This window comes from Mustela erminea, chromosome 10 (genome assembly GCF_009829155.1).
Source record: "Mustela erminea isolate mMusErm1 chromosome 10, mMusErm1.Pri, whole genome shotgun sequence".
Classification (NCBI taxonomy): Eukaryota; Metazoa; Chordata; class Mammalia; order Carnivora; family Mustelidae; genus Mustela; species Mustela erminea.
The window spans coordinates 1,442,474-1,566,006 of record NC_045623.1 but is presented as its reverse complement, the minus strand read 5'-3'; the positions used below and the strand labels follow the sequence as shown (position 1 = coordinate 1,566,006).

The following is a 123,533-nucleotide window of genomic DNA, read 5'->3' as shown; positions in this document are numbered from 1 at the left end:
GTGTAATAATGGAAACAGGGCCAGGCAGCCTAGAAATCCTCTCCTTGTGACCACATTTTATCTGTGTTCATTTCACCTGTCCACCAGTTTCCTGTTAAATCCCTATTTCCAGTTGTTAAGACACTAGGAATTGAGGTACAGAGACATGAAAGTGTCCTCTAGATATTACAAATTCAGCATGTTCCTAACTCATCTTATTGTATTATTTTCTAATGTGAGCTAGAAATTTTAGATATACCACTCCCTATAAAAGACACATGCATGGGGCGCCTGGATGGCTCAGTGGGTTAATGCCTTTGCCTTCGGCTCAGGTCATGGTCCTGGTGGTCCTAGGATCGAGCCCCACATCAGGCTCTCTGCTCAAAAGGGAGCCTGCTTCCCTTTCTCTCTGCCTGCCTCTCTGCCTACTTATGATCTCTGTCTGTCAAATAAATAATAAATAAAATCTTAAAAAAAAAAGACACATGCACACACATACTATATTTATTGAATGTTTACTTCCTACCAGGCACCGTTCTAAGCACTTAACAATTATTAATTTATTTAATCCTCACAACAGTCCTATAAGGGAAAAACTATTATTGCCTCTTTTTTATGAGTGAGAAAACTGAAACATATAATTACATTAAGTCTCAGAGCTAGGCAGTTTGGCCCTAGAGCTTATGGTCTTAAACCATTATGCAATACAGTTTGCTTATCCTAGTTTGGAGATGTTTATCGTATATTTTTCCTCCTTTCTTTTTTAATTTTACTGTTCTTGTTTGGTTCTCATATCTTCCCAGTACAGAATAGCCTTTTAATTGGTAGCCTTCTTGTAGGACTGCCCATAGAGCTTTTTTATTTATTTTTAAAAAGATTTTATTTATTTATTTGAGAGAGAGAGTGCGCGGTGAGGCGTGAGGGGCAGAGGGAGAAGCAGACTCCCTGCTGAGCGGGGATCCTGATGCAGGACTTGATTCTGGGACTCCAGGATCATGACCTGAGCCGAAGGCAGTTGCTTAACCAACTGAGCCACCAGGGTGCCCCCACACAGAGCTTTAAAATACAGTTCTGATCATGTCACTCCCCTGCTTTAAAACTGTTTTCTTTACATCTATAAAATAAAGTTCAAACTTCCCAGTACAATATTTGAGGCTCTTCAGAATTTGTTACTGACTTAGCTCCCTGGCCATATTTCCAATTTTTCCCTTTATACTCTGGGTTAAGTGCTATTTCCCCAGCATTACACATTTCACTTTTACACCTCCATACCTTCGTTCATTGTGGTCTGTCTTCTGAATTGCCCCTTCTCTTCCTGTCTGCTGTAATATGAATTCTTTAAGGTCCAACTCAAATGTCTCCTCTGTGAAGTTTTAATAGACCAGCATTTGTCAAATTTTATTGTGTATCAGAATGGCCTGGAGGTTTTGTTAAACCACAGATTGCCATCCCCACCCCACCCTTGGAGTAGATTTGGGTGGAGTCTGAGAATTTGCAGGACTAACATTTTCCTAGTAATGCCTGTGCTCCTGGTAAGGGGACCAGAACTTAAGAAACACGTATTATATGGACTCACCTATATGCACAATCTAAAAATCAAATGAAGAACAGAAGCAGACTAGTAAGTACAGAGAACAAACTGGTGGTTGCCAGAGGGGAGGCACTGGGGGGCTATGGGCAAAACAGGTGAAGGGGTTTTAGAAGTAAGATCTTCACAGTGTGCCCAACTGGCTCAGTGGAGAGAGTGTGACTCTTCATCTCAGGGTTGTGAGTTTGGGCCCCATATTGGGTGTAGAGATGACTTAAATAAGTAGACTTAAAAAAAAAAAGAGGCATGAACTTCTAGTTTTAAAATATATAAGTCAGGTTCCTGTGTAGCACTGTTGTTTAAGGGTCTGCCTTCAGCTCAGGTCATGATCCCAAGGTTCTGGAATGGAGCCCCAAGTCACCGACTTCCTGCTCAGTGGGGAGTCGGCTTTTCTCTGCCTGCTGCTCTGCGGACTCATGCTGACTCTCTCTATCAAATAAACGAATAAAATCTTAAAAAAAAATTGCTAAGTGAGAAGAGCAGATGTAGAAAATGGTATATAGCTGCTGTTATTTGTATAAATAATAAATTTCAAACAATTTTTTTCTTGGGGCACCTGGGTGGCTCAGTCCATTAAGCACCTGCCTTCAGCTCAGGTCATGGATCTCAGGGTCCTGGGATAGGCTCCCGGCTCAGCGGGGAGGCTGCTTTTCTTTCTCCCTCTGCCCTTCCCCCTGCTCATGCTCTCTCTTTTTCTCTCTCTCTCAAATAAATAAATAAAAATTTTTTAAAAACCATTTTTTTCTTACATATACATGAAAGATCCCTGGAAGGATACATAAGAGATTAATACTCATTGAGAAGAAGGCAAATGGAAGGTGGCAGACAAAAATGGGAGTAAGGGTTTTCACAGTACACTGTTTTATACCTTTTGAATTTTGGAGCATGAAAATAGATAGTTCATTCAATATTATTACATTAAAAATTAAAAGGAAAGGAACATGCCTGGAAAGATACACCCTCATGTGTGCAAAAACAAGCTACCTTAATAGCAGTTACCTTAGGATAGAAGGATTGGGAAACATGACAGCATCTAGGAACTTCCTGCATTTTTTACCCTTCAGTAATGTTTTTGCTGTTATTGTTGTTGTTTTTAAATATTTCACTTACTCATTTGAAAGAAAGAGAGCAAGAAAGAGAACATGAGCAGGGTGAAGGTCAGAGGGGGAAGCAGACTCCCTACTGAGTAAGGAGTCTGATTTCGGTCTTGAATGATCCTGGGACTCCCAACACACACAGACACACACTTTATAGGTTTTAAACACTGGAAAGTGGCCAATAAAATTTCCCAGACTGATTACACCTGTCAGTTTAAAGTGAGTGAAAGGAATGTTTAAGGACATCAGATTAACAGAGATAATATGAGCAATAAAACCAGAGATATACCCTGCCCCCCCCCGCGCGCAAAACCAGCAACAACAACAATTAAAAAAAAAAAAAAAAAAAAAAACAACCACAGAAACCAAAAGTATGTGGATTGCAACTCCCTGAATCCACACAGCAAGGACGATCTAGCCATAGAGACTGGAAACACTCTATTGACCAGTGGCTAATCTGCCCTTTCCCCTGAACAGCATGCACATTAGACCTGTGAGTTGGCCTTGGGTCAGTCCTCCTTTCTTTTCTTCCACAGATAATTCACTTCTGGCTGCTGCATTTTTTTTCTTAGGTTACTGTAGAAACTAAAACCTGTGATTCTCTTGCAGCTGCATATTGATGCTCTCATTAATCATGCTTGCATTTTATTTTAGAAGGTGGGGGAAAGGTGAGTTCCCCCTGAGCTCCTGGAGGGGATACATGGGAGCCTTCATGCACTGACACCAATCTTAATCTGCTTGCCTTTGACTCTGTTCTGCATTTTGTCCTGAATTTCTTTTTATTGAAACAGTGTACAAACCATCTCTCTCCCCCTCCCTTGCTCTCTCTCTTTCCTTGTTTAACCAGTATAGCACCAGAAGAGAGTTCTTGTGAAGGCAAAGTCTAGTACCACATTGCCAACCTGCGGTTCCCCTGCCTCCATTTTCAAATAACCCTGGGGACTTACTCAGGCCAAGAAGTGGGCAATCCTGTTTCCAGGAGTCAGAAACAGAGTCAATGATCAAATCTCTACTAACAGTGCTTATGGTAGGTTTATGTCTCCATACCATTCGGTATGGGTGTTAAAGCCTGGTTCAGCGTGGTCCATGAGAAACATGTCACCTCTGAAATGACTGCATGCTAGTCCAAGTCCCTGCACAAACACAAGTGATGCCCCACACTTAGATTCCAAGATTATGGCTCTCTGAATTTGCAGTCACGTGCTAGGTCCCTGTTGCCCAGAACATTTGGCCAGCATGGCTGAGCCTGAGAGCTTTTACATTCACTATCCCTATTACTTACTGGGCCAGACTCAATCTTCTTCAGCCAGACCTGTGTTGGGCCTTGGTCCGTGGCCTCGCTGCCCTCTTTCTTCCAGTGAATTCTCTTATGGACTTTCCTGTCAGTTGGCTATAGTCTACTATACCAAATTTCCCTAACTTCAGACTTTAGAGAGTACAGACTATGATTTCCTTTCCTTTTCTTTTAAAAGATCCCTGGGATGATGATGATAACCACTACCATCATCACCATGTGTTATGTACATGTTGCCTACGATTCCCATAATGAATTACAACAGACTCATTTGGTTAAAACAACAGAAATTTATTCTCTCACAGTTCTGGAGGCTAGCAATCTAAAATCAAGGTATTGGGCACCTGCTCAGTTGATTAAGTGACTGCCTTTAGCTCAGGTCATGATTCCGGAGTCCCAGGATCCAGTCCTGCATCAGGTTCCCAGCTCCAGACTCCAGAGGGAGTCTGCTTCTCCCTCTGACCTTCTCCCCTCTCATGCTCTCTCTCACGCTTTCTCAAATAGATAAATAAAACCTCAAAGAAAAATAAAATCAAGGTGTTGGCAGGGCTGAGCTCCCTCCAAAGGCTCTGAGGCAAATATTCCCTTGTTTCTTCCAGCATCTGGTGGTTCCAGCCAACGGTTCTTTAGTTTGTGGTTGTGTGCTTTCAGTCTCTGCCTCCATCTTCACATGGCATTTTCCTCTGTCTTTCTGTATCTTCTCTACTGTTTTTTATAAAAGCCATTTGTCTTTGGTCTTAAGGCTCACCCAGATAATCCAGGATGTTTATCTTGAGATCCTTAATTATATCTGTAAAGATCCTTTTACCAGTGGCACCTGAGTGGCTCAGTGGGTTAAGCCTCTCCGCTCAGCTCAGGTCATGATCTCAGGGTCCTGGGATTGAGCCCCTCATTGGGCTCTCTGCTCAGCGGGGAGCCTGCTTCCCCCTCTCTCTCTGCCTGCCTCTCTGCTTATTTGTGGTCTCTTTCTTTGTCAAATAAATAAAATTAAAAAAAAAAAAGATCCTTTTACCAAATAAGGTCACTTTCATAGGTTCAAGGGTAAGGACATGGTTGTATCTTTTGGAGGGCCCCTTTTCAATCTCCTAGATGTTATTTTATAGATGAAGTGTTGTGGGGTGAAAAAGAATGAGGGATTCACTAAAGGTAAATGACTCCCCCTCTGTCACAGAGCTCTACCCATTTGAGAAAGGCAGCAGATTTTACAAAACCATACACACTAAAAAGCTCCTATTAAGGGCACCTGGGTGGATCAGTCGGTAGGCCTCTGACTCTTGGTTTCGGCTGGGATCATGATCTCAGGGTCGTGGAATTGAGCCCCTTATGGAGCCTGAGACCAGAGTAGGGCTGCGTGCTCAGCACGAGTTTGCTCGGGATTCTTTCTCCTTCCCCGTCTGCTCCTGCCCCACTCATCTCTCTCTCTCTCTCTTTCTCTCTCAAAGAAATGCATAAATTAAAAAAAATTTTTTTTAAAGGTCCTTTAAAGGTTTTTTTAAAGGTCCTTTTAAAGGTCCTTTTTTAAAGGTCCTTTTAGACTCTTTGTTCCTGCTGGCTTTATATTTGCTAAACTAAAGGGATCATCTCCTAATACTGCCTTTAGGAGTTCTGGCTTTCGGTAGGACTCACCAAGTATCATTGTATTACATTACATCATACAGTTATGTCCAACTATTGTATCTTAAGGACACTTGATACTGGAGAGTTGAAACCCATGGCCTTATTTTAATCAGTGAGTTCAGCCTGTCTCGATCGTATTTTGTAACCATTTCCCTGAAAAGGAACAATATAAATTGGCTCGTGTTTCATCCTTTCTGTGATTTTCAACTCACCCTCATGTGCCTATTGTGGAATGCAAGAATGAGAAGGCTGACACACAGAGAGGTGAAATAATATGAAGTCTGGGTCCTAAATATCTGGACAGTAGATTTCAAATCTCCTGGGCTGGAGAGTCTATCAGGCTTTTTCATAGTTCAGCTCAGAGATGGTTCCGTGGTTGGGGAGCTGGCCTCGTAGGGATTCTTCACCAACTTGGCACACCGGAATATCATCACAATTAGGAACAGAAATAGAAGGACAACAAAGGCAATGGCAAAGCCTTTGTCTACATCAACACTGCTAGACAGGTTTGAATCATCCATGGGAACACACGCCTCTTTACCCTGGTTCAGCTGTAGCTACCTCCTCAGGTATATCTTCAGGTTTGTCATATTCCTGGACAAAAGGGGTCAAAACAAAGTTTATTGGTTTGCATGTGTATGTATGTGTTTTCTTAATAACATTATGTTAAAACCAAAGAGGGCTTAGAAAAACAAAAACAAAATAGCAAGATTTATTTAAGAAGCGCTTATGAAACTGATGAAGTTAGTATGAGTGATTTTCAAAATATATACACACATAAAGCACAAAATTGTTGGAAAATTACTCCAAAGCAGAACATGAGCAAACATGTATAACTCAGACACCAGCTGGGACTTCCTGGCCCTGTAAGATCCAGGTAAAACTGTCTTAAATATCCCAGTTCTGTGTTAAGTACAAATCCCTCTCTATGATTTTTTCAAATTCTGAGTACTTATTATAATTAACTTGTTCTGGAGTCTTAACATAAAGACTATATAAACATAAAATTATTTTTCTTTTTTTATTACTTTTTAAAAAGATTTTATTTATTTATTTGACACAGAGAGAGAGAGAGTGAGAGAGAGAGAGCACAAGCAGAGGGAGCCTCCTTCTCCCTCTCCCTCGGCCAGCCCGTCTGCCGCTCCCTCTGCTTGTGCGCGCGCTCTCTCTCTCTCAGTGGATAGAGCAGGAAAGGACAGTGAGAAAACGAAGACACTAAAATTTTAAGTCATTTATAAGAAGTTCAACTAGGAAAGAAAGAAGAGAAGTCAAAGAGCAGTTAAGAGCCTATTGCAGGGGCGCCTGGGTGGCTCAGTGGGTTAAGCCGCTGCCTTCGGCTCAGGTCGTGATCTCAGGGTCCTGGGACCGAGTCCCGCATCGGGTTCTCTGCTCCGCGGGGAGCCTGCTTCTTCTCTCTCTCTGCCTGCCTCTCTGACTACTTGTGATCTCTCTCTGTCAAATAAATAAATAAAATATTAAAAAAAAAAGAGCCTATTGCAGAATCTAGCAAAGGATTCCATTTTTTAATTTTTTAATTTTAAAAAAAGATTTTATTTATTTATTTGACAGACGGAGATCACAGAGGCAGGCAGAGAGAAAGGAGGAAGCAGGCTCCCTGCTGAGCAGAGAGCCCGATGTGGCGCTTGATCCCAAGATTCTGAGATCATGACCTGAGCCGAAGGCAGTGGCTTAACCCACTGAGCCACCCAGGCGCCCCGCATTCCATTTTTTTTTTTTAAAGATTGTATTTATTTATTTGTCAGAGAGATAGAGAGAGCACAAGCAGGGGGAGCGGCAGGTAGAGAACCAGACTCCCAATGCCGGACTCGATCCCCCCAGAACCTAGGATCATGACCTGAGCAGAAGGGAGCCACTTAACCAGTGAAGTCACCCAGACGTCCCAAGGATTCCATTTCAAAGGCAGAATGAAAAGGAATCAGGTAGGATGCATCTGGTTGTAAGTGACAGAAAAGTCCACGTAAGTGATAGTAAACAATATGTAGAATTTATTAACTTATGAGGCAGAAGTCCAGAGTAAGGTTAACTTTAGCTATCATTAGATCCAGAGATTCAAGTTGTTATCAGGGTTCTGATTTTATATGTCTACCACTTTCACCTTTTTCTGTGCTGGTTTTCTATACAGGCTGACTTCCCTATGGTAGCAAGAATGGCTCCAACAAATCCCGACCTCTCATATGCCCTCTTCACAGTATCTCTTCCTCCCGATTCCAAAGGAAGAAAGAATACTTTTGTATTGGTCAAGATTCTTGTTTGCAAGCAACAGAGACAATCTCCCTTACCTAAGCATAAAAGTATTTATTGCAAAGAGACCAGGTCCCATCCAGAATGAAGTAGAACTGGTCTTATCGGCAGAAATCAAGAGAGAGGAGGCATTGGAAACCACAGCCAAGGTCAGCACAGGAAAAATCTGGTTAAGGGCACTGCTGGTACTGGACGATTTTGCTGAGCACCACTGCTAGTGTCATTGGAAGTCACTGCTTCTGCCCTGCTTGAACTATAAACTGAGTCACCTTTGCATCACTCAATATTCCAGTCCCTTGGCTGGTGCATCTGACTGGTCAAGGCTGAGTTATGTACCAGCACCTTAAGCACCACGGGAGGGTCTATAGTGGGAATAAGGTTCTGTCTCTTACTGACTCACATAAAGGAAGATTTTCTTCAAATAAGAGCATTTTTTGATTTGGGTAGAGAAAAAAATGATAAATATCTATTTTGGGATTGTGACCCCCAATCCAGCTATATGCTGCATATGAGACTCACCTAAAATTTAAAGGCATGGGAATATTGAAGGTAAAAGGTATACAAAAAAGTATACTAGATAAATAATAACCCAAAGAAAGCTGAGACCTTGTATTAATATAAGACAAAATAGACCTTAAGATAGAAAACATTCTGAGGGTGAGGTGTTGCTCAGTCAGTTAAGGGTCTGACTCTTGGTTTCAGCTCAGGTCATGATCTTTGGGTCCTGGGAGTCAAGTGACAATCTGGAGTCAGGCTCTGTGCTCAGCAGGGAATCTGCTTGAAGTTCTCTCTCTCCCTCTCCCTCTGCCTCTCCCCACCCCCCTACCCCGTGCCTGCCTGCACACATTCTCCCTCAAATAAATAAATAATCATAAAAAAAAGAAAGCATTCATAGAGGTAGAGAGGATTAATAGGTTATGATAAAGGGTAAAATTCAGCAGGAAGATGTAACAATTCTAAATTGTGAGTACCTAATAAAATAGTCTCAAGATAAATTAAAAAAAATAAGAGTATAGGGGAAATTGATTAAAAATGTCATTATAGGGGCACCTGGGTGGCTCAGTGGGTTAAAGCCTCTGCCTCCGGCTCAGATCATGATCCCAGGATCCTGGGATCGAGCTCCACATCAGGCTCTCTGCTCAGCAGGGAGCCTGCTTCCTCCTCTCTCTCTTCCTGCTTTTCTGCCTACTTGTGATCTCTGTCAAATAAATAAATAAAATCTTTTTAAAAATGTCATTATAGTGAATAACGAACACATCTTTTTTTTTTTTTTAAAGATTTTATTTATTTATTTGATAGACAGAGATCACAAGTAGACAGATGGGCAGGCAGGGGCGGGGGGGGGGGAGCAGGCTTCCTGCTGGGCAGAGAGCCCAATGAAGGGCTTGATCCCAGGACCCTGGGATTATGACCTGAGCAGAAGGCAGAGGCTTTAACCCATTGAGCCACCCAGGCACCCCAATAATCAACACATCTTTCTCAATTATTACTAGGTTAACCAGGCAAAAATCGGTGAAGATAAGGAATATTTGAATAATACAAATAACAAACTTGATTTATTGAACATCTATAGAACTCTGCACCCAACACTTAGCAAATCTATACTTTTTTAAAGTTGATCCTTTAATTTTTTAAAAAATTTTTTAATCAAAGAGAGAGAGATAGAGTGAGCACAAGCAGGGGGAATGGCAGGCAGAGGGAAAAGTGGGCTCCCCGTTGAGCAAGAAGCCTGAAGTGAAACTCAGATACCAGGACCTTATGATCATGATGTGAGCTGAAAGCAGCTGCTTAACTGGCTGAATCACTCAGGCATCCCAAATCTGTATTTTTGCATGTATTGCTTAATCCCATTTGAATTGAGTTTTTTTGGGCCTTTGGTCATGTAATACTAAAGGCATCCTAATTCTGTGTATTAAATCTATTTCTACTTGAAAATCCTAGAATGGTTTCTGTTATCTGATATAAACCTTGCTGGATACAAATAGCAAGTTGAGTTTGAGTTATCACAGGTGCGCAAGTGTAATTAATGTTAGAAAATCTATAACTGACATCATATATATCATATATATATGATAGAGGAACCATATAAATATCTCAGTGGTTGTAAAAAAGCATTGGATAAAAGTCAAAATTCAATACTAATGTAAAATGCCCATATTAATATTAGCAAAACAAGGATAAAATGGAACACCTTTAACCAGATAAAGGGTATTAACCAAAAATGTATAGCAATCATTCTACTTAATGGCCAAATGTTGAAAGATTTCATTTATTTATTTATTCACTCATTCATTCATTCATTTCTTTATCTTAAAGAGTATTTTTTTACTTTTTTAAAAAAAATTGATTTATTTGACACAAGTTAAGATAGAGAGAACATGAACAAGCACAGCAGAGGAAGAGGGAGAAGCAGACTCCCAGGTGAGCAGGGAGCCCAATGAGGGACCCAATCCCAAGATCCTGGGATCATGATCTGAGCCGAAGGCAGACACATAACCAATTGAGACACCTGGGTGCCCAAGATCATTTATTTGTTTATAAGAGAGAAAGAGAGAGAGAGAGAGAGAGAGAGCAAGAGCACAAGTCAGGGGAGGGGCAAAGGGAAAAGAAGACTGAATCCCTACTGAGCAGAGAGCCTAACTCAGGGCTGATCCCAGGACGTTGAGATCATGACCTGAGCTGAAGTCAGATGCTTAATGGACTGAGCCACCCAGGTGCCCTGAAAGATTTCTTTTAAAATCAAGAATAAGACAAAAAAAAAATCAGTAATAAGACAAAAACATTCTTCACTTTTATTCAACATCATTCTAGCCAGCAGAGTAAAAAAAGTTTTTTGTTTTTTTGTGTGTTTTTTTTAAAGCATAAGGATTTAGGGGGTGCCTGGGTGGCTCACTTCTTTAAGCATCTGCCTTCTGCTCAGGTCACATTCCCAGGCTCCTGGGATCAAGCCCTTATGCCTGCCACTCCCTCTGTTTGTCCTCTCTCTCTGTCAAATAAATAAATAAAATCTTTAAAAAAGTTTTAAAAAAATTTAAAAAGCATAATTAAAAGGAAAAAATAACCCATTATACACAGTTATCATTGTCTATAGATACTCCAAGGAAAATATGAAAAATAAGCACAAGAATCTGGATAAGACACACAAGTCAATTGCACTTATAAATGCCAACAACAAACAATATGAAAATGTAGTTTCAGAAAAGCCATTATTTACAATGACATAAAATACACAAAGTGCTTAAAAATAAATCTAAGAAAATTTTAATAGGACATGTGTGGAAGAAATTATCAAACTTTACTAAAAGGCATTAAGAGATCACCTAGATCAATGAAGGGATATACCATGTTTATGGATTCAATATGGTAAAATTGTTAATTCTCCCCAAGTTGATCTTCAGATATAATGCAATTTCACCAAAATCCCATCAGGGTTTTTTTGAGAAAACTGACAAACTAATTTTCTGAAGTGTGTATGGGAACTCACAGGCCAAAAAATAAAGAAGACATTCTGAAAAAAAAAAGTTTAGGTTGAGGACATTTCCCATATCAGTTATTAAAGTTTATTATAGAGCCATAGTATTTTTGATGGTAGAGTTTATGTGTAGACATACATAATAAGCCATTTGGCAGACTAGAAAGAGCCTGGAAACAATCACACATTTGGGGAAATTTGAATCATAACAGAAAGGGCACTGTTGATTACAGGAAAAGAACAGACTATTTTGTAAGTAATACTGGAAAATAGCTATCCTTAAAAAAAAAAAAAGCGAGTTTATAGTTATATGTCAAAAGCAAACTTAAAAACCTTTAGAAGAGGGTGCCTGGGCGGCTCAGTTGGTTGGACGACTGCCTTCGGCTCAGGTCATGATCCTGGAGTCCCAGGATCGAGTCCCATATCAGGCTCCCAGCTCCATGGGGAGTCTGCTTCTCCCTCTGACTTTCTCCTCGCTCATGTTCTCGCTCACTGTCTCTCTCTTAAATAAATATATAAAATCTTTAAAAAAAAAAAAAAAAAAAAAACCTTTAGAAGAAAATGTAGGAAAAGATTTCTTAAACAAGACACAAATTGTCGAGGCAGGCCCCTGGCCAGGGCGGCCTCCGCCATTAAAAGATGGCGCCTGGCTAGTTGCCAGGTTAGGATTGCCTCGTGAGACTAAGCGGAACGCCCAAAGAGGAAGTAAACAGCATTGGTTGCTAGCGAAGTTGTTCGTTTAGGTGCACAGCCTGATTCGCTCCCTCCTGTATCCTGCTCGCTGATTGGTCATGTAAGCGTATATAAGTGTGTAGACTTGCGGAAATAAAGAGAGAGAAAAGAGAGAAGATGCATCCGAACCAGGGCGTCTTGTCGTCCTTGTGCGCCGAGGGGGATAACAAATCATACAACATATATTAAAAAAAGTTGACCAATTTTATAGTTAAGAACTTCTGATCACCACCACACTGATCACCACAGACACTGTAAAGTAAGTAAAAATACAAATCACTAACTTGGAGAAGATATTTGCCAAACATGTTTCTAAGAAAGGATTAGTATCCAAAATTAGAAGAAAACTCATTCAACTTAATTTTAAAATCATGAATAACTCAACAGGAAAATTAGCAAAATATATGAACTGGCATTCCACAAAAAAAGAATTGTAAGTGGTACATAAATACATGAAAAGGTGTTCAATTTCACTAGTAATCATGAAAATACAGATATCAATTTTTTATCCACTAGATTGCTAAACGTTATGAAGTCTGATAACAAAAAATGTTGGCAAGAATTTGAATATTGGGGTGCCTTGGTGGCTTAGCCAGTTGGGTGGGTGACTCTTGATTTTGGCTCAGGTCATGATCTTGGGATCCAGGGAACTGAGCCCCATCTCCAACTCCATGCTCAGCGGGAATTCTGCCTAAGGGTTCTCCCTCTCTCTTTCCCTCCCCCTCAGCTTTCTCTCTTTCTCAAATAAATAAATAAATAAATAACATCTTAAAAAAAAAGAATGTGAGTCATCTGAAATTCTTTTAAAATTTTTAAAAAGATTTTATTTATTTATTTGAGAGAGGGAGAGAGCATGTGTAGTGGGGGTCACAGAGGGAGAAGGGGAAGCAGACTCCCCACGAAGTAGGGAGCCGCACTCAGGCCAGATCCCAGGACACTGAGATCATGACCTGGGGCAAAGGCAGATGCTTAACCAACTGAGTCACCCAAGTGCCCTTGAAACTCTTACATGTAGCCTACCAGCAATACAGGAGTATAAATTGGTAAAATCCCCTGTGGAAAACCCTTTAGCATTACTTGGTAAAGTTTAATTTACATATTCTCCATAACCCAGGAATTCCACTTCTGTACATATACCAGGAGAAATGTAAAACAATGCTATTGTGAGGGCGCCTGGGTAGTGGCTCAGCCAGTTTAGCCTCAGACTCTTGATTTTGGCTCAGATCATGATCTTAGGGCCATGAGATGGAGCCCCACATTGGGCTCTACACCTAGCTGAGTCTGCTTCTCTCCATTTCTCTCTGCCCTCTTCCCTGCCAGCACGTGCTCCGTGCACATTCTCTCTCCCTCTCTCTCTCAAATAAATAAATACATCTTTAAAAAGAAACAATGCTATTGTACCATCGTATGTGCAAGCAAAAAACAGACAACTCAAATGACTACTCTCTGGAGAATTATTATATAAATTGTGACATAGTCCACAGCTGAATATTATAAGCAGCAAAAAAAAAAAAAAAAAAAAGAATGAACAAACTAGAGTTTGCATCTGAGAACATGGGTGAACTTTGGAAATATGTCATTTAGTGAAAAAAGCAAATTACAGAAAATTGTATACATTATTATTTTTATAAATCTCAAAACAATGTAAACTATTTAGAGATACATACATATGTGACAAATCTATTTTTTGAGAAACAAAGGTTTGATGCAAAAAATTCATGGTAATGGTTACTTCTGGGAGAGAGGCAGGAAGATGATCCAAAGGAAAGAGCACAGAGGTATATGCTAATGTTGATGGTAGGGTGGGTGAATGGCTCAGTCGGTTAAGCATCTGCCTTTGGCTCCTGTGGTGATCCCAGGGTCCCGGGACCAGGCTTCTTCTTTTTTATTTTTTTCTTCTTCTATCAGCTTCTATCAGCTGTCTACTGCTCCCCCTGCTGGTGCTCTCTCTCTGTCACATAAGTAAAATCTTAAAAATAATAATATCTGAGGGTTTTGAAGGGGTGGGGGTGAGAGGTTGGGGGATCCAGGTGGTGGGTATTATGGAGGGCACCTGTTGCATGGAGCACTGGGTGTGGTGCATAACAATGAATTCTGTTATGCTGAAAAGAAATTAAAAAAAAATCTCAGATATTTCTAAAAGTAAATGATAGTTCTTATTTGGGGTTTCCAAGGCAGCCTGTAGGAGAACAGTGATCCATTAAGATTTTTTAAAAATACAAAAATTTTTATTTCTCTTTGTAAAATCTAATTTAAAAATTTTTGTGCATGTTTTCTAATAGAACACTTTGTGAAAATAATACATGCAATAATAAATGCATTTTTGATCTAATTAAAAATATATAGACATAGAAAAAAAATAATAATGGTATCCCGATGGGGCACCTGGGTGGCTAGGTGGGTTAAGCATCTGATTTTTGGTTTGACTCCAGTCATGATCTTGGGGTTGTGGTATTGAGCCCCACATTGGGCTCCACCCTCAGCAGTCTGCTTCAAATTCTCTCCCTCTCCTCCTCCTCCACTTGCAATTGTGCATGTGTGCTCCCTTGCTAAAATAAATAAATCTTTAAAAAAATAATGGCAAGTGTGTACTTCCTAAATTGTGTCATGGAATCATAGCGGCTTATTTCTTCCTGTGTTTCATAACTTAAACATGCTGTATAACTTCTTTCAAATGATCAAATATTACAAAATTTTTTAAAAACAGAATTAGGTTTAAGGGAGGCAGGGAAAAGTTCCCTGCACAGCAAATATTTTATCAGAGATCAAAAAGTTCATTGGGGGGACGCCTGGCTGGCTGAGTCAATGGAGCATGAGACTTCATATTGGGGTTGTGAGTTTGAGCCCCACGTTGGGTGCAGAGATTAATTGAAAATAAAATCTTGAAAAAAAAAAAAAGTTACTCGGATACAAGGCTCATTGACTCCAGAGATCACTGTGTGTTTCTGTGTGTATAGTGGGGATGGGGGGCACGGGAGGGGTGTCCAATAAAGAGCCCAAGAAGAAACAGCTTAGGGAGAGCTCATTGGAAACTCTTGCTCATCCACACAATTCTTGTTTTTTTTGTGGACAAACCCAAGGATAAACAAAGGGCAAAGGACATTCCTTCCAGATAAGTTAACCCCCAAAGAGAATAATGCAATGGCAATCACTAAATATAGCACGGTGGTGGAGAACATGGATTCTAGAGCCAATTTTTCTGACTCTAATAAAACTTGGTGATCCTGGGACACCTGAGTGGCTCAGTTAGTTAAGCGACTGTCTTCGGCTCAGGTCATAATCCCAGAGTCCTGGGATGGAGTCCTGCATCCGGCTCCCAGCTCCATGGGGAATCTGCTTCTCCCTCTGACCTCCCCTTTCATGCTCTCTCTCACTCGGTCTCTGTCTCTCTCTCAAATAAATAAAAAAAATCTTAAGAAAAAAAAAGAACTTGGTGATCCTAAGCAAGTTACTTTACTTTTTGGAGACTTGCTTTCCCCATCCGTAAAATTAAGATAATAGAAAAATCCTGTTACATAGATGTTGAGGTAAAAGAAATAAATGCATGTAGAACACATAGAACAGAGCCTTGTACACAACAACTGCTGTGTTAAATGTTTGCTATTACTATCCTTCTTGGATTTGCAATTTTTCTCTTGCTATGGAGTGCCTGGAAGTCAATGTTGTTTTAATTTTTCATTTAGGTGGAGTTCCAGAGCATATTCTCACGTGTCACAGTTGTGCAGAATTCAAAGTGTCTCACATCAACAGAGAAGGGAGGGTAAAAAGGCCTGGAATCTGTAGTTCAAAGCATTGACAAATACTCCAAATTTCAGTTCATTTGGTGCTAGGAATGGAATAGCTATCCAATGTATGGTATAACCTGAAGAGAGAATTCCAAGTTGAGCTTAGGTTTTGTGTGTCCCAGAATTTAACTCTCAAAGCAAGTCTTTATAATAGTAGGAAATGGGTCTTGCAGCCATTTGGTTTATTTCTAACTGGATATTTTTCCTTTCTTTCTTTCTTTCTTTCTCTTTTAAGATTTTGTTTATTTATTTGACAGGCAGAGATCACAAGCAGGCAGAGAGGAGGCAGAGAGACAGGAGGAAGCAGGCTCCCCGCCGAGCAGAGAGCCCGATGTGGAGCTTGATCCCAGGACCCTGAGATCACGACCTGAGCTGAAGGCAGAGGCTGAACCCACTGAGCCACCCAGGTGCCCCTCTTTCTTTCTTTTTTTAAAAGATTTTATTTATTTATTTGTCAGAGAGGGAGAGAGAGAGAGAGAGAGAGAGAGAGCGCGAGCAGGTGGGGGTGGGGGGACAGAGGGAGAAGCAAGTTCCCCGCTGAGCAAAGAGCCCAATGTGGGACTTGGACCTAGGACCTTGGGATCATGACCTGAGCTGAAGGCAGATGCTTAACTGACTGAACCACCCAGGCATCCCTCTAACTAAAAATTTTCTTTTCTTTTTTTTTTTTAAGATTTTATTTATTTATTTGACAGACAGAGATCACAAATAGGCAGAGAGGCAGGCAGAGAGAGGAGTAAGCAGGCCCCCTGCTGAGCAGAGAGCCCAATGTGGGGCTCAATTCCAGAACTCTGGGATCATGATCCGAGCTGAAGGCAGAGGCTTTAACTCACTGAGCCACCCAGGCGCCCCCTAACTAGAAATTTTCTTGATGAAAAATTTGCCCCAAGTGAAAATGTAGTCTGGGTTCCTGGGTCCGGCTGGGGTCTGAGTTGAGGAAAGATCCTGCTAATACTATTATGTGTTTGTGAGGCGGTGTTTGACCCACCTCCCCTAGACTCTCAGAAACCTGAGTCCCAGGGTGATCAGTAAATACTCCTTCATAGTTGCTGTTGTCATTTTATTTTACCTACATTCCCGTGTGGTTTGGGAAATGGAGATTACAAACAGCTCTCCCTCTAACACTATTTGAACTCTATCAACTTTAATTCAATTCGAATGCACCATTTACCATTTAAATAGTACAATACAAAAACTAGGTCCTATAGTCATAACACAATACATAAGGTCTGGTTTCTTCTGTCTTTAGGAAGCTTATAGTCTGGTATGGGAGATAAGACATGTCCACATAACTATGAAGTAGGTATAAAGTGCTAAGTGTCAAAACAGAATGTAGTGAATTGCTCTGAAATCGTCTGCCCCATTCTTCCCTTCCTGTCCATCCATACGGCTACTGCGGAAGCTGCCATATTCTGACTTTATCCCCACCATGCTGGCTGCCGCAGTTCAATGGTCTGGGGTAGGAAAAAGTTAGGCTGAAGGTCTTCTCTGGAACGGGAAACAGCCTGGACCATACTAGGTGTTTAATACATATTTGCTGATAATTGAGTTGTAATGAGAAAAGGAATTTCATTGCAATTTTAATATCCTGCTTCTGGATTTATCCATTTGTGTACACATCAGAAGCCACTTTCTGGATATATTTCTTTTTTTTTTTTTTAAAGATTTTATTTATTTATTTGACAGACAGAGATCACAAGTAGGCAGAGAGGCAGGCAGAGAGAGAGGAGGAAGCAGGCTCCCTGCGGAGCAGAGAGCCCGATGCAGGACTCGATCCCAGGACCCCGAGATCATGACCCGAGCCGAAGGCAGCGGCTTAACCCACTGAGCCACCCAGGCGCCCCCTTTTTTTTTTTTTTTTTAAGATTTTATTTATTTGTTGGAGAGAGAGATTGGGCACAAGTAGGGGGGGAGATGGGCAGAAGGAGAAGCAGGCTCCCCACTGAACAAGGATCCTGAGGTAGGATTCGATCCCAGAACCCTGAGATCATGACTTGAACCCAAACCAGATGCTTAACCAGCTGAGCCACCCAGGTTCCCTGGATATATCACTTTAATATCTCATTAAATATGCCAGCACATCTCTTCCCTTTATTCATTACTACACTTTCTTAAAAAGACCATATTATTTCATGCTGGCGTCTACATATCACACCTACATAGACCCCTTATAGCCTGAATATTTCATTGATTTTTCAACTTCTCTTAATTAGTGCATTTTAAGAGACTTGTATCTTTCTTCAATTTTCTTTCATATATTCTCTTTAACATAGGTTTCTAGGTATGATTTTATACCATGCAAACTGTCTTGATTTTATATTAAGTTGCAGAGAAGAATAAACAAAAATATGTACTTCTTGAATGAAAACAAATAGTCCCATAGCAATCTGCTGGTAGAAGTGGGGAAGGAACCTAAAGGGAAGACTCAAGGAAGGTTTTACTGAAGAGGCAAACACTTGGACTGCACTGAGGCCTGAGAAGGAGTGGAGTTAACCAAGCAGATAAAGGTGGGAAAGAGGAGAGAAGCTGGAGAAGATATTTCAAGTACAAACATGAGGACTTCAGGGAGGACAGCATAGTATGTTCGAGAAACAGTGAGTATTCAGTTTAGAACTGGGAATGTATTCTATTGAAGAACAGGCAGGAACCATAGCCTAGGCCAGTTCATCAGAGCCCTTATATGGCACATTAAAATCTCTGGACTCAACTTCGCAATCAGTGGGGAGTCACTGTAAAGCTTTTAAATATGGAAATTACACCATTAGATATTTGTGTTAGAAATATCAGACTGGTAGGAATGTGGAGGATACATGAGCCAACAACTAACCTGATATTCTTGATAAATACAAGCTTTGAAGGGATTCAGGACAGCTCCCTCCTCCCACTGTGTCACTTTGGCAAGTGGATCATTCAGAGCTGAAGGCACTTGAGACTCTGTGGGCTCAAGAGAAACTTTTGTCTCTCTCAACCACGAAGAAAAATCTAAATTGAGGGTCTTTCCCAAAATAAGAGTCATCCGCTCTTCTTATCACCCTTTGAAGTGCATTCTTTTCCTCTGAAATCCCAGATCCCTACCCCCTTCTCTGTAGTTCAGAATGACCTATATATCTCATCTTGCCTGCCTTTGGAAATCCATGTTTATGGGGAGTTCCCTATATACACTTACTAAATTTGATTTTCTCCTGTTATATACTGTCTCATGTCATTTTGACTCTTAGTCCAGCTAGAAGGACCTTCGAGGAGACAGGAATTCTTGTTCTCTGCAGTTTTTAGAGGGCAAAAATCTACATGTTTTGATTTTTTAAACTTCTCACAGCTTAGATTAGCATAGTGCTTGCACTCAGTAGGAAATGTTTGTTGATGTGGAGACCAGTGTCAGAAGGAACACTCTGCTTCTCATGGGTGTAGAGAATGTACAATTTGACCTTCGTCTGATGAACAAACTCAGATGGGGTAATATTAGTCATAGGACTCTTTCTAAAAGTGATGCCTGAGCTCAATCTGGGATAAGGAAAGAACACTTAAATGAAGGAAGAGTGATGGAGTCAAAAAAGCATGGTAAATTTTGGGGAAGTACTGCTTAATACAGTATGGTAAAGCTCAAAATGCATGAAAATGAAAGGTATAAAATCATAGAATCTCATAGTGGAAGGAACCTTTAAAAGTCATGTTGTGGCGTTAGCCTTCTAATCATTTCTGCAAAGTCTGTGCTTTAATTATTGAGTAAGTTCCTCCTGCGCCTTTAGGGGTCAGAAGTGCCTATCTTCCAAGGTGGACCATTCTTTAAAAGTACTTATTTTTCTTTTCTTTTCTTTTTCTTAAATTGAAATATAGCTGACACACAACGTTATTAGTTTTAGGTAGACAATGTAGTGTGATTCAACAATTCTCTGTGTATGCTATGCCCACCACGAGTGTATCTGCCATCTGTCACCATCCAACACTATTATAATACCATTGACCATATTCCCCGTGCTGTGCCTTTCATCCCCATGACTTATTCATTCATAACTGGAAGTCTGGACCTCCCATTCCCCTTCACCCATTTTGCCCATCCCCTCACCTCCCTTTCCTCTGGCAACTACCAGTTTATTCTTGTATTTGTGGGTCTGTTTCTGCTTTTTGTTTGTTTTGTTTTTTAGGTCCTATATAAAAATGATATGGTGTTTGTCTTTCTGTGACTTACTTCACTCCACATAGTATCTTCTATCTATGTTGTGGCAAATGGCAAGATTTCATTATTGTTCATGGTTGAGTAATATTGATTATATATCTATATTTGTGTATACTTATATTCTTCATATCTATATAATGTATCTGTATAAATATATAGATATTCTTTATTTATCCAACACTTGGGTTGCTTCCATATCTTGGATATTGTAAATAATGATACAGTAATAAAAATAGTTCTTTACATTGAGCCAAATCGGTCTCCTTAGCATGCTCCACTTTTAATTTAGGACCATATAGGGTAACACATATCTCTTCCACACACAGGATTTTCAGGATGTGAGACACCTTTCAAATACTTGTTAACTCATTTCTTCAATCATTTCATGATTTAATCATTTCTCAGAGGACATGATATTTCTATCACTCTAGCCCTTTTCCACTGAAAATAATCTCGTGTGTTTATATCCCACTTTAAAATGCGGTGCCCAGGGGTGCCTGGGTGGCTCAGTGGGTTAAGCTTCTGCCTTCGGCTCAGGTCATGATCTCAGGGTCCTGGGATGCAGCCCCACATCGGGCTCTCTGCTCAGTGGGGAACCTGCTTCTCCTTTCTCTCTGCCTGCCTCTCTGCCTACCTGTGATCTTGTCTGTCAAATAAATAAATAAATAAATAAAATATTTAAAATAAAATAAAATGCAGTGCCCAATGCAGAATAGAAGACCCACGTGAACTCAAGATTATTCATCTAGGTACTATACTTCTATTGCTTGAGATAAGATCATAATGAGCCTTGTGCTAAAACTGGAATAATAGAAGATTATTATGACCCTTGCACAAAGATTACACACAAATTTATGAATCATTCCATATTTTTAACTAACTGGAATTTAACTAAAAACTCTGAAGAAAAAAAATCATAATGATCCTTGAAAGTCAGCATAAAGAATTTGAATTTTAGGGGTGTCTAGTTGACTCAGTTGGTTAAGTGACTCCCTTCAGCTCAGGTCGTGATTCTGGAGTCCCAGGACCGAGCCCCACATTGGGCTCCCTGCTCAGCTGGGAGTCTGCTTCTCCCTCTGCCCCTCAACCCACTCATGCTCTCTCTCTAAAATAAATAAAATCTTTAAAAAAAAAGAATTCGATGGGGCGCCTGGGTGGCTCAGTGGGTTAAGCCTCTGCCTTCAGCTCAGGTCATGATCTATGGGTCCTGGGATCGAGCCCCACATCAGGCTCTCTGCTTGGCAGGGAGCCTGCTTCCCTCTCTCTCTCTCTGCCTGCCTCTCTGCCTACTTGTGATCTCTCTGTCAAATAAATAAAATCTTAAAAAAAAAAAAGAATTCGAATTTTATTCTTCCAGGCATGGGGGAACCACTGAAGGAATTTGAGCAGATAAATGAGAGTGGCAGCCATATCTTACTGTACATTCCACTGACTCTAACTGGAATATGAGCTCTAAACCTTAAGTCTGTGTCCCATGGAGGCATAGCTTCAGCACTTAGTGCAGGGCTGGCACATTGGAGGTGTTCAGTCTACCTACATAAATAAATTAATATCTAGATCAGTACCTGGCATATTAAGCAATCACAATTCATGTTTATTGAAGAAAGGTAAATCATCAAAGCCATACTTTAGGAAGATAACTAGCAACAGTATACAAAAAATATTGGATACAGGAAATAGACACAATACGGAGAAAAACAATTAGGAGTTGTAGCCATCTTGGTAAAAGGCAACAAAAGTATAAACTAGGATGACAGTTACAAAAAGGAAGGAATGGATGAGAAAGAGGATTTTACATGATATATAAGTTAAATGGACATATAGTGGGAGGAAGAAGAAAATGATAAAACTCTGGGGTTTGAATTTGGATGGCTGAAATGTTGTCATTCATAGAATTATTTATTTTAGGAATTAGCAGATATTTTAAGGGACTACAATAGGAGTAGGTTGAATTTAAAGGTACCGGTATGATATGCTCAGGAGGCAGAAATGTGGGACTGAAGTTTAGAAGTAAAGAAAAGCAAGATCTTTAGAGCTGAGTCACCTAAGTGCGGGGTAGTTGAAATCGTAGACGTAGATGAGGTGGCCAAAGGAGAATTCAAAACAAGGGAATGTCTACTTTTATGCCATTGGAAAGAGATCAAGAAACCACAGATGGAATAGTTATAAGTAGGAAAAGCTGAAGAGTGTAGAGTCATGAAATTGAACAGATGAGAGAATTTCAAGAAGGGGTATTGTCAACAGTCTCAGATGCTATAGAGAGATGGAAACCTTCAGCATCTGGAAATTGGAAAACATCAGGTCATCTGTGATTCTTCTTCTCCTTATCTAATTAAATCTGAATTCCTGAACTTGGAATGAAAGGTCTCTAGTTTACTCATTTAAACCTCTCACTCATAACTGCCAAATTCCAGTAAGCTAATTTTGCTATGGTTAGGCTGGTATCTTTTCTCTCTCCACCCCAAAAAGTAAAATACATCTTGTTGAAAAAAAATAGAGGTGCCTGGGTGGCTCAGTGGGTTAAGCCTCTGCCTTCGGCTCAGATCATGATCCCGGGGTCCTGGGATTGAGCCCCACATCGGGCTCTCTGCTCAGCAGGGAGCCTGCTTCTCCCTCTCTATTTGCCTGCCTCTCTGCCTACTTCTATTTGTGATTTCACACTCTGTCAAATAAATAAATAAATAAATCTTAAAAACAAAATAGAAAAAGAAAAAGGAAAAAGAAAAGAGGAAGACTGCTGTTATTTTAGTTCCAAATATGTCTTGTATGTTCTTGGCTCTTATTTTCATATGCAGGGATCAGATCTAGGTTTTATAGGTTCGCAAATTTATCCAAGTTGGAGATCTCTTTTTCAGAAAAGGAATGCAAGATTTTGAACACAAAATTAGCTAAAAAGTTTTTTAAAATAAAAAAATCACAGGGGCACCTGGGTGGCTCTGCGAATTAAAGCCTCTGCCTTGGGCTCAGGTCATGGTCCCAGGGTTCTAGGATCAAGCCCCACATCAGGCTCTCTGCTCAGCAGAGAGCCTGCTTCCTCCTCTCTCTCTGCTTGCCTCTCTGCTTACTTGTGATCTCTGTCTGTCAAATAAATAAATAAAAATCTTTTAAAAATAATCACAAATTATTGTAGCCTTGGATATCCAGTTTCCTTTCTTCTAAGACCTCTTAAGCAAAATCACTTTTCTTGACAGATTCAAGTGACAGATACCATGGTAAATCTAAAATATGTTTTCTAAAGTGAAGACCGGGCCTAGAATTTTTTTAATTGTTCTTAAAGTTCCTGTTTTAGGAACAGCTGGGTGGCTCAGTTGGTTAGGCATCTGGCTTCAGCTCAGTTCATGATCCCAAGGTCCTGGGATTAAGTCCTGCGCTGGGGTGCTTGCTCAGCCCCTTCACAAGCAGGGGAATCTGCTTGTGCTCCCTCTCTTTCTGACAAATACATAAATAAGATCTTAAAAAATAAAAGGTTCCTGGGGCTCCTGGGTGGCTCAGATGGTTAAGTGTCTGCCTTCCACTCGGGTCGTGATCTCCAGGTCCTGCAATCCAGTCCTGCTTCCAGCTCTCAGCTCAGCAGGGAGTCTGCTTCTCCTTCTCCCTCTGCTTTTACCTCTCCCCCTGCTTGTACTCTCTCTCTCAAATAAATAAATAAATAAATATTTTAAGAAAAAGGGTTCCTGTTTTGTTTGAGATGAGCAGGAGTACTGCTTGGAACTATAATAGGGAAAAGGAGGAAGGGCATGAATTTATGGGTTTATATAAAATCTGAAACTGCTCAAGTAGGAAGCAGAATAACAGCATTTATAAATCTGCCGCAGAAGTTTGTCCCCTTTCACTTAACACTTCCTGGAAAGATCAGTCCCTCTTCTATTCCTTTCCTTCTTTCCTTTGCCCCTGCCAGTCCTTCCTTCCTTTCCAAATCACTTCATTTTCCCCATCTGTTGCCCTCTATTTCTTAAAGACAAACAAACAAACAAACAAACAAAAAAACAAAAGAAGACAACAACAAAACTACCTAAAAAGACACAACTTTTCTCTCATTGACATAAGTTTACTCTAAAGGGAGAGGTTGGGATCCCTAGGTGGCTCAGTTGGTGAACTGTCTGCCTTCAGCTCAGGTCATGGTCCCGGGGTCCCAGGATCGAGCCCCACATCAGGCTGCCTGCTCAATGGGGAGCCTGCTTCTCCCTCTGCCCTCTGCTTGTGCTCTCACTCTATCTCTGTATCAAATAAAATAAATACAATCTTAAAAGACAAAAAAGGAGAGATGATTGTGAGGAAATAGAAAAATGAAGCTCTCTTCCTATAATTCCTAAAATCAAAGACATCCTCTAGGCGATGAGACCAACAGAGGTTCCCCCAGTTTGCCTCAAAACCACCCTGTGCCTCTTACCTAAAGTTTCACTTTTCCAAAAAAGCTCTGAGGAAAGAAAAATGTCTTTACTTCCCCCAGTCATTTCCCTAAGTACTCCCCAGGCTTGTAGAGAAGTGTTATGAAACTCAGAAGAATTGTTGGAATTATTCCCAGAAAAACATCACCAGAAAGATAATACGGACAGTTATTTACCTTTTGAGAGAGTGATATCCAAGGCTGGCTGTTGGCAGGTCAGTCTCCTCCTACTCAAGCCCATCTCTTGGCAGCCTCTCCCCTTTTTATCAACCCACTCTTACAAAAAGGCAAGTGGTTGGTAGCTCTGTCCCTTCCCCACTCTCACGCTGAACTAAGAAGCTTCATGAATACTTCAGCTAAAACAAGATCAAGTTTCAGACACTCCCATAGTGAGTGAGAAAATGATCCCACTAGATTAAATTGGAGCCCAGGTCAGTAGAAGAATATTCCCACAGCTCTGCCAGGACTGGGGCAGCCAAGGTTAATGGCTCAAGTAATACCTTGTAAGTGGATCATGTGAGTGGGAGAAGATGGGTCACGAGCCAGTTTTTGGTCTATGCAGTGGTTCTCTGGATTAGTGGCATCACATGGAAAATTGTTAGAAATGCTATTTCTTGGACCTGGGTTCTGCCTTAATGAATCTGAAACTTTGGAGGTGTTCGCGTATCTGTGCTTTAACCAGCCCCTCTAGGGGACTGTGATGTATGCTCAAATTTGAGAACTATTTGTCAACAAGATAGTGAAGCTTTAAAATCTCTTTTCCTGGAAAAAATCTTAAATTTATTTAGGGGTGCCTGGGTGGCTCAGTTGGTTAAGTGACTGCTTTCGGCTCGGTCATGATCCCTGAGTTCTGGAATCGAGTCCCGCATCGGGCTCCTGCTCCATGGGGAATTTGCATCTTCCTCTGACCTTCTCCCCTCTCCTGCTTTCTCTTTCTCCCTCCCAACTAACTAAATAAAAAACTTAAAAAAAATAAAAAAAATAGGGGCACCTGGGTGGGTCAGTGGGTTAAAGCCTCTGCCTTCGGCTCGGATCCCAGGATCCTGGGATGGAGCCCTGTGTTGGGCTCTCTGCTCAGCGGGGAGCCTGCTTTCTCCTTCCTCTCTCTCTGCCTGCCTCTTTCTGCCTACTTGTGATCTCTGTCTGTCAAATAAATAAATGAAATCTTTAAAAAGAAATAAATAAATAAAAATAAAAAATAAATTTAAAAAAAGAGTCTACTTAGAACATTTGAATCAGAAAAGTCAAAACTATTTCACTTAGTATTAGGTATTATACACGCTCACATATACCTTGAATGCAATACTTATCACCATTTCCTCTAAGGTTTTTTTGTTTTTGTTTTTAAAGGATTTCATTTATTTATTATGAGAGAGACATTGGGAGAGCATAGAGGGAGAGTGGGAAGAAGAAGCAGACTCCTGGTGAGCAAAGAGCTCGAAGTCAAGCTCCTGGCTTGATCCCAGGATCCCAAGATCATGATCCGAGCCAAACGCAGAAGCTTAACCTACTGAGCCAACCAGATGCCCATCCTCTAAGGTTTTATGCAGTTCCAAAAAAAAAAAAAAAAAATTCTATGGGACACCTGCATGCCAAGGTAGGTGCACACACACTCTTTTCTCTCTGTATGTACATATGCTTTATAAATATACAAAATAGTTCTGGAGAGATATAACCCAGGGCTCTAAGATGGGGAATTGAGTGTCTCAAACTATACCATGTACATATTAATACTCAAAACATTTTTTGAATTTAGATACATTTTCAAAATATTATCACACTTTTAAAAAGTAACTCTCCTAAAAGAGGTTCTATAGTTAATAAATTTTTCCTCATGCCTGTTATATATCACTGTACTAGATGCTGGGGACAGAATGGAGAATGAAGTATAGTCCCAGTTCTCACTTTCATCTTCCCAAATAATACGAAATGAAGCAATTTAAATATATTTTCAGTTTCTTAATTTCTAAATTTCTCTTGCCCCTGAGCATACAATCACAAATTCCATGGTAGGGAAAACTAAAGTCTGAAGCAAAACCAGGCTTTGGGGCCCATTATAACAGCTACTGTTTGTTTAGTGATGAGTCTTAAAATTGTTTTATACTTCTTTTTTTGTGTGTTTTATACTTCTGTTTTACATAATTATAAAGGTAATATAAAGTCATAGCACATTAAAATTACAGAACTATGAAAAGGTAGAAATCTCCTATTAATCCCACTCTTCAGAGATAAACTATTAACAGTTCGGTGGATTTCTCCAACTCTAATTTATATATTTAGTATAATTATTATTATTTATAGGATAATACTTATTTTTTAAAAAGATTTTATTTATTTATTTGACACAGAGAGAGAGAGAGATCACAAGTAGGCAGAGAGGCAGGCAGAGAGAAAGAGAGGGGGAAGCAGGCTCCCTGCTGAGGAGAGAGCCCGATGCGGGGGCTCGATCCCAGGACCCTGAGATCATGACCTGAGCCAAAGGCAGAGGCTTAACCCACTGAACCACCCAGGTGCTCCAGACAATACTTATTTTATGCTTTTTTCATTTAATAGTATACCTTGGACATCATCCCATTTTAATACCTTCAGATCCGCTTCATTCATTTTAATGGCTGCGAAGTATGCAAGTTCTCCATTACGTACATATCCCTGATTTATTTTCACTATTAGTCTGCATTTGGGTTGTTTAAAATTTCTTAATAGTGTACCAACATTGCAATGGCTAACCTTGCACATATTTCTCTGAGCATTTGTGAAAAAGTTTTTGTGACATAAATGCCTCAGAATATTAAAAATATAAATGCTGGGTTGTAGGATATAAACAGGTAGAATTTTAATAGGTACTGCCAAATTACACATTAAAAAGGTTACTGCAATGTGCAAACTAGGTATGAAAGTGCCTGTTTTTTCATAGTGCCGCCAATATGTTACTCTCAATCTTTAAAGTATTGGTCCAGTTAGTAGGCAAAAATAACATCTCAGTTTTTAAGAACTTGCATTTCCCTAATTGCTATGGTATTTGAGTTTTTATTGTTTGTACATCTTACTCAGATTTCCTATACCTATACTATGCCTTCTATTCATAGGGCTATTCATCTTTTATTTGTTTGTTTGTTTTTAAAAGATTTTATTTAGGGGACACCTGGGTGGCTCAGTTGGTTAAGCAGCTGCCTTCGGCTCAGGTCATGATCCCAGCGTCCTGGGATCGAGTCCCACATTGGGCTTCTTGCTCGGCAGGGAGTCTGCTTCTCCCTCTGCCTCTGCCTGCCATTCTGTCTGCCTGTGCTCTCTCTCTCTCCCTCTCTCTCTCTCTGATGAATAAATAAAATCTTAAAAAAAAAAGATTTTATTTAGTTATTTGAGAGAGCACAAGCCGGGGGAGAGGCAGAGGGAAAAGGAGAAACAGGCTTCCTGCTGAGCAGGGAGCCCAATGTGGGACTTGATCCTAGGACTCTAAGATCATGTCCTGAGTGGAAGGCAGACACTTAACCAACTGAGCCACAAAGGCGTCCCAACAATATATTTTTACTTATAATTTTTTTGGATACATATTCTCATTTCCCATCCTTTGCTACTCCCACTCCTTCACTTTTGAAGCTGCTGTCAACATCAGCTTCCAGAATTTAACCTCTCTCCTCAGCCCAACAAACTCCTCCTAGCTTCTCTTGTTTCCCTGTCTCATCTCCTTCTTCTGGGGCTCTAGAATCTTCCATCTCAAGATACTGATCTAATTTGTCAATCAGTACTCCAATTCTGGGTAATTCCTCTGCTTACTTTCTTTCCTCTAGCTTCTGGGTGTTGGCAGAGAAATGCTCCGTAGTTTCATGAACATTTATACCTTCTCACTCTGGGGTCTCAGAGCATTAGACAGTCTTTTTCTTCATACAATTTTAGTCACACACTTCCCCAAATTACGCACATCTCTAAAGCTAGAACCAACACCATCTCTACCTCTTGTTTGTAGCAGTTTGACTTATTATTATTCTTTGAGAATCAAAGCCGCTGCACGTGAGTTGTCAGCTTCTCCCTCTTCCACTTCAAAATGTCTATACACATTTTCTCTAAAAAGGTGCCTTGATTTTTCTGAGAGTAATACTTCCACACACAGCCCTAACTTGTTTCCTTGTCTCCCCCAGCACTAGTCTTACTTGTTTTCTTGGGCATATATATTTTCTTCATCTTTAATTTGCCACTTTCACAAGACATAATTTTCTATTCCTACCCCATCCTACCTCGCCTCCCAGGTACCATTTGATTAGTTTTTCTTCATTGCCATGTTTCTTGAAAAAGTGTCGTATGTTAACTATCTGCCTATATTTACTCACTTTCTATACATTCCTCACTCACTTGAACCATGGTTTCCACTCCATCTACTCTCCTTAGATTTGTTTCTCATCTCTGAACATGTGCTGCTGCCCAAACTCTTTTATCTTGAAACTCTATTGGCTCATATTGTCCTGCTCTTTCCAGACTCCGTCTTCTTTCTTCCATCAACTGAAACAGATATTTCTCTCTCTCTTTTCTATCCTTTAATTTCTGAAGCATGTCCGTTCACATTTGACTGACTGATAGTACATAAATATTCTTTTACAGTAGGTCAGAACATCTATGTTATCCCAGTTACACAAAAACAGATGCAAAATAGTGTTAAGAAACTTCCTTGCCTGAAATTATAAGACTAAATATGTGTGCATATATTTTAAAAATCCCTTGATTCCCATTCCATCTTTTTGGCTGAACTTTATTAATTAATATCTTCCCTTTCTATACGGCTCTCTTTTGTGAAACGTATCAACTACCTAATCACTCAAGCCAAATCCCCTTCTCCTTTGCCATCCCTCACCTCTAGTCATTAAGTGCTAACAAGACATCTTCCTAAATTTTTCTGGAATGGATCTCTTCTCCATGAGAGTTCTCTTTTGCAAGTCTATTTTTCATAAGTCTGATGTGTGAGACTTTAATTGCTCTGCTGCAGTTTTCTCTTCTTTAGTCCATGGTGATAGCACCAGGTCTGGTTGCTTTGTAGTGTTGTGTTATGGTCATTAAGAACAGTAGCACAAACACAGCTCTTAGTCTCTTTCTGCTTGACAGCAATTGGTTTAACGTGTGCTTGCAAAGCTTGATATTGAGACTTTATTGCTAACAATTCTTTTAAGAGTATAACGGGATTTTTCTTGCCTGTTGAATCAGGATGATTAGTCTTGATTTCATATTCCAGTCTGTACTGAATATAATCCAGATCAGAGTCAGCTTTCTGGAACATAAGTTCCATCTTATTGATCTCTGCTTCCATCTTGAATAGTTGACTTTTCTCAGACGCCTGAAACAAGTATTTCATGAAGCATTCTTTGCGTCCTTTTGCTTATCTCTTTTAACTAAGGTGCTGTCATTTTCTGCAACTACAGTCTCTTGCACTAATGCATAACTTTAGGTCTAGATCCCAATCTCTCTTTTGGGAAGATGCCCTATGATTTCATATGCTTAATAAGCATTTTTACCTGGAAGTCCCAACCAACCAATCCAACAAATAAATTTCAACCAAAGAAACCTGAACTTCCAGTTAGGAAAAGACATTAGGGTTCAAAGCCGATGGCTAAGAAAGAATTCTTGAGATGTCTTTGGTGGAAAAGCTGATTTTATTAAACCATGGGGATAGGACCTGTGGGCAGAAAAAGCTGCACCAGGGTCATGAGGAGTGGCCTATTATAAACTTTCACACTGGGAGGGGGTTAGGGAGAATGTGAGTCTCTAAAGAATTTTGGAAGGAAGGTTTCCAGGACTTTTAGGGGGCTAGCTATTGTTTGGAAAAGGTCATTTTTTACTGTCTAGTAAAACCCAAGTCATGAGACCCTTCAGATGTATACTGGTGGGTCATATACTTGGGGGATGATTGCCAATATGTATCTTGGCGGGTAGAGATAAAGGAAGTTTCCACAGTAATTTTTATATGTTAAGGTAGACTTACAGGGTCTTGGGGGGTGGGCTAAGATGGCCTTTCACCCTTAGCAAACTATTAGTAAAGTATTAGCAAAGTATTAGCATGGAGGCAGCTGAGTTCCTAGAATAAAGTCACTCTGACTATTTCAAGGACTTGTCGATGGGCTGTAGGCAATAAGAAAATTTAATAAATTTTCTTCTGCCTCTGTTTCCTGCATCACCAGTCTCTGATATTGATATCATCCAAAAGCTTTCTTTGACATCACCACTTCCTTTCACTCCCTATGCATAGAATCCCATGGCAAACCTTATTTTGTCACAACAGTATTTATGGCAATCATTATCTTTTCAGCTTCACTGACCTATGTCTCATCCTTGTAATTGTTTCCCTGGATTTCTTTTTTTTTTTTTTTAAAGATTTTACTTATTTATTTGAAAGAGATCACAAGTAGGCAAAGAGGCGGGAGGGGGCAGTGGGGGGAGCAGGCTCCCTGCTGAGCAGAGAGCCTCACGCAGGGCTCCATCCCAGGACCCCGAGATCACAACCTGAGCCGAAGGCAGAGGCTTAACCCACTGAGCCACCCAGGGGCCCCTCCCCTGGATTTCTGCAGTAGTTATTTACCTAAGTGGATTTTCTGTTTCTAGTCTCTGCCCACCCCCCAAATAATCTGGATTACTCTTCCTTAAAATTTTAACCTCCAGGAATAGGGTTTCCAGATAAAAGATGATCTTTTAATTTTTAAAAATTTTTAAATATTTTATTTATGAGATAGAGATAGAGAGAGAGAGAGAGAGCGCAAAAGCAGGGGAGCATTAGGCAGAGGGAGAAACAGGCTCTCCATTGAGCAGAGAGCCTACTGCAGGGCTCTACCCCAGGGTTCTGGCATCATGATCTGAGCCCAAGGCAGATGCTTAACCAACTAAGCCATTCAGGCGTCCCAAAAGATGACTTTTTAAAAAATATAAATATTTCCTATGCAACATTTAGAGCATACTTATACTAAAAAAGTCATTTGTTATTTATCTGAAGTTTAAGTTGACTGGCCAGCCTGTTTTTGTGTGTGTGTGTGTGTGTGTGTGTTTTTTAAGATTTATTTATTTGTCAGAGATAGAGAAAGTGAGAGAGAGGCAGGCAGAAGGAGAAGTAGGTGCCTCGCTGGGCAAGAAGCTTGATGTGGGGGGCGCCTGGGTGGCTCAGTTGTCAAGTGTCTGCCTTTAGCTCAGATTGTGATCCCAGCGTCATCCTGGGATGGAGCCCTGCGTCAGGCTCCGTCCTTGGTAGGGAGCCACCTGGGTGGCTCAGTCGGTTGAGCATCTACCTTCAGCTCAGGTCATGACCTGCGGTCATGCTGAAGGTAGATGCTCAACCGACTGAGCCACCCAGGTGACCCACAGTAGGTCATTTCTTAACCAGCTTTTAAATTTTCATTTCTATTAAAATTAGAAAATCTGAATTTGTCAGGTACTGCAATGGGTGATGGCTACCACTCATTCAGATCATTTCTGAAGAGCTGGATCTAACATGGACCTAGAATTATAGAGAGTTTTTAATTGAAGGTGGCTTTCAGTAGTTTGTTAGATCTTATGCGGAGGGCATACAGCAACCTCTAAAGTTGAATGTTTCAATGTGGGAGAGAGCAGGCATTGTATGCTGTTGCAAGGGTTGCATTCAACTCTGAAAGTATTTTTTCCCCATTCGACTGTAACAGTTTGATGTGGTTCAAAATACGTTCAATAACATGTCATGCCTTTTTTTTCTTCTGATGAAGAAACAAAATTATCGTGTATTGAGAAATAATAAACTCTTGGCAGTCAAGGCATTTGCATAATAGTCTGGTTTTCTTAGAAAATCCTGATACTTTGTTCTTAAGATTAAAAATTGTGGCATTTATCAGAATTGGCAGCCCAAAAGAAAAGTTCTCTCCTGACCTGTATCATGGCGGTCTGAACCCCCAGAAATTGTGCCAAAGAGTTTAGAAAACAAATAAGCAAAGTAAGCACATAGAGCAAACTTCAGGGAACTATTTTGGATTGTAAAGGAGGATAAATTTAATGTTCAAACGATCTGATAAAATATTCATTTGGAAACAAAAAAAAAATCAGGTCACTTAGAACTTGAAGTAATAAATTCAAGCTAATAAAAATAATGAAAACAGGGCTAGATAAATGTACTTGAAAAAATGGTTTTTGTTAGTATTATCTTATGGGAGAAAAGGGATCTTTCTTTAAAAAAAAGATTTTATTTATGTATTTGTCAGAGAGAGAAAGAGAGAGGGCACAAGCAGGGGGAGTGGTAGGCAGAGGGAGAAGCAGGCTCCCCACTGAGCAAGGAGTCCCATGCAGGACTTGATCCTAAGATGCTGGGATCATGACCTGAGCATCCTGAAAGGGCATCTTTTACTTCAGTCATTATTCAAAAATTTGTGAAAACATCTTCCACATTACTTATCTCACTTCACTACAGAAAAAGCTCTCTTCTAATATTTACCTATTTCTTCTCAGAGATTATGCTTATTGGCTATTATTTTACTATATTTACAGTTTGTATTAACTTGTTCTATGCTTTATCAGAATCAGGAGGAATGCTATTTGGCTACCAACTGTTCTTTGCATAAAACAGAAAGTGGACTGACATTTTGTTTATTATAGGAATAATGACCTTTCTACACTGAAGGTTACAACTCCTTCAGTGCTGATCCCAAGATATCTTTTTCAGACTTTCTCATACCTCACAAAATAATTCTTTTTTATTTTTATTTTTAAAGATTTTATTTATTTATTTGACAGAGAGAGACCACAAATAGGCAGAGTGGCAGGCAGAGAGAGGGGAGAGGCAGGCTCCCTGCTGAGCAGACAGCCTGATGTGGGGCTTGATCCCAGGACCCAGAGATCATGACCTGAGCCGAAGGCAGAGGCTTAACCCACTGAGCCACACAGGCACCTCCCCAAAAGAGTTATTTATTATTATTATGTTTTTATTTTTAAAATATTTTATTTATTTATTTGACAGAGATAGGCAGAGAGGCAGGCAGAGAGAGAGGAGGAAGCAGGTTCCCCGCAGAGCAGAGAGCCCAATGTGGGACTCGATCCCAGGACTCTGGGATCATGACCTGAGCTGAAGGCAGAGGCTTTAACCCACTGAGCCACCCAGGCGCCCCTCAAAATAATTATTTTTTAAATGAATTTTTTTTCTGAATGAAAATGTCCTGTTCTGCAACTTCAATTTTTTTTTTTTTACTGTGCCAATATTTTTATTTCTCTTAGCATTCTCCCAACCTACATATAATTTTTACCTTTTGAAATATCCAAAAAATCTTAGTGGAAAGTAAGTGTTTTTCCCATTTAGACTGCAATTTGTTGCCTCAGAACTAAGTGTAGGTAATGGCTTTCTGTGTATCCTTCCAAAAGTTTTTTTTCTTATCTTTATTATGACATATATCATACTATAGCAATAGATTTTTACTTTATTTTTAAACAAATTTTTATTTATTTTTGAATTCCACTATATTTCAGGTATATAAGATAGTAATTCAACAATTCTTTTTTTTAAGGTTTGACACATCATTTTATTGTACACCATTTTCTAGCAAAAAAGAGTATAAGAATAAATACTTAAGTAGCATAGACAATCAGAACAATTAAACAGTAACACAAGAAAGGAAAAATGAATCACAATTCTGAATTGGTCACAACTGCATTTTTTGTTAAAACAAGTTGAGTTAAGGGCGCCTGGGTGGCTCAGTGGGTTAAGACGCTGCTTTCGGCTCGGGTCATGATCTCAGGGTCCTGGGATCGAGTCCCACGTCGGGCTCTCTGCTCAGCAGGGAGCCTGCTTCTCTCTCTCTCTCTCTGCCTGCCTCTCCATCTAGTTGTGATCTATCTCTGTCAAATAAATAAATAAAATCTTAAAAAAAAAAAAAAAACAAGTTGAGTTAAAATTTTCCAATTTTTGCACATCTTATATAGTGAGTTCCTCTAAAGCAGTCCTTTTAAAAAGTATATACATATTAATAGAATATTTTAGTCATTTTTCAACTTTATTTTTATTAACATATAATGTATTATTTGTTTCAGGGGTATAGGTCTGTGATTCATCAGTCTTACAAAATACACAGCACTTACCATAACAACATATCCTCCCCAATGTCCATCACCCAGCCACCCCATCCCTTCAACCCCCCCATCGCCCTCCACTGCAGCAACCCTCAGTTTGTTTCCTGAGATTAAGAGTCTCTTATGGTTTGTCTCCCTCTCTGGTTTCTTCTTGTTTCATTTTTTCCTCTCTTCCCCTATGATCCTCTGCCTTGTTTCTCAAATTCCACGTATCGGTGAGATCATAAGATAATTGTCTTTCTCTGATTGACTTATTTCGCTTAGCATAATACCCCCTAGTTCCATGCACGTCATTGTAAATGCAAGATTATCATTTTTCTTGGTGGCTGCATAATACTCATATGCGTGCACGTGTGCGCACACACACATGCATACTCCATATCTTCTTTATCCATTTATCTGTTGATGGACATCTGGGCTCTTTCCATAGTTCGGCTATTGTGGACTTTGCTACTATAAACATTGGGGTGTAGGTGCCCCTTTGGATTACATTTGTATCTTTGGGGTAAATACCCAAGTAGTGCAATTGCTAGGTCATAGGGTAACTCTATTTTCAACTTTTTGAGGAACCCCATGCTGTTTTCCAGAGTGGCTGCACCATCTTGTATTCCCACCAACAGTTTAAGAGGGTTCCCCTTTTTCTGCATCCTCGTCAACATCTGTAATTTCCTGACATATTAATTTTAGCCCTTCCGACTGGTGTGAGTTGGTATCTCACTGTGGTAGTGATCACCACAGTAAGTGTACTTTTAATCCTCTTCACCTATTTCACTCATTCCTCTACCTTCCACCCCAACCTCCCTTCTGGCAACCACAGGTTTGTTCTGTATATTTTAAGAGTCTGGTTTTTTTGTCTCTTTTTTTCATTGTTCATTTGTTTCTTAAATTCCACATATGAGTGAAATCATATAGTATTTGTCTTTGACTGACTTATTTTATTTCATTTAGAATTTTACCCTCTAGATCCACCTATGCAAATGGCAAGATTTCATTCTTTTTTAAAGGTGAGTAATATTCCATTGTATACCACATCTTTATCCATTCATCTGTTGTTGAATATTTGAGTTGCTTCTGTATCTTGGCTATTGCAAATAATGCTGCATTAAACACAAAAGTGTATATATCTTTTAGAATTAGTGTAGCTTCAATTTTGAATGATAAGCCAAACAAGAAGTTTCTGGGCATTTTTCCTTATGTACTGCATATATGCTATGAAATGATTCATATTATGTGCCTCAGTGGTGTCCAACTGTTCGGAAGTACAGGGCTAATATTGCCTTTTTGTGTTGCATACTATGCATGATTTTATGTGGTATTTGATCAGGGATTTTTGCCAGTAGCTTGTTATACTTTCTCCAAGCAAAACATCTGTAGCTAGTTATACAAGCATCACTGAAACAAAAATGAGTTTTGCCATTTTTTTAACCAGGGATGTTACTTGATTTTTTTTAATCCACAAATTCATTCATTTCATACTGGAAAACATTATTTTACATTCGTTCTGGAAAAATACATTTTACAAGGCAATGAGGTTATTATGTTTAGTTCAAAAATGACTTGTAAGCTTTGGTGGCTTTTTGAGTCACTGTTTGGCAAAAGTTCCTAACAGCCAAGGTGTAGTGGGCAGTGAACAGATAGATTACTGGTCCAATAAAATCCAATTTTTAGATGTCCATAGTTGTATTTTTCTTCTTCCCTTCTTTTTTTTTTTTTTTTTTTTTGGATTTTATTTATTTACCTGAGATAGAAAGAGAGCAGCATGAGCCAGGGAGAGGCAGAGAGAGAAGGAGATGCAGGCTCTCCACTGAGCAGGGAGCCTAACATGAGGCTTGATCCCAGGACCCTGAGATCATGACCTGAGCAGAAAGGAAGACGCTTAACTGCTTAACCAATGAAGTTATCCAGGTGTCCCACAGATAGTCATAGTTCTATTTTCTACTTACATGTTTATTTATTCATTTATTTATCACTGCTTGGATGAACTTATGTAAAGGCACAAAACTTGCAGTCTATATCTGAACTGTAGTCTTGTTTAATAGCTAGCTACCTTTACCACACAATTTTGAATTGAAATTGTTACATCACTACTCCTTATGTGTCAGCTTACTCCTTTTTTTTTTTTTTTTAAAGATTTTATTTATTCATCTGACAGACAGAGATCACAAGTAGTACAGGCAGGCAGCCAGAGAGGAAGGGAAGCAGGCTCTCTGCCTAGGACCCTGAGATTATGACTTGAGCCAAAGGCAGAGGCTTAACCCACTGAGCCACCCAGGTGCCCCAGCAAACTTCTTTTGAGTGGATAATTTTTCTTTTTTGATGAACAGGAAATACAACACAACAAAATAGCAACAAAGTGCAAAATAATTTTAACAATGTAAACAATAATATACAAATTATGTTAAAATACCTCAGTAGAGATAAATTGTACTGTTAAATAATGAGAGAAAAGGATCAATGTAATCTTTGTAGTCCATATGTAACCTATAAGAATGTGAATATGCTCAATAGTGTAATGGAATTTGTTAAAATTCGATTTAAATTTATATTAAATAATTTGAGAAATACATGTAAAGGTGGCAGTATCTTGTAGTGTTAAAACTTGTTCCTAGAGTCAGAGTTCTTCAGTTTGCATCACACGCCATTACTTACCAGTTATCACTTGCTTAATCTCTTTGTTTTCTTATCTGCAAAATGGAAATAGTAATAGAATCTACATTACGTGTTGTGACGTTAAATGAGTAAACACACAAGACGGTTTGGGTAGCGTCTGGCTCGAATGCTTAGTGCTTCCTATTATTAAAAAATCTGTTCAGTCCTCATCTTATCACTTTCCTACTAAAAACCCATCATTATGTCCCTATCATTGACCAAAGGAAGTCATCCCACTCTTCATCAAAATACCTGCTTCATACATTGCCTTCTGTTTTGGCTGTCGGTATCTCCCTCACCTTAAGCGCCCAGATTGTTTTCCACGACTGAATTCCGTACCAGGCACTCAAAAATTAGTTATTGAGTTTTTTTTCACCAGGGACAAAGGTCCTGAAAGGAAGACCAAATTCTAGAAAGGATTACAAATCACTGTGTAAAGTTGAAGCATTAGAGCACCTAAAGAGGATTTACTCGTCTGCACAGTTAGTTTTTAGCCGGGGGAATCCACCACCTACCCGAGATTTTTAGTAAAATTTTTTTCACTTACGTCACTCGATCACTGACCTTTGACGCACAGGAGGCGGGATTAGAGAGACAGCTGGACTTCTTTTTTGCCCGCCCTCCTCCAATGGACCGGCGGGCACAGTGGCTAGCCCAACCTCTTGGCATTTTCATTGGTCAGTTTCTCAGAGCAGGAGGGCTGAGGTGTGGGTGGGGAATGACTCCACCCACTCTATGGGCGGGGTCAGTCCTCCGTAGGGGCTGGGGCCGGTGGGGGGGGGGGGTTGCCACAGCCGCCATCTTTGATTCCGCAGTGGCGGCGGCGGCAGCGGGGCGCCGCATCTGGGGAGTGGCTCTCCCCTCCCCCTCCCCCGGTTCGGTGGCGACGGCTCCTCCCACTGGGGGGGTGGCGCGACGGCAGTGGCATCTACGGCCATGGCGGCGACTGCTGCTAACCCCGGTGAGTAGACTGAGGACTAGGGCGCCTCTAAAGGAGGAGGGGCTGAGAGGGTTGGCAGCTGAGGAGACCCAGGGCTCCGGGGCAGTAGTTGGGGCTGAGGGCGCTAGGACGAACGGGGGTAGCCAGAGGGTTGTGGGGGAGGGGAGGGACGGTTGGGGGGAGGGGCCGACCTTAGGGAACTGGGGAGACCCGAGGTGGAGGGAGGGAGAGAGCTGGAGGGAGTTCCTTGGGGTGAGTTCTGTTGGAGCGGCTCCCGAAGCTGGGCTTGGCCTGCCTTCACTCCACTGGCGGCTTTCTGATGTGTGATGTGGTCCTCTTTCAACTCTGCCCACTGGAGCTGCTTGTTGCAGAATAACTGGGCAGAATGGCTCGTCTTACTTTAAAAGTAATTTGGATTTATAAACACTGAACCATGTTGCTCTTTAGCTGAAGTGTTGCACTTCGAAACGTTTAAACGTTTAAATAAAAATCTTTGAGTATATACTTAGCTTTTCTAGACTGTCGCCCCCCCCCCCCCCCCCGCTATCCTTTGAAACTGGCGTTTTATTAAGTGCATATAGTGTCTTCAGCTGCTGAGGACAGAAGTTTATGTAATGATTGGTGTTCAAGGCAGATCTTACCAACAGCTAGCATCCAGAACCCGAGGTTTAAATCTTGTTGGGTGTAGATCGAGGCAGTTCCCATTCTTTAAGAAAAGTTCAGGGGGCGCCTGGGTGGCTCAGTCGGTTAAGGGGTTAAACGTCTGTCTTGTCAGGTCGTGATCCCAGGGTCCAGGGTTCCAGCCCTGGTAGGGCTCCCTGTTCAGCGGGGAGCCTGCTTCTCCCTCTCCCTGTGCCTGCCACTCCCCCTGCTTGTGCGTTCTCTCTGTCAAATAAATAAATAAATAAATAAATAAAATCTTTAAAAAAATTAAAGGGTTGAGGGTTCTTTTGAAAAAAGAGTCAGTTTCATGTCATTTTTCAGTGAACATCTCTTCAAAAGGGGGAGCTTGGTTATTAAAAAATCTAGCCAGTCATGTTTAAGCAATGGAGTGGAGTGTATTGAGGCAGGTCTAAACAGATCAGGTCTCCAAATTCCTAGCCCCAGTCCTCTTTCCACTATATTACAGTTACTTCTCCCTGGGAAGTTCATTTTAGAGATCCTAGTTTACGTTCTTGCGAAATAAAATCCTTTTCCAGAAATCCCTATCTTTGATAGGCTTAAAAAAGAACCCAGAGGTTGGGGCTGAATTACTTGAAAATACGGCAGTGAAAGGGACTCACTGGGGTTCCCATGTTGAAGCTGAAATTGGATTTTTTTTCCATGTCTCTGAAATGAGTATAATTTAAGGTACCCAAGTTTTGCTATAACAGTTGAATCCCTATGAAATTTAGTGTCTTTACTATCCTGTTTCTGGTAACAGAGCTATTTAAGGAGGTTAATTAGTCACATGTCAACATATTATAAAATCTTTCAAACTTTTTTAGAGGAAAAGATAAAATTAATGGCTCAGGTTTTATTGCAGGAAGTGCTGATGATGTAATAAAATTGGAAAGATGCTATTATTACGGCAAACCGGACCTTGTAGTAAAATAACCTATGTGTTAATACTGGGGAGTAAATAAACACGATTTTAAACTGATAACACATTGCAAAATAGTTACATAACCCTAGTCAAGTTGCAAAGCATTTCTCTTATTAAGAGGTGGCCTGGGTAAACAAGGTTAGTGAATGTTTCGGAAGCTTTTTTCCAGCAGTGTGGGTGGGGCTGCTTTATTTTGTTTTTTTCAACAACAGTGACCAGAATGACAGTTTCTTGACCACATTTTATTACTTGATTCCTATCAGCTGAAATCTGAACCAGAAAATGGTGTTTATTTGTATAGAATCCTTGCTGATGAAGCATTTGATTTTATTATCCTTCGACATCCTGTGCCTGCAATTTTTAGATCTCCTTTTTGATGTTGAAAAATTGTCACATCTCTTCCAAGTTACTGATACAACATTTAATTATCTGGTTATTAAATTAGAAAAGGTGCTTTTTCCCTTAATTTTTTTTTCTTTTGCCTCTTTATAGAAAATGGAAGCAATCACAGATGCATTGTGGACTTTTATAGCCTGTTGGGTTTTGGGAAATGTGGACTATGAATGGAGGGTCATGGGATGGAAATACACTGTGCTCAGTGAAAAGAAAGAAAATGTTTTTGGCGTGCCTGGGTAGTGCAGTTGGTTGAGCCTCGGACTCTTGCTGAGATCATGATCTCAGGGTCCTGGGATAAAGCTGCCAGCAGGGTCTGCCCTCAGTGGGAGTCTGCTTGAGAGTCCCTCTCTTTCTCTCCCTTTGCCCCAGCCCCCACCTGCTAGCTGCATGCTTGCAAACTCTCTCTCTGAAATAAATAAATAAATCTTAAAAAAAGAAGGTACATGCTTTTCAGGTCAGAATTCTTTGTTGCTTTGTCAGACATTTCCTTAGAGCCATTTTAGGGATTAGAGACATACCTAATTCTTTGAGGGTTTTTTTTTTTTGCTGGTTAAGATTTCCTATAGTTCTTACTAATTCTATTTTCACAAATGTCTGCAAAATATTTTTGTAATCATTATTTAACTTTTCTCTCTAAGCTCCATTTAAGGTAATCTTCAGTGTTAATAATAATGCTTGATGATCATGTTAATTGTACATAGAGTGTGATTTAGAGAGTGTGGTGGCCCAGGCTAGTAGGGGGTAGAGACAATTTGATTGTTGGCAATCTGTCTACACAGTCAACTTTTTATTTTACATTTTTAAATTTTTTATTTTATTTTTATTTTTGAGAGAGAATGGGGACGGGACAGAGGGAGAAGGAGAAACTGCCAAGCAGGCTCCATGTCCAGTGCAGAGCCCGACTTGGGGCTCCATCTCAGGACCCTGAGATCGTGACCTGAGCTGAAATCAAGAGTTGAATGTTTAACCAACTGATGCACTGAGGCACCCGTTTTCTTTATTTATTTTAAAGAGAGAGTGTACATGCTCACATGCATGTGTAGGGGGAAGGGCAGAGAGAGGGAGAGAGAATTTCAAGCAGACTCTGCACTGAGCTCATCCTGAGGCTGGATCTCCTGACCCTGAGATAATAACCTGAGCTGAAATCAAGAGTTTGATGCTCAACTGACTGAGCCACCCAGCTGCTCCCATAGTCAATATTCTTAATCATTAAAGTATAAGATTTTCCACTCTTAGAGTCACTGCCTACTGCAATGTAGTATGATAAAGATGACAGATATCTTTTGAGGAGGAGGAGGGTGGGATATGGTGAAATACCATATCTGGGCAGCTCAGGAGGGCATAAAGGCTTAGATGGAGCGGTGAGTGCAAGGTGTTGAAAAAAGAACTGGAAGAGTGTTGCAGTCCCTAAAAGCTTTTGAACACAGGCAGGGACAGTGGGCGAGGGAAAGCAGGCTCCCACCTCCACAGCAGGGAGGCTCGTGTGGGGCTAGATCTGAGGAACCTGGGACCATGACCCTAGCTGAAGGCAGTAGCTTAATGACTGAGCCACCCAGGTGCCCCTATTTTCATCTATTTAAAACACATCTCTATTTGAATAATCTTTAACCTACAATTTATATATATGCTCACCAGTATTTCCTTCAAATCTTCTACCCTTCCTAACTTTTCTGTATCTTCCATGATTATCACAGTTTTTTCAGTTCCCCAGGCTAAGCAACTGGAAGTGTTTGGATTCTTTCATGTATTTATCTGATTGGTTATCAGATAACCCCCCCCCCAAAAAAAACCCCCATATATATAAACATAAAAAATGTTTTGATTATGTAAAAGTGTATATTTAAGATAGATATGTTTAAACATATATATTTAAAGTTATTTTAATCAAATTGTACATACATATATTTATTTGAAGAGTTAATTTTACATGATTTCTTAGAAAAACGATAGTCCTCCACTCTGTACTCTCAGTTTCTTCTCGGTAACAACCATTTTTATCTCTTTTAACTTTTTTGTTCTTGTTTGAATAAAATGTTCGAGAAGTTTAAGACATGAGTTTTCAGATTGAAGGGGACAGACTAGTGAATGAAAACACAACCCACATCAAAGCACAATATCATGAGATTTCAGCATCAGATACAAGGAGTATCCTGTAAGCTACAAAGAAAAAAATTGATCACTCCTCAGACGAATCTGGAATCAGACTGATCATGCTTCTTACTAGTCACACTGGAAAGTAGAAGGCAATGGAGCAATGCCTTCAGAATTCATAGGGAAAATAATTTCCAACTTAGAATTGCAGACGTAGGCAAACTATTGCTTAGTGAAATATAAGAAAGATATTTTCATATATCCAAGGTCTCCCTTACACTCTTTTTCAAGAACTTAGTAGAGGATGTGCTTCACCAGTAATCCAAGAAAGAGAAAACATGGAATATAGGCAAAGCAGTACAACAAAGGAAGAGGAAAGCATCCATTTTGCATTCATTGCTGTTAGTTTCCCTGTTTTCAGTATGGTAGCCTCACTTTCAGCTTTGCCTGGTGTTCCCTAGACCAGGCAACATAGATAGAAAAGAAGATTTATATTCTCCAAAGAATAAAACAGTCTTTTAATGGGGGAGTGAGGCAATTTCCCTGCTAGAAGGACTAGGGAGAGGATCTGAAAACCTACCTGCTGCTTAAACAGTTGTTGAACCAGTTCTTTTTATTTTAGCTTTCATTCACACATACCCCCTCCTCTGCACCTAGAATTACCAATTCCTGAGACTTTGGGGGATTCTGACATAAATTGTGGTGGTTTTCTGCTTTTCCTCCTGCTGGCTTAGGATTCAGTTCTTGTGGATCTATCAAGGCAATGGTCCCAGTTTCCAAAAATTTGTTGCTCTTTTCTTCCATTTTTTTGTGTTGATGGACTTTATGTCTTAAATAAAATTGTTTTTCTCCTTTATATAATTTCAGGGTGGGGAGTAAAAGTAGAGGTATGCATTTACCCCATTATTTTTCTTCAGAAGTGGCATAGTTTAAAATTTTAGAGGTTCTTTTAACCTTTTCATCCTGCTGTTGTACTATGCCTTTATCACCTCATTTTTGGTTAGTATAATTCATCTCCCTACTTCTATTACTTCAAACTTTAAATCTGTCATATTAATCTTTTAATTTACCTTTTCGTGTTGTCATTCTGATTTAAAAATGTATCTTTTGGTTGCTTGTTGAATCAAATCTAAGATTTCATCTTGTCATCGAAGACCTTCTCACACTTGACATTTTATTTTTTCCCCCAAATACAGACTCTGTGCACTATATAGGCCTGACAGCTCTTCACGCATATTGTCATACCTTCCTTTAGGATTTGCTTATGTCCTTTGTGTGGAATGCCTTTTTCCACTCCTTTACTTTTTTTGAGGCTCAGCTTAATTTGAAACTTTTCTGGCTGGTGGCCTTGTTTTCTTTACTATTTCCTTCTTATTGAGCACCTTCTCTGTGCTATGGACTATGCCACATCTTAATTTAAACCATCTCAGAATCAACTTTTCTTTCTCTTAATTCCTCTAATTCATAGATTTTATATAAACCTATTACTAAAAGCATGAACTTCTTTTTTAATTGTAGACTTTGCTTTTTTTAGGGAAGTTACATGTAATCACTATTTAAATTTTATAGGACAAAATAGAAAAAGTATTAACAATAACAAAAATATATTCAGTCTTACTAATAACAGATAAATGAACATTAATGATAATTTTATACCTAGAAAATTGGCAAAAATTTGAAGGATTGCTACTTCTCAGTGCTGGTGGACATATGGATAATTTGATATGGTTGATGAGCCTCTTAATTGGCATAGCTTTCTTAGAGTATAATGGGCAAAGTTTTAAATATGTTCCCTTGGGCGCCTGGGTGGCTCAGTGGGTTAAGCCGCTGCCTTCAGCTCAGGTCATGATCTCAGGGTCCTGGGATCGAGTCCCGCATCGGGCTCTCTGCTCATCAGGGAGCCTGCTTCCTTCTCTCTCTCTCTGCCTGCCTCTCAGTGTACTTGTGATTTCTCTCTGTCAAATAAATAAATAAAATCTTTAAAAAAAAATAAGTATGTTCCCTTATCATTTTCAGAAATGTATTACTATAGAAATACTGGTACCATGCAGAAAAATACACAATGGTGTTCTTTGAAACATTATTTATGATACTGATTGTTTGAATATCATAAATATATACATTTGTACTATGGAGTACTATATAACAATTAAAAAGGTTGAACTAACTCTATTTGACATGACATACCTTCCAAATTTATTGTTATATGGAAAAAACAAAACATTCAGAATAAATATAACATGATCACTTTCTTATGTAAAAATTGCCTTTCTTATGTAAAAATTACCAAAAAACCTTTCTTATGTAAAAATTACCAGAAAACCTTTGATACATGGTGTATAGAAAAAGATATGGAAAGGTTATATCAAAATGTTAATAGCAGTTACCCTAGGGGGAAGGTGAGATTGGAGTTTGTGTGTAGAGGATTTTACTTTTGGATTGTTTGCTTCTGTAAGATTGTTGAATATTTTTAGAGACTTTTATATTTGTTTTTCTGTATATCCATATTTTAATATATTGCTTTTTCATGAAAAAATTAATAGTAAAATCAATTAACATTTTGGTTTGTGATATATTTTTGTAAAGCTACTATTTAAGGAGTACTTACAGTATTTCAGGTGCTATGGTAAGTACTTTTCACATGCAATATCTAATATAATCTTCCAAAAAAGTTGGTACTATTATTACCTACATTTTACAGATAAACTCAGAGAGATTAAGTCAAATAGATGGTAAGTGGCAACCCCAGGATTGGAATCCTGTTTTATCTCATTTTAAAGCTTAAGCTTTGTTCTCTCAAATTTTCAATGTATGTACCCCCCACATTTTCTTTTTTAAAAATTTGGATCTTGCATTTCCCAGTATAAAGGTGATACATGCTTAATGTAAAAGACAAAATAATAAGGATATATAGAAAATCAAATGTAGAAGTCTCTATATGCCATCTGAGAGATAACTACTGTCAGTTTATTGTGTTACATTTGCTCACTCCATTCTAGCCATGATGTCATCCACACTATTTCTAGAACTTAACAGGCATGTTCTCACCTCTGGATCTTTGCACTGTGCCTAGAATGCGTTTCCCCCAGATACCTGCATGGCTTATTGCCTTATCTCCTTTTCTTATCTCTTGTCTCCTATTCCTATCTCCTTTTACCTTTTCAGTGATGTCTTTCCTCACTATCTAAAATTGCTATCCTCCTGTCCTTCAACTTTTATATACTTTTTTTCCCCCCTAAGGAGCGGGAGAGAGAATCTCAAGCAGACTCAGAGCCGAGCATGGACCTGATGCAGGGCTCCATCTCAGAACCCTGAGATCATGATCTGAGCTGAAAACAAGAGTCGGACACTTAACCTACTGAGCCACCCAGCCGCCCCTAACCATTATATACTTGTGATTTGACTTCCTGTAGTTTTTTTTCCCTCCACATTTATTACTATATAACGTATTATTAGGTTGAATCATTTGAAATTTGATATCCATTTTTTACCTATAAAATGTCACTTTCATATTGTCATTCCAGTTTATATTTAAGTTATTTTTCTTGTTGGTCTCTCTCTCCCACTGGCATGTAAAGTTTGTAAAGGTTAGGATCTTTGTCTTTTCTATTTATTGCTTTATCTCTAGGATCTGGTAGTGCCAGCATATAGTAGGCATGCAATTAATACTAAATGAATTCTTCCAGACTTGGGTTATGCATATAATTAACTTTATTTATTTTAAAAAAAATCTTATTTATTTATTTGTCAGAAAGAGCACAAGCAGGGAGAATGGCAGGCAGAAAGAGAAGTAGGCTCTTCACTGAGCAGGGAGCCCTATGTGGGACTCAGTCCTAGAACCCTGGGATCATGACCTGAGTTGAAGGCAGATGCTCAGCTGCCTGAGCCACCCAAGCATCCCACATACAAGCTTTGAAAAAGAAATGTATTTTATATTTTTTTTCTGTAGCTTGTTCCATAATCATATATGATAGATAACTTTCCATTTCCATGATATAGATTCACCTCAAAATTTTTCTGATACATTTTTTTCCATTGTGGCAAAATGCACAATACATAAAATTTGCCATTTTAACATTTTTAAGTGTATAGTTCAGTGGCCTTAGTATATTCACAGTGTTGTGCAGCCATCATCACCACCCATCTCCAAAACTGTTTTCATCTTGCAAAACTGAAACTCTGTACTCAGTAAATAATAACTCCCCATTCTCCAAATCCCCCAGTGCCTGGATACAACCATTCTATACTCTGTCTCAATCAATTTGACTTTTCTAGGTACCTCATTTAAGTAGAGTCATATAGTATTTCTCCTTTTGTGACTAGCTTATTTTGCTTAGCTAGTACATTTGAGGTTCATCTGTATTGTATGTTACTGCAGAATTCCCTTTTTTAAAAGGCCAAAGGGTATTCCACTGGATGTATATTCCCCAATTTTTTATCCATTTATCTGTCAGTGGACACTTGGCTTGCTTCTACCTCTTGGTTATTGTGAATAATTATGCTGTGGATGTTGTCTTAAGTATCTCTTTGAGACTCTGCTTTCAATTCTTTTGAGTATATATCCAGAATTAGAATTGCTAGATCATAAAATAGTTTTGTTTCTAATTTTTTTAGGACTCTCTATACTGTTTTCCATAGTGGCTGTGCCAATTCATTTTCCCACCAACAGAGTACAAGCGTTCCATTTTCCCCACATCCTCACGATACTTTTTTTTTTTTTTTTTAAGATTGTTTATTTGAGAGAGAGAGATAGCACCTGCGGGGGTGGGTGGGGAGAGGGAGATGCAGGCTCCCTGCAGGGTTCCATTCCAGGACCCCAGGATCATAACCTTAACCAAAGGCAAACAGCTGCTTAACCAACTGAAACATCCAGGTACCCCAATACTTGTTATTTTTTAATTTATTAAAGTTTTAAGTGTGCTCTATGCCCAGCATGGGGCCAGAACTCACAACTTCCAAGATCAAGAGTCATATGTTCTACCAACTGAGCCAGCCAGGCACTCATTTATTTTTCATTATTTAAAAAATTTTTAAATTAATTTTTAAAAATTTTTGATGGTTGCTGTCATAGTGGGTGTAGGTAATATCTCTTAGTTTTGATTTGCATTTCTTCAGTGGTTTGTGGTGGTTGAACATCTTTTCATATGCTAATTGGCTATTTGTGTATCTTTGAAGAAATGTCTATTCAAGTCTTTTGGACATTTTAAAATCAGGTTATGTTTTTTGTTGTAGAGTTCTCTCAAATAAATAAAATCTTAAAAAAATTAAAAAACACATCCAAAGTTCATATTTTAGACATTAAGAATATAATGAATAATTCATCTCAAGGTTTCTTTTTGAACATTTTATTACCCAAAATTTAAAAAAAAAGATTTTTATTAATTTATTTATTTGAGAGGGAGAGGATAAGTGTGAGTCAGGGGAGGGGCAGAGGGAGCTAAGAATCTTAAGCAGACTTGGCGCTGAGCACTGAGCCCAGTGCAGGGCTTGTTCTGACTCACGACCCTGAGATCATGACCTGAGCCAAAATCAAGAGTCAGCTAGATGCTTAACCACTGAGCTACCCAGGCCTCCCGTCCAACTTTTAATGCTTTCTTTATCATTCCTGTTTTCCTTCGTTGTGTTTTCAGTGACTTAATTTTGTATGATTTCTCCTATTTCAGGAAAGGAAGTTACATTTAGAGGTAGCTTTTTCGTAAATCTGGGATATTATGTTGACTAACTGAAATATGTTATATTTACTGCTTTTCTGTAATTTCTGTGAAATTTTTTTTGTTATTTCTTCTTTTATTTGACTGATGTACATTTCTCCATTTCTGAGATGTAAAGTGAACAAAGAATTAGAGAATGTAGAATAGGAAAAGGAGAGAAGCCACCCACAAATCTGAGTGAATTAGAAAGGTACATAGATATTTGGGTTGGAATTGATGAAAAAGCTGTTCAGAGCTGAAGGGAGGTCCTTAGTTTCTAACAGAAATCTCCTGAAGGCTCTATTAATACAAGGGTCAGGTTATGGAAAAATTCCTAATTGCACAAAACCCTATTATGCAGGAGAAATGGGCTGTGGGGGCAGCCGGTCTGCATCAGGGATGGCTGGGCTGGAGGCCACGGCTCGGACCCAGGACCTGGAGGTAGGAGCAGGCTGGAAGAACTCTAGAGGCAGAGGTTAGTGCATTCACCCAAATCCCTGGCTTTCCATTCAGTCTCTGGGATGTGGGTGCTTTCCTCAGGCAAGGCCATGCAATTGTGATTTTAATAGAAGGTACTTGATTTCAGTGCAATAAGAATACTCCCTAACTGTGCTACTCTAAGTTCTTCCATTTGAAAGGAGCTAATATTAGTGATTAATATCCAAAATATATTAAAGGAATCATATATCATTATTATATTAGTTTCCCAGGCCTGCTGTGACAAATTAACAAACTGGGTGATTTAAAACAACAGAAATGTATTCTTTCACAGTTCTGGAGGCTCAGAATCTGAAATGAAGATGTTGGCAGCTTTAATTCCTTGTGGAGGTTCTGAGAGAGAAAATGTTTCCCTATTCTTTAGCTTGTACATGTCACTCTAGTATCTGTGTCTCTGTATCCAATGTGTCTCTCCTTCCTCTTACAAAGAAAGCTGACAGAGATACCTGGGTGGTGCAGTGGGTTGAATGTCCCACTCTCTTGGTTTCTGCTCAGATCCTGATCTCAGTGCTGAGTGCTAGCTGGCTTGAGACTGTCTCTCCTCTCCCTTTCCCCTTCCTCTTGATCTGCATGTGCCCAATCGCTCTCAAATCTCAAAAAAAGAAAAAAAAAAAAAAAGAGCAGGCATTGGATTTATAACCCACCCTAACCCATTATGACTTCAGTCTTAGCTAATTATATATTCGGTGACCCTATTTCCAAGTAAGATCACAATATGAGATGCTGTGTGGACATGTATTTTTATATTATATTATTCAGTCTAGTGCAGTTATAGAGTAGGGTTTATTCCAGGAACTCAAAGATGGTTCCAGCTGAGAAAACTTTTAATTCATGCCATCAACAAACTAAAAGAAAAAAATAATTATATTAATAAATGCTTTACAAACATATTTGTTTCAGATTTTAAGGGGCACCTGGGTGGCTCAGTGGGTTAAGCCTCTGCCTCTGGCTCAGGTCATGGTCTCAGGGTCCTGGGGTTGAGTCCCGCATTGGGCTCTCTGCTCAGCAGGGAGCCTGCTTCCCCCCCTCTCCTGCCTGCCTCTTTGCCTGCTCCTGATCTCCCTGTCTCTGTCAAATAAGTAAATAATCTTTAAAAAAAAATAAAAAGTACATTCCTCATTTAGTGGTGGGTGGAGAGGCAGAGAGAGAAGCAGACTCCCATTAAGCTCAGAGCATGATGCAGGTCTTGATCCCAGAAGTCCAAGATCTTGACCTGAGCCAGAGTCAGGTGCCCAAGTGCCCCGAGTTTTTAAAAAAACTTCCAAACTGTTTTTTGAAGTGTCTTTGCTGTATTACATCTACCAGCAATGTATTAAGTGATCTACTTTTTCTGCATCCTTCCCAGCATTTGTTATTTTTATTAATTAATTAATTAAATGTTAGCTATTCTGATAGGTATGTAGTACATCTCAATGTAGCTTGAATTTGCATTTCACTCATGGCTAATGATGTTGACCATGTTTTCATATGCTTATTTACCATTTTTATATCTTTGGTGAACTGTCTCTTCATGTCTTGCCCCTGTTTTAGTCCGACTACTTTTTTTTTTGACAGACAGACACTGCGAGAGAGGGAACACAATCAGGGGGAGTGGGAGAGGGAGAAGCAGGCCTCCCCATGAGCAGGGAGCTGGACGCAGGGATGGATCCCAGGACCCTGGGATCATGACCCGAGCTAAAGGCAGACACTTAATGACTGAGCCACCCACGCATCCGAGGCTACTTTTTTAATGTTGAGTTTTGAGTTTCTTTTTTATATTCTGGATATAAGTCCTTTCCTTCAGTGTTTTCTGCCACTCCGTTACTTGTCTTTTCATCTTCTTGCAGTCACTCACAGACTAAAAGTTTTTAATTTTAATGAAATCCAATTTATCAGTTTTACTGTTAATGGATCATTCTTTTGGTGCCAAATCTGAGTACTCTGCCTAGGCCTAGATCCTGAAGATTTTCTCCTCCCTGCCCCACAATGTTACATAGTTTTTACATTGACATAGTGATCCATTCTGATGAATTTTTATATAAAGGGCAGAATTTAGGTTGAGGTTCAGTTTTTTCATCTACAGTTGTCCTGTTGCTCTAGCACCATTTGTTGAAAAGATGATCTTTCCTCTGTTGAATTGTTTTTGCACTTTTGTCAGAAATCATTTGGGCATATTTGTATCGGTCTGTTTCTGGGTTCCATTGCTCTGTGTCTGTCCCTCTGCCAAGACTCCATACTTTTGATTACCATAAATCTTTTTGATTACCATAAAGCCTTGAAATTGGGTAGACTGATTGCTGCCACTCTTCTTCATCAAAATTGTTTTTAGCTATTAGTTTCTTTACCTTTCCTTAAAAATTTTTAGAATTATCTTGTTTATAAAAACATCTTGGTAGAATTTTGATAAGAATCACATTAAGCCTGTGTATCAGTTTGAAGAAAATTGACATCTTTATGTTGAGTTCGAATTCATGAGCATGGTGTATCTCTCTATTAGATCTGTGATTTCTTTTATCAGTGTTGTGTTTTCAGCATACAAGTCCTGTGATGTTTGTTGTATTTTTTTCTTTTTTTAAGTGATTACAAATAGCTTATTTTTAAAAAATATTTTATTTTATTTATTTATTTGACAGACAGTGAGAGATGGAATACAAGCAGGGGGAGTGGGAGAGGGAGAAGCAGGCTTCCCACTGAGTAGGGAGCACGATGATGTGGGGCTCATTCCCAGAATCCTGAATCCCAAGTGAAGGCAGACATTTAACGACTGAGCCACCCAGGGGACCCTAAAAGGTTAATTTTATTTATATTTCCTTAAAGATTTTATTCATTTGAGAGAGAGAGCAAGGGAGAGCATGAGTTGGGGAGGGGCAGAAGGAAAAGCAGACTCCCTGCAGAGCAGAGAGGCTGATAGGAGGCTCAGTCCCAGCAACCAGGGATCATGACCTGAGCGGATGGTAGATGCCTAACCAACTGAGCCACCCAGGCACCCCATGATTTATTTATTTATTTTAGAGAAAGTGTGAGCAGGAGCAGGGGAAGGAGGAGAAAGAGAATCCTCAGATAGATTCCCTAGTGAGTGCGAGGCCTAATGCAGAGCTTGATCCGAGGACCCTGAGATGGTGAACTGAAGTCAAAACTAAGAGTTGACGGCTTAATCTGGCTGAGCCACGCAGGCATCCCTGTAGGTAGATTGGTATTTAAAATTTTGGTGTCTACTAGTTGCTAATATATATAGAAGCAGTTTAATCTTGTATCATTCAGTTTTACTGGAATCACTTACTTGCTGGTGAGTTGTTTTGTTAGATTACTTAGAATTATCTACAAAGATAGTTATGCCATCTGTGAATGGGGATAGTTTTATTTCTTCCTTTTTGATCTTTATGCCTTTTGTTTCTTTTTCTTGCATTTTTTGCACTGGCTAGGATTTCCCACAATATGTTTGAATAAGTGATAAGAGGGAACATTCTTGCTTTCTTCCCAATCATAAAAGGATTGTCTTTCACAATTAAGTATTAACTTGAGGCCTTTTTTTCTCTTTTTTCTTCCTTTCTCTCTCTCTCTTTTTTTTTTTTTTGTTGTTGTTTGTTGTTTTGGGGTTTTTGGAGGGGTAGATTCTTTTTTCAGGTTGAAGACATTTCCCTCTATTTTTATTTTTCTGATCTTTTTTTTTAAGTTAGGAATGGTTGTTGGTTTTTATCAAATGCTTTCTTGCTTAAGTTGATATGATCATGTTATTTTTCTTCTTTAACTTATTAATATGGTGGATTATGTTGATTATTAGATATTGAACCAGTTGGCTTTATTTGGTCATGTTATATAATTCTTTTGCATATTGCTCAATCTTATTTGCTAATATTAAGAATTTTTATGTTTTCATGACGAATATTGATCTCTAGTTTTTTTTGTCCGTTTGCTTTGTTTTTGTACTGATTTTGTCTGTTTTGGTACCAGGGTAATTCTGGCCTCGTAAAAATTGGTGTCTTCTTTCTCAACCAGTTTCTGGAGGAGATTGTGTAGAACTGATAATAATTTTTTTAATGTTTGGTAGAATTCTCCTTCTGGACCTGGAGATATCTTTTTTTTTTTTTTTTTTAAAGATTTTATTTATTTGACAGGCAGAGATCACAAGTAGGCAGAGAGGCAGGCAGAGAGAGAGAGAAGCAGGCTCCCTGCTGAGCAGAGAGCCCGATGCGGGGCTCGATCCCAGGACCCTGAGATCATGACCTGAGCCGAAGGCAGCGGCTTAACCCACTGAGCCACCCAGGCGCCCCGGAGATATCTTTTTTGAGAGTTTTAAAGTTATGGATTCAGCAGCACCTGGGTGGCTCTGTTGTTAAGCGTCTGCCTTAGGCTCAGGTCATGATCCCAGTGTTCTGGGATCAAGCCCCACATTGGGCTCCCTTCTTGGTGGGAAGCCTGCTTCTCCCTCTCCTACTTCCCCTGTTTGTGTTCCCTCTCTTGCTGTTTCTGTCAAGAAAATAAATAAAATCTTAAAAAAATATATGGATTCAATTTCCTAGTATTTATGGGGCTATTTACATCATCTGATTTTTATTGGGTCTGTGTTTTTTCAAAGAACTGGCCTATTTTGTCTCAGTTGTCAAATTTATGTTTGTAAGTCATTCCTAGTATTACTACTTCTCTCTCATTTCTTTGAGGTCTGTAGTGATATCTGTCTTTTCGTTTTTTGTTTTATTTTTTCTCTTTTCATTTCTGATATTGGTAGTTTTTTGTGTGTTTGTTTTTGTTTATGTTTTTCCCTGTCTTGCCATTTTGGGGATCTATTTAAAGAACTAGCTTTTGATTTTATTTTTTTTAAGTATTTTTCTGTTTTCAAATTCATTGATTTATGTTGTCTATTCCTTCATTTTGTTTGCTTTGGGTTTATTTTGTTCTTTTTCTAGGTGCTTGAAACAGCCATAGATGATTGACTTGACTTTTCCTTTTTTCCAATGTTAGCATTTTAGTGCTATAAAATTTTCTTTGAGTACAGTTTTTGCTGCATTTCACAAATTTTAACTATCTTGCATTTTAATTTGCATTTTAGTTCTGTTTTTTCTTAATTTCATTTGAGACTTCTGTTTTGACTCATTGATTACTTAGAAATGTGTCGTTTAGTGTCCAAGTGTTGGTGATTTTTCTGTTACCTGTTACTGAGTTCTAGTTTTATTCCCTTTTAGTTGGAGAATATAAGCTTTGATTTCATTCTTGTAAATTTGTTTAGGCTTGATGGTCCAGGATATATCTATCTTGGTTTATATTCTGGGGACACCTGAAAAGAAGGTATACCTGCTATTATGGGGTAGAGTCAGTAAATCTTAATTAGTTGGTTGAGGGTGTCATTGAGATCTTTTATGTCTTTGCCGATTTTCTAATTGTTCTGTTAGTTGAATGAGGAATGTCAAAGTCTTCAGCTACAATCATTTTCTTGTTTCTGTTTTATCGGTTTTTGTTTAACAGATTTTGCAGCTCTCTTGTTTAGTGCATAGCTGCCAAGTGTCTTCTTGGTGGCTTGCACATTATATAATGCGCTTTGTTTCTGGTCATTTTATTTGCTTTGGAGTTTATCTGATTATTATTAATATAGCTACTCTTGCTTTTGTTTGGTAAGTGTTTATATGATGTATGTCTTTTCATCCTTTAACTTTCAACCTGTCTCTACTGTTACATATGAAGCAACTTGTAGACTGGGCCATATTGTTTTGTTTGTTCTGCTAATCTCTTTATATTAATTGGTATATTTAGACCATTTACATTTAATAAATTTTTTTTATGTTAGGGCATAAGTCTGTTGTTTTCTTTTTCATTTGTTTGTTTTGGTTTTTGCTTCTCTATATTTTTCTCTGCCTTCCTGTAGGTTATTTGAACTTTTTAAAAAGATTTTATTTACTTATTTATTTATTTGACAGAGAGAGAGATCACAAGTAGGCAGAGAGGCAGGCAGAGAGAGAGGGGGAAGCAGGCTCCCTGATAAGCAGAGAGCTGAATGCGGGGCTCAGTCCCAGAACCCTGAGATCATGACTTGAGCCCAAGGCAGAGGCTCAACCTATTGAGCCACCCAGAGGCCCCTTGAACATTTTTTAGAATTCCATTTTGAGGAGTGCTTGGCTGGCTCAGCTGGAAGAGTATGTGACTCTTGATATTGGGGTTGTGGGTTTGAGCCCCACGTTGGGTGTAGGGATCACCAAAATATTTATGTAAACCTTAAAAAATTAAAATAAATAAAAGTAAAATCTTAAAAAGAATTGCATTTTGATTTATCTGTAATGTTTGCTGGTGTACCTCCTTGTATAGCTTTCCAGGTAATTGCTGGAGTGGACATTGCATTATATATCATAATATCACAGTGTATGGGTGGTGTCATTTTACCACTTTAAGTGTTAACATCTTACCTCCCTTTATAATCCCCATTCGTAATTTTTCATAAATATCTCCTCTGTATACATTCAGAAACATGTCAGACAGTGTTGTATTTTTTGCTTCTGCCAGCAAATGTAATTTAGAAAATTCAAAAAAAAAAAGGAAAGCCTATGATTTTACCCATATTTTTGCATACTGTGTTTTTATTTCTTCATATGTATTGATGTGTTCCAAAATTCCTTGTTTTATAATTTCTTCCCTGTTTAGAGAATTTTGTTTAGCCATTTTTTAAGGATAGGTTTGCTGGTTGCAAGTTCTCCATAGTTTTAGGTCATCAGAGTGTGTTGATTTCCCCTTCACTCCTAAGTTATCTTTTCACTGGTTGCAGGATTCTGGGTTGACAGTACTTTTTTCCCCAAAACTTAAAAGCTATCGTTCCACATTCTTTTTGCCTCCATGGTTTCAGATAAAACATCTGCTGTTTGAAATATTTTTCTTTTGTAGGTAAGGTGTCATTTTTCTCTAGCTACTTCTAAAACTTATCTTTAGTTTTTTAGACATTTGTGATCTGTGTTGGAATGCAATTCTTTAGGTTATGCTTTTGGGGTTTACTCAAATTCTTGAATCTGTAGGTTACATCTCTTGCCAAATTTGAGAAATTTTCAGACATCATTTTTCAGCTTTGCCCTCTTTCTCTTCTTTCCTAGTATTCTAATGTGTAATTTCTAGTGTTCTGTCTTCCATTTCACTGGTTCTTCTCTTTGTTCTCTCCATTCTGCTATTGAATCAATCTCCTTAACTTTTTATTTCAGTTATTTTTCACTTCTAAAATTTCTGTGTGATTCTTCTTTTTACCCTATTTCTTTGTTGAGACTGTTTCTTTGCTGAGGCTTTCAACTGTATTAATAATTATTGAAGCATTTTTATCATGACTTCTTTTAAAGTCTTTGTTAGATAATTCTAACATCTGTGTCATATCATTGTTATTTTTCATTCAGTTTGGGATCTTCTTGGTTCTTGGTATGATGAGTGGTTTTCTTTCTTAAAATTAAAGTTTGAATATTTTTGTATTTGAGTATTTTTGTACTGTGTGATATTGGATCTTTTTTTTTTTTAATGATTTTATTTATTTGTGAGAGAGTGGGAGTGAGAGCAGGTGTGTACACAGGCAGGTGAGGCTGCAGACAAGAGGGAGAGGCAGGCTCCCCGCTGAGCAAGGACCCTAGGATCACGAGCTGAGCTGAGGGCAGATGCTTAACTGGCTGAGCCATCCAAGCATCCCAGATGCCTGGATCTTATTTAAACCTGTTTTAGCTGGCTTTCACTGATGCCACTTTGGGGGAGAGGAAAGGAGAATATTGCTTTGTTATTGCTAGGTGGAATTAGAATTCCATTTATTTTGGGTTCTATATTGCATGAGTAAAATGTATAAAACTGATTGTGTGTGTGTGTTTTAGATCAGCATTATGTCACTATCACAAGCTTTTAAAAGTGAAGGCTGCAGGGGCGCCTGGGTGGCTCAGTGGGTTAAGCCTCTGCCTTCAGCTCAGGTCATGATCTCAGGGTTCTGGGATCAAGTCCTGCATCGGGCTCTTTGCTTGGTGGGGGGCCTGCTTCCTCCTCTCTCTCTCTGCCTGCCTCTCTGCCTACTTGTGATCTCTCTCTGTCAAATAAATAAATAAAATCTTAAAAAAAGTGAAGGCTGCAGATAGAATATAGTACTCTCTCTTCCAAACTCTGTGAAGCAGGGGAAACTGAAGTACAGGGAATGTATGCTTTCACCAGTGTAAGAATTCAAGAAGAGCAATCTGGATATGAGCATTTGGGTTTTCTAGCAAGCCGCTGGGACTTCGTCTATACCTTGAGTCTTCTAGCAAACTCGGTGATGATGATGATTATCATTATCAGGAGAAAGGACTGTCTTTCTTACATGTATATTTCTATTTTTCTTTGATAGAAATGACATCAGATGTACCATCACTGGGTCCAGCCATTGCCTCAGGAAACCCTGGGCCTGGGATTCAAGGTGGAGGAGCCATTGTCCACAGGGCTATTAAGCGGCGACCAGGGTGAGTTTGGGTATTGTATCATGAATCGCTTTCCTACAAGCCAGCCTGATTTAATTAGTGGCTGAATCCTCTTTGCTATGCCCAGTCCTCTCATTTCAACTGGTTACTAACTACAGTGCTGTCAGATACCACTCTTTAGTCCCTGGATTTTTTTCCTTATACAGAATTACTGTTTTTATCTAAGTTTCTTATATGCAGGTTTTTAAAAAATTGTTTTAAATTTTATTTTTTATTAAGATTTTTACTTTAATTACTGTATAATTAACATACAGAGTTATATTAGTTTCAGGTGTATAATACAGTGACTCAGCAATTCTATACATCATTACTACTCAGGTGCTCATCATGACAAATATACTCTTAATCCCCTTTACCTATTTAACCCATTCCCCCCCACCTTCCCTCTGATGTGCTTTATTTTAAATGAGTACCCTCAGTTAAAGTTTTTTTTTTCTTTTAATAAGAGCATTTTTAAAAAATTTTTTATTTTTAATAAACATATATTTTTATTCCCAGGGGTACAGGTCTGTGAATCGCCAGGTTTACACACTTCACAGCACTCAAAAGCACATACCCTCCCCAATGTCCATAACCCCACCCCCCTTCTCCCAATAAGAGCATTTCTTATTTGAAGCATACTTTAGAATACATGGTTCTAAAAGGTATATGTAAAACAATCCATCCAAGAAAAATAGAATACATGTTTTCTTCAAGTACACACAGAACAAACCCCTGGTTAAATCACATAAAAAGTAGTATAACAAATACTACAAATTTAAGAGACCAAAATCATACCAAGTGTATTTTCCAACCACAGTGGTACAAAACTAAAGATCAACAATAAAGGTGGAGAATGTGCAATGTAAATATGAAATATTTATTATGTAGAGTGCCTCGGTGGCTCAGTCATTAAGCATATGCCTTCAGTTCGGGTCGTGACCCCAGGACCCTGGGATAAAGCCCGGCATTGGGCTTCCTACTTGATAGGAAGCCTGCTTCTCCCTCTCATACTTCCCTGCTTGTGTTCCCTCTCTGGCTGTCTCTCTATCAAATAAATAACATCTTAAAAAAAATGTAATATGTGAAAATTAAATAACACATTACTGCACAAGCAGTGGGCCAAATAAGAAGAAATCAAACAGCAAGTCAAAATATGACTCAAAACAAAACAATATTCTAAAACCTGTGGGAGACAATGAAAACAGATGATAGAATGAAATTTATGCTATAAATGCCTATAAAAGGACTCAAATAAACAAGGTAACATTATAGCATAAGGAACTAGAAAATGAATAAACAGCTGACATCTAGTAGAGGAGGGAAATGACAAAGAAAAGTCAGAAATAATAAGAGACCAGAATAAACAATAACATAACATTGAAAGTAGTGACGAGGGCTGCCTGGGTGGCTCAGTGGGTTAAGCCTCTGCCTTTGGCTCAAGTCATGTTCTCAGTGTCTTGGGATTGAGCCCTGCTTTGGGCTCCCTGCTCAGCAGAGAGTCTGCTTCCCCCTTTCTCTCTGCCTGCCTCTCTGCCTACTTGTGATCTCTCTTCCTCTGTATCAAATAACTAAATAAAGTCTTAAAAAAAAGAAAGTAGTGACCAGTTTTTACAAAAAAAAATAAAATTAGCAGTGCTTTAAATTAGTTAAGAAAAAAAGGAGACTCAAAAATCAAAATGAGAACCAAAATGGAAGGGAAACAATACAATAGATAACCACAGAAATACATAGTGTGATAACAGATTACCATAATCATGTACTGACAAACCCGATAAAAAAGTAACTTCTTAAAAATGCACAAGTTACCAAGATTCAATCATGAATCTTGAATCTAAGAAGTAGAAAATATCCTTAAACCAGTACATGAATGAAAGCCAAATTAGGTATCAAAAATTTCCCAGCACAAAAAACCAGGCACATGGCTTCATTGGCGAACCCCACAAAAATTTAAAAAATAATAATGACGATCTTTATCAGAATCTTACAATTAATGGAATAGAGAGATCACATTCACAGGCATTCCATGAGGCTAGTACTACCCTGATAACAAAGCAGGACTAAAAGAATGCAAGAACCTAGGAGTCTGCTTTGTCTCTGTATTGTTCCTCCAACTTTCTTTGACATCTATTTGATGTTTCTCCACCCTCTCACTTTCAATCTGCAGGTGTCTTTAGTTCTAAAATAAGGCTCTTGTAGGCAGCATATAGTTGGGTCTTGTTTTTTTTTTTTAAGATTTTTTATTTATTTGTCAAGAGTGAGCGAGCACAGGCAGACAGAGTGGCAGGCAGAGGCAGAGGGAGAAGCAGGCTCCCTGCTGAGCAAGGAGCCCGATGTGGGACTCAATCCCAGGACGCTGGGATCATGACCAGAGCCTAAGGCCGCTGCTTAACCAACTGAGCCACCCAGGCGTCCCTGGGTCTTGTTTTTTTAATCCATTCTGATACCCTGTATCATCTGATTGGAATGTTAAGTCGATTTTCATTCGAAATAATCATTGATAAATATGTATTTATAACTATTTTATATTTTGTTTTAGTTCTTTTGTTGTTTCTGGAGATTTTCCCTGATCTTTCTTGTCTTTGTCACCTTTGGTCTCTGCTCTGCACTCATCAGTTTGATATTTCTTGCAGGCCTGGTTTAGTGGTCACAACCTCCTTTAATTTTTGTTTGGGAAACTCTTCTTTATCACTTCTCTTCTGAATGATAGCCTTGCTGGATAGAGAGTATTCTTGGTTGTAGATTTTTCCAGTCAACACTTTGAATATATCATGCCTCTCTTTTGGCTTGCGAAGTTTCTGTTGAGAAATCCTCTGTAGCCTTACAGGTTTCCCCTTGTAAGTTAAGGACTTCTTTTGTCTTGCTGCTTTTAAGATTTTTTTTATTAGTATAATTTGTGCATTACTCTTTTTAAAAGAGATTTGTTTATAAAGATTGATTTATTTAGGGGAGAGAGGGAGTGTGTGCGCATGGGGGGCAGAGCAGAGGGAGAGAATCTTCTCTGATGAGCTATGAGCCTGATTCTGGGCTCCATCCCATGACCCATGGCTTGAGCTGAAACCAAGAGTAGGACGCCCAAGTGATTGAGCCACTGAGATGCCGCAAGTAAATAAATAAATCTTAAAAAAAAAAAAAAAAAAAGAAAAAAAGGCCTGGGAGAATGGGTAGTATTTTGTCCACTTTTTTTGTTGTTGTTAAATTTCTCATTTTGTTTTTTCTTTTTCTTTCTTTCTTTCTTTCTTTTTTTTTAAGATTTTACTTATTTGACAGACAGAGATCACAAGTAGGTAGAGAGGCAGGCTGAGAGAGAGGAGAAAGCAGGCTCCCCGCTGAGGAGAGCGCCCAATGTGGGGCTCGATCCCAGGACCCTGGGATCCTGACCTGAGCCAAAGGCAGAGTCTTTAACCCATTGAGCCACCCAGGCACCCTTTTGTTTTCTTTTTTAAAAATTACGTAGTTAAGGGGGTACCTGCATGACTCAGTTGGTTGAGTGTCCAGATTGATTTCATCTTGAGTCGTGATCTTATGGTCATGAGATGGGGCTCTGCAGTGGGCCTGAGCCTGCTTGAGATTCTCTGTTGTTTCTCTCTCTCTCCTCCCCCTGCTCACACATTCATGCTAGCTTTCTCTCTCTCTCTCTCAGAAAGAAAAATTCTGTAGCTAATATAGCTAGTCTTTAATTTCATCAGCTAATAATAATGCAGGAGCCATCCTTGGGTTTATTTGGTAACATGAGTAACATACTAAGACTTGCTATGTGTCCAAGAGTTTTACACATTTTAATTCATTGTTTGATATGAATCTGGGGAGGTTGGTTTTAGAGTTCACTCTCTTAAACAACAATGTTATGGTTATGTATAATAGCAAACAATTAGAAGCACTATAAATTTCAAAATTAGAAGATTGAGTAAATTATAGTTATTTGAAATGGAATTCTATACAGCTATTGGAAGTGACAAGTATATATCAGTACAGAAAAATGTTCTCAGTATGTTGGGAGGTTACAGTTTTTGTAACATACTTCTCTGTCAGAAATAAATATGTGTAATGTGTGTGTAGCAAAACTGAAAGGATACTTAACTTACCAAATTTCTGGATGATGAGATTATGGAAACTTTTGTTTTTATTTTCAGATTTTCTAAAATGAATAGGTATTATTGGTAATCAGGAAAATATATTAAAAGTAGTAATATTTATTCTTTTATTTATTTTTAATTTCATTTATTTTTTAATTTAAATCCGTTAATTAACATGTAATGTATTACTGGTTTCAGAGGGAGAAGTCAGTCATTCATCAGTCTAATACCCAGTGTTCATTACATCACATGTCCTCCTTAGTGTCCATCACCCAGTTACCCCATTCTCCCACTCCTCAACCCTCCAGCAGCCCTCAGTTTGTTTCCTATGTTTAAGAGTATCTTATGGCTTGTCTCCCTCTGTGATTTCATCTTGTTTTATTTTTTCCTCCCTTCCCCAATGATCCTCTGTTTTGTTTCTTAAATTCCACATATCAGTGAGATCATATGATAATTATCTTTTTCTGATTGACTTATTTGACTTAGCTTAATATCGTCTAGTTCCATCTACATCATTGCAAATGCTTGCTTTTTTTTTTTTTTTTGGTGGCTGCATAATACTCTATTGTACATATATACCACATCTTTATTCATTCATCTGTCGACGGACATCTGGGTTCTTTCCATAGTTTGGCTGTTGTGGACATTGCTGCTATAAACATTGGGGTGCAAGTGCCCCTTTGGATCACTACATTTGTATCTTTGCACCCAGTAATGCAATTGCTGGGTGGTCATAGGGTAGCTCTGTTTTCACCTTTTTGAGGAACCTCCATACTGTTTTCCAGAGTGGCTGCACCAGCTTGCAGTTCCACAAACAGTTTAAGAGGATTCCCCCTTCTCCATATCCTCGCCAACATCTGTCATCTCCTGACTCATTGATTGTAGCCATTCTGACTGGTGTGAGGTGGTTCTCTCATTGTGGTTTTGATTTGTGTTGTCCCGATGCTGAGCGGTGTTGAGCATTTTTTCATGTGTCAGTTGGCCATTTGTATGTCTTTGAAGAAATATCTGTTCATGTCTTCTTCCCATTTCTTGATTGGATTATTTGTTCTTTGGGTGTTAAGTTTGATAAGTTCTTTATAGATTATGAACACTATCCCTTTATCTGGTATGTCATTTGCAGATATTTTCTCCCATTTGTTGTCTGTCTTTTGGTTTTGTCCACTGTTTCTTTGCTGTGCAAAAGCTTTTTATTTTGATGAAGTCCCAATAGTTCATTTTTGCATTTGTTTCCCTTGCCTTTGGAGATGGGTCTAGCAAGAATTTGCTATGGCCAAGGTCACAGAGGTTGTTGCCTGTATTCTTCTCTGGGATTTTGATGGATTCCTGTCTCACGTTTAGCTCTTTCATCTGTTTTGAGTTCGTTTTTGTATATGGTATACGGAACGGTCCAGTTTCATTCTGCATGTGGCTCTCCAATTTTCCCAGCACCATTTCTTGAAGAGACTGTCTTTTTTCCATTGGATATTCTTTCCTGTTTTGTCAGAGATCAGTTGACCATAGAATTGAGGGTCCATTTCTGGGCTCTCTTATTCTGTTCCATTGATCTATGTGTCTGTTTTTGCACCACTACCATACTGTCTTGATGATTACAGTTTTGCAATAGAGCTTGAGGTCCAGAATTGTGATGCCACAGTTTGGTTTTCTTTTTCAACATTCCTTTGGCTATTTGGGGTCTTTTCTGGTTCCATACAAATTTTAGGATTATTTTTTCCAGGTCTGTGAAGAAAGTTGATGGTATTTTGATAGGGATTGCATTGAATGTATAGATTGCTCTAGGTAGCATCGACATTTTAACAATTTTTTTCTTCCAGTCCCTGAGAATGGAGCATTTTTCCATTTCTTTGTGTCTTTCTCAGTTTCTTTTATGAGTGTTCTATAGTTTTCTGAGTACAGATCACTTGCCTCTTAGGTTAGTTTTATTCCCAGGTATTTTATAGTTTGGGTGCAACTCTAAGTGGGATTGACTCCTTAAAAGAATATACATTCTTTTATTTTTTAATTTTATTTATTTTTTAAAAAGATTTTATTTATTTATTTATTTATTTGACAGGCAGAGATCACAATTAGGCAGAGAGGCAGGCAGAGAGAGAGAGAGAGAGAGAGAGAGGAGGAAGCAGGCTCCCTGCCAAGCAAAGAGCCTGATGTGGAGCTCAATCCCAGGACACTAGAATCAGGACCTGAGCCGAAGGCAGAAGCTTTAACCCACTGAGCCACCCAGGCACCCAAGAATACACATTCTTTTAAATAAAGACAGGAAAATAGAAAGAAAGAAGAATAGCGATAATCTTACTACCCCATCATCTCCTATAAGTTTTTTAGTATAATTTCTTCATTCTTTATATGTAGATCTTCTTAGTAGTTGTAATCTGTAATTATACAGTTTTTTATAGCCTGGTCTTTCCACCTAACCATCTGTAACCTTTTTTTTCATATTGTTAAATATTTTATAAAAGCATGATTTTTAAGTTACATAAAGGGATGTACTCAGTTCCTATTTTGGGATATTTAAGTTGTTTTAAAGATTTTGCTGTTATATGTAATGCTCAGTGAACATCTTTGTACATAAAGTTTTTTTCTCTTTTTAGTCTTTTTTTTAGGGTAGTTTCTTAGAAATGGAGTTACCAGGTGAATTTTGACTAGTAATTAGGGGGCTACAGGGAGGAAGAGGAATGAACATTTTCAGGATTGACGCTGTGTACTTCATATGTAATCCATTTAGAGACTCATAATGTTAGGTTATAAGGCTAGTAGAGATGCCAAGAGTGATCACTGGGATGAGGTGGTAATATTTTGGTTCAGTAGAGTAGAGATTAATAGGAGATTGGCCTACCTTGTTACCTATAATCTTCCTTAATCTTCCCTAATCCCCTGAATATGCTAAATGTCTTATAGCATATTGCTTATGCTCCTCACATGGTGCTTTCCTATTCTCATTTGTTTTGTATTTATTTTGTATTTGTCTGGGTAGAGAGTCCCTTGAGAGTAAGTCTCTTGTTTTTCCTCTCATCTAGTAAGTCTTTTTTTTTTTTTTTTTTTTTAAAGATATTTATTTATTTATTTGATAGACAGAGAGAGCTCACAAGTAGGCAGAGAGGCAGGCAGAGAGAGAGGGGGAAGCAGGCTCCCCGCTGAGCAGAGAGCCCGATGTGGGGCTAGATCCCAGGACCCTGAGATCATGACCTGAGCCGAAGGCAGAGGCTTAAACCACTGAGCCACCCAGGCGCCCTCATCTAGTAAGTCTTTAATGTAGCATATGCTACATGTTTATTAGATGTGTGATGTAAAGAATCATTGATTAGTAACCTTATGAGATCTTACATTGGTCTCTTTTGTAACATCACTGTTTTGGAATATGTTTCAGAAGTCTAGTAACATAGCTTAGACTATAGAATTGAAAAATGGACCTGACTTAATAATTTTTTTATTTTCATTTTTGAGTGGATTCCTGTTTCTTTGGTAGAGATTGTACTCTGATATAAAACTTTGGCAAAGGTGGACTGCCAACTTAGGAAAATGTTAGGTAGCACAGACTCTTTTGATTCCCCAGTTTGGTAAAAGGGGGAAGTCACATATCTTCATTTGACTTCTGTCCACTTCCTGTTTTCCTTCTTCCATTTGGGTGGGTGTTCAGATAACTTGTGGGTTGAGAATTTTTAATGTCTTACTGTTCTGTGTCAATGAGCTTATAATATTTATTGTTGTTTTTACCCAGGTTGGATTTTGATGATGAAGGAGAAGGGAACAGTAAATTTTTGAGGTAAGATTTTAAATTTTTTTCTCTAGATTTCTGATATTAAGAATTAGTTCATGATCTTTATATTTCTGACTTGCAATATTTTTATCCTTAGGCCTGAGGTGAGTGCTTTATCCAAAACTAAAGTTTCCTATTATATTATACTTCCTAAAGTTTTCAAACATTTTTTTAATGGTTCTAGTGAAGAGAGGGCAGAGAATTTTCCAAAACCCTCTGTTACAGTTAGTTGCTGTGTGGTTTGAAAACAACAATTTATTATTTCTCACAATGCTGTGGATTGACTGGATGGTTATTTTGTTTTCTTCGTGGTCTTTTATCCTTAAGGAGGTCAGACTGAGTTTCTTTATTATTTATTATTTTTTTTAAAGATTTTATTTATTTGTTTATTTGACAGAGATCACAAGTAGGCAGAGAGGCAGGCAGAGAGAAAGGAAGGGAAGCCGACTTCCCGCTGAGCAGAGAGCTCGATGCGAGGCTCGATCCCAGAACCCCAGGATCATGACCTGAGCTGAAGGCAGAGGCCTTAACCCACTGATCCACTCAGGCTCCCCAGACTGAGTTTCTTTATATGCCAGTATCTACAATCTGAAGGGCAAGTCCCATTCTAAATGCTTATCAAGCCTCTGCTTTGTATTGACATTTGCTAGTTTCCATTGGCTAAAGCAAATTTTATGTCCAAGTCCTGAGTCACTGTGTTAGGAAGCTAAGGTGTAATTCATTGGGGGGTCATTAATGTACTTTTCATACTTTCTCATACCTGTTGACTTCTACAGAGCAAGAATTAGAATTTGTATCCTTGAATGATGAATCTTCTGGAGCACTGAAAATGGACTTTTTGATACATTGATGGAGGAGTTCTTTCAGAGAAGGGAAATATTTATTCCTGTTAAAGACCCATTATTTGGCTTTGTTTCTAAGTAAGGAAAACAGTAAGAGTCAAAGAAAGGAAGATAATGTTGACTGCAACCTGCCATTTTTCCTTTGCAAAGTTGAAAATATTACCTAGGTGGGTCTACGTTGTTGAGTAACAAATATTTAATAAAGAAGCCCTATTTTAAAAAAGCCATTATTTTATTATATGAATGTCCAGATTTGATTTGTCTTATTAACTAGATCTTAAAAAGTAATATATTTTGGGACACCTGGGTGGCTCAGTAGGTAGGACAATTGCTTTCGGCTCAGGTCATGATCCCAGAGTCCCAGGATCGAGTCCCACATCAGGTTCCCAGCTCCACGGGGAGTCTTTTTCTCCCTCTGACCTTCTCCCCTCTCATGCTCTTTCTCACTGCCTCTCTCTCAAATAAATACCTTTTTTAAAAAAAAAGTAATGTATTTTATAAGTTTTTAAATAGTGCGAAGTTATGTGTAGTTCAGGCCTGTTTTCCTTTCTACTTTAGACCCTTCCCCTTAGACAACTACAGTTTCCAGTTTATTGAGTATCCTTCAGAAATATTCAGTACATATATAAGTATATTAAAATGTATATGTGTTACATACATTCATAATGTCCTCGGTTTTTGTTTTTGCATGGAGGATGTCTATATTGTAAATTCCTTGCCATTGTTTAGTTTTACAATGCTTAAGTTCTGTCAAAGACACTGGGTTTTTTCTCATTTTAGTAATTTTTATTTAGGCTTATATTTCTCACTACTAACTTGTTGCTGAACCCTACCAGATACTCTTGAAAACAACTGTAACTTGGCTACCATAAAGAAGTAGTTGCAGAGCACTGGAGAAAATAATTCTCCAAGAGAGCTCATGAGACTTAGTGAGTATTAATAACTGTGAAGAGGGAAAGATATTTCAATTTGGGAGGAAGGATAGATATATTTTTTTAAGATTTTATTTTTTTATTTGTCAGAGAGAGAGAATGCACCCAAGCAGGGGGAGCATCAGGCAGAAGGAGAAGTAGGCTCCCTGCGGAGCCTGATTTTGGACTCCATCCCAGGATATTGGGATCATGACCTGAGCTGAAGTCAGATACCCAACCAAATGAGCCACCCAGGTGTCCCACGGATAGACTTTTTAAAACAGTTCTGGGAGGGGCGCATGGGTGGCTCTGTGGGTTAAGTCTCTGCCTTCAGCTCAGGTCATGATTCCACTGTCCAGGATCTCTTCTCTCTCTGCCTGCCTCTCTGCCTACTTGTGATAGATCTCTCTCTCTCTCAAATAAATAAATTAATAAAATCTTTTAAAAAATAAAATAAAATAAAACAGTTATGGGAATTCTTCCAATTTGGAATCCCTAATTATAATGATAAATGCTATTGGTGGGACCGAATTGTGCATATGCATGGCATATAGGTAACCACTTGTCTTTATTTTCCTTTTTTTTTGAAGACTTTATTTATTAGAGAGAGAGAGACGATGAGAGAGGGAACATAAGCAGAGGGAGTGGGAAAGGGAAACGCAGGCTCCCTGCGGATCCCAGGACCCTGGGAGTCTGACCTCAGCCAAAGGCAGATGCTTAACTGACCTCAGCCAAAGGCAGATGCTTAACTGAGCCAGCCAGGTGCCCCACCACTAGTCTTATTTATACTTCTCACTTAGCTCTGGCCCTGAGTCACTGTCTTCATTTCCACAAAATCTAGTAGTCACAAACTATATACAGATCAGTTCATTTGTTCTTTCCCCAGCCACAAAAAAAGACTATCACAATCATTTTACCTAGTGGGTCATGATACCTGAGAGAGACATCACCAAATTTATCTTTTTTTAAAAATTTATTTATTTTTTAAGCAGTTGGAATTTTTCCTCTCTGGTCAGTGTGTGAAAGCCTTATTTGCACTGTGTCCATAAGTCAGCACTAAATTTCTTTGGTGGATGCTACTTTTGAAAGTTGTAATTTATCATATGTTTTCATTGATTTGTTCAAATGTCATTTTGTTATATTCTCAGACACCTAAAAAATCATTTTTTAAAAGATTTTTTAAAAATTTATTTGACAGAGATAACAAGTAGACAGAGAAGCAGGCAGAGAAAGAGGAGGAAGTGCTGAGCAGAGAGCCTGATGCAGGGCTCAATCCCAGGACCCTGAGATCATGACCTGAGCTGAAGGCAGAGACTTAATCCACTGAGCCACCGAGGCGCCCCTAAAAAATCATTTTTAATAATATAAAGGCTTAGAAACTCCAGGTGCATTGTGAGAGTTACTAGTGTTCACAGTAGTGCTTCTCAACCTTAATGTGTATACAAAGCCATATGGGGTTTCTTGTTAAGGTCAAGATTCCAATTCAGTAGGTATGGACTGGCTCAGTTGATAAAGCACGTGTCTCTTGATCTTGGGGTTGTGAATTCAAGCCCCACATTGGGTTTAGAGATTATGTTAAAAAAAGGTAATTCGGTAGGCCAGGGATAGGGCCCAGGGCTCTGTGTTCTGATTCATTTCTGGAACCTGCTTCCAGCCAAGGATCTAGAAGACTCATCCTTGAGATTCAAAGTTAATATGTAAATTAAGGTCTCTCTTTTCACTTTAGGTTACATGTTTCACTAGGAGTTAGTAGCATCTGATTTAAAGCATATTTCGTGTCCTAGGAACAAACCATTTGTTCTTGAGCTGGAATTCATTTACATTTCCATGGATTTGCCCATTCTTCTCTGCTCTCCTGTTATTTTCAAAATCTGAAAATTCTTGGGGTTGGATTAGTTGAGGATTTACAGGCAGTAAAGGAGCAGTATAAATTTTGACTCTAATGTAATATCTGGTTTAACTGCAAATTTTGTGAGACTTACCTATTTCCCAAAAGCACTTTCTGCCCAAAGTTGATAGATCTTTGCTATATCCTGTGGCAGTGAGAAGAAAATTTAGATCATCCAGAGAGTAGTTTTTTTTTTTTTTTAAGATTTTCCTCCCTCAGTAATTCCTATAGTTTCCGTATTTAGCAGATACGACTTATTGGTTTATTAAGTACAAGTTGTTGGGATGAATGGATTGTGTTTCCTTGATCAGAGAGATAAAAAACATTGTTTATGTAATAATTTCAAGCTATCTCTTAAAAGTTTCTGTGCATCAAAGAAAACAGTGAAAAGATAGCCCATGTAAGGGAGAAAATATTTGCAAATCATGTATCTCATAAGAGATTAATATCTATAATAATATGAAGAACTACCACAACTCAATAAAAAAAAACCTGATTAAAAATTGGCAAACCACTTGAATCGACATTTTTTTCAAAGAAGATATGCAGAAGACCAACAAACATATGAAAAGATGTTCAGCATCACTAATCATTAGAGAAATGCAAATTGAAACAACAATGAGATACTACTTCACATCCATGATGATGGGCACCATCATAGAAATAGAAGATAAGTGTTGGGTAAGGATGTGAAAAAGTGGGAACCCTTGTGCACTATTGGTTGGAATGTAAATTGTAAATTTAACCACTCTGGAAAACAGTATGAAGATTCCTCAAAAAATCAAAAACAGAATCACCATATGATTCAACAACCCCGCTTCTGGTTATAAATACCCAAAATAATTGGTCTTAGATATTTGTACTCATGTGCACTTCCCATTTTCACAATAGCCAAGAGGTGGAAGCAACCAAATATCTATTGACAGATGAATGCATAAAGAAAATGTGGCATATATGTCCAGTGGAATATTGTTCAGACTTAAAAAGGAAGGAAATCCTGACACGTGCTACAACATGGATGAATGTTGAGGACATTATACTAAGTAAAATAAGCCAGTCACAGAATGACTATATGTAATCTCACTTACATGAGATATCTGAAGTAGTCAAAATTAGAGAGTACAGTAATGGTTACTAGCAACTGAGGGTCAGGTGGATAGCAGGTGGGAAGATGATGTTTAGTGTATATAGAGTTTCAGTTTTGCAAGATTAGAAAGTTCTATACATCTCTTGCACAACAATGTAAATACAGTTAGCACTACTGAATAGTACTCTAAAAATTGGTTAAGATGGTAAATTTTGTGTTCCATGTTTTTTTGCCATAATTAAAACACAACTATCCCTAACCTCAGAGTAGTGTTGACCAGGCAGTCAGCTGTGCCCTCATGAGATCATAATCTTTTTTTTGGAGTGTCTGATAAGTGAGGGTAAAGGAGAATATCAGAATCCTGACAAATAATAGTCACGGGTTTCTTAAGTTCTTTTGTATGGTATTACTATCTCTTTTGCTTTGCGATGCTTTTCCATTGGATTTTTTTCCCCCCTGTTGAATATTTTTACTCCTTTCTAGTTTTCATTTCAGATGAAGTAGGTATAACAAGTATAATGCTTTGGGCTAACCTTATTTTTCTTTTTAGGTGTGACGATGATCAGATGTCTAATGATAAGGAGCGGTTTGCCAGGTAATGTAATAGAACATCTTGGGCCATGTTGTGGGACCAGGCAGCTCAGGCATATGGAGTTTAATTTGAACTCATTAGGAGTTAATTACTCTGTCCAGTCTTTCTCACACTCTGAAAGCTGACAAAATTTTGTATGAAAGTTACTGTTTATGTTCAGGTAACATGGCTTCAAACTAATGGCACAATTTACACAATGTTTTTATGTATATGATAGGCAGCTATACAGTGCGCTTGCTGGGTGTCCACAGGAACACAAGTTACGGATTTAGTGGTTGCATTCATTATTAAATGGTTCCACAAACTCTGTACAGATAATAGTTTTCCTTTAAAAATTGCAACAGGGGGGCGCCTGGGTGGCTCAGTGGGTTAAAGCCTCTGTCTTCAGCTCAGGTCATGATCCCAGGGTCCTGGGATCGAGCCCCGCATCGGGCTTTCTGCTCTGCAGGGAGCCTGCCCCCCACCATGTTCTCTCTTTGCCTGTCTCTATGCCTACTTGTGATCTCTGTCAAATAAATAAATAAAATCTTTAAAAAAAAAATTGGAACAGGAACAATTTTTGTGGAGATGAATTTTGATTGCAATAAATGTATTTAAATTTTATTAAGATTTTGAAAAATGTTTTGCTTTTTATTTATAAGTCCTTCTCAACTCAGATGTACAAAGTTGAGGATTTATAAATAAAAAGCAAAGTATTTTTTTTTTAGAAAGTTCATTCTGTATATTTTAAATAGTAAGTTAGTTTGTTTTTTAAAAATGGAGTTTGTAGCCACCTTAGAAAAATGAATAATCAAAAATCCAGAGCTTAACTGAGTACTTATATTTATTGTGGATGTTGCTAGTCTGGGGACTATACCTTGAGAACCACTGATGTAGAAGGCTAAGAAATTCCAGTCATAGTAGCTTATAACTGTCTGAAGCCATCATGGGCTTCGAATAAAAGATTTTATTTTATTTTATTTTTTAAAGACTTTATTTATTTATTTGACAGAGAGACAGCGAGAGAGGGAATATAAGCAGGGGAGTGGGGGAGGGAGAAGCAGGCTTCCCACAGAGCAGGGAGCCCAGTTTGGGGCTTGAGCCCAGTACCCTGGGACCATGACCTGAGCCAAAGGCAGACGCCCAATGACTGAGCCAGCAAGGTGCCCCTGAATAACAGATTTTGATAAATAAAATGCATATGGGATCTTCTCTAATAGCAGTGTATAAGATGGATTAAAGAGAAGCACTATAGTCAGGGAGATAGATGCAAGGGTGAATAATAAGATAGCTATCAAATCATGAGTGCCTGGGATAGAGTGGAGGCAGTGGCAATAGGAAAGGAATGAATTTAAGAGATTTTCAAATAATTTATTTATTGAAATAGATACTTATAAATACTTTAGGGTATATACCATCTCTAAAATGAGAAGTTACTTATAGATATTTGGGGAATAGTTTTTCAAGCTGCCCTGTAAAGTCAAGCCATCATGGGCATCTGGCTGGCTCAGTCAGTAGAACATCTAGCTCCTATTCTTAGGGTCCTGAATTCAGGCCCCACATTGGGTTTTGAGATTACTTAAATAAATAAATTTTTTAAAAAATGAAAAAAAGAATGACAGTCAAGTCATCAGATAGTACTGGTCATGCAGGTTAACAGTTTCTTGATTAAAATTCCAAAAGTCTCTATGAAGACATGACCTGAATTATTTTAGTTTTCATTTGTCCTACTTAATATAAATATATTTAGACATTCACGTATTTCACTTAGAGATACTAGAGTGGTTAAAGGATTATGGATTGGTAATAGTAGGAGTAGTAATAATAAGAATTTTAGATATTTAAGTTTCTTTCAAACAACTTATTCCTGTAAGAGATGAAGGGTAGTTGGGCGGGGGGAGAGAAAGAGGTGGGGAGAGAGAGAGAGAATATGAATGAATTCTAAGCAGTCTCCACACCAAGCACAGAGCCTATTGTTGGGCTCCATCTCACCATCCTGAGATTGTGACCAGAGCCAAAACCAAGATTCGGACCCTTAACTGACTGCACCACTCGGGTGCCCCTGTACATGTCACTTTTAATAATGAAATATTAGTGTTTAGGCTGTTCATATGTCATACTTAGATGTTATATTAGTGTTTTAGGCTGTTCATATGTCATACTTAGATGTTTCATTTGAGGCTTCTTAATCTATATTTATATCTATATATATATTATTTTTCATGGAATTGATACTGATATACTGGCCTACCAACACCTTGATGTTTCTTCAGTTGCCACCCACTCTTACAATTTTCAGTCTTCCAGAAAAATTTAGTGGTAATCCTTTGTAGCCCCCTCCAGGGGAGGGGGAGTTGGCACTGGGGATCCAGTAGTTTTAGGGCTTTACTGCAAAGAAATGGGAGAGTGAATAAATAGAAATTTACTACTTCAGTATCAAACCAATGATAGGGGATGTGCCAGAAACCTAATTCTTAAGTTTTATTTATGTAATTTCAGTTATGTTGTCTGTGAGTGCATGTGTGTGTCTGCATGTTACAGAGAGATTGTATTTGTGATAATTTGACATTCTTATCATGATTTACTCTTTGATTTTTTTTTCATTATAGGATAGCATATGTGGGGGCACCTGGGTGGTTCATTTGGCTAAATGGCTGACTCTTCATTCATGATCTTGGGGTCATGGGATCGAGCTCTGTGTCAGGCTCTGTGCTATTCTCCTTCTCCCTCCTGCATCTTCCCCCCACCTCAAATAAATAAATCTTAAAAAAATAAAAAAAGAATAACATATGTGGGTATCACTTTATTTCCAGATTGGGAGCAATGTGTGAGAATGTATTCTCTTGTTTGGTTCTTGTTCAAACTATTTATTGTTGGTCTCTACAGAGATTGATTGGCAAAATACTTTCTGTGTTCAGACTACGTTAATTTATAATGAATATTGGCCTTGCTTTTATGTCAACCTTTGTCCTGTAAGTTACTTTTTCTTTATCCTAACAAATGGCTTTGTAAAGTTATGAGCAAGATTTCTGTCCATGTTTTAATTTTTCCTTCTCTGCATCTGTTTTGTTCTATTTCCTTTTTTCTTTCCTTTCTCCTCTCTACTTCCTTCCATCAGTCTATCCATCCATCCATCTTTATTTTTTTCTTTCTTTTTATTTTAATTTTAGCTTAGTTCATTAATTCTATTTTTAGGTCGGATGATGAGCAGAGCTCTGCGGATAAAGAGAGACTCGCCAGGTAGGAGAACAGTGTCTTTAAGCATGATGAAGCAGATGATACTGCTTTTTCCTTTTTCTTACTCTGCTCTTTTCTTCCCCCTTCTCTTTGTGTTTTTCCTTATCTGTGGCAAGAGAGGACAAGATTTTTTAGAAGTTTGTGTGTAACAGGAACTTTGGCCTCCCCCATCAGAAAGTGGGTGAGTTGAGGGATTTACTAAGGAATTTAAGAAATTGCTATTAGTTTTATAGTTTCTCTTTCTTTCTTTATCTCAGCACTGTTTCACAGAATAAAAGGCTTTAGAAGCAGGGCAGTGGTGCCAGTTGGTGCTTTAACAGGGGCATACTTTTTTATCAGAAGACTAATAAGTATATCTATGTTTGCAGTTGGTTCCCACTATTTAGGCCTTAGCATTTATTCCATACCTCTCTAGAAAGCATACCTTTTATCTTCCTGTGTAGTCTCATAGGCTTGATTACTGTGTCATAGCAGTACTGGTCTTGCTTTGGTGATTGAATCTTTTGTGGTTTCCCAGAAAAGTTTTAGCACCCATGATATGGCTTTTTAAAAAAGCAGCCTTCTGGATTTTAGTGTCAGAAGTCTGTTAGATACTAGGAAGATGGGTGCTTTAAGTTTGAAAGTAGAATGTTAAAATACGGACTTATGTGGTAAGACCTTTTTGCCTTTGGAAAGGAGACTCTAGAGCTCTCTTTGGAGACTGTCATCACTAAGGTAGAAATATTAGGATACTAATGATATACCTAAATTTTGCTTCTGTGATTTGGGACCACTCAGAGATAGATCATTGATACCAATATGTGTTTTTACTACTTTCTCCCCTACCTCATTACCTTTTTCAGCAGGACCACAAGCTCATTTTGTTGTCATTTCCTGCTAACTCTTTAACTTTTCAGAAAGCTGATATTGTATGGTATGGTGGGAAAACCATTTCATTAATTGGGAGTGAGTGCTGCCTTTGGGAAAGTCATTTAGTTAACTTCTTAACCTTTGTTTGCTCTTCTCATAGATTTATGTTAGACCATTTGTTTTTACTTTTCTTTTTTGTTTTGACAAATAACTTTTATTCTGGTAGGACCCTTAAGTGGTAATGGAAGCAAATAAAAAGGATAAAGCAAAAGCTGCTCAAGGAGAAGCAGAAATGCAGCACATTGTTTGGTTCTCTCTTTGGTGCATCCCTGTGGAAGATACTTAGGAGCTCTGGGGCTTTTCAGAAATCCAGCTTGAAAACTACTGGATTATTATTTTTAACAATGATAAGATTTCGTTCTGATATTGAGGAAATCAGCACTGGAGATGTGATCCACTTACCCTGTTGAGATCCAAATTGTCTGTTTTCAGGACTTTTCCTCCCCACTCCACTTTTATTCTCCAATTCATTTTGCTCCAGTGGGGGACCCAGAAGTGACCTCTGATAGATGATATCTTAAAATCTCTTGAGCTCAGTATATTAGCACCACATCCAAATAGAGAAGGTAGGACTTTATTAATGAGATGAGTAAAACTTCAGAATCTTCCAGTTCTTCCTTCCAGTGTTAAGAGTAAGAGAGAAGCTTGGAGCAGGCAACATTTTATAGACCAAAGGAAAGTGTACTATCAGTTATTTTATCAGCTGTGGAACACTATACTTGGGTTGGAAAAAACTAGTCACTTTATTTTCAGCCTTAAAAAGTTGAATTAGTAAACATGGAGTTAGCCAAGCCAAGATTATTTGTCTCTCGGGAACTAAAGTGAATAAAATCAACATCTTTTAAGACTATCACTTCTTAAAACACTTTTTCTTTTCTTTTATTTGGGGGAGTGGTAATTTACATAGGAAGTGAAGTTTCCAGTTTACATAGGGAGAATTGCTGGTATCTGGTTATTCTCTGCCTTGTTGGTTTCTGTTCCATGCTTGTTCTGCATGAGAATGTTGGCAAACTTGACACTACCCTCTGAGACTTAAGCCCTCCTAAATCAAACAACTACATTTCTTCAGCAGCTTTCTCCGTATTTATATCACTCTTCCCTGCTCCCAAATGGCCAGCTGTGACCACTGGATGGGGCTTCTCTCTCCACGCAGGGAAAATCATAGTGAAATTGAACGGCGGCGACGGAACAAGATGACAGCCTACATCACAGAACTGTCAGACATGGTGCCCACCTGTAGTGCCCTGGCTCGAAAACCAGACAAGCTAACCATCTTACGCATGGCAGTCTCTCATATGAAGTCCTTGCGAGGAACTGGGAATACATCCACTGATGGCACCTACAAGCCTTCTTTCCTCACTGATCAGGTCTCTGGGATGTACAATCTGAGATAGTCTAGAATCTGTTAAAAATTTTGATCTTTTGGGCGCCTGGGTGGCTCAGTGGGTTAAGCCGCTGCCTTCGGCTCAGGTCATGATCTCAGGTCCTGGGATCGAGTCCCACATCGGGCTCTCTGGCTCGGCAGGGAGCCTGCTTCCTCCTCTCTCTCTGCCTGCCTCTCTGCCTACTTGTGATCTCTCTCTGTCAAATAAATAAATAAAATCTTAAAAAAAATTTTTTTTTGATCTTTTGGGGGTATATGACCATAATTCTTTTTTCTTTTTAATTTATTTATTTGACAGAGAGAGATCACAAATAGGCAGAGAGGCAGGCAGAGCGGGAGAAAAAGTAGACTCCTGCCAGGCAGAGAGCCTGATGCCGGGCTCAGTCCCAGGACCCCAAGATAATGACCTGAGCTGAAAGCAGACACTCAACTGACTGAGTCACCCAGGCCCCTAGATGACCATAATTCTAACTAGTGCCTTATATTGAGAGACAGAGCCAAGCTGAGTCTGTAGATTGCTTAAAGTACAAGAATTCAGTTGTTAAGGAGAAATTCACACCATGGGAAAGTAGTTTCAATTCCTGGCTATAATATTCATTAGTATTCAAACAGTGAGAATTGCAGAATACTTGTGCAAATTATTTAGCAAGCTTATAGGTATTTTATTTTATTTATTTTTTAAAAGATTTTATTTATTTGGAGAGACCATGTGTGCACAAACGAGGAAGAGCAGACTCCCTGCTGAGCAGGGATTCTACCTCCCCACCCCTCCCCCACCCCCCAGCCCCAATGCAGTTCAATTCCAGGACTTGGGATCATTACCTGAGCTGAAGTCAGACATTTAACCAACTGAGCCACCCAGGTGTCCCAAAGCTTATATGTATTTTAAACTTCACTCATGAATGTAGCCTATAAGGTGAAATAAGAGTAGACTTGTAGGAAGAAGAGATGACTGTGTCCTATGGAAACAGTTCTCTTTGTTGCCTTTAGGGTTATAGAAGATGGAAAAAAATAGATTTCTTATTCTTGAAGCAGCTTACAGTTTTAGTGATAGAAGGAGTCTAACATTAGGCAGTCATCGTTCCTTAGAGATGTGTTCTGTTACATGTAATGAGAAAAACAGGGAAGGCAAAAACATTTCTAGCTTCTCAAGAACTTAATCTGAATATGAATATGTGAGTGGAAATCAGTCTGAATATGAATTTTTGAGTGGCTGATACACACAAGTGAAAAATGAGAGGAAAATGCATACAGAGAAGAAATAACCTTTTTTAAATGATTTTTTAAATTTAGAGGGAGAGAGAGAAAATATGAGTGGGGGGAGGGGCAAAAGGAGAAGGAGAGAATCTCAAGCAGACTCCCCATTGAGCTGGAGCCCAGTGTGGAACTGGATCTCCTGACCCTTGAAATCATGACATGAGCGGAAACCAATAGTTGTACATTCAACTGACTGAGCCATGCAGGTACCCTGAGAAATAACTTTTCTTTAAAACTTACTAATTTTAGGGGCACCTGGGTGGTTCAGTGGGTTAAAGCCTCTGCCTTTGGCTCAGGTCATGATCCCAGGGTCCTGGGATCAAGCCCCACATCAGGCTCTCTGCTCAGCAGGGAGCCTGTTTCCTCCTCTCTCTCTCTCTCTCTTTCTCTCTGCTTGCCTCTCTGCCTACTTGTGATCTCTGTCAAGTAAATAAATAAAATCTTAAAAAAAATAAGACTTAGTAATTTATATGGGACTAGATAAATATATAGTGGAGGGATGGCTAATGTGAATAGAATGACCAGGTTTGAGTGGGGATGGTTAGCAAAGACTTCTAAGAGTAAGAAAGACATGTTCTTTTTCGATTATTAACAATAACACATGGTTAATGCAGAAAAATTCGGAAGATACAGGCAATATAAGGAAGAAAAAATTGATCTATAATGTCACCTTTTTATTCAGAGGAGTAGAAGGAAAGGGATGTGGTTCGGAAAAAAGCAGTAAGAATTTTCCAGATAGGAGTGTCTATATGAAAACACACACAGCATGGATTTTATATGTATGTACTTTAAATAGTTAATCAGTTAATCTAACAATATACATAGAAATACTGATTGAACAGGCTCTAGTTTATGCACCTTTTGTGGGCTAACCAGGTGCTTTGTGCTATGAGAAGAACAGAGATAGGAGAGAGTCACTAGTGGAAAGAGACACGTAAATAAATAAAGTATGAGCACACAATTAGTTCTGTCATAGAGGTGCAGTATTAAAGTCCTGTAGAAGTATAAACATGGACAAGGTAAGGGATTAGTGTCATAAATATTGTGAATAATTTGAGCAAATACCTAGTGAGAATGATTGGATTATTCAAGGCAAATGAAATAGTTTAGCAAGCCTTGGGAGATGATAATAGGGAAGTAGGCTGGGACCTGATCATGGAATACTTAGGTGTTATGTTATAGAATTTAGATATTAATTTTTAGGCAATAGGGTACCTGGGTGGCTCAATCAGTGTCCAACTCTTGATTTTGGCTCAGGTCAGGGTCTCTGAGTCATAAGATTGAGCCCCAAGTTGGGCTCTGCACTGGGCATTGAGTCTGTTTGGAATTGTCCTTCTCTTCTGCCCCTCTCCCATCTCCCTCAAAATTGTGTTAGTTGATATAGAGCATTTTAAGCCTGGATTTGGGAGAATGAATGCAAGGAAAGCATTTCCTTTGTCTTGGCATAAGATGACTAGGACGATGATCTAGTATTGGAAATAGAATTGATAAAACAGTTATCACTGGAGCATGAGACAGAGTAATTAGATTTTGAGTCTTGTAGCCTGAGAGGAAGGTGATACTGTTAATCAAGGAAGGAAATGCTAGAAGAGCACAAAGGATTGTTTTTTGGAGGGGGAAATATGACCAGTTTTGAGATGTTGAAATTGAGTTGCTGGTAGAAAGTCTAAATTGGAAATGTTTAAGAGTTGGTTGGAATTTAGGTCTGCTTAAAGCAAAAAAAAAAAAAAGAGATTAGGGGAGTCTAGAGATACAGACTTGGGCATCATTTCATAGCAGGAAGAAGTGGATATAATTTCTCAGAGAGTATGGTATAGAGAAGAGAACTTAAGATAGAACCTTGGAAATATCTATACTTAAGATTTGAACAAAGGGAAGGGTACCTGAAGCAGAGAAGGGGCATTTAGAAGGGCAGCAGAAATTGGGGGATGGTGTCATAGAAGCTAGAGAAAAATAAAAGGATGGAATGGACAACATTACCAGATTCTGGAGAGAGATAGAGTAACATAATAAAGACCCAGGAAAGGGGACTTGAATTGGCAGTCAGGAGAGTATTGTTAACCTGCTAAAAACAATATGAATGGTTTAGAATGACAATTATAGTGGGATTGAGGAATACGTGAAAGGTAAGAGAATAGAACCAGTGAATATAACATTACTCTTAATATAAACTTGGCACTGAAATAGGGATGAGTTGGGCAAAATGGAGGGAAGATTTGTATACAAGTGAGAAAACCTGATCATATTTATAGATCTGAGGGGAGAGAGTGTGAAAATGGGAGTATTTGTAGAGCAGGATCCTAAAAAGAGACCAGAGGGTGTAAGATCAAGGACTAAATTTTGTTAGTGGGAAACTTCTTTATTCCCCATCTTGAGTCCTGAGATGAAGGGGAAGAGGTAAATAGTGACATAGAGAGATTGAAGAAATATCTATTAAAAAAAAAACTGTCGTGAAGGCAGTTACGTTTAGCCTACATAGCTGGGGCTGTGGATCAGGCAGGAGCCAGCAATTGCTTATGGAGATGTGCATAAGGCCTGAAATGTCTTACTTGTTTCCATGAATAATACTTGGCTTTTAAGAGTTCAGTATTAACTTTTATTTCTCTTCCTTGGGCAGGAACTCAAACATTTGATCTTGGAGGCAGCAGATGGCTTTCTGTTTATTGTCTCATGTGAGACAGGCCGGGTGGTTTATGTCTCTGACTCAGTGACCCCAGTTTTGAACCAGCCACAGTCTGAATGGTTTGGTAGCACACTCTATGATCAGGTGCATCCAGATGATGTGGACAAACTTCGTGAGCAGCTTTCCACCTCGGAAAATGCCCTGACAGGTATGAATTATGTGGATGGAAAATGAATGGGAAGCCTTTTCTTTTTTCCCTGAAACAGAAGAGGTGTTTTAGCTCTTCACTTTGTTCATTAACTCTGGCAGGGCCTCTAGAATGTTCTCCCATAATGGATATAATCATTTTTTTCTATCCACATGCAGATAATATAATTTGTAGTTATTCTTAGAAAATTTTTTTTATGACAGCGTGCATATAAAAATTTATTACTATAAACAAAACAGTAAAAACCAAATCTACAATGAATTTTTTTCCCATTCTAAAAGAATTAAATTATCCATGTTTCTGTCTAATTTGTATGGGTAATTACCTGGTATTTTTTCCTACCTGTTTCTGCGTATCTTTGGCTTTAATACTGGATTCTATTTTTTTTTTTTTTTTTAAAGATTTTATTTATTTGTTAGAGAGAGAGATACAGAGCGCAAGCACAGGCAGACAGAGTGGCAGGCTAGAGGCAGAGGGAGAAGCAGGCTCCCTGCCGAGCAAGGAGCCCGATGTGGGACTCGATCCCAGAACGCTGGGATCATGACCTGAGCTGAAGGCAGCTGCTTAACCAACTGAGCCACCCAGGCGTCCCAATACTGGATTCTATTTAATAGATATTTATTTTAGAGGGGAGTGGTTATCAGTATATAAGGTTTTTTTTTTTACGATTTTATTTATTTATTTGACAGAGACATAGCAAGAGAGGGAACACAAAGCCAGGAGAGTGGGAGAGGGAGAAGCTGGCTTCCCACTGAGCAGGGAGCCCGATGATTTGGGGCTCCATGCCAGGACCTGGGAGCATGACCTGAGCCCAAGGCAGACGCTTAACAACTGAGCCACCCAGGCGCCTCTATCAGTATATAAGTTGTTGTTACTGTTGTGGGTTTTTTTGTATCTATACTATTTTTTTGTCCGTCCTTCCTTCCTTCCTTTCTTTCTTTCTTTCTTTCTTTCTTTCTGTCTTTCTTTCTTTCTTTCGTTTTCTTTCTTTCTTTCTTTCTTTCTTTTTTCTTCCCTTCCCCCTATTTTTTTTTTTTTAATTTTTTATTTTTTATAAACATATATTTTTATCCCCAGGGGTACAGGTCTGTGAATCACCAGGTTTACACACTTCACAGCACTCACCAAAGCACATACCCTCCCCAATGTCCATAATCCCACCCCCTTCTCCCCAACCCCCTCCCCCCAGCAACCCTCAGTTTGTTTTGTGAGATTAAGAGTCACTTATGGTTTGTCTCCCTCCCAATCCCATCTTGTTTCATTTATTCTTCTCCTACCCACTTAAGCCCCCATGTTGCATCACCACTTCCTCATATCAGTCCTTCCCCCTATTTTAATGCTATTCAGTACTTTTGCCAGAGTTTGGCTAGAAGAAACACGTCTGCTTCTTAAGCAACTCTGGAAAAAAAATTTAAAGTGAAAGCAGATCAAAACTGGTAATTAAGGGCGCCTGGGTGGCTCAGTGGGTTAAGCCGCTGCCTTCGGCTCAGGTCATGATCTCAGGGTCCTGGGATCGAGTCCCGCATCGGGCTCTCTGCTCAGCAGGGAGCCTTTTTCCTCCTCTCTCTCTCTCTGCCTGCCTCTCTGCCTACTTGTGATCTCTCTCTGTCAAATAAATAAATAAAATCTTTAAAAAAAAAAAGTTGTATTAAAAACTGGTAATTAAGGGGGGCCTGGGTGATTCAGTTGGTTGAGTGTCTCAGCTCTTGGTTTTGACTCTGGTTGTGATTTTAGAGTTTTGGAATTGAGCTCCATGTCAGGCTCCATGCTAAGCTAGAATCTATTTGAGATTCTCTGTGTCCTTCTTCTGCGTCGCCTTGTGTACACATGTATACACACACACACACACACACACACACAGTGTGCACGCCTTCTCTCCCTCTCTCTCAAATAAATAAGCTAAATCTTCTAAAAACTCGTAATTAAATATAAGAAAGTCCATTAAATTAAATTCAGTAATTAACATGATGTATTACTGGTTTCAGAGGTCTACCTCTAGGTCAGTGATTCATCAGTCTTATACAATGCCCATTGCTCATATCACTGCCCTTCTTTATTTTTTTTAAAGATTTTATTTATTTATTTGACACAGAGAGACACAGTGAGAGAGGGAACCCAAGCAGGGGGAGTGGGAGAGGGAGAAGCAGGCTTCCCACCAAGCAGAGAGCCTGATGGCAGGGCTCAATCCCAGGACCCTGCAATCATAACCGGAGCCGAAGGCAGACACTTAAGAACTGAGCCACCCAAACGTCCCTCACTGCCATTCTTAATGTCCATCACCCAGTTACCCCATCCCCTCCCCTGCCTCCAGCAGCCCTCAGTTTGTTTCCTGTGATTAAGTGTCTTAATGGTTTGTCTCCCTCTCTGATTTTGTCATTTTATTTTTTTTTCCTATCTTTCCTTGTGATCCTGTTTTGTTTCTTAAATTCCACATATGAGTGAGATCATATGATGATTGTCTTTCTCTGACTTACTTCGCTTAGCATAACCCCATCTAATTTCATCCATGTCATTGCAAATGGCAAGATTTTGCCTTTGTTAATTGTGTTTTAGTTTTCCCTTCTTTTAGGTCTTTATGGATTTCATGTTTCTAGTCCCTTTTCTCAAAAGTTGCCATTCGTTTCTTTCTTTCTTTTTTCTTTTTTTTAAATAAAGATTTTATTTATTTCTTTGACAGAGCACACAGCAGGGCGAACAGCGGAGGGAGGTAGAGGAGGGAGCAGGGAGCCTGATGAGGACCTTGATCCTAGGACCCTGGGATCATGACCTGAGCTGAAGGCAGATCCTTCAGAGCCACCCAGACGCCCTTGCCATTAGTTTTTATATAATAAAGGGAGGAACAGTTTTGGCTGGAGATAGGTATTGTGTTACTATGGCATATGAAATTATTTGTTTTTAAACAATGACATTCCCTCAGTGTGCATGTGTGTACACATGTGTATGTGCATGTGTATAAAAATGAGATCCAAGAATATAGCCTGGCCTCTTACTTGCCAACACTACTTTCCACTCCCAGCTTCCTTCCTTACACAAGGTTATCTCCAGTGCTGCCTTTGAATTTAAGAATAACATTCATTGATGGAGTTTGAGGTATTTTGGACTTGAAGAAAATCCTTCCCCTACTTGGCCTGTTCTTTTATAAGCAAGGAGATTGAAGGGCATGAACAGGATACTTATTTATCTTGGCCTCCAGTGTCTCTCCTGTCCCCTTTTCACCACATACAAGAACACAGTCCAGACTGTTTTTCACATCATTTTTCAGGGCGTATACTTGATCTGAAGACTGGAACAGTGAAAAAGGAAGGTCAACAGTCATCCATGAGGATGTGTATGGGCTCAAGGAGATCATTTATTTGCCGTATGAGGTGAGTGTCAGGCTGAGGACTTAAGAAACTTAAGAAAAATTAAGACTTAATTTAACTTAAAATTAAGAATTAAGAAAAATTAAGAGCAGGGTGTTTGATTTCTGGTTAGGGGAGTTAACATTTTTTTTTTAAGATTTTATTTATTTATTTAACAGATCACAGGCAGAAAGACAGGCAGAGAGAGAGAGAGGCGGAAGCAGGCTCCCTGCTGAGCAGAGAGCCCTATGTGGGGCTCGATCCCAGGACCCTGGGATCATGACCTGAGCTGAAAGCAGAGGCTTTAACCCACTGAGCCACCCAGGCACCCCGGGAGTTAACCTTTTAAATCTGAGATCTAGTTGGATTAAATTTAACTGTCAAGACCCACATGAATTATAACAGAATGAAGTGTTTGATAAGGGAACTAAAGTTTAGTGAACAACTCCTATGCCACATATTATAAGAGACTTGGCTATCATCACATTTCCCACATCTGTTCTTTGGGGTTGAGTTCATGGTTACTATTCTGCTGTTAAAAAAAGATTCAAAATTAACTTCCCAGGATTACAGAGGTAATGTCTGGCATAGGATTTTATTTTAATCCAGAGTAGTTGGATTCCAAAACCTGTATTTTTTCCCAGTATATCACAAGACAGCATCCACCTACTCAGAACATTTCTGCATTTTTCTTTTTTCACAGAGTATTGATACTTTCTTACATCTTTCACTTAATATTTAGTGTTTATAATTATAAATTATACTTTTTTAGTATTCTGAAGAAAGTATGGTGGTACATTCTACACAGGCAGGAAAGATACCTCTTAAAGTCACAAATAAGTTCAGGTTGTACAGTGGAAATTGCCTACATTGCACTGAGAGGATTTTTTTAGAAATGATGAGTAGGACATTAAGAAAGGTTTCCTGAGAGAGTTACAGAATTTAATATTATATGGCTTACTGATTTAGAGTAACTTCTGAACCTGGACTAATACCTACTATCTTCTGAGACCTTGAGGTGATTACATGACTACTTTGTGTTGTGGTTTTGTCTAATATTGGGAATTGAGAACCTCACAAAGTTGTTAAAACCATGAGGTAATAAATATTTGTAAAGATGCTTAGAATAGTATACAGTATATATTAAACTCTGGGTAAGTTTTAGCCATTATTTTAAAGAAATGAGATAAGGAAGGTAGAGAGGGTGGGAGAATGTCCCAATATGTGGACACGACCTATGTAGAGACATAGAAAAGAGCAAGATAAATAATAAAGAAGTGTGGCAAATAGATTGGGTTGTGGTATAGAACAGGAGTCTGCAGACCACACCTCTTTGTTTGTGGTTGTAAATATTTGTATTTGTAAATAAAGCTTTATAGGAACATAGCAATGTGCATTTGTTTATGTGTTGTCTATGGCTGTTTTCATGCTCTGATGGCTCGTTGCAACAGATTGTATGACCCACAAAAGCTGAAATATTTAGCGTCTGGTCCTTTACACAAAAAGTATACTGACCACAGTGTAGAGAATGTCTGCATTTGAAGATTATGTGGAATATTTTGAACTTCAAATTCTGGACAGTTTTAGAAATACAAGTTTTAGAAATATCAAGCCCGACTTCTTTATCCTTCTGTGTCTAATCCAGAGCCCCTTTTTCTGGCTGTTAGTGGATGGAAAGTTCTTTAATAGTACAGCTTAATTGCTGTTAATCTCTCCGTTCTTTGAAACAGGTGTGGCAGTAGCTCAGTGGACCCAGTCTCCATGAATAGATTGAGCTTTGTGAGGAACAGATGCAGGTGAGGTCCTGAACAATGAAGAACCAAAGGGATGGCCAAGTACCTGTAGAGATCATCACCTTTTCAGCCATCTTACTGTAGTACTTCTTTCAACAGCCCTCACCTTCATCCTTCACTTTCCAGTTACTTTTTTGGGGGTGGGGGAGGGGGCAATATTTTCCTAAACTTTTACAGCCTCCTTTGCTTATCTTGTTTGAAGAAGTTGCCCTACCACTTTACCAACTTTCTTTCTGCTACACTACCTTTCTGTTTCTTTACTTTGGCAAGGGTCAGAAATATGGTGGTCACTTTTGGGTGGGAGAGGTCAAAAAGTGACCAGTTTTCTAAACATCCAAGAGCCTAAAGTTAAAGGTACTAAGCCAGCATTGCCTTTTAAATGTTACTGGGTAGGGTTTTCTCCTCACACATGTACTTCTTCTAGGAATGGACTTGGCTCTGTGAAGGATGGGGAACCTCACTTTGTGGTGGTCCACTGCACAGGCTACATCAAGGCCTGGCCCCCAGCAGGTAGGAAAGTTGAATTTCTCCCATGGTGCAGCAGGTTTGTCACAGAGTCTGAGTTAGCTAACATTTATCATGTACCTGGTATGCAAAATGTACTGTGGTATAAACTGTAAGAAAATAACAAAGAAAAAGCAGGCTCCTGCCCCTCCTGTATATTCCAGCTGGGGAGATGGATTACTCAGACTTAAAAATGATTCAGTGTTGGCGGTATCACAGAATGCAATTTTTCAACATGCAGACTTATAATAATATATACTGAATACCAATTTTCTAAATTTTTTGTGCAAAGAAACAGTTGGCATTGAGTGCAGTTAATTTGGGAAAGCTTTTTAAAGTAGAAGCATTACTTGGAGGGAGAAGAGGGAAGTGACTTAATAGTAGTAACTTATAAGTGGGGTATTCTCTTTAAAGGCCTCAAATCAAGATGTGAGCACATTAGCTTAGCTAGAACTTGAAGTCAAATAGAAAATGTGAGAAGGGTGGTTGAGTGCAGGAATCAGCCTTTTAAACTGTTTTGTCAGAATTTCCAGATCTTAGCAACTTTATTACTTTGCTGCTAGATGGGTGTAATGGGGAAATGGGATTGTAGGGAGAGGGAAACTAAGACAGAAGGAGGCAAGGTGGTATATTTGGGGGAATAAATCAGACTTTGTATAAAAAAAAAACCTGGGTTTGATTCTGGCATTGTTACTTACTAATGGTATAACTTAGGGTAAGACATTTGACCTGTATAAAAAGAACCCCTCAGTTCTCTCATCTATAATTTGGAGGTAATATATCCCACATAGAGTTATTTTGAAGATTAGAGTTAATGTAAGAAAAGCACTTAGCCCAGTGCCTGGCATATATATGCACTCAATAAATGGTAATTAAATGTAATTGAGAAAAATTAATTTTAAGTGTAGTGACATTTGAGCCTTTTAGTTTATATACTGAATAAACCATACATTTGCCATATTATACATGGTCTTTTATACTTCTGTATTGCTCTCAAATAATATTTTTCTTGGTAAAAAGACTATATATGCAAAGACTAGAGAGAAAATGCAATCTTCTTCCTTTTCCACAAAAAACATTGAAACTTTGGCTTCTCTCTTTTCCAAAGGACATAAGTAACTAGCTTTTGATGTTGGTTTAATTTCATTTTTAGTTGTTTGCTTATTTTAAAACACAAGGTGGGCAAGACATCTGTTGCCTGCCTACGGTATTAGTCCTAGAATAAATGACTGTCTCCATATGTTTGTTTGACCAGTACAGTTTTTTAGAATACTTTGAGTGGGACTTGTACTCTATAGTTTATTACAATTAATATGGCTAAAATATATGAATTAATACATGTAAAAATACTTTAAACAGTATCTGGCATATATGGTAAGTTCTGTGCAGTTGTTCTGTGCAGAGTAATTCAGCACTCTGTTATTTTATACCTAGTCTCTTCATACCTACATGTATTTTAAATCTTTTTCTATCTGAATTGAAGGCAGTTGAGTTTGAGATCCCTCTTAAACCTTTTAATTTCACCTTCCTGAAGGTGTCTCCCTCCCAGATGATGATCCAGAGGCAGGCCAGGGGAGCAAATTTTGCTTAGTGGCCATTGGCAGACTGCAGGTAAGTATGAATTTTCCACATCTATATCATCTACTTTCTTTTCTTCCTTTCTTTTTAAAAATCTTCTTACACATTTTTTTTTTTTAAAGAGAACATCTGTTTCTTTCTTTTTTTTTTTTTTTTTTTTAAAGATTTTATTTATTCATTTGACAGAGATTACAAGTAAGCAGAGAGGCAGGCAGAGAGAGAGGAGGAAGCAGGCTCCCTGCTGAGCAGAGAGCCCGATGTGGGGCTCGATCCCAGGACGCTGGGATCATGACCTGAGCCGAAGGCAGAGGCTTTAACCCACTGAGCCACCCAGGCGCCCCCTTCTTACACATTTTTAAAAACTTTAATTCCAGTGTAGTTAACATATGGTGTCATATTGATTTATTAGCATATTAGTTATATGAGGTGTACAATATAGTGATTTAGCAATTCTTTTTATTTATTTATTTTTAAGAGAGAGACAGATGTGGGGTGAAAGGGCAGAGGGAGAGATAGAATCTTAAGCTGGGTGCTCTACACCCAGCACGGAGCCCAGTATGGGGCTTGATCTCACATCCTAGATGATGACCTGAGCTGAAATCAAGAGATGCTTAACCAGCTGAGTCATCCAGGTGCCTGTTGATTCAAGATGACTACACATTACTCAGTGCTCATCAGAAGTGTACTCTTAGGTGGGGGGTTGAGTCAAATGAGTGATGGGTGTTAAGGAGGGCGTTTGTGATGAGCCCCAGGTGTCATATGCAAGAGAGAGAATATAAGCAGGGGCAGAGGGAGAGGGAGAAGCAAACTCCCTGTGGAACAGGGAGTCCAGTGCAGGGCTCAGTCCTAGAACCCTGGGATCATAACCTGAGCTGAAGGCAGATGCTTAACTGACTGAGCCACTGAGGCGTCCCATCTTTCTCTTTACTTTTTTACTGGTTTAATTTGTGGTTACCATTAGGTTTGTGTTAAGCATATGGCAGTTTATGTTAAATTCATGGTCACTTACGTTTGAACTCATTCTTTATTCCTCTTCTCTTCACGTTTTAGGTATATTGGTGTCATACTTTGCAGCCTTTTATTTTGTGAATTCCTTGACTGATTTTTATAAACATACTTCATTTTGCTGGTTTTGTTTTTCCTACTTTTCTTACTCCTACTTACTGTCTCAAAGAGTTCCCTTTAACATTTCTTACAGGGCTGGTTTAGTGGTCATGAATTTCTATAACTCTTGCTTGTCTGGGAAACTTTATCTGTCCTTCTGTTGTGAATAATAGCCTTGCTGGATAGAGCATGCTTGGCCACAGGCTTTCTTCTTTCAGCACTTTGAATATATCATGCTACTCCTTCTGTCCTGCGAAGTTTCTTCTGAGAAATCTACTGATTACCTTAAGGTTTTCCCTTGTATGTAACTGTTTTTCTTCTTTCTGCTTTCATTTACTTATTTTTTTTAAAAAGATTTTATTTATTTATTTGACAGAGAGACAATGAGAGGGAACACAAGTAGGGGGAGTAGGGGAGAGAGAAGCATGGAGCCCAGTTAGGGGCTCGATGCCAGGACCCCGGTATCATGACCTGAGCCGAAGGCAGGCGCTTAATCACTGAGCCACACAGGCACCCCTCTTTATGCTTTTAAAATTCTCTCTCTCTCTCTCTTTTTTTTTTTAAGATTTATTTATTTATTTGACAGACAGAAATTACAAGTAGGCAGAGAGGCAGGCAGAGAGAGAGAGGAGGAAGCAGGCTCCCCACTGAGCAGAGAGCCCGATGCGGGGCTGGATCCCAGGACCCTGGGATCATGACCTGACCCGAAGGCAGAGGCTTTAACCCACTGAGTCACCCAGGCGCCCCTTAAAATTCTCTCTTTAGGGGCGCCTGGGTGGCTCAGTGGGTTAAGCCGCTGCCTTCGGCTCGGGTCGTGATCTCAGGGTCCTGGGATCGAGTCCCACGTCGGGCTCTCTGCTCAGCAGGGAGCCTGCTTCCTCCTCTCTCTCTGCCTGCCTCTCTTCCTACCTGTGATCTCTCTCTGTCAAATAAATAAATAAAATCTTTAAAAAAAAAAAAATTCTCTCTTTATCTCTTCTTTTTACCAGTTTAATTATTGTATGTCTTGGAGTAGACCTCCCTAGGTTGATTTTGTTGGGGACTCTGTGTGCCTTCTGGATCTGGATTTCTGTTTCCTTCCCCAGATTGGGGAAATTGTCGGCTATTCCTTATTCAAATAAATTTTCCGCCCCCTTTTCCCCTCTCTTCTCCTGGGATCCCTATAATTGAATTTTCTTATGCTTGCTGGCATCACTGAGTTCCCTAAGTCTGTTTTCATTTTTATATCTTTCCTTCTCTCCCTCACTCTCAGGCATGCTTGATTGCTTCCCATCATTCTGTCCTCCAGCTTGCTGATCTGTTCTTTTGTTTCCTCTAGTCTACTATTCATTCCATCTAGTGTATTTTGAATTTAATTTGCTTTTTTAAGATTTATCCATTTATTTGAGAGAGAAATGGCAAGAGCGGAAACACAAGCAGAGGGAGTGGGAGAGGGAGAAGCAGGCCTCCTGCTGAGCAGGGAGCCCAATGATGTGGGGCTCAATCCCAGGACCCTGGGACCATGACCTGAGCTGAAGGCAGATGCCCAATGACTAAGCCACCCAGGCACCCTGTGTTTTTAATTTTAGTTACTGAGTTTTTGTTTTTGGGTTTTTTTTTTAAATCTCTGATTGGTTCTTTTATGTTTTCCTGTCTCTGTTAAGGATCTCACTGAGGGGGCGCCTGGGTGGCTCAGTGGGTTAAGCCGCTGCCTTCGGCTCAGGTCATGATCTCAGGGTCCTGGGATCGAGTCCCGCATCGGGCTCTCTGCTCAGCAGGGAGCCTGCTTCCTCCTCTCTCTCTCTCTCTCTGCCTGCCTCTCTGCCTACTTGTGATTTCTCTCTGTCAAATAAATAAATAAAATCTTTAAAAAAAAAAAAAAAAAAAAAAGGATCTCACTGAGGTCCTTCATTCTCTTCTCAAGTCCTCTGTACTTTAAAGTCTACATCAGGCATATTACTTATCTCTGTTTTGTTTCCGTCTCTTGCTGTGATTTTGTCCTGTTACTTCATTTGGAACATATTCCTCTGTGTCCTCATTTTGTCTAACTCTTTGTTTCTTTGTGTTAGGAAATTTAGGTACAGCTCCTGCTCTTGCGAGTAGTGACCTATAGTGCACGTCCCCTGTTCATCAGAATGTCGTGCTCCAGGGGTGTCTCATATGTATGTTATGTGTGCCTTGCTCTTGTGGCTGAGCAGCTTTTGCCTTTAGTCCAGTCATCTGCAATGGCTCTCTGTCTAGTGTGGGCAGGGTTTGGTCCTTGTACTGGATCATTGTAGTGGGCCAGTCTTAGGATGCTATGGGCTTAAGTTGAGTCAGACCAGGCATTTTCCAGATATAAGTAGCTCTGAATGCATAGGAGTGGGGTGCATGATGTTAGCAAGGTTTGCAGGAGTCAGCTATGGGAGGAGACCTGGTGTTGCAGCCTGGCTAGCGGGGGTATGCCCACAGGTGTATGCATGAGTGGGGCATGCTGTTAGCAAGTGAAGTACTGAGTGTTGGTATCATACTGGCTCCTGCAGATGTCAGTGTGTTTGTGCTAACGGAGGAAAATGGCACTAGGCAGCTCCTTTAGTACTAGAGGAATTTTCCAGTGATCCTTGCCTCTCCAGCACATGCTCTGAAATTAGTAAACAGTTCTCTCTTCTTTATACCCCGGGTGTTTTTCAGAGTGCTGCTTCTGTGCTGTATCTCCATGGGGCTGTTTGTTGTGCTCTCGCTTTAAGGGTGGGGACTTGGTTTCCTCTTGCCCTCCCAGCTTTCCCATGAGCCTGCTGATACTTAAGTGTTCCAGGTTTTAAGCCCTGCTGTTGATAAGCAGTTCTTGAAATTCAGCCCCTCTGGTTTCAAACCAAATGTTATTGGGATTTGTCTTCCCTGTGGGGTCTCCCTGGTGTGATAGTCTGTTTCTCTCCCTTCCCTGTGCCCACTGAGTTCTTCCTTCCTGTGGACAGTCCACGGGTCCTTTTAGTGTATCCATTTAGTCTTCCTACTCTCTTCAGTGTGGCCTCTTCTCTGCATTTAGCTGTGGAGAGTTTGTTCTCGAAGTCTTTGGTTCCTTTTCTGGGTTATTTACACCATTGCGGCTGTTACCTGGTTGTATCTATGGGGCGAGGTAAGTTTAGGGTTTACCTACTCCACCATCTTCCCTGGAAGTCCCGTATCATTCCTTTTCAGTGAGAAGAACTCTCTTTCAGGACTTGTTGATGTTATTTTTCTTTTACTCTCTACATACAAATGAGTTCTGTGAAACCCCAGATTTTGGGAAGAACATAGCATTCACAGTGCTTCTCTTCTTGGATAGCAGAAGTTGAAAAGGATAAGAGAGGGAGGGAGATCTTTCCCCCTTATCTTTCATACTGTGAACTTCATAGTGCTGAATTTTCTCTTTGTAATTAATTTCTTCTGCTTCTACACAGAAGAAGAGAGATCTGTTTTTTAAAGATTTATTATTAGAGAGAGGGAGGGAGAGAGAGAGCACAAGCAGGGGGAGCAGTAGGCAGAGGAAGGAGCAAGTTCTCTGCCAAGCAAGGAGCCTGATGTGGGACTTGGTCCCAGGAATCTGGGATCGCGACCTGAGCCAAAGGCAAATGCTTAACTGATTGAGCTACCCAGGCATTGTAGGAGAAGGGAGATATTTTTATTTTATTTATTTATTTATTTATAACAATTTGTTGCATTTTTTAAAAAATATTTTATTTATTTATTCGACAGAGAGAGATCACCAGTAGGCAGAGAGAGAAAGAGCGAGGAAGCAGGCTCCCTGCGCAGCATAGAGCCTGATGCAGGACTTGATCCTAGGACCCTGAGATCATGACCTGAGCCGAAGGCAGAGGCTTAACCCACTGAGCCACCCAGGCACCCCTTTTTATTTTATTGTTTTATGACTAGAAAAGTGGAATTATTCTTTTCATAAAATTAGGTAAGTTTCTTGGTTACTGGGGACTAATTTTCTAATCAAACATAGCCTAGCTAAATGAAAGTAGGTGAGTTTTGAGTTGAATGAATTTTAATCTTTTCACAAAGTTGGTATAGGATACATATGTGGGAGTGGAACTAGCCCTCTTACCCTCTGTGATTGTGATTGTCATTTTTTTCCTGTTTGGATGAGATGGAAGCTCAGAAATTCCTAAAATTGAAGTGTCGTGTCTATATATATGACCATGAGGAGATGGGAAATGTATCTGTAAAGAATGGTATCAGGGTGCCTGGGTGGCTCACATGGTTAAGCCTCTGCTTTCAGCTCAGGCCATGATCCCAGGGTCCTAGGATCAAGTCCCGCATCAGGCTCCCAGCTCGGCAAGGAGCCTGCTTCTCCCTCTCCCTCTGCTGCTCCCCCTGCTTATGCTCTCTCTTTGTCAAATAAATAAAAATCTTAAAAAAAAAAAAAAAAAGAATGGTGTCATTTTATCTTGTTTTTATCTCTTTACTTTCAGGTAACTAGTTCTCCCAACTGTACAGATATGAGTAATGTTTGTCAACCAACAGAGTTCATCTCTCGGCACAACATTGAGGGAATCTTCACTTTTGTGGATCATCGCTGTGTGGCTACTGTTGGCTACCAACCACAGGTGAAGAGCTGGAGCTGTTAAATCATTGATACTGAAGCCTGTTTTCCCTTGGTTTTGTTGAGATTATTCAATCGTGTATTCCAGAAGAGCCAAAACATATCAGGCCCAGATCAGAAAAAGAGATGAACCTATTCTTCCTGTAGCTTAATTTATTCTCAGGTTTTTACCAATGTCATTCATCCAGTCTAGAAAAATATGGCAGCTCTCACATAGGAACAGTGGGCGTGGATATGTATTTATTTTTTGTTGTTGATATTAATACAGATAATAATGCAGGAGAGTTCATTTTAATTAATTGTAATGGTATGACCATCGTTAAATGATTTATGTAATCACTTAGGTTAGGTACATAGTAACCCACAAAATACACAAGTTTGGCCCTGGTTATTATGATTTTATTGAGATTTCTCATTCAGCAGAGCAGGTAGCTATACCAGAGTTGAGCAATAAATCATTATAGAACCCTTCAAAACTGTATGACCAGGAGAGACTTCTGGCTATGGCTCTGTGAAGAAGTTGGCAAAAAAAAGGTCTTGAAAAAGAACAAAGTTGGAGGATTTGCAGGATTTGATTAAACACCTGTTATAAAGCTTTTGTCATCAAGGTAGTGTGATATCTGTATAGGGATAGATATACAGATCAATAGAACAGAATATAGTCTCTTTTCATATTTATGGTCAACTGACTTTCAACAAAGATGTCAGGACAATTCAGTGGAGAAAAGATTCTTTTCAACAATGGTGGTGGAAAAGTTGGTTATTTCCCCCCACACAAAGGACGTAGACTCTTTCTTATACCACAGACAGAGATCAACTCAAAAACATAAATGCACAAGAGCTAAAGTTATAAAACTTACAGAAGAACATAGGAGATTATCTTTGGGATCTTGAGTTAGACAAAGTTTTCTTCTGTGACACCAGAAGCATGGTTCACAAAAGAAAAAACTCATAAGTTGGATTTCATGAGAATTAAAATTTACCCTCTTAACAGGACATCATTAAGAAAGTGAGAATATCATCCACAAATGGGGAAAAAATGTTGCAAATCATATACCTGAAAAAGGATTTGTAACCAGAATATACAAAAGAACTCTTACAAATGATTAAGATAAAATAAAAGATAAGATAAAAAGGGCACAAGATCTGAATAGATATTTCACCAAAGAAGAAACATGAATGGCTATAAAAAGATACTCATCATGGGGCGCCTGGCTGGCTCAGTTGATGGAACATGTGACCCTTGATCTTGGGGGTTGTAGGTTCAAACCCATGTTGGTTGTAGAGATTATTTAAAATCTAAAAAAAAAGATGCTTGTCATCATCAGTCAGTAGGAAAGTGCGAATTAAAACCACAGTGAGATACTGTTGTATGTCCACTAGAATGTGCACAGTGAGATACCACATTATGTTCACTATTATCAAAAAGTGTTGTAAGAATGGGGAGAAATTGTAACTGTTAGACATTGTTGGCAGACCTGTAAGATGGTATAGCCACTTCAGAAAAACATTTTGGAAAAATGGAAGAGTTTTGTAAATTGTAAGACATTAAATGTATACATAATCCTATAATCTAGCACTTCTACGCCTAAGCATTTACTCAAGGGAAATGAAACCTTTGTTCACATGAAGTTTTATATACAGGTGTTCATAGTTGTATTATTCACAGTAACCCCAAAGTGGGAAAATTGGAAATGTCCATTAACTAGTGAATGGATACACAACTGTGAAATAGCCATGTTAGAATACTGCTGAGTAATAAAAGGAATATACTATTACTATGTGCAGCAACATAGATGAGCTCCAAAAATCTTAAGTTACATGTAAGAAATCAGACCCAGTAGACTACATATTATATGATTCCATATGACATTTCTAGAAAGACAACACTAAAGCAGAAGGGAGGTCACTGGTTGACTAGGAGGTTGGGAGCAGATGTTGACTACAAACAGGCAAAAGAGAACTTTGGGAGCAGTGGACATGTTCTGAAACTGGATTTGTGGTAATAATGTATAAATATAATGTATAAATATGTTAGAGGCCATCAAATTGTGGATTTAGAATGAGTGAATTTATGTGTACATTAGACCTCAAATGTGTAAAAATACAGCTAAAATAAATATATAATATTCTGAAAAACAGAAATGTTTTAGAAGCCATTTGCTTAGCAGATTCTGTATTCTTTTGTTTTGTCTTTTTTTCCTCTCCCCCCACACTTACTATAAACCCTAGGCTAAACACAGGAGACATAAAATCTAAGTCTTTTGCTGATAGGCCAGGAAAGTTAGATAATCATAGAAGTGTCCATCTTACTCCCTCTTTTTTCACTTTTAGGAACTCTTAGGAAAGAATATTGTAGAATTCTGTCATCCTGAAGACCAGCAGCTTCTAAGAGATAGCTTTCAACAGGTAACTTTTCCCCATGGTTTGGATCTGAATAATATTTTAATCTAATCAAATCTAATAGTTGTTATATTAATTCCTCAGACATTTATTGACCACTGATTGAGTACTGTGACAGGCATCATAATCTTATGTCCTTTAAAACAAAACCTGTATTTTTAAGGAACAGAAAAGGGCTAGTGTTTTGAAACTATGGATAATATCCAAGGTATTTTGGCTTTGGCTACTCAACTGTCCTGTATCCAGCTAGCTGTATCCAAGAGACTCTTTAAAGTGCTTAAAGTATTCTAGGACTCACTGAACTGTGGGTGGTGGTAGGAATAATCATTTCATGGTTGTTGTTGTTTTTTTAAAAGATTTTATTTATTTGACAGAGAGACATCGAGAGAGGGAACACAAGCAGGGGGAATGGGAGAGGGAGAATCAGGCTTCCCGCTGAGCAAGGAGCCTGACACAGGGCTGGATCCCAGGACCCTGGGACCATGACGTGAGCCGAAGGCAGACACTTAACAACTCAGCCACGCAGGCGCCTCTCATGGTTCTTTTATAGATCATTAAGAGTTAACTCTAAACGAATAAGATTTTTATTTATTAAATGTTGAATTTTAATCAGATTCTTGGGCTAGTAGCTCTTATCCATCAGCTCATTCAGCTTTAGTACTAGTCTTATCCCCAGTGGCTTTTCCAGAACTAATACCTTCACTGCGAAGCTCCATGAGTTTTCCTAGTTCAAACTTGGGCTTCTTCAGCATTTTTCCTTTTGTTACAAAGACATTGTGCAGTGGACAAACAGATTGGTAAGCCTTTTCTGTGTCTTTTCTGATGCTATCTGGAATCAGCTTATTGACCACTTCTTTCCAAGTCATTTGTCTTCACCTCTCAGGTCATGATTTCCATCATCATTTTCCAAATTCGGCAGACCTGTTGATGTTGAGCATAGGAGGTCTTCTGAATCTGATTGTTGCCTTTTTTAGTAAAACCAACACAAAATAGGGGCGTCTGGGTGGTTTATTTGGTTAAGCGCCTGACTCTTGACTACAGCTCAGGTCATGATCTCAGGGTTGTGAGATCGAGCCCCAGGTCAGGCTCCTCACTCAGCTGGGAGTCTCCTTGAGATTCTCTCTCTCCCTCTGCTCTCCCCATCCCTGCCACCCTGCATGCATGCATGCATGCACTCTGTCTCTCAAATAAATAAATCTTTAAAAAAAATTCTGTTAACAAAATAGGCAAAGCAAGTAACCATTGGTAGTCTTAACATTACTATGAGTTTCAGTCATTGTTTGCCATTTTTTGACCATAGAGCACATTTTGTCACAGGTAAGATCCATGCCATGGAAATTATGCAGTTTTTGCCCTGAACATCCTCAGTAATTAGATTGAGTTTTCTAAGTGCAGCTTCATCATTCTGCAGATCAGCAAGGCTCACTTCAAAAACATGATCCTGAGGCCATCGGATGTGATTTTGGTTCATTGAATTCTCATGATTAGTGTTTTTCAAATATTTTCTTATATTGAACAAGTTGAACAAGTTGGTGCTTTCACATTGTGCCTGTTTTTCTTAGAAAATGGATCAATCACTTCTTGGCTTCCTTTTTGCTACCTCTTGTTGGGTGCTTGTTCTTGCCATCCTGCATGGCACTGCTCCGGAAGCCAAAAGGCAAGAGTTAGTAATTGTAAACTCTTTTTTTTTTTTTTTTTTTAAATAAATCTTCCTAAGAAACTCAGAAAATAGTCAACTTAAGTACAAGAAAGCAAAACCTTGGAGAGGAAATTACTGAAGACAGAAACAAAAAGAAAGGAGAAATGAACAAAAACTATTTCTACCATTGGCATAATCATACTTCATTCATGCTTCTAGTACAGTGTAAGACACCCATGGTGCATATATTTATATATATACACACACCTCCCCCTACAGGAGGCCAGATACAAGCCATCTGCTCAGGCACTCACTCAGAGGCAGAGACATTCCAATACACACAGGTTGCCCCTGCAGCTCGAGCTGGCTTTAGGCACCTAAGTATTCCCCAAGGGAGTGCCCCATTCCTGGAGTTATTGTAATACCAGGTTGATGCATGGCGTGGATGGGGAGCAAATCTCCTATTCCATCTCCCTGCTCCAAAAATCCATTTAATATATTGTCCTCAGATAGAGGACGTGTCATATATTAAAATGATAGGAACAGATACTGCACTTGATTTTAGCCAGAAGGCCAAAAATAAACTAACACTGTTATTTTCAGGCCCCAGATTCTAAAAATAAGTGGTGAATTTAATTTCAGTACAGGTTTAGCTTTAGGAAGCAGTTCTTTGTAGTAGACTGATTTCTCTTTGCGCCTCAGTAGTGTTCTTACACAATAGGTATAATAACAGTACTTAAATTCAGAGGGTTATTGGGAAGATTAAGATAATGCATTTAAAGCAAATAACCCAACATCTGGAGAAAATTAGATGATGGCAGTAAGATGTCTCTCTGTCTCCTAGAACTTCAGCATTACCAGTTCCATGCACTCAGCTGCAGCTCGCAGAAGAATCACATTTTGTGTTTGTGTAGGCTCAGAAAAACCGTTCTGAAAAACTATTCTGACTTCTGTTGAATCCATTCAGAACTAAGGACATGGACCTTCAGCAGTGGGAGAAGATACTGTACTGTGTATTTTAAATTCTTGAAATTCCTAACCTTACAATTTCTGGTCACAGAGTATTATTTTATCACTTCTAGAAAATGTTTATTGCAAAACAGCTTTAATGACTCCTGTATATTCTACATAATCTTGAGGTTATTATTTTGACATTAGTTGCTGCTATGATTTTAGGGTACTTAGATAAAGGTGCTTTTTAATGGAGGGTCTCCAACTACTTACTTAGCTGCTGATTTCCTGATTTTGGTATTTCTTAAGTCTAGTTAGATTTATATTTCTTTTTCAGTAATAAATTTAGTTATTTCCAACAAAGCTTGTTTTCCTTTTTTCTCCATTTTGGTTACTGCAGTGCTGTGTGTCACACCTGATTTGTGAGAAGTGTGTGTGTGTGTGTGTGTGTGTGTGTGTGTGTATAAAATGTGCCATTTTATTATTGCTAAGTGAAGTATATCCCATTTTCTTCTGTAATTCTCAGTCCGCTTTAATGTCAGCAGTTATTTCTACACAGTTATTTCCACACTTAAACACAAATGTTACCACTTTTTGTTAAAAAAAAAACAACAAACCTTATAAAGGCTGGGTATATTGAAGCACTGGGCTTATACTTCACTGGAATAGATATATACCTTAGTAAGCAGGTTTCGAATCCAGTACTTAGTTATGTACAAATGTAATTGTATTCATTCTGTATATATTTCACAGTGAGCACATGTAAGAATTAAAGGCTATTTAGTATTGTTTAAATGTAAATGTTCATATCTCATATCTTTTTTATTATGTTAAATAAATACTGATGTTCTTTAAAAAAAAATTAAAAAACAACGTAGCCCAGTGCTTGACATATAATAACTATAAAATGTTAGCTACTAATCCTTATTTATTGTTAGGGAGAGAGGTTCAAAAGATAATTTTCTGTTTCATAAGACTAGAAACTAAAATAATCTAAAATTACTTTATTTTAAAAAATAGAAACAAAACAAGGCTAAAGCTAACTTATTTTTATTTATAGAAACCTCCATGGCTGCTATGAAAACAAATTCTCAAGGTTTGGGGGGAAAATCCTAGGATTGAGGAGCAACATGTAAACTATTCAGTATCAAACTACAAATTTCTACAATAGACTGTAAAGCTAAAGCCACATTATCTTTAAGGGATTTTCCACAAGAAGTGGGGAAACAGTCTTTATTTTCCTGGAAAAAAATTGTTACTCCTGTTTGACTTTGACTAGAGTGGTCAGATAGCTGCTTGGGACTCTGGGAAGAAAAATAAGTATACCTCCTTATTATTTAGCACTTAGCTTTCATTCTACATGTTGTTTCATCAGTAACCTTGAAAGAGACTGATACTTCAAGGACAGTATCACACAAATCTTAGGTTTGTAGAAATGGGAAATTAAAAAAAAAATTCTAAAGAAAGTTTTTTGTGGGTTTCACTGATAGCATGAAAATTTTTTCAGGTGGTGAAATTAAAAGGCCAGGTGCTGTCTGTCATGTTCCGGTTCCGGTCTAAGAACCGAGAGTGGCTCTGGATGAGAACCAGCTCCTTTACTTTCCAGAACCCTTACTCAGATGAAATTGAGTACATCATCTGTACCAACACCAATGTGAAGTATGTACCATAAAGGCCTTTTCCAAGGTTGGGACATCTCGTGGGCCAAGTCTGCTTAGCTTTATTAAGCCTGTCTCCTACTTTTCTGCTTTACCTACCTTTGTGGTAGTAAGCCATTAGTTTGAAGTTCCTCATCTTCCAACTTACCATAGGATTTGGGATAGTTCATCCAGCTAGAATAAGAGTTTTAACAAATAGTACTTCAGAGAGTAAGTTCTGAGATGTGAACGGTGTGTGTTTCTATTTTATGCTTCAACCCTTTCTAGAAACGATATTGATTTAAATACCAGTTTATTGCTCTCTTCTGGTAGGATTTTCATCTAGAGCAGGTGTCTGCAGACTCTTTTTTGTAAAAGGCCAGGTAGTAATTATCTTAGCTTTGTGGGGCATATGATCTCTACTGAATTATCCAGCTCTGCTATTATAGCGTGAAAACAGTCCTAGCAAATGAAATGAACAAAGATGGCTATGTCCCAACAAACTTTTTATTTATGAAAACAGGCAGTAGACTGGATTTTGCTCATGGACCGTAGTTTACTGTAGACCATAGCTACATCCATTCTTGTTAGTTTTTATTGCTTGATTCCTTTCTGTTTGAGATTTTCTTTCTCAACTTGGTGAAAAACAGTTTTTGCAATAGATTGCACATGCCATGAAGTACACCCATTTAAAGTGTACAGTTTTTTAGTATGTCACAGAGTTGTACAGTCTAATCTCAGTACATGATCATTTCCCCTAAAAAATTCTGTACTCATTAACAGTCATCCTCCCCATTCCCCAAGTCCTATATGACAACTAATCTAGTTTCTGTCTCTTTAAATTTGTGTGTTCTGGACATTTCATATGAATGGAATCATAGCAATACATGATTCCTTGTAACTGACCTCTTTTGCTTAGTATAATGTTTTAAGGGTCATCTGTGTTGTAGCATTTATCTGTACTTTTTTTTTTAATTGCCAAATAATATTCCTTTGTACGGGGATACATTTTATCCATTCATTAGTTGATGGGCATTGGGTTATTTCTAGTTTTTGACTATTTAGAATGCAGCTATGGACATTTATGTACTAGTTTTATGTGGATATGTTTTTATTCTGTTGGATATACCTAGGAGTGGAATTGCTGGGTCACATGGTAACTTTGAGGAACTGCCAAACTATTTTCCAAAGCTTCAGTATCCTTTTACACTTCCATTAGCAGTGTAACGAGGGTTCCAGTTTCTCCATATTCTTACTTTTTTTAATATACAATCCCAGTGGATGTCATTTGTCAGGTTACTTCTTTTCCATTTAATCCATCTATATAGAATTGGCCCTGAGCCTAGCTCTTGAAGATCTGCGTAGAAATTATTATCAAGTATAAATAATACCTGGTGACAACATTGAGTCTGTGTCCTCCTTCTCTTAGGACTTCAAGGTTTAATTCTTATCTGATTAGTATAGCAGAGTAGATTGAGTTAGAAATTGTATTTACATAGGACTCAGGTATAAGGTTGTGGTCACTGTAGTTTCCTAGGGTTTCTTTTTGTTTTTGCATCTTTATATTACAGAATAACTAGTATTGTGTTTCCATTTTGTTTAAATTTTGAAATTTTAAGTACTTTTAAGAACTTGTTTTGGGGGCACCTGGGGTGGCTCAGTTGGTTAAGCAACTGCCTTTGTCTCATACTGCCTTGTGTATGTGCAGTGTCAGATCCTGGAGTCTCAAAATCGAGTCCTGCATCGGGCTTCCTGCTTGACAGGGAATCTGCTTCTCCCTCTGATCCTCCCCCATCTCATGCTCGTGCTCTCTCACTCTCTCTCTCAAATAAATAAATCTTTTAAAAAAAAAAAAAAAGAACTTGTTTTTGGAAATAATGGTGTTCCCTATTTTTACATACTGTTTTCCCTACCAGTTTAATTCTTAAAATTTTTAAATAAACACTTTTTTCAGAAACTTGGAAAGTATGAAAAACTATGAAGAGAAGGAAAAAACTTTTCACTATCCAAAAAGAGTCTTTGTTAATGTTTGTATATATACTGTCAGTTTTTTTACTTAGCTTTTAAAAAACCACAATATACAGATAAACTCATATATACCAATTAGGTATCGAATACCTAAAAGAAATTAGAACCCAAAGAGGATAAACCCTTGTGCTACAGGACATAGTTTTTGTTTGTACCTTGTCGCCCATGGTATGAAATAGCTGCTGAATTGAAGTTACTTAAAGGATTAAACTTCAAAAGGGAATTTATTAGTTATTGCCTCACTTATAAGTGAATCTGTACAGGTGTATGTGCAGTGTCAGATCCTTTTTTTCTTCTCTGCTCTGTCTGCTCTCCGTTTTCTCAGGAACTCCAGCCAGGAGCCAAGGCCTACACTGTCAAACACAATCCAGAGACCACAGCTAGGTCCCACAGCTAATTTACCCCTGGAGATGGGCTCAGGGCAGTTGGCATCCAGGTAAGAAATGGTAGAAGACTCGTTAATGATCAGTGGTCCAGAGAGTGAGCATCTGCAGTCGCATTTGTTGGTTTAAGCCCTTTGCCCACATTAAAAAAAAAAAAAATTCTTTCTGTCCTTACTGGCCTTTAATATATAGGCAGCAGCAACAGCAAACAGAACTGGATGTGGTATCAGCAAGAGATGGACTGGCTGGCTACAGTCATTCCCAGGTTAGTGGTGTCGTTGTCTTTGAAGAAGACTATGATCATTTCCTTAAGAAATGTCCCCCAGTGCCAGTTAGATTGTATGTGCATCTTTATGTGAATGTTAGGGTTATTGAATTGCCATGTTAAATCTTTCATGGTTATTTTTATCATTGTATTCCACACACTTCTGTTCAGCCTGTGACAACCACAGGGCCAGAACACAGCAAGCCCCTCGAGAAGACAGATGGTCTGTTTGCCCAGGATAGAGATCCAAGATTTTCCGAAATCTACTCCAACATCAATACGGGTATGTTTCTTCCTCATTTTCCTTTTAAATTCTCATTCCAATCACTTACTGATGTGCCTGCTGCTGCCTGACATCTTCCCACTTAATCATAATACCTTATGAGTAAATAGGAACTTGCCGAACTAATGTACTACAGCCCCTTGACTGGCCCTCCCCCTACTCCTTTTGGTCCACAGATCAGAGTAAAGGCATCTCCTCCAGCACTGTCCCTGCCACCCAACAGCTATTCTCACAGGGCAACACATTCCCTCCTACCCCCCGGCCGGCAGAGAATTTCAGGTGAGCCCCTTATATATGTGCTGCTTTATGGGGCAACTGATTCAGTTGCTAAATCCAAGTTTCATTCTTCCCTAGCTTTCTCTGGTTATTTTAGACAAAGCAGTAGAATTTGTAGGGCTTAAGATGAGGCAAGCTGCTTTTCTTCCTCCTATTTCTTTGCACCTGTCCTGTTGCTATGTTATAGGTTCCATCTTTGTGTGTCCTGATTGGTGTGTGACTGTCAGTTTTTCTCATCTTTTCCAAATTTTGTTAACTTTTCCTTAACCCCAGGGAAATAAAGGGGACCTAGTAATAGCAGTAGATTGTCCTGTGATTCCTAGATTTTGTAGTAAACCCATCCTTTTAATCTTTTACTGCACTATTTGTTCACTTCTAGAAGTAGTGGCCTGGCCCCTCCTGTAACCATCATCCAGCCATCAGCTTCTGCAGGGCAGATATTGGCTCAGATTTCCCGCCACTCCAATGCCCCACAGGGAGCAGCCCCAGCTTGGACTCCTAGCACCCGCCCAGGCTTCTCTGCTCAGGTAAAAGCATTTCCTCTGTCTGTCCCCTGTGTACTAGTTTTTCTTTGGTTAATTAGGCTTTTTTCCATATGTAAAATTATTGTCATTTATCTTAGATAACTTCTCCCCAACCCCCACCCCCTACCTTCCAAATTTTCTTTTTGTTGGAAGTAGCTAGATAATTGAAAATATAGATAATCCCCAGATCGCAGAGTCTGTGGTTTTCACATACTCACTTTTATTCAGAATTGCTCACACAGAACATATTAAACAGATTTGATTTATAGATTTATTTAGGAGTCAGTTCTGAGTTTCCATTTTGTACTAGAAAGTAAAGGAATAAAGGAGAAAATTAATTATAATTTATACACAGTGATGTCTATTTCTTTTTAAAAAGTGGTTAAGAGCCTCATATAATATATATTATATATGATAAGCTTAAAGCTAATATTCTTTCATATATTAATATATGCTTATATTGCACAGCAATATTTTCAGTAAGAAAGCCCCAACCAAAAAGCAGACTCCAAAATTGTTATATGCAGTATGATCTCAGTTGCATAAGAAATGTATAGGAAAATAAAAACTGGAAAAATTCTCACAACTCTCAGTGTATGAGATAGTTCTTTGCTATTTTCACTTTGTCATACCTGCCTAAAAGTAGTGTCAAAGGAAATTGGCATTAATTAGAAGAAATACAGAGTAGGAAATAAGTGATGAGCTTGGCTCAAAAGAATCCAGTCATTGACAGAAAGTTTACTTATAGGAATGGCATGTGCAATAATGTTAATGTTCCATTTGTTCTCTATCCCTTCCTGTCTTTCAGCAGGTGGCTACTCAGGCTACAGCCAAGACTCGTTCTTCCCAGTTTGGTGTGGGCAACTTTCAGACTCCGTCCTCCTTCAGCTCCATGTCCCTTCCTGGTGCTTCTACTGCATCACCTGGTGCTGCTGCCTACCCTAGTCTCACCAGTCGTGGATCCAACTTTGGTAAGTTTCAGATGAGAAGGGAGGGTAAACTGGAAAATGACACCACTAAAGAGAAAGGATTTGGTAGTTAAAACAGTTTTCTTGGGTCCTGGGTGCAGTGACAGTCCATTTGGAATTTAAAATGTACCCACATGAGGAAGACTTTAGCCCATATGTAAAAGTATATAAGCTATATATTAAATAATGAGCAAATTTAATCTAAATGATCAAAGGACTCTTTTTGGAAAGGCTACTCAGAGAAGAATTAATTTGGGGCTGGGTTTTTTTTTTAAAGATTTTATTTATTTATTTGACAGACAGAGATCACAAGCAGACAGAGAGGCAGGCAGAGAGCCTGACATGGGGCTCGATCCCAGGACCCTGGGATCATGACCTGAGCCAAAGGCAGCGGCTTAACCCACTGAGCCACCCAGGCGCCCCGGGGCTGGGTTTTGAAGTAGAAGAGGCATTGATTAACAGAAGAGCAGAAAGTATCCATGTGCTAGTTTGTCCTCGCCAGTGGAGTTAGTGGCTTAAGGTTGGTTGTCCTTTCTGTATTTCTAGCTCCTGAGACTGGACAGACTACAGGACAGTTCCAGACACGGACAGCAGAGGGTGTAGGCGTCTGGCCACAGTGGCAGGGCCAGCAGCCTCATCATCGATCGAGTTCTAATGAACAACATGTCCAACAGTCATCAGCACAGCAACCTGGGCAGCCTGAGGTCTTCCAGGTGAGAGGGTGAAAAGACTTCAGAAAATCAGAAACTGGAGGAGAAAGGGTCAGGGAGCAGAAACAGAGAAAGAAGTATGCATATGGACTGAGGTATTTTGGAGTGTGTGGGAGAAGCCAGATTGGGGATATATAGGGATAGATGTCATTAACTGGAACTTACTGTGTGATGCACACCGCACAGCCTTTAATCAGAAACCAGACCATTGTTAGTGATGTGAAGCACCATGCAAAGAAGTTAAAGGAAGTCACTCAGTCCCATTAAAGGAGAGCCACATTTGCACTGCACAGTAGCTTGGGTATAAACATACTGCTTGTACCTATTTAGGCCCATTTGTTTAAGTCCTGAGGGGACTGAAAGAACACATAGAGTAATCTTAGGACAAAAGAAGAGCTTGTTGAAAGAAGGCAAAACAGGTTTTGGTGGAAAACAAATGGGGTAAGAGATACTCCATACATGTTCATAGGGGCAAGCAGGTTTTTCTCCTTTTGAAAATAATGGAAAACTAGAAAAGAGCGAAAATGTGGAACTGTAGGAGGAAGCCAGAGAAGGGACTAGGAACCAATATTGTTATCTAAAGGAGTCAGAGCGTTCCTGAGAGTAGGGAAGGCTCAGGGAGCTCAGCCCCGCAAAAGCTCTGTTGGGTCAGGGGTGATGCTTTAGGGGAATGTTGGGAAGAAGCTTGATAAATGTGAGGGATTAAGGTTGTGACTAGATTTGCTCTGTTTCTCTTACCAGGAGATGCTGTCCATGCTGGGAGACCAGAGCAACAGCTACAACAATGCAGAATTTCCTGACCTAACTATGTTTCCCTCCTTTTCAGAATAGAACTATTGGGGTGAGGATAAGGGGTGGGGGAGAAAAATCACTGTTTGTTTTTAAAAAGCAAATCTTTCTGTAAAGAGAATAAAAGTCCCTCTCCCTTCCCTTCCCTCACCCCTAATGTGTATCCCCTGCCCCTCCTGGTCTTTCCTTGACCTTCTGCCTCTGAGATAACATTTATAGAAGAAATGGGGTGAATCCTGAAGGCTTTGGAGATCCTTCGAAAAACTGAGGCTGGGTGAAGTTAAGAATGCCTTTCCTTATGTCTCCTGACCAGAGATTTGTGCAGAAATGATTGTGCTAGGGTCAAGAGGCAGGTTAGAGAACCTGACATCCACTATTTGCCTTGGATACTGTGGCTTGTTTTTGGAAAGAAATTCTGAATAAGGTGGGGGAAAGGAGGAATGTCCTCATATTTGAGGACAATGAAGCATGGTAGGTATATATAGGGCTTCAGGAAGTGAGTATAGACTCTTTCTGCTGCCTGGTGAGTGATGAAGTGAGAGAGGGAGAAAAAGAGGGAAAGAGAGAGAGAGAGAGAGAGTGTGTGTGTGTGTGTGTGTACATGTATGTGCACACATATGTTTCTCTGTTTGTTTCTCCCTATTAGGGAGTTATGCAAAATTTGTCCCAGATTTTATCTTTGTTTTTCTGTGTATTCTTCAAAGAGTCCTAAGGAGTTAAATCTCCTAGGTATTATCCACTTAGTATTGCAGCCAAAGAGTATTTAAATAAATGTCTTTGCTGCACTTATATCTATGCCCAGCCAGTATGCAACTGTAAGCAAATATATAAAGTTTTCTGTTGATATGGTTGGTCTCTCATCGAACATATTTAGTGATAAAGCTGGGTCATTCCGACTTTTGGTGCTCTCACCTTATATGGAAGATCGGCAAACATTACAGGTGTTTAGGGTGGGAAGATAAACCCCTTTCAAAAAACCCCATACTTGGCCATACTTGCTGCATTTTTCTGTCAGAATCACATATGATGTGTGTTCTGTAGAGGTTATTTCTGCATGGAAACTCAACTTCTTGGATTAGCAGTCCCAGTGATATCTTCACTGCTGGAGTTCAAACCAAATACCAAGCCTTCTTGCAAAGTAGCCTCTTTCATCCCATTCTCAATTCAGTCTGGCTAGAGACTGAGACTTCAGTCTTTTCTGGATGTATATACGTTCTTCCGTTTTGCTCCCTCCAATCTTAAGATTGGATTTTGCTTTATCATTAAATCCATGGGATAGATGGGGCCTGGACTCCCATTCTGACAGGGTCACTGAGTTAACTATAGCCATATAAAATGCAGATACCCGTTATTATTCTCATTCTTTACCTTCCTCAGGTAACAGTTACATGTATCAGCCTTTTTTTTTTTTTTTGATTGGCTCAGGCCAGTATCTTAAGTGCAAGACTGAATTAAATAAGAAGACATATTAAACATAGCCATAGGAGACTGAGGAGCACAGATGGCCTTAGAGAGGCTAAGAAAGCATCATTACTGGGTTTTTCTCCCTTTTGTCTCCAGTCTGGTGCCAGGTAGTGGAGTTGAAAAGGAGACAGTTTATTTTTTTATTCTATGTGCACACATACCATATACATATATATTTATATCACAAGTTAAGAAACCAAAAAGTTGAGTTTCCAATGGAATCCTTGTTTTTTAATAATTGACTGTTTTTAAATGTGATCAGGACTATGATATTGTACAGTTATTATTATAGGGCTTTTGGGGAAGGAGAGGGGAGGGAGAAGATGCTCTGGGGGTTTTGTTTCTGCTTTTCCTTCAGGGTTTTATTTTTTGATTGTTTTGTTTTTTTCTTGTTGGCCATTTCTGTACTGCTGGCATCTGTGCTGAGCTTTACAGTGGCGAAAATAATGACATGTAGCAAAGATTTTAAAACAAAATATTTTTTCCTTTTGTAAACTTTCTTGTGTCGTGTGATCTTGATTGCGGCTTTATTATTCCTTTCCAGCTTATAAACAACACAAATACCCACAACTAGTTGAATCCATAGCTTGAACTCCAAATATGCAAACATAAAGCACAGTGTGTTTGTAATTTCAGGATTCAGAAATCATAGGGCTCTGATCACTCAGCACTCCTTGAGTGTCCTCCTGATCCTGACTCATTCTGAGTAAAATCAGCAGGGACATCTGACCATGAGATGGGGGTTGGGGAATTATTGCCCAAGTCCTCCAGAGCACACTTGAGATCTGTCTGGCACATCGGATTCCTTCTCTCCAGTATGCCTTGCTCTCCTGGATTAAAAGGAATTAGGGATGGGGAAATTTAAACTATTCAGGTCTGGACTTGGTTTCCCTCCAGGAGCATATGGTTCATTAGCAAGTCTTAAAACTTACAGGCATAAACCTGTGTTCTTGAGGGTTTGTATATGCAGTCCAGCTAGAAACTGAATCTGTCCTATGTATTATCTTTTCTATTCCAAGGACTATCTTTTCCTCTTCCCCCATCTCTGTTTATGGAAGAAAATGGGAGTTTGGGGATGTGGTTTAGGTACTGAACTAGACTCTTATGATCTGTCACATGCTTGGATGTTGGGGGAATTATTTGGAGAAGCTCACATGACTGGTCTTGGATCAGGGATTTTAATAATTGAAACAGATAATGTTCATCAGGCATCCCACCATCTGAGAATTTTAGCAACAAAGAAGTCACATGTGAGTTTGTCAGCGTTTAATGGCACTGATTCAAGTAAAGTCATTAATAACTAGGAGTGCTAGTTTTTTTGTTACTTTCAGAACCAGTTTCATCTGGACTTCTTAGGCATATCCTTCCTCAGCAGCATCATATTAGGCTGGGAAAGCTACTGACAACTTTTAGCCAACAAGCTTATAAACTACAAGTCATTTTGGAGCCTTTGGCTTCCTACATATTCTTTTCTAGTCTTTTTTATTTATTCCCTCATCCTTGCTGTGAGGGTCAGACACAAATTTGAAAACTAAGGTTTCAAAGTTGGAGGGATGGGTGATAACAGGAAAAGGACAGGAGAAGATGTAATCCCCAATATAATAAATACTATATAATAAAGAAGGATGGGGGAGACCAGGACTGTGTCTTATTAACCATCCAAGTGAAGGTAAGCCCCAAGTTGTGTAATGTATATTGAAGTCTTTTTTTGTTTGCTCTCAAGGACAGTCCTGTAAAACTAAATACCTAGCAACTTTCCACCCTGGCACGCACACACTACACGGACACAGAAACATTGCAAATCCGCTGCCTCCTTCCCTCCCCAACCCTGCTCCTCTCAGCATTTCTTTCCCCGCCTCCCTCCTCTATTCAAATTTTCCAGCCCACAGCTGAAACTGACTTCCGCAATCCTGATGGAATAAATCCAGCACCCCTAGTCATCCGCCCACATATCCACACTCCCCAGCGAACGGAGCCCAGAGCAGATTCCTATCAGCAGGTAACATTTTCTACTTGCTAGATCATTCAGTTTCTCTTCCCTCCCTTTCTCCATTTTAGGGGTATTAGGAATGTAATGACTTGGGGATATGGTTGAGATTTGTAGGTTTTGTAAGTGAAAACAATATGCCCATCTTAGGTCATTTCCTGGCCAAATTTGCCTGGAAATCTTCAGGATTCCTGCTACGATTTTTATTTATGTATACATAGTTGTTAGTGAAAGCTAAGGATATAGGGATTCCTTTGCCCATCCCTTACAGAGTAGCCTCTCCTTGCAGGGTTTTCTGTTTTGGCCAAAGTTACTGAAGGGTTAACTTACTAGCAGGGAGAACTGGTGCCCCGAGGTGTTTTTCTACTGTCTCAAAGCCCTTAACAACTCCAGATATTAAATACCTTGTTGAATGTTTTGCCAGTCTGCAAAGCTTATACAAAAATGGGACTGTAAATTCAAAAATGCAAGCTGTATAACTTACTTCAGACTGTAAATTGTTCTTAAAATGGAAAACACAGAATTAAGCAAGCCGCTGTAAGAAATGAGTGAAACTAGAGTAAACTTCTGAAAAGCTGTGCATTTAATGATCATAGAACCTGCTTTTTTATCTTAACATTCTAACAAACTTTAATTCTGAAGCTTTCCATCCTGTGAGGCAATTACAGAGGTTTTTTGTTGTCAGGAAAAGAAAGAAAAACTTTCCTGCCCACAGCATCTGGTTGAGATTAGGGGCAGTTTCCTGCCTGAGGAGTGAGCAGAAAGAGGAGGAAGAAATGCGTAAGACTAAGGAGACAGTAAACATCTAGAGAATAAGAAATACTGTCAGCTGTTCCAGTCCTCTCCTGGCAAGATCTGGGAAGTATCAGAATTTGGGGTAGGGAGTAAATGCATTGAAGAAATGGTTAGGTAGCAAAACTTAGCTGGAAGTCTCTCTTTGTGTATTTTCCAATCCCCCTCTAACCTCCAACCTTGTACCTCTCCTTCAAGTCTGCAGGGGACATTAGAGGAGACAGGTGCTGAGTCCATTCTGATTGTCCATTTTCTACCCCGTTTGTGGTTTTCTGTGCGTGTGTGTTTGAGAGAGAGAGAGAGAGATCTCTCTAGGTCAAAATACTTGGAACCAGATGTATCAGCACCCAGTCCAAACCCAGATCCTTCTATCATTGTTTTATCATATCCAAATCACCCTCAATTCTTTGTATTCCTTCTTTATAAATCCTTGTTTTCCTTTGCATCATGGTCCCAAGGAAGGCATTCTTATCTTTAGGTTCATGAATTCCCCAGAATTACTGTGAGTGTGTGCATTTTTCAGATGAGTGGGACTATGATGGATTACAAAATTTTATTAGCTTCTCAAAAGAGTTTGTGACTCTCAAAGGTTAAGAACCACCTGTCTGGGAATATAGCTCCAGCTATTTCCTCATCCCAAACCAGGCTATGAACCCCTTGGCAAACAAAATCTCCCCTAACTATCCCCTTCCTCAGGATGTGGGGACTCAAGTTTCTTCTGCTGCTGCCCATGGCAAGCATTGCTCTATATCCTGAGGAGATACTGGACACCCAGTGGGAGCTATGGAAGAAGACCTATGGCAAGCACTATAACAACAAGGTGATCGGGGGTCTGGAGGGGAGCATGGTCGGGAGCTGGAACTTGAGACCTCCAATCTTAGCTTCCAGACTCCATTTTTCAGTCTGAATACCTTAACCTCTCCAACCAAGCAAACCTGCTCCTGTTCTCTAACTCAACATATAGTTTCATTCCTACTCCTTGATTCACCCTCCCTCGAGTTCTGGCCTTTATAACTGTCACATTTCTCTTTGGGGAAGACTTCTAAGATTAATGCTATTTATCCATAAGCAATTTTTAAAAATATTTATTTATTTGATAGGAAGGGAGGGAGGGAGAGAGAGTAGCAGAGGCAGAGGGAGAAGCAGACTCTGCTGAGTAAGAAGCCCAGTTACGGATCTTGATTCCAGGACCCCAGGATCATGACCTGAGCCAAAGGCAGAAGCTTAACTGGTTGAGCCACCCCGGCATCCCTTTAAGCAATTTCCTATATATCTCTCCAGAGCTTTGCATTCTATTTTTTATATTTGTTTGCATATTTCTTTCTGTATGCTCTTAATAATCCCACGGTGAGTTCCCCAACTAGACTATAAATTCTGCATGATTCTAAGTTTCATCTTTTCTCCTAAAAATCTCTGCAGTATTATGTAACTTTATACACAAGATACTGTCTGTGCGAATACTGACTATTTTCTGTTTAGGTGGATGAAATCTCTCGGCGTTTAATTTGGGAAAAAAACTTGAAGCATATTTCCATCCATAATCTTGAGGCCTCTCTTGGTGTCCATACATATGAACTGGCCATGAACCACTTGGGGGACATGGTGAGTTGAACCTCAGCTCCCGGCCTACTTGCCCTGTTTGCCTTAGTTCTCTGCTAATGCTTTGCCTTTTTGTTCTTTGTCCCAGACCAGTGAAGAGGTGGTTCAGAAGATGACTGGACTCAAAGTACCTCCCTCTCATTCCCGCAGTAATGATAGCCTCTATATCCCAGACGGGGAAAGCAGAACTCCAGACTCCATTGATTATCGAAAGAAAGGATATGTTACTCCTGTCAAGAACCAGGTACCCTCCTTTCTCCTGACATGACCTCTTTCTGCTTTTTTCTTCTTTAAGTAGGAAGGAACTAGGAAGAGAAGGCAAGGAATTAAAGGATCTCTCCCAGTGCCAAGAGAATATAACCTGTTCAAGTCATCACCTATTTTTGTACATATATGTTGTTCCTATTTTTTTCTTTTTTACAAGTAGTATTGCTGTAAGCACCCTTGTGCATATGTTTACATGTACATGTGAAAATATTTATGCAAAATAAACCCTAACATTGGAGCTGCTAGGTCACAGGCAATCATTTCCAAAAAAAATTTTTATGATCTTCACACTCTCACCAGCAGGAGAATGCTGCTTTTCCCTCAGCCTTAACAGTGCTAATTATATTAACCAGATCATCAGCTAATTTAACATTCATCCAACAAACACATCTGTTTCAGAACCTACCAGATATAGGGCTAGGCAGTGGAGACTCAAGATGACTAAGACATAACCCGTGTCCTCAAGAAATCCTCAGTCCTAAAAAATAGAACAGGGAGGGAAGAAAAATATATAATCTAGCTGAACTATTACTAATCGTAACAGCACTTTTTGAGAGATTGTTGTGTGTCAGAAATTTCTAAATCCTCTACATGAATTGACTTTTTAAATCTCCATAATCCATAATTGAGTAATTATCCACATTTACAGATAAGGCACAGAGAAGTTTAGAACTTCCCCGAGGTCATATATCTTGTGGGTTGCAAAGTTCTGCTCCACTACAGCTAATGGTAACAATGGTAACAACAGTTATCAATGCAAATAAAAACAATAGAAAAATGTAACAAATACTAAACAAAGGGAAATAGGAACAGAAAGGAGGACAGGTATGCTGGAATTTCATCAGGCAGTTTAGAGGGAAGAACCAAAAAGGTGAACAGCAGTGACTGATCGTTGTTCTGTTATGCCTCTCAGGGTCAGTGTGGTTCCTGTTGGGCTTTTAGCTCTGTGGGTGCCCTGGAGGGCCAACTCAAGAAGAAAACTGGCAAACTGTTAAATCTGAGTCCCCAGAACCTGGTGGACTGTGTTTCTGAAAATGATGGCTGTGGAGGGGGCTACATGACCAATGCCTTCCAGTATGTGCAGAAGAACCGAGGCATTGACTCTGAAGATGCTTACCCATATGTGGGACAGGTGAGACCGTACCACACGGTTACACAGCTCAGTAATGCCTCCTTATTCTCCCAACATGATATTTTGTACTGGAAACAATTCCAGAAACCTTGTTTTCTGTTCCCCTATCTTGCCTTCTTGACAGGGTAATTTCCCATAGAAGGCCGGGAAGATTGTCACAGCCTAGGAGATTTGGGGGGCTTAGGCCACCATAACCCTATCCATCTCTTTTCCCTGGAAAAAACAGAGCACAGGTGACCCCACAGACATCTGAGTATGCCTCCTCCACTCCCATCACATATCCCAAACCTGCTACACTAATTCACTGAATCGTGTGCTTTTATTTTGCATGATCCCAGCAAGGGTTTGGGGACTGTTACGTAAATTATGTAAGTTAACATTCTGACATGTACAAAATGAGAGAAATAAGTTGCTTCATACTTGTTTTTAACTTTAAAGATTTTTTTTTTTTTTTAAAATTTGACAGAGATCACAAGTAGGCAGAGAGGCATGCAGAGAGGAGGAAGCAGGCTCCCTGCTGAGCAGAGAGCCCAGTGCAGGGCTCCATCCCAGGACCGTGGGATCATTGACCCGAGGTGAAGGCAGATGCTTTAACCCACTGAGCCACCGAGGTGCCCCTTGTTTTTAACTTTAGAGATAAATTCACTTCCTCCTTTAGTAATAGGAAGGAGATCCTTGTTATCTAAAAGGAAGGTTTAAGGACTTTTATATACATGGGGTTGATAGATAATAGGATTACATAGGGCTTTTGCAACAGAAGTTTTTGAAGCAGAGATAGCAAGTTTGAGTAATAAGAATGATGGTTATGGAGCATCTGGGTGGCTCAGTTGCCCAGGCATCTGACTTCTGCTCAGGTCATGATCTTGGGGTTCTGGGGTCAAGCCTTTGTCAGGCTCTGTGCTCAGAGGGGTCTACTTGTCCTTCTACCACCCTCTCATTCCTTCTCACTCACTCTCCCTCTCTCAAGTAAATAGATAAAAATCTTAAAAAAAAAAAAAAAAAAAAGATTGATGGCTCCTATGTACTAAGCCATGTGCTTAGTTCATTTTCTCACTTAATTTTCATAACAGGCAGGTAAGGTAAACTTATCCTCACTTTATAGGTGAGGAGATAAAATAGCATGTGCAAATTCACTGCTATGTAACAGCTCCAAGATGTAATAGCTCCCAAGATTTATCTACTGTTCACCCCTACAAACATTTCCAGCATGTCTTCTATGTAAATGTGCAAAATTTTCTTTAGTAAAATATAATACCTTGGAACAGAATTTGTCTGAGTCTTGGGGTACCTGCATCTTCAGCCTTACTAGATAATAACTGTTTTACCCAAGTGTTTGGAAACATTTATATTCCCACCTGGAGTATATAAGAATTCCCACTGATTCCCATCTTCATTAGTATGTTTATCTGGTCATCTGCATTTCTTCAGTGAATTGACCGCTAATATCTTTTGCACATTTTTAATTAGGTTTTTTTTCTCTTTCTCACTTTTTAAGAATTTTAAAAAGATATCTGGATACAAGTACTGTTTGTGTTTTAGGTGAACATTCTTTCAACTCAGAAAAGTTCTTAATTTCAGGCTAGTAAAATTCTTTTCTTTTTTTTTTTTTTTTTTAAGATTTTATTTATTTATTTGACAGAGATCCCGAGTAGGCAGAGAGGCAGGCAGAGAGAGACAGAGAAGCAGACTCCCCGCTGAGCAGAGAGCCCGATGCAGGACTCAATCCCAGGACCCTGGGATCACGACCTGAGCTGAAGGCAGAGGCTTTAATGCACTGAGCCACCCAGACACCCTAAAATTATTTTCCTTTGCAATTAGTGCCTTTAAAAAAATCCAGGAGCAGTAAGTTTTATTCATTCATGTTTAGTCATATCAAATGATGTCTGTTATAATAAATGCTCATTAATGTAAATGACTGAACAAATCCATTTCACTGGATACTCAACAACCTATATAGTAAAGTTACTGGAACACATTTTTGTAGACATTGGCTACACCAAAACAGACATTAATTTGTAAATTTAATCCCATTTTTATTCCATGTTGCGGTTTTTTAACTATCGGGCATACAAGGCAGAGAAATTGGAGATTGAACCTTAAAAAAAATTTTTCTTTAATCCATATACACTTTTCAGAACTCCTGGGTCCTGAGTCCATGTTTGAATTCTGGAGCTGCTACTTACTATAAGGCACCACACTAAAACTGCCCTAACAGATGAGCTTTTAAATTCTGAAAACATCAGGCCAATCAGTGAAATAACCCGAATGTGGCAAAATATTCTTTTTTATTATTTTATTTTTTTTTTAAGATTTATTTATTTGAGATTGAGAGAGAAAGAGTGCACACACATGACCACAGAGGGAGAGGGAGAAGCAGATTTCCTCCAGAACAGAGAGCTCAATGTAGGGCTCAATCCCAGGACCTTGAGGTCATAACCTGAGGTGAAGACAGACTCTTAACCAACTGAGCCACACAGGTGCCCCAAAATATTCTTTTATTTTTTTTTTAATTTATTTATTTGACAGACATCACAAGAGATCACCAGTAGGCAGAGAGACAGGCAGAGAGAGACGGAGAAGCAGGCTCCCTGCTGAGCAGAGAGCCCGATGCGGGACTCGATCCCAGGACTCTGGGATCATGACCTGAGCCGAAGGCAGAGGCTTTAACCCACTGAGCCACCCAGGCACCCCAAAATATTCTTTTTTAAATTATTAAATATTCTTTTGACAACTTTTTGTTGTCACTTGATATAAAAAATTTAAATCCCAGGGCACCTGTGGCACAGTCAGTTGAGTGTCCAACTCTTGGTTTTGGCTCAGGTCATGATCTCAGGGTCGTGAGATTGAGCCCTGTATCAGGCTCCACACTTAGCGTGTAGTCTGCTTGAGACTTTTACTCTCTCTCCCTCTGCCCATCCCACTCATGCTCTCTCTCTCTCAAATAAATAAATCTTTAAAAAAATTAAATTCCAATAGTATATACAGAAAAACCCCACCCCAAACCAGGTCTGTATTTACAGTTTTTTCCATATTCATTAATCCAGGCAGCCATTTTAAAGGATTATGTAACCATGTTAAAGAAAAAAAAATTAAACACCATCAGAACTAATAGTTGATTACTCATCCATTGACAGCTTATATCGATTAAAATGGTATTATATTCATCAGTCCGTTGAGAGACAGTTTAATAGCTCAGAGAGTTTGAATAATTTAAATGAAATTTACTTAATATCTGAAACCTTAATTTGGAAGAGAAGTGGCATCTGACTTCTAATTTCTATTCTCCTGCCCCTTCAAATGATCTCTTCGGCATTTGAGAGCAATGTGGAATGATTTTGGTCTCATAATCAATTAAAGTGAAGAATGAGCCATATACGACACATATTCCATTTTTATTTATTTATTTATTATTTTTTTAAGATTTTGTTTCTAAGTAATCTCCACACCCAACATGGGACTCGAACTCCCAGCCCCAAGATCAGGAGTCACATGTTCTACTGATTGAGCCAGCCAGGCACACCCATATTCTATTTTTTTAATATTCTGTATCTTGAGTGTTTATCTACTTTATAGCATGTATCTACTTTTTTAAAAGCAGTTGTTATATAAAACTAAAAGAACTTCTCATATGAACACATGAATGAATGGGGGGAGGTAAAGAAAAATAAAACTTGAAAAGAGATCTGATAGAGCAACAGTCAGGTAATACAGTAATTTAAGTTCATTCTAGCTTGGCTTTGGCCTCCTCCCCACCGAGCAGCTGGTGACTCCCTCACATCTGAGGCTTACACATACTACATGGCCAGAAGATGATCTGTGCTTTTAAAAGCACCTTGTTGCAGAAATCCCTCTCCCATCCTGAGGGAATAAAAATTTTCTCTCTATTAAGTTTTACAGTGTTTCCTTTCACATTTGTTTAAAACCACCCAGAGCTAATTTTTGTGTATGTGCAAGGTATTCAGTTTTCATATTCTTTTTTTTTTTTTTTTAAGATTTTATTTATTTATTTGTCAGAGAGAGTGAGCAAAGGCAGACAGAGTGGCAGGCAGAGGCAGAGGGAGAAGCAGGCTCCCTTTTGAGCAAGGAGCCCGATGGGGGACTTGATTCCAGGACTTGATTAAAGGCAGCTGCTTAACCAACTGAGCCACCCAGGCGTCCCTTCATATTCTTTTTTTATAGCTGTCTAAAATGGTGAGGAGAGAACAGACCTTCTATAAAGACTCTAGGTGTGCTGCCGCTGTCAGTTCACTGACATCACTTAGAGCATTGGTGGAGTTTCTCAGCCACCAGTTCCTGGCCTGCTGCTTTGTCCTAGTCCTGTTTTAACCTCATTTTTTTCCAGGATGAAAGTTGTATGTACAACCCAACAGGCAAGGCAGCTAAGTGCAAAGGGTACAGAGAGATTCCTGAGGGGAATGAGAAGGCCCTGAAGAGGGCAGTGGCCCGAGTGGGACCCATCTCTGTGGCCATTGATGCAAGCCTGACCTCCTTCCAGTTTTACAGCAAAGGTAAGGAGCTGTTCCTAGAGAGCACAGTCAACCCTCTCTTATGATGTGGCTTGGCAGCTTCTTGAAGGCCACTGAGCATTTGCAGTACTTGGTTTTCACATTTAGACTGAGTCTGGCCTAGGGAAACGGAACTGCTGCTACAGTGCAGCACATCTCTCTGTCACAGGTCCTCCTGACAGGGCAGGACTCAACTGGGTGGCCCTTGAACTGCAGAAAGCTTCACCTTGATAGTTTGTTTCCTAGGTGTGTACTACGATGAAAACTGTAATAGCGATAACCTAAACCATGCAGTGTTGGCAGTGGGATATGGCGTCCAGAAAGGAAACAAGCACTGGATCATTAAAAACAGGTAATGATGGGCATACTAAGTTTGTCACGCAGTCACCCTCATAACACTCAACCTCATCTGCAACTTCCCAGTATTTCTCTCACTTCAAGAGAAAGTTGTTTCAGCCTTTTTAGTTGTCCCTTCCCAGTTAGAGGCTATTAATTCTAGCATTTAATGGCTGGACAGTAGTACTTAGAGTATGTGTTGGGTGGCTGCTCCACATGCAGGGTGCTTAGTTGTACAGAAATGAACAGAATGTTTGCCTTCAGTGATCTCACAGCCCCCTAAGAAAGACAGACCTAACTAAGCAGAACATACAATAGCACCACGAAACCAGCAGGAGCTTTGGAATTATGTAGTTTTTTTTCTTTCTTTTTTCTATAATGTGATCAATTTCTTAGGAAACTTTCCATCATCAGTCTGTTTGAAAGCAGTAGGGAGCCAATGTAAAGGTTTAGTAACTTCTTGTGCAACTTTTTGCCTGTCCAAGTATACTTAGGATAAGTGTGTGTGTGTGTGTGTGTTTGTTTATATGTTTATATATATAAATCTGCCCACAGATTTTGAAGTTTGTGAAGAGAAACATTTTTTGGAAAATAGATATAACAACAACAAAAATTAATGTTTCCTTCCCTATTATTAGGAATAAATAAAACTACACAGTACTTTAGCTCCCCATTTCTCTTTAGCCACTTGTTACTTTAGAGGGCAGACTTAATGAGAATCATACTTTCGCTTCCTCACTGGCCAGTACCAGCCCGGCAGCGACAAACTAAATTTTTGTCCTTGGTGCCTCCAGGGGATAGGAGTCCTAGACGCTGGGGCGTTCATAGGCCAAAACAGTGCTGTAAGCAAGTGGGGTGCTGCCTGGAGGACTGGCAGGGTAGATGGTATAGATCACAGCCCCAACTAAAGCTGAACCTGAGCACCTTTCTTAGAAGGTGCTCCTTCTCCTACAGCTTCTGTCCTATGTCCTCTCTTTCTCGACTCCCAGCCTCAAGTACTTACTCTGTCCTTTCCTGGTCCAGTTTCAAGGGTAGAGCCTTCATCCAAGATTGCTGGGAGAAAGAAGGGACATACTTAAGCAGGATTAGCATCACTGGAGACCCCTAGAGAAGGGAATAGGAGTAGGGTACAGGTCTTAAGTAAAATGTATTGGGCTAGAATTTGCTGGTTGGGGGAAAAAGAAAACTCATGAAAACAATTTGGGAAGATACATAGAGCAGTCTCCTGTCCACACCCCTTTATCTTCCATTCTCTTCACTTCTTTCCTTGGCAATCTAAATCACTCTCACAGTTTCATTCATCTCTCCTATTGGCTTTACCCACTAAAACCAAGATCACCCTTTCTTATGTTCTAGACTCGTGTTTTCAAGATCACGCTTCCTTAAACACAAATTGGACCATATTATACTCCCAATCTGAAACTTCCAGTGTCTCCTACACTAGGATGGGCCACAGAGCCAAACTCTTCAGGCCGATCTCAACCTACCTTTCCAGACGTATCTCCTGTTACACCCTGTCAGACACCTTATGTTTCAGCCACATGATCTTAATACATGTCCCATACTTTCCTGACTCTAGTATTCATTTAATATTCCTCTGCTGGCATCCCATTTGTGAAGGTCTACCCAGTCTGGGCTCACTTCAAATGCTACCTCTTGAATTAAGCCTTTTTTGATCTCTTGATTATAAGCAATCTCTCCTTTGAGGCCTATAGCATTATGCCTTCTCTCCATTCCTTTTCTTTAAACTCTTCAAAGGTAAAAACTGTTTTATTCATTTTTTATACCATCAGTACCTAGCACAATAATAAGTGTTTTAATGAATAAATAAACTGAGGGTACTAAGTATTTTCCTTCATTGGTCCTACAGCTGGGGAGAAAACTGGGGAAACAAAGGCTATATCCTCATGGCTCGGAATAAGAACAACGCTTGTGGCATTGCCAACCTGGCCAGCTTCCCCAAGATGTGACTTCAGCCAGCCAACCTCATCCTGCTTTCCCGTTCCTTCCACGATGGTGCGACATCCTGATGTACTTTGGAAGGGAGTTGGTGTGCATTTCTTGAAGCAGATGTAGCAATATAGAGATTGTCCATTCAGTTTCTCCGTTTGTGCTTCAAGGGACACCCCTACTACTTTCCTTCTCTCCATCCAAGGCCTTTATTTTTCAGTGTGGCCACAGTAGGAATTTCCCTAGAAAGATTCTCATTCATAGTCTGTAATTAGCTTTAACCACCTAGAAGACTAAGGTGACCTGACCTCTCAGTCTCCAAGTTCATTTCTTCTATATTCTGAAGATAGAAATTTCTATGTTTTCCACCCCAATTCATAGATCTTTGGTACAAGTTTATGTGATAAAAGAAATGTGTTTTCTTTTTCCTTCTTTGCATTTTTAAAGGAAGCCAAGTATTTATCTCTTATCTCTAATTTAATAAATACCTATTTAGTAAACATTCATTTTGTGTGAGATACTTTGCTAGGTGCTGGAGACAGAAAGATGGGGAAAAGAACATATTTCGAAGGCACCTGGCTGACTCAGTCAGGGGAGTATGCAACTCTTGATCTTGGGGTTGTGAGTTTGAGCCCATGTTGGGTGTAAAGGCTATTTAAATAAATAAAACTTTAAAACAAAACGAAACAAAAAATACATTTCTTATATTTAATGTGCTCCCAGTTTGCTTGGAGAGTCTCTCACAAAAACAGTTCATCCTAACTCATTTATTTGTTCACTTTTTCAACCAACATTTATGAAGTGCTTACTATATACTAAGACCTTTCTAAATTTCAGGGATTCCATGGATATAAGGAGACTTCAGCATTTAGTTCTGTCTGTAGGGGAACTAGATTAAGTGACATATAAACCTGGGTCTTGAGAAATATCTTAAGGCCTTTTCTGAGGTTCTACAATCTCAACATTTGCTGTCATCAAAAGAAGAAACTAAAACTCTTTATAATGGTTTCCAAACAGTATTAACTCTAAGAGAAAGTGGCTAATAATAAATTAGTGCATCCAGCTTTGCCATTTTTCACAAAATGTTTATTGAGCACCTATTATCAGCACTAGAAAGAGTGCACATTTATGCAATACTTATCAGGTGTCAGGCATTATTTTGTTCCATTCTACACAAAAATTATTTATTTTTGTATATAAATATTTATTACCCTGTGGTAAGCAGTGTATTTAAGGGTAAGAGGATGAAATAAATTAGTAAGACATGGCTCTGACCTCAGGAATGTTATAGACTAATAACAGACATATAATCAACTGACACCACCCATAATGAAATAAATACTAATTATGCAAGCCCAGGAATGAATCACTAGTTGTTAACAGGATTTTAGATGAGGCTTCAATGAGAACAGAGCTTTGAAAGATCTGAATGGACAGAAAAGATGGGTGTGGGGAATAGGGTGGAGGGAAGGAGGGAATATCAGGCAGAAAGTTTTGGGTGAACAGAGCCGCCTAGAGAGCTGCAGGAATGGTGAGGGCTGGTGTGACCCAAGAGTTAGGTGCGAAGGCATCTATAGTAGAACTGAGGTGAGCAAAGTGGATTGGAGTTAAGTCCTGGAAGGCCTTGAATGCCTTCCATGTCTCAAGAACTTCATATAAATACACAGGCATGTAGTAGGCAATAAATATTTTTGAGCTGGAGATAGACATGATCAGATCTGTATTTTAGCAACATCCTTCTGGCAGGCAGTGGTGTAAAGAACAAATAACAGATGGAGAACAAAATGGAGATGCAAGAAATTGTGAAGAAAAGTCAACATTTAGGAGACACTGCACATATTCTACTTCTCAAAGAAAAAGTACTGCACAGATCCTGAACTTCTTTGAAGGTTAAGTATGAGTTTGGCAGATGGGAAGGTGGGAAAAGGCCCCTTCCAGGCCCAAAGAATAGCGTATTCCAATGTGTAGGCATGAGAGAGAACGTTCAGCAATCTGCAAGAAGTTTTTGTTGAGCTTTGAAAGTGCTAAAGATGAGCCTGAGAGATATCTGACTCCCAACTGAGCAAATCCACACTGTTGTGTTATTTTGATCTGGGATTTTTTTTTCCTTAGGCCTAAAGAACATCCTTCAGAATTGCCCTTTGTACAGATATGTAGACAACAAATGTGCTCTGTTCCTGTATGTATTTGAATATATATACCTAGATTTTCTATTGTGCTATGTTAATACATATATCTATACTTGACCAGTATCACACATTTATACTGTGTTTTCATATCTAATGGGTTAGTCTTCCCCTATCACCCTCCTCTTCCAGAATTCTTCCTGAATAGTCTTGCTTTTTACTTTTTCTATGTGTTCTGTAGAATCAGCTTGTCAATCTCTCAAAAAATCCCACTAGTATTTTTATTTAGATCACGTTTAATTTATATCTTAATTAGGGAGAACTGACCTTTTACTACGGACTCTTCATATGTAAGAATAAGAAATGCCTTTATATTTTTTAAAGTACTCTTTTGTGCCCTTAAAGATATTGCTCATTTCTTGCTAACCTTTTTTGCAACCCAGGATGTTTACCTTTTATTATTATTTTTTTTGCAGGTTTTTTTTTAACTTTTGCAGTTTAAATTTTTTTTTTTCCAACATAATTTCTAATTAGATGTACGTTTGAAAGCTGTTGATTTCTGTTATTTTAGTTTTTATACCAGATACCTTACCTTGAATTCTCTTTTTGTTTATACATTTTATAGTTGATTCTAATTTCTTCCAGCCTGCTGGCATTAGGTAAAACTTACAAAATGATGGTTAGAGTTGATAGAGCCTTGTCTACGGCCATACCACCCTGAACGCGCCCGATCTCGTCTGATCTCGGAAGCTAAGCAGGGTCGGGCCTGGTTAGTACTTGGATGGGAGAGTTGATAGAGCCTTATCTAGAAAATGTTATTTTTTAGATGCATGAAATTCTAGTTAATTTAACTGAATTCCAATAAGTCAGAATTTGTATTTCCAGTGTTCTCAATTACAAAAAAGACTGCAATTAATGATTGATATGTTAACACAAAAAAGTTTTAAAGTGATCATACATTTAAATCTGTCATTATGTAATTTTTTATTCCTTTAATAAAAACAATACTAGCTAACATTTATTGAGCTTTACTATGCAGTTCATACTATGTTAAATGCCTTACACATAGTACCCTTGTTATTGGCATTTTATAGATGTCAAATAACTTGCCCAAGATAAGCTAGCTAGTTAAATGGCTGAGCCAGGACTCATACCCAGGTCTTTTGTTGTTCTGTCTCCTTTTATACATTTCAGTATTATTTTTAACTTTATGTTATGGAACATTTTAAACATACAAAAGAGAGAGAGTAGCAGAGTGAAGCCTCATGTACCCATTATCCATCTTGAATAATTATCAACATTTTCCAATCTTATGTCATCCATTCCTCTTCCACTTTTTTAAAATTTAGAATTTTAGGGACGCCTGGGTGGCTCAGTTGGTTGGACTACTGCCTTCGGCTCAGGTCTGATACCGGAGTCCCAGGATCGAGTCCCGCATCGGGCTCCCAGCTCCATGGGGAGTCTGCTTCTCCCTCTGACCTTCTCCTTTCTCATGCTGTCTCTCACTGTCTCTCTCTCTCAAATAAATAAATAAAATCTTTAAAAAATAAAATAAAACAAAATTTAGTATTTTAAAGCAAACCCCAGATATCATTTCACTCATAGTCCTTATACATCTCTGAGGATTTTTAAAAAATAATCACCATGCCATTAGCATGCCAAACAAAAGTAACAATTGTTTCTTACTATCGTTTACTATTCAGTTTATTTAAAAATTTTTCCAGTTATTTTAAGATCTTTTTACTGTTAGTTTATTCAGATCAGTATCCAAACAGTTTTACATGTTGCACTTGGTTCTTACTAAGCATATTGTAGTCTTTGATAGTCACATCCCTATTGTACTCCCCCAAACACACATACTTTCTTTTTTTTATCTTCCTGTAATTGATTTCATGGAAGAAGCAGATCATTTGCCCAGTAGAATGCCTTATACTCTAGATTTGGCTGATAGCTTGTTCTTTCTGAATCTAAGGGGCTAGTGTGCTTAATTACCGCAGTATGCCCTGTTTCTCACTGTCCTTTAGAGATGTCGTGACAAGGAAAGGAAACTTATAAGTGACAGCCCATTAAACTTGTAGAGGCACAGATATTCTAGAAATCTTGGGCACTTTTATTCTTTTTACAGTACATATACTTTTCACTGAATCTTCAGGCTCTTCAGCTCTTGAAAAGTTTTTATGAGTCATTGACAGGCTTCATAATACTGATAAGCTGA

The 123,533-nt window shown here is 39.1% G+C and overlaps 3 protein-coding genes, 1 long non-coding RNA gene, 1 other non-coding gene and 2 pseudogenes across 8 annotated transcripts; 3 read left to right on the top strand and 4 right to left on the bottom strand.

Moving 5' to 3' along the window:
- Positions 1 to 20,775: 20,775 nt before the first annotated feature.
- Positions 20,776 to 20,874, top strand: LOC116568367 (annotated as a pseudogene).
- Positions 20,875 to 29,321: 8,447 nt separating this feature from the next.
- SKA2 (spindle and kinetochore associated complex subunit 2) lies at positions 29,322 to 29,680 on the bottom strand. The gene is given in 2 exon segments (XM_032302676.1): positions 29,322 to 29,419; positions 29,422 to 29,680. Coding segments are annotated over 2 exon segments (357 nt in total).
- A 7,402-nt stretch (positions 29,681 to 37,082) lies between these two features.
- On the bottom strand, positions 37,083 to 37,642 carry LOC116567558. Its single transcript, XR_004276253.1, has 2 exons — positions 37,386 to 37,642; positions 37,083 to 37,121 (listed from the first exon to the last, which is right to left on the bottom strand). It is a non-coding gene; the product is annotated as an uncharacterized LOC116567558 (long non-coding RNA).
- A 208-nt stretch (positions 37,643 to 37,850) lies between these two features.
- On the top strand, positions 37,851 to 107,119 carry ARNT (aryl hydrocarbon receptor nuclear translocator). Of its 4 annotated transcripts, none has more exons than XM_032302672.1 (23): positions 37,851 to 38,047; positions 48,150 to 48,263; positions 56,583 to 56,694; positions 64,483 to 64,527; positions 69,800 to 69,844; positions 73,016 to 73,060; positions 75,120 to 75,333; positions 79,225 to 79,438; positions 82,701 to 82,803; positions 84,510 to 84,575; positions 84,997 to 85,082; positions 86,611 to 86,687; positions 92,174 to 92,308; positions 94,639 to 94,713; positions 98,805 to 98,956; positions 101,288 to 101,398; positions 101,538 to 101,610; positions 101,782 to 101,893; positions 102,070 to 102,172; positions 102,552 to 102,696; positions 103,502 to 103,664; positions 104,208 to 104,374; positions 105,113 to 107,119. In XM_032302672.1, exons 1-23 carry the CDS (start codon positions 38,023 to 38,025, stop codon positions 105,200 to 105,202), a joined length of 2,472 nt encoding a protein of 823 aa, XP_032158563.1. In that variant the 5' UTR covers positions 37,851 to 38,022; the 3' UTR covers positions 105,203 to 107,119. The 4 variants fall into 4 exon arrangements, with proteins under 4 accessions (XP_032158563.1, XP_032158562.1, XP_032158561.1 ...); XM_032302671.1 differs by having other exon boundaries at positions 37,852 to 38,047; positions 102,549 to 102,696; positions 103,505 to 103,664; XM_032302670.1 differs by having other exon boundaries at positions 37,852 to 38,047; positions 102,549 to 102,696.
- On the bottom strand, positions 95,340 to 96,341 carry LOC116567557 (annotated as a pseudogene).
- LOC116568431 lies at positions 96,738 to 96,931 on the bottom strand. Its single transcript, XR_004276633.1, has one exon. It is a non-coding gene; the product is annotated as a U2 spliceosomal RNA (small nuclear RNA).
- Positions 107,120 to 107,214: 95 nt separating the features above from the next.
- On the top strand, positions 107,215 to 119,698 carry CTSK (cathepsin K). The gene is made up of 8 exons (XM_032302675.1): positions 107,215 to 108,623; positions 110,100 to 110,223; positions 110,883 to 111,005; positions 111,091 to 111,246; positions 112,183 to 112,401; positions 116,744 to 116,909; positions 117,153 to 117,258; positions 119,113 to 119,698. The coding sequence occupies exons 2-8, from the start codon at positions 110,101 to 110,103 to the stop codon at positions 119,210 to 119,212; spliced, it is 993 nt and encodes a 330-aa protein (XP_032158566.1). The 5' UTR covers positions 107,215 to 108,623; position 110,100; the 3' UTR covers positions 119,213 to 119,698.
- Positions 119,699 to 123,533: the final 3,835 nt, after the last annotated feature.

What these genes read in the sequence shown, in the direction of transcription:
- ARNT (XM_032302670.1), top strand. Translation starts at nt 38,023, where the DNA reads ATGGCGGCGACTGCTGCTAACCCCG. An exon ending in GCTATTAAGCGGCGACCAGG is followed by an intron (nt 56,695 to 64,482) that starts GTGAGTTTGGGT and finishes GTTTTTACCCAG; the next exon opens with GTTGGATTTTGATGATGAAG. An exon ending in CAGTCGTGGATCCAACTTTG is followed by an intron (nt 103,665 to 104,207) that starts GTAAGTTTCAGA and finishes CTGTATTTCTAG; the next exon opens with CTCCTGAGACTGGACAGACT.
- CTSK (XM_032302675.1), top strand. Translation starts at nt 110,101, where the DNA reads ATGTGGGGACTCAAGTTTCTTCTGCTGCTGCCCATGGCAAGCATTGCT. An exon ending in GCAAGCACTATAACAACAAG is followed by an intron (nt 110,224 to 110,882) that starts GTGATCGGGGGT and finishes TTTTCTGTTTAG; the next exon opens with GTGGATGAAATCTCTCGGCG. An exon ending in TTACTCCTGTCAAGAACCAG is followed by an intron (nt 111,247 to 112,182) that starts GTACCCTCCTTT and finishes TATGCCTCTCAG; the next exon opens with GGTCAGTGTGGTTCCTGTTG.